At 42.9% G+C, this 126,365-nt stretch overlaps 5 protein-coding genes across 17 annotated transcripts in view; 2 read left to right on the top strand and 3 right to left on the bottom strand.

Annotated features, from left to right (window-relative positions):
- Positions 1-25,925: 25,925 nt before the first annotated feature.
- Positions 25,926-41,783, top strand: LOC124048402 (troponin T, slow skeletal muscle-like). Of its 6 annotated transcripts, none has more exons than XM_046369162.1 (13): positions 25,926-26,065; positions 34,035-34,067; positions 34,191-34,204; positions 34,302-34,319; positions 36,711-36,732; positions 37,175-37,247; positions 37,485-37,601; positions 37,890-37,967; positions 38,130-38,243; positions 38,500-38,609; positions 39,288-39,378; positions 39,523-39,563; positions 41,644-41,783. In XM_046369162.1, exons 2-13 carry the CDS (start codon positions 34,042-34,044, stop codon positions 41,687-41,689), a joined length of 750 nt encoding a protein of 249 aa, XP_046225118.1. In that variant the 5' UTR covers positions 25,926-26,065; positions 34,035-34,041; the 3' UTR covers positions 41,690-41,783. The 6 variants fall into 6 exon arrangements, with proteins under 6 accessions (XP_046225118.1, XP_046225117.1, XP_046225120.1 ...); XM_046369161.1 differs by having other exon boundaries at positions 36,708-36,732; XM_046369164.1 differs by having other exon boundaries at positions 25,930-26,065; positions 37,175-37,235.
- On the bottom strand, positions 41,707-48,485 carry LOC124048401 (dynein axonemal assembly factor 3-like). Of its 2 annotated transcripts, none has more exons than XM_046369160.1 (12): positions 48,434-48,485; positions 47,932-48,014; positions 47,257-47,363; positions 46,678-46,771; positions 46,320-46,474; positions 45,906-46,094; positions 45,586-45,708; positions 45,172-45,294; positions 43,363-43,525; positions 43,016-43,130; positions 42,692-42,766; positions 41,707-42,378 (listed from the first exon to the last, which is right to left on the bottom strand). In XM_046369160.1, the coding sequence occupies exons 2-12, from the start codon at positions 48,011-48,013 to the stop codon at positions 42,240-42,242; spliced, it is 1,365 nt and encodes a 454-aa protein (XP_046225116.1). In that variant the 5' UTR covers position 48,014; positions 48,434-48,485; the 3' UTR covers positions 41,707-42,239. The 2 variants fall into 2 exon arrangements, with proteins under 2 accessions (XP_046225116.1, XP_046225114.1); XM_046369158.1 differs by lacking the exon at positions 48,434-48,485 and adding an exon at positions 48,335-48,371.
- A 114-nt stretch (positions 48,486-48,599) lies between these two features.
- On the bottom strand, positions 48,600-63,604 carry syt5b (synaptotagmin Vb). The gene is made up of 9 exons (XM_046369157.1): positions 63,481-63,604; positions 59,341-59,535; positions 58,092-58,270; positions 57,862-57,960; positions 51,746-51,913; positions 50,989-51,156; positions 50,709-50,826; positions 50,336-50,469; positions 48,600-50,229 (listed from the first exon to the last, which is right to left on the bottom strand). Exons 2-9 carry the CDS (start codon positions 59,528-59,530, stop codon positions 50,020-50,022), a joined length of 1,266 nt encoding a protein of 421 aa, XP_046225113.1. The 5' UTR covers positions 59,531-59,535; positions 63,481-63,604; the 3' UTR covers positions 48,600-50,019.
- A 5,620-nt stretch (positions 63,605-69,224) lies between these two features.
- zgc:56095 (Ferritin, lower subunit-like) lies at positions 69,225-103,543 on the bottom strand. 6 transcript variants are annotated; one of them, XM_046369154.1, is made up of 6 exons: positions 89,866-92,032; positions 89,325-89,575; positions 80,594-80,697; positions 74,843-74,989; positions 70,877-71,002; positions 69,225-70,588 (listed from the first exon to the last, which is right to left on the bottom strand). In XM_046369154.1, exons 3-6 carry the CDS (start codon positions 80,693-80,695, stop codon positions 70,439-70,441), a joined length of 525 nt encoding a protein of 174 aa, XP_046225110.1. In that variant the 5' UTR covers positions 80,696-80,697; positions 89,325-89,575; positions 89,866-92,032; the 3' UTR covers positions 69,225-70,438. The 6 variants fall into 6 exon arrangements, with proteins under 6 accessions (XP_046225110.1, XP_046225111.1, XP_046225109.1 ...); XM_046369155.1 differs by having other exon boundaries at positions 89,924-92,032; XM_046369153.1 differs by having other exon boundaries at positions 89,325-90,325; positions 90,438-92,032.
- A 15,921-nt stretch (positions 103,544-119,464) lies between these two features.
- LOC124048396 (receptor-type tyrosine-protein phosphatase H-like) overlaps positions 119,465-126,365 on the top strand; it is a 17,372-nt gene continuing 10,471 nt past the window's right edge. The window contains exons 1-9 of one of the 2 annotated variants that reach the window (XM_046369148.1): positions 119,465-119,771; positions 121,979-122,024; positions 122,453-122,710; positions 123,200-123,463; positions 123,986-124,252; positions 124,651-124,914; positions 125,212-125,448; positions 125,609-125,875; positions 126,213-126,306. In XM_046369148.1, the coding sequence (XP_046225104.1) occupies positions 119,700-119,771; positions 121,979-122,024; positions 122,453-122,710; positions 123,200-123,463; positions 123,986-124,252; positions 124,651-124,914; positions 125,212-125,448; positions 125,609-125,875; positions 126,213-126,306 (1,769 nt within the window). In that variant the 5' untranslated portion in view covers positions 119,465-119,699. The remainder of the gene's footprint in view (positions 119,772-121,978; positions 122,025-122,452; positions 122,711-123,199; positions 123,464-123,985; positions 124,253-124,650; positions 124,915-125,211; positions 125,449-125,608; positions 125,876-126,212; positions 126,307-126,365) is intronic. The other variant, XM_046369149.1, reaches the window with a different exon arrangement.

The raw sequence follows: 126,365 nt of genomic DNA, 5'->3' as shown, positions 1-126,365 counted from the left end.
TAGGACAGGAAAATACATCGAAATAGTAGCGGCAACTTACTCTGGGGGCGTCCTTTAATTGATGAAGAATAACACAATTGATTTTATAGCGTCCGCCTGTTTGCAAAAGTAGTGGGTCCCATGATTTAAGAATAACTTCCCCTGTTTAGAATTACTTCCCCTGTTTAGAATAACTTCCCCTGTAAGTTCCCTTAGTTGGACAGTGAGTTTCAAACAATGACTCAACCATAGAGCCACCAATGAGCTTTAAAAACATGCCAGGGATACATTTTTAGGCAGGCACATATCAGGGGAGGTTATAAAACAATTCTAAGACACGGAATATCCCTTTGAGTATGGTCAAGTATGTTAATTAATCCGTGGATGGTGCATCATATCAAACTGGCACTGTGAGTATCTGGCCTCCTTCCTATCTGAGCTGTAGGAAAGAACGGAAACTAATCAGGGATATCACTATGAGGCCAAATATGAGTTTAAAACAGCCACAGCGTTAATTGGTTGAGCTGAGAGAGAGCAGTTCATGGATCCACAACATTGCATTCACTCCACATTACTAACCTATAGGGGATAGTGGGGTAAGTTGAGCCGAAGGGGTAAGTTGAGCCAACCCTTGTTACTAGGAAACCGAACACACAATTAATCATTTGACCAAATATTTAGGATGAGGTCATCATTTCATGGACCCTGTGAAGGAAGAACCCACATGGAAGAAGTGTTAAGCAAGTTAGGTCCAAAACACAGATTTTTCACCCAATCAAATAGATGTTTGTGTTAGAGGTTTCATGATGCTTGTGTCTAAACCAAAGTAGATAATTTAAAAGTGTTCTATACATCAGTTGAGTTTTCTAAAAGCTTCAATATGAGGTCCTAAACCTATCATGAAAGTGCATTCTCCTAGCTGTGTGGAATAATATAGTCAAAACGTGAAGAGAAGGGGCCATAGGGCGGGCTGCCTTCTGAGAATTCGTAGGCAATCGAATAAACCCCCACTTCCTTCCATTCTGCTAGCAAACCTATGATCTTTGGGAAATAAAATCAATGACCTATGTGGAAGATTAAACTCCAAAACTGTAATATCTTATGCTTCACGGAGTCGTGGCTGAATGACGTCATTATCAACATACATCTTGCTGGTTATACGCTGTATCGGCAGGATAGAACAGTCACGTCTGGTAAGACAAGGGGTGGCGGACTATGTATTTTTGTAAATAACAGCTGGTGCATGATATCTAAGGAAGTCTAGAAGGTTTTGCTCGCCTGAGGTAGGGTATCTCATGTTAAGCTGTAGACCACACTATCTACCAAGAGAGTTTTCATCTGTATTTTTTGTAGCTGTCTACATACCACCACAGACTGATGCTGGCACTAAGACCACACTGAATTAGCTGTATTCTGCCAGAAGCAAACAGGAAAACGTTCACCCAGAGGCGGTACTCCTAGTAGCCGAGGGACTTTAATGCAGGGACACTTAAATCCGTCTTACCAAATTTCTATCAGCATGTTAACGTGCAACCAGAGGGAAAAACTCTGGACCACCTTTACTCCACACACAGAAATACATACAAAGCTCTCCCTCGCCCTCCATTTGGCAAATCTGACCATAATTCTATCCTCTTGATTCCTGCTTACAAGCTAAAATTTAAGCAGGAAGCACCAGTGATTCGATCAATAAAAAAGTTGTCAGATGAAGCAGGTGCTAAGCAACAGGACTGTTTAGCAAGCACAGACTGGAATATGTTCCGGGATTCCTCCGATAGCGGTGAGGAGTACAACATCAGTCAGTCATTGGCTTCATCAATAAGTGCATCGATGATGTCATCCCCACAGTGACCGTACGTACATACCACAACCAGAAGCCATGGATTACAGGCCACATCCGCACTGAGCTAAAGGCTAGCGCTGCCATATTCAAGGAGTGGGACTCTAACCCTGAAGCTTATAAGAAATCCCGCTATGCCCTGCGACGAACCATCAAACAGGCAAAGCATCAATACAGGACTAAGATCAAATCACACTACACCGGCTCTGACACTCGTCAGATGTGGCAGGGCTTGAAACTACTACAGACTACAAAGGGAAGCACAGCAGAGAGCTGCCCAGTGACGCGAGCCTACCAGACAAGCTAAACTACTTCTATGCTCGCTTCGAGGCAAATAACACTGAAACATGCATGAGAGCACCAGCTGTTCCAGAAGACTGTGTGATCATGCTCTCCGCTGCCGATGTGAGTAAGACCTTAAAACATGTCAACATTCATAAGGCTGTAGGGCCAGACGGATTACCAGGACATGTACTGCGAACATGCGCTGACCAACTGACAAGTGTCTTCACTGATATTTTCAGCCTCTCAGCCTCTCCCTGTCCTAGTCTGTAATACCAACATGTTTTAAGCAGACCACCATAGTCCCTGTGCCCCAGAACACTAAAGTAATCTGCCTAAATGACTATCAACCCTTGGCAATCATGTCTGTAGCCATGAAGTGCTTTGAAAGGCTGGTCATGGCTCACATCAACACCATTATCCCAGAAACCCTAGACCCACTCCAATTTGCATACCGCCCCAAAAAGGTCCACAGATGATGCAATCTCTATTGCACTCCACACTGCCCTTTCCCATCTGCACAAAAGGAACACCTATGTGAGAATGCTATTCATTGACTACAGCTCAGCGTTCAGCACAATAGTGCCCTCAAAGCTCATCAATAAGCTAAGGACCCTGGGACTAAACACCTACCTCTGCACCCAGATCCTGAACTTCCTGACGGGCTGCCCTCAGGGGGTAAGGGTAGGTAACAACACATCCTCCACGCTGATCCGCTCAAGGGTGCGTGCTCAGTCCCGTCCTGTATTCCCTGTTCACTCATGACTGCATGGCCAGGCACGACTCCAACACCATTATTAAGTTTGCCGATGACACATGGTCCAAGCACACCAAGACAGTCGTGAAGAGGGCACGACCAAACCTATTCCCCCTCAGGAGACTCTCAAAAGGTTCTACAGCTGCACCATTGAGAGCATCCTGACTGGTTGCATCACTGCCTGGTATGGTAGCTGCTCAGCAAGGCACTACAGAGGGTAGTGTAAGGCCCAGTACATCACTGGGGCCAAGCTTCCTGCCATCCAGGACCTCTATACCAGGCGGTGTCAAAGATTCCAGCTACCCTAGTCATAGACTGTTCTCTCTGCTACCGCACGGCAGCGGTACTGGAGCACCAAGTCTAGGTCCAAGAGACTTCTTAACAGCTACTACCCCCAAGCTGTTAGACTCCTGAACATCTGATCAAATGGCCACCCAGACTATTTGCATTGACTATTTGCATTTACACCCCTGCTACTCTCTGTTGTTGTCATTTACCTACATGTACATATTACCTCAAATAACCGGTGCCCTCGCACATTGACTCTGTGCTGGTATCCCCCCGTATATTAGTCTCGCTATTGTTATTTTACTGCTGCTCTTTAATTACTTGTTACTTTTATTTCTTATTCGTATTTCTTTTAAACTGAATTGTTGGTTTGGGGCTCTTTTGTAAAGCATTTCACTGTAAGGTTGTATTCGGCTCATGTGACTAACACAATTTGATTTGATACCAACGGTCAAGAATGGTGGCGGTAGTGTGATGGTTTGGGGATGCTTTGCTGCCTCAGGACCTGGACAACTTGCCATCATTGAAGGAACCATGAATTCTGCTCTGTATCGGAGAATTCTAACGGAGAATGTCAGGCCAACTGTCCATGAGCTGAAGCTGAAGTGCAGCTGGGCCATGCAGCGAAACACACAATCAAGTCTACATGTAAATGGTTAAAAAGCAACACATTTGAAGTGGCCTAGTCAAAGTCCAGTTGAGTGTGAGGTGGCAATTACTTTTTTCACACAGGGGCATTGGGTGTTGCATACGTTTGTTAATTGAATACATGAAATAGTGTAAGTATTAACATTGTGTGTCATTTGTTCACTTAGGTTCCCTTCATATAATAGTAGGTTTTGGTTGAAGATCTGAAACCATTCAGTGTCAGAAAAGAGCAGAAATAGAGAAAATCAGAAAGGGGGCAAATACTTTTTCACAGCACTGCATGTTAGAAGTCTAGTGGCACAAATACTTTGTACTTTTTGTAAGTGTTAAGCCTGTGTTAAAATGATTCAAAAAGTCATTGTGATTATGTTGAACTGTTTTTGGGAAATAAAGATAGACGTGGTTTTAAAGGTTAGAGGGAATAGTTCACTCAGTACAGAAATGTGGAGGTGGCATGTTGCGTTTATTATTTTTTGTTCAGTATATGTTAGAAAGAAAACTATTTTTCCCTTGACAGAGTGATGCTGAATGTTAAACATTTCTTAATTTACCCCAATATCCCCTATGACAGAGTAAGAAGAAGGAAGTCTGTTCAAAAAGAAGAAGAATCAAAATCATCCTTCCTCTTTGACTCAAGGACATTAAGTAATACTACAAGGCAGTGGGGCGGCAGGTTAAGAGCATTGGGCTAGTAACCGAAAGGTCGCTGGTTCAAATCCCTGAGCCGACTAGGTGAAAAATCTGTCGCTGTGTCCTTGAGCAAGGCACTTAACCCTAATTGCTCCTGTGAGTCGCTCTGGAAAACGGTGTCTGCTAATAAATAGCACAAATGTTACTTTTTGGCCTAAATGAAAAACGTAAGGTTTGGGAATCCATCTCGCAGCTCGCAATTGTAAATGAGAACTTGTTCTCAACTTGCCTACCTGGTTAACCGTGTGTGTGTGTGTGTGTGTGTGTGTGTGTGTGTGTGTGTGTGTGTGTGTGTGTGTGTGTGTGTGTGTGTGTGTGTGTGTGTGTGTGTGTGTGTGTGTGTGTGTGTGTGTGTGTGTGTGTGTGTGTGTGTGTGTGTGTGTGTGCATGCCTGCTGTTAGAGTGCCTAGTGAAGGTCTTCACATGCCTTTGCTACATTCAATTACATTTTTTTTTTACTGTTCTACAGAACCTACTCCACAAGAAAAAGATTCTGAAGTAAATAAAAAACAAAGATGTCTTGATTCCGATGGTTTTCACACCCCAGGGTGAATACTGAAGCACCTTTGGTGGCAATTACAGCTGTGAAGAATTTAGAATAATATTCCAACGTCTTTGCTCAACTTTTGGGGGCGACATAAATCCATTGTTTTTGGCAAGATTGCTCAAGATCAGACAATTTGGTTGGGGATCATTGATGGACAGCGATATTCAAGTGTTGTCTCTCAAGTGGACTTAAAACCGGACTGAGACTGAACCACGCAGGAACATGCAACACCTCTTCGAAAGCCATTTTGATGTGTCTTTGACCTTCAGATTAATTTAATAGCCTGCTGAAAAATACAACAATCCCAGTGTTAGGTTTTCCTCTAAGTTTTTAGCTTGTCAATTCCCCTTTCATATTTATTTTGGTGCTGAGAAAACTCCTCAGTCCTTAGCAGTGACAACAAGCATAACCATAACATGATGCTGCCACTACAATACATGTGGCGGGTTTCACTCCGAGATTTTTTATTTTTTATTTTATTTTAATTATTTTGATTTCACCTTAATTTAAATAAAATAAGACATGATATGATGCAATACCTAATCATCAACCTTAACCTGGGACTTAGTCTGGGTCAATACTGGACAATTTACATTTTACAGGTCTAGTTTAATTTAAATCTGAAATAGTGAGTAATTTAGAAAATAACTGATATACTCTATATTATGGACTGAGCAAATATAAACCGGAGCAAAGATAAGTCAAAGTTGTTGGATCCATATAGAATAGAATCTTTAAGATTAGAAACCTGTTTGAAAAGAACATCCTTAACAAAACGGTTACTGTACTCTTGGGTGATGTTGGTGTCATCCGCATTGATATCAAAATGATACTGTCATAGAAATACCAAAATCATTAATTTAACGAATTCATGGAATTGACTCTCCCCATTGGTTCCATATATTCAATTGGAAATTAATGTAGGTAAACAATTGTAGGAAAGAATAACATGGTAGTAATGTCTGATGAAATTACATCAATTGTTCAGCAATACATAAGAATTAAATGCACTTTACCTGTCAGTGCAGATCAATAGTGATGCTCTCGTGATGGACACACTTGACAGTGTCGAACTCTAACTCTGACTCAGTTTTCTTGTTTTCTCTATTTATTTTCCTCTCCCAATATGTCCTGGAGAGTTATACAGTGTGTTGTGCAAAGATATGGCCGCAACTGGGAAAATTCTACATCTTTTATGCAAAGTGTTGTGCAAAGCTATGGCCACAACTGGTCAAATTCGACATCTGTTTCCTTTTCACAAATGAAGGTATCGTGAGAAGAGTGTAGAGTGCAATGAAATACTTAAACCTCAATTCCCACTTTGCATGTGGAAATATATGTTTTCTCCTCTTCTGGTGGATAATCTATTCGTTCAGCTGTACTTTCCAACTCCACTGACCTCTCAGTTTGGCTTTTATCTGAAAAGCAGAGACAGACATTTACTGAATATATTATATCTTAGGGTTCCATAATATACTCTTAGTACTACTCTTAATTGATCTCTAGGACTGCATTATATAACTGAAATATGTTTGTAAAGAAAAATAATGGAAGTGGACTTTAGGGTCCGTTGCTGCTGGGTCTGAGCCAAGTCTCATTTGCATCCGGACCGGAGAGCGCCATTCGAGAATGTCCAATAAACAGACGGTGACATTCACCTGCTTCAAGATGGCCTCCCTCACAGCAGGATCACTGAAGTTCATAGGTGAATCAGGGGTCAGCTCCAATCTCATCCATCTGTTTCTTCTCAACGGGAATCTTAGTGGTGGGGGGGGGGAGCTGTAACACTTTTTTGGATCTGTGTCTACAGACAGCACAGACGGGTACACCATCCTGCTATGGGCTTGGAGAAAACAACAAACGTTTCAGGGGTTCCAAAGCTAATCTGCGTAATCTGTATCTTACCGTTGTTGCAATCAAAAAGGGATTTTATTATCAAATGACCAATCAGCCCACTGTCCTGTCCATTTTTCATAACCAGGACAGTTCTCATTCCCATTTTCCAACAACAAATGGATGTACCAAACACAGACCCCTCAAAGACCCCCCCCTCCCCTGCCCCAATCCCAATGAATCACATAATTGATAAGGGGTGATTCTGCAGATTCTGGTTGATAAGGGGTGATTCTTTCATCCGGTGGAAGATAACTCATCATTATAACAATAGAACAGGTATTTATGATTACACCCCCTATCTAATAATTTTAAATATTCTGGCCGTGACAGTTGACAGTCCCCATCGTTGTTTGGTTCCTGGGCTTCTGAGTGGCTCAGCGGTCTAAGGCACTGCATCTCAGTGCTTGAGGCGTCACTACAGACACCCTAGTTTGAATCCAGGCTGTATCACAACCGACTGTGATTGGGAGTCCCGTATGGGCAATGCACAATTGGCCCAGCGTCGTCCGGGTTTGGCCGGTGTAAATAAGAATACGTTCTTAACAGACTTTGCCTAGTTAAAGTTAAAGGTTAAAATAAAATAAAAAAATGATGCTTCCCAATATCTGAAGGAGGAGTAACTCTGGTCTGACCACATCTAGATATTACTGTCTTTATACAGTCCTATCAAACTCTCCACTGGGCTTGACCACAGTGTTCATTAGCCTTGTCATCTCCTCCATGCTGTCTGTGGCCAGGTCAATTAAATTATTTTTACAGTAACTATGTGCTTTGGTCCAGTTCTTCTCCAGGTTCACCATATAATACTGGCATTGAGCACAACCAGGGAGCATTGAGAAAGAACCCTGTAAAACACAGACATTTTGGAAAAGTATTTGGAACCATGTGGAAGTCAATGGACAAGGATTTTGGTGGAAATTAGCTTTGTGTTTGTGGTAAATTATCTTTATGGGAAAGCAATTGATGAATGTACTTAAGTTGTAATTGACAAGAACTTGACATGAATCATTGATTGCCCTTCTCCTTGAACAATTATCCAACCTTTTTATCATATCCAAAATATATGACTAATCCTGTGAAAAAGCACCCGGATTCCATTAAACATTTAGTTGTAACAAGTGAAATAAACAACACAGTAATACAAATCATTACATGGTCATGTTTGATGGAAGTGAACATTACATGTAGCCAACTTGTTTTAAGAGGTAAAGTCCTCTGATAAATAACTTGGTATAAAAAGTCTAATTGGGACACGGCCCTGTCACATACAGAGATGTCAAACTCGAACATAACCTGACACCTGACTTCTCCTGCGTACCTGCTCTCTGTGGGCAGACTGTCATGCAGGTGAAAGAGGACCCAAAAGCGACTTAACAGAAACAGAGTTTATTTAAGTCCAAACAGGGAATAACAGAAATCCTCTAGTCTGTAGAGGGGAATAACTGGAGAAGCGGCCACAGACTGCAGGTCGCCTCGGGTAGGCGCAGGCCGTAGTTGACAGAGACACCTGCTCACACGCAGCATCTGATGAAGGCAAAAAACACGACAGGACAGGGCGATACACAATCACAGCAAAAACACGACAGGACAGGGCGAAACGCAATCACAGCATGGTGAATACTAAACAAGGAACCGACGGGACAGGAACGGAACACAAAGGAATAAATAGGGACTCTAATCAGGGGAAAGGATCGGGAACAGGTGTGGGAAGACTAAATGATGATTAGGGGAATAGGAACAGCTGGGAGCAGGAACGGAACGATAGAGAGAAGAGAGAGCGAGAGAGTGAGAGAGGGAGGGGAGAGAGAGGGATAGAAGGAGGGAAAGAACCAAATAAGACCAGCAGAGGGAAACGAATAGAATGGGGAGCACAGGGACAAGACATGATAATAAATGACAAACATGACAGTACCCCCACTCACCGAGCGCCTCCTGGCGCACTCGAGGAGGAATCCTGGCGGCAACGGAGGAAATCATCGATGAGTGAACGGTCCAGCACGTCCCGAGACGGAACCCAACTCCTCTCCTCAGGACCGTAACCCTCCCAATCCACTAAGTATTGGTGACCCCGTCCCCGAGAACGCATGTCCATGATCTTATGTACCTTGTAAATAGGTGCGCTCTCGACAAGGACGGGAGGGGGGGGGGAAAGACGAACGGGGGTGCGAAGAAAGGGCTTAACACAGGAGACATGGAAGACAGGATGGACGCGACGAAGATGTCGCGGAAGAAGCAGTCGCACAGCGACAGGATTGACGACCTGGGAGACACGGAACGGACCAATGAACCGCGGAGTCAACTTACGAGAAGCTGTCGTAAGAGGAAGGTTGCGAGTGGAAAGCCACACTCTCTGGCCGCAACAATACCTTGGACTCTTAATCCTGCGTTTATTGGCGGCTCTCACCGTCTGTGCCCTGTAACGGCAAAGTGCAGACCTCACCCTCCTCCAGGTGCGCTCACAACGTTGGACAAACGCTTGAGCGGAGGGAACGCTGGACTCGGCAAGCTGGGATGAGAACAGAGGAGGCTGGTAACCCAGACTACTCTGAAACGGAGATAACCCGGTAGCAGACGAAGGAAGCGAATTGTGAGCGTATTCTGCCCAGGGGAGCTGTTCTGCCCAAGACGCAGGGTTTCTGAAAGAAAGGCTGCGTAGTATGCGACCAATCGTCTGATTGGCCCTCTCTGCTTGACCGTTAGACTGGGGATGAAACCCGGAAGAGAGACTGACGGACGCACCAATCAAACGACAGAACTCCCTCCAAAACTGTGACGTGAATTGCGGGCCTCTGTCTGAAACGGCGTCTAACGGGAGGCCATGAATTCTGAATACATTCTCAATAATGATTTGTGCCGTCTCCTTAGCGGAAGGAAGTTTAGCGAGGGGAATGAAATGTGCCGCCTTAGAGAACCTATCGACAACCGTCAGAATCACAGTCTTCCCCGCAGACAAAGGCAGACCGGTAATGAAGTCTAAGGCAATGTGAGACCATGGTCGAGAAGGAATGGGGAGCGGTCTGAGACGACCGGCAGGAGGAGAGTTACCCGACTTAGTCTGCGCGCAGTCCGAACAAGCAGCCACGAAACGGCGCGTGTCACGCTCCTGAGTCGGCCACCAAAAGCGCTGGCGAATAGACGCAAGAGTGCCTCGAACACCGGGATGACCAGCTAACTTGGCAGAGTGAGCCCACTGAAGAACAGCCAGACGAGTGGAAACAGGAACGAAAAGGAGGTTACTAGGACAAGCGCGCGGCGACGCAGTGTGCGTGAGTGCTTGCTTAACCTGTCTTTCAATTCCCCAGACTGTTAACCCGACAACACGCCCATAAGGAAGAATCCCCTCGGGATCAGTAGAAGCCACAGAAGAACTAAACAGACGGGATAAGGCATCAGGCTTGGTGTTCTTGCTACCCGGACGGTAAGAAATCACAAACTCGAAACGAGCGAAAAACAACGCCCAACGAGCTTGACGGGCATTAAGTCGTTTGGCAGAACGGATGTACTCAAGGTTCTTATGGTCTGTCCAAACGACAAAAGGAACGGTCGCCCCCTCCAACCACTGTCGCCATTCGCCTAGGGCTAAGCGGATGGCGAGCAGTTCACGGTTACCCACATCATAGTTGCGCTCAGATGGCGACAGGCGATGAGAAAAATAAGCGCAAGGATGAACCTTATCGTCAGACTGGAAGCGCTGGGATAGAATGGCTCCCACGCCTACCTCTGAAGCGTCAACCTCGACAATGAATTGTCTAGTGACGTCAGGAGTAACGAGGATAGGAGCGGACGTAAAACGTTCTTTTAGAAGATCAAAAGCTCCCTGGGCGGAACCGGACCACTTAAAACACGTCTTGACAGAAGTAAGAGCTGTGAGAGGGGCAGCAACTTGACCGAAATTACGAATGAAACGCCGATAGAAATTAGCGAAACCTAAAAGCGCTGCAACTCGACACGTGACCTTGAACGGGCCAATCACTGACAGCTTGGACCTTAGCGGAATCCATCTGAATGCCTTCGGCGGAAATAACGGAACCGAGAAAAGTAACGGAGGAGACATGAAAAGAGCACTTCTCAGCCTTTACGTAGAGACAATTCTCTAAAAGGCGCTGTAGAACACGTCGAACGTGCTGAACATGAATCTCGAGTGACGGAGAAAAAATCAGGATATCGTCAAGATAGACAAAAACAAAAATGTTCAGCATGTCTCTCAGAACATCATTAACTAATGCCTGAAAAACAGCTGGCGCATTGGCGAGACCGAACGGCAGAACCCGGTACTCAAAATGCCCTAACGGAGTGTTAAACGCCGTTTTCCACTCGTCCCCCTCTCTGATGCGCACGAGATGGTAAGCGTTACGAAGGTCCAACTTAGTAAAGCACCTGGCTCCCTGCAGAATCTCGAAGGCTGATGACATAAGGGGAAGCGGATAACGATTCTTAACCGTTATGTCATTCAGCCCTCGATAATCCACGCAGGGCGCAGAGTACCGTCCTTCTTCTTAACAAAAAGAACCCCGCCCGGCCGGAGAAGAAGAAGGCACTATGGTACCGGCGTCAAGAGACACAGACAAATAATCCTCGAGAGCCTTACGTTCGGGAGCCGACAGAGAGTATAGTCTACCTCGAGGAGGAGTGGTCCCCGGAAGGAGATCAATACTACAATCATACGACCGGTGAGGAGGAAGGGAGTTGGCTCGGGACCGACTGAAGACCGTGCGCAGATCATGATATTCCTCCGGCACTCCTGTCAAATCGCCAGGTTCCTCCTGAGAAGTAGGGACAGAAGAAACGGGAGGGATGGCAGACATTAAACACTTCACATGACAAGAAACGTTCCAGGATAGGATAGAATTACTAGACCAATTAATAGAAGGATTATGACATACTAGCCAGGGATGACCCAAAACAACAGGTGTAAACGGTGAACGAAAAATCAAAAAGAAATAGTCTCACTGTGGTTACCAGATACTGTGAGGGTTAAAGGTAGTGTCTCAAATCTGATACTGGGAAGATGACTACCATCTAAGGCGAACATGGGCGTAGGCTTATCTAACTCTCTGAAAGGAATGTCATGTTTCCGAACCCATGCTTCGTCCATGAAACAACCCTCAGCCCCAGAGTCTATCAAGGCACTACATGTAGCACCCGAACCGGTCCAGCGTAGATGGACCGACAAAGTAGTACAGGATTTTGATGGAGAGACTTGAGTAGTTGCGCTCACCTGTAGCCCTCCGCTTACAGATGAGCTCTGGCTTTTACTGGACATGAATTAACAAAATGTCCAGCAACTCCGCAATAGAGGCACAGGCGGTTGGTGATCCTCCGTTCCCTCTCCTTAGTCGAGATGCGAATCCCTCCCAGCTGCATGGGCTCAGACTCTGAGCCAGAGGAGGGAGATGGTTGCGATGCAGAGCAGGGAAACACCGTTGATGCGAGCTCTCTTCCACGAGCCCGGTGACGAAGATCTACCCGTCGTTCTATGCGGATGGCGAGAGCAATCAAAGAGTCCACATCTGAAGGAACCTCCCGGGAGAGAATCTCATCCTTAACCACTGCGTGGAGTCCCTCCAGAAAACGAGCGAGCAGCGCCGGCTCGTTCCACTCACTAGAGGCAGCAAGAGTGCGAAACTCAATAGAATAATCCGTTATGGACCGTTCACCTTGGCATAAGGAAGCCAGGGCCCTAGAAGCCTCCCTACCAAAAACTGAACGGTCAAAAACCCGAATCATCTCCTCTTTAAAGTTCTGGAACTTGTTAGAGCAATCAGCCCTTGCCTCCCAGATAGCTGTGCCCCATTCTCGAGCCCGGCCAGTAAGGAGTGAAATGACGTAAGCAACCCGAGCTCTCTCTCTAGAGTATGTGTTGGGTTGGAGAGAGAACACAATCTCACACTGCGTGAGAAAGGAGCGGCACTCAGTGGGCTGCCCGGAGTAGCAAGGTGGGTTATTAACCCTAGGTTCTGGAGGCTCGGCAGGCCAGGAAGTAACAGGTGGCACGAGACGTAGACTCTGGAACTGTCCAGAGAGGTCGGAAACCTGAGCGGCCAGGTTCTCCACGGCATGGCGAGCAGCAGACAATTCCTGCTCGTGTCTGCCGAGCATGGCTCCTTGGATCTCGACGGCAGTGTAACGAGCGTCTGAAGTCGCTGGGTCCATTCCTTGGTCGGTTCCTTCTGTCATGCAGGTGAAAGAGGACCCAAAGCGACTTAACAGAAACAGAGTTTATTTAAGTCCAAACAGGGAATAACAGAAATCCTCTAGTCTGTAGAGGGAATAACTGGAGAAGCGGCCACAGACTGCAGGTCGCCGGGTAGGCGCAGGCCGTAGTTGACAGAGACACCTGCTCACACGCAGCATCTGATGAAGGCAAAAAACACGACAGGACAGGGCGATACACAATCACAGCAAAAACACGACAGGACAGGGCGAAACGCAATCACAGCATGGTGAATACTAAACAAGGAACCGACGGGACAGGAACGGAACACAAAGGAATAAATAGGGACTCTAATCAGGGGAAAGGATCGGGAACAGGTGTGGGAAGACTAAATGATGATTAGGGGAATAGGAACAGCTGGGAGCAGGAACGGAACGATAGAGAGAAGAGAGAGCGAGAGAGTGAGAGAGGGAGGGGGAGAGAGAGGGATAGAAGGAGGGAAAGAACCAAATAAGACCAGCAGAGGGAAACGAATAGAATGGGGAGCACAGGGACAAGACATGATAATAAATGACAAACATGACACAGACACCTGACTTCTCCTGCATACCTGCTCTCTGTGGGCAGACACCTGACTTGCCACTGAGCAGACTTTGAATGTCTGCTTTGGAGGACCATAAAAAAGCAGGCCTCAGCACTACTTCTGTGCAGGTTGCTCTTCTCGTGCTCCTCTACCCTTTGGGGAACATGTTTCCAATTGCGTCATTCCACTCCTAAAAATACGGCTGTCAGTGGGCTTCGCTAAAATGCCAGACAAATTGAACAGTGTAACGCATGGCTTTCTTCATTGTATGACAGCCATTTCCGATTGGTGCCGCCTTTAAAACCGAAAACCTTTCTGTACCATTTCTACAAAGGGTGGAAACAAAATAAATGTTTTTAGGTCATCTGACTTGAGTCTCTTGAAATAGTCAAAAGTTGGTCTGGCATCCTGGTCTTCCCTGACTCTCTTCCACTGACACTGGACTGGACCTATCATCAACCTAGATATGAATAAAATATATGAATTAACTACTGTAATAAAGGCTCAATTTTGAAAGAATGACAAAAACCACGGCAACAGCCCCACTATTTCACAAGTGAATGAATGACAACGTTTGCCAACGTTTTTTTGTATGGCTGTACTCGCCATTCTCACCGGATTGTTGGCTTAATGATGAGTTTCAATGCATTGTCTAGTAAGAGGCGAAATGGTAGGAACCGTGGCAATGAGGATCATAGCTAGCAAATTCCTGTAGCCATATTCTCCCGCACAAAATATGAATTTGAGAGGGAAAGGACTTGATTGGTTTTACAATATGTATACTATTTGCAACCAATGGCTGTATAGACATAAAATAAAATTAGCTAATTAACGTTTGTATATGTCTAATGCAATTTAGCGTTTAGAACGACAAGGAAAAGGCAATTAGAATCAAATGAAAATGCTTATTTTAAGCTAAGTAAAATTATACGACAGGAAATCACTGATACTCAAGTGATTGCCATTTCCCACAAAATCCCCACAGGACGGCGAAATCTAGGCATTCAGAGCTTTGCTAGGTGTCAAATTTGAGTTTTCCCGCGAGCCGGTTTGAACACCCAGTTACTGTACGTCTTTACCTCAATTCTTTATTTCTGGTACATTTACACAGCAGTAGCTGACCAATAGTATTTGCATTTCACTCCTAAATTCTGATATAACATGTTGTATATGTAGCACATTTAGGCACATACAGTGAGGAGAACAAGTATTTGATACACTGCCGATTTTGCAGGTTTTCCTACTTAGAAAGCATGTAGAGGTCTGTAATTTTTATCATAGGTACACTTCAACTGTGAGAGACGGAATCTAAAATCACATTGTATGATTTTTAAGTAATTAATTTGCATTTTATTGCATGACAAGTACACCTTCCGGGTTGGAGCGAGCGGTCGCATCTGCATTTCGCTCCGCAGGTAGTATAACCTTTTCATTACATTTCATTATAGTACAACGGTTTGATTTGTCTAATCTTAGCAATTTCTTCTTAGCTAGCTACATAGCCGTCTTTGTATCAAAGATAATTGCGTAATTATCGTATTTCGTCGTCCTAACGCAGTCTTCACTGCTCTGCCCAGCAGCTAGCCAGCTAGCAAACGTCCACCGATTAGCAGCACTGTAGAAACTATTACACTCAACTGAATGACTTGATTAGTGTAGTGTTAGCTAGCTACATAGCTGTCTTTGCTGTCTTCGTATCCAAGATAATTGTGTAGTTTAGAGTGTGTAGTCCTAGAGTGATTATCTTAATTTACCGAGGTTAGCTAGCCAGCTATTTGTCGTCCTTAACGTAGGAGACACTGCTAGCTAGCCAACAGCTAGCCAACAGCTAGCCAACATCTTCCGAATAGAACTCAACAACCCGGTCGCATTCCGCTACGCTTCACAGGTAGTATCACATTTTCACTTCATTTCATTACAGTACAACGGTTTGATTTGTTTGATCGTAGCTAGCTACATAGCTAGCTACATAGCCGTCTTTGTATCAAAGATAATTGTGTAGTCTAGAGCGATTTTCTAGGTTAGCTAGCCAGCTATTGTCGTTCTTTTAACGCAACGTAACGTAATCAACACTGCTAGCTAGCCAGCTAGCCCCCGAATAGCAGCACTGTAGAAACTATTACACTCAACGGAACGACTTGATTAGTGTAGTGTCAACAACGCAGCCACTGCCAGCTAGCCTACAAAGTCAACAACGCAGCCACTGCCAGCTAGCCTACTTCAGCAGTACTGTATCATTTTAATCATTTTAGTCAATAAGATTCTTGCTACGTAAGCTTAACTTTCTGAACATTTGAGACGTGTAGTCCACTTGTCATTCCAATCTCCTTTGCATTAGCGTAGCCTCTTTTGTAGCCTGTCAACTATGTGTCTGTCTATCCCTGTTCTCTCCTCTCTGCACAGACCATACAAACGCTCCACACCGCGTGGCCGCGGCCACCCTAATCTGGTGGTCCCAGAGCGCACGACCCACGTGGAGTTCCAGGTCTCCGGTAGCCTCTGGAACTGCCGATCTGCGGCCAACAAGGCAGAGTTCATCTCAGCCTATGCCTCCCTCCAGTACCTCGACTTCTTGGCACTGACGGAAACATGGATCACCACAGATAACACTGCCACTCCTACTGCTCTCTCTTCGTCCGCCCACGTGTTCTCGCACACCCCGAGAGCTTCTGGTCAGCGGGGTGGTGGCACCGGGATCCTCATCTCTCCCAAGTGGTCATTCTCTCTTTCTCCCCTTACCCATCTGTCTATCGCCTCCTTTGAATTCCATGCTGTCACAGTTACCAGCCCTTTCAAGCTTAACATCCTTATCATTTATCGCCCTCCAGGTTCCCTCGGAGAGTTCATCAATGAGCTTGATGCCTTGATAAGCTCCTTTCCTGAGGACGGCTCACCTCTCACAGTTCTGGGCGACTTTAACCTCCCCACGTCTACCTTTGACTCATTCCTCTCTGCCTCCTTCTTTCCACTCCTCTCCTCTTTTGACCTCACCCTCTCACCTTCCCCCTACTCACAAGGCAGGCAATACGCTCGACCTCATCTTTACTAGATGCTGTTCTTCCACTAACCTCATTGCAACTCCCCTCCAAGTCTCCGACCACTACCTTGTATCCTTTTCCCTCTCGCTCTCATCCAACACTTCCCACACTGCCCCTACTCGGATGGTATCGCGCCGTCCCAACCTTCGCTCTCTCTCCCCCGCTACTCTCTCCTCTTCCATCCTATCATCTCTTCCCTCTGCTCAAACCTTCTCCAACCTATCTCCTGATTCTGTCTCCTCAACCCTCCTCTCCTCCCTTTCTGCATCCTTTGACTCTCTATGCCCCCTATCCTCCAGGCCGGCTCGGTCCTCCCCTCCCGCTCCGTGGCTCGACGACTCATTGCGAGCTCACAGAACAGCGCTCCGGGCAGCCGAGCGGAAATGGAGGAAAACTCGCCTCCCTGCGGACCTGGCATCCTTTCACTCCCTCCTCTCTACATTTTCCTCCTCTGTCTCTGCTGCTAAAGCCACTTTCTACCACTCTAAATTCCAAGCTTCTGCCTCTAACCCTAGGAAGCTCTTTGCCACCTTCTCCTCCCTCCTGAATCCCCCCCTCCTCCCTCTCTGCAGATGACTTCGTCAACCATTTTGAAAAGAAGGTCGACGACATCCGATCCTCGTTTGCTAAGTCAAACGACACCGCTGGTTCTGCTCACACTGCCCTACCCTGTGCTTTGACCTCTTTCTCCCCTCTCCCTCCAGATGAAATCTCGCGTCTTGTGACGGCCGGCCGCCCAACAACCTGCCCGCTTGACCCTATCCCCTCCTCTCTTCTCCAGACCATTTCCGGAGACCTTCTCCCTTACCTCACCTCGCTCATCAACTCATCCATGACCGCTGGCTACGTCCCTTCCGTCTTCAAGAGAGCGAGAGTTGCACCCCTTCTGAAAAAACCTACACTCGATCCCTCCGATGTCAACAACTACAGACCAGTATCCCTTCTTTCTTTTCTCTCCAAAACTCTTGAACGTGCCGTCCTTGGCCAGCTCTCCCGCTATCTCTCTCAGAATGACCTTCTTGATCCAAATCAGTCAGGTTTCAAGACTAGTCGTTCAACTGAGACTGCTCTTCTCTGTATCACGGAGGCGCTCCGCACCGCTAAAGCTAACTCTCTCTCCTCTGCTCTCATCCTTCTAGACCTATCGGCTGCCTTCGATACTGTGAACCATCAGATCCTCCTCTCCACCCTCTCCGAGTTGGGCATCTCCGGCGCGTTCTACGCTTGGATTGCGTCCTACCTGACAGGTCGCTCCTACCAGGTGGCGTGGTGAGAATCTATCTCCTCACCACGCGCTCTCACCACTGGTGTCCCCCAGGGCTCTGTTCTAGGCCCTCTCCTATTCTCGCTATACACCAAGTCACTTGGCTCTGTCATAACCTCACATGGTCTCTCCTATCATTGCTATGCAGACGACACACAATTAATCTTCTCCTTTCCCCCTTCTGACGACCAGGTGGCGAATCGCATCTCTGCATGTCTGGCAGACTTATCAGTGTGGATGACGGATCACCACCTCAAGCTGAACCTCGGCAAGACGGAGCTGCACTTCCTCCCGGGGAAGGACTGCCCGTTCCATGATCTCGCCATCACGGTTGACAAATCCATTGTGTCCTCCTCCCAGAGCGCTAAGAACCTTGGCGTGATCCTGGACAACACCCTGTCGTTCTCAACTAACATCAAGGCGGTGGCCCATTCCTGTAGGTTCATGCTCTACAACATCCGCAGAGTACGACCCTGCCTCACACAGGAAGCGGCGCAGGTCCTAATCCAGGCACTTGACATCTCCCGTCTGGATTACTGCAACTCGCTGTTGGCTGGGCTCCCTGCCTGTGCCATCAAACCCCAACAACTCATCCAGAACGCCGCAGCCCGTCTGGTGTTCAACCTTCCCAAGTTCTCTCACGTCACCCCGCTCTCTCCACTGGCTTCCAGTTGCAGCTTGCATCCGCTACAAGACCATGGTGCTTGCCTACGGAGCTGTGAGGGGAACGGCACCTCAGTACCTCCAGGCTCTGATCAGGCCCTACACCCAAACAAGGGCACTGCGTTCATCCACCTCTGGCCTGCTCGCCTCCCTACCACTGAGGAAGTACAGTTCCCGCTCAGCCCAGTCAAAACTGCTCGCTGCTCTGGCCCCCCCAATGGTGGAACAAACTCCCTCACGACGCCAGGACAGCGGAGTCAATCACCACCTTCCGGAGACACCTGAAACCCCACCTCTTTAAGGAATACCTAGGATAGGATAAGTAATCCTTCTCACCCCCCCCCCCCCTTTTAAGATTTAGATGCACTATTGTAAAGTGACTGTTCCACTGGATGTCATAAGGTGAATGCACCAATTTGTAAGTCGCCCTGGATAAGAGCGTCTGCTAAATGACTTAAATGTAAATGTAAGTATTTGATACATCAGAAAAGCAGAACTTAATATTTGGTACAGAAACCTTTGTTTGCAATTACAGAGATCATACGTTTCCTGTAGTTCTTGACCAGGTTTGCACACACTGCAGCAGGGATTTTGGCCCACTCCTCCATACAGACCTTCTCCAAATCCTTCAGGTTTCGGGGCTGTCGTTAGGCAATACGTACTTCCAGCTCCCTCCAAAGATTTTCTTTTGGGTTCAGGTCTGGAGACTGGCTAGGCCACTCCAGGACCTTGAGATGTTTCTTACGGAGCCACTCCTTAGTTGCCCTGGCTGTGTGTTTCAGCCACGACCCATCTTCAATGCTCTTATTGAGGGAAAGAGGTTGTTGGCCAAGATCGCGATACATGGCCCCATCCATCCTCCCCTCAATACAGTGCAGTCATCCTGTCCCCTTTGCAGAAAAGCATCCCCAAAGAATGATGTTTCCACCTCCATGCTTCACGTTTGGGATGGTGTTCTTGGGGTTGTACTCATCCTTCTTCTTCCTCCAAACACGGTGAGTGGAGTTTAGACCAAAAAGCTCTATTTTTGTCTCATCAGACAACATGACCTTCTCCCATTCCTCCAGATGGTCATTGGCAAACTTCAGACAGGCCTGGACATGTGCTGGCTTGAGCAGGGGGACCTTGCGTGTGCTGCAGGATTTTAATCCATGACGGAGTAGTGTGTTACTAATGGTTTTCTTTGAGACTGTGGTCCCAGCTCTCTTCAGGTCATTGACCAGGTCCTGCCGTGTAGTTCTGGGCTGATCCCTCACCTTCCTCATGATCATTGATGCCCCACGAGGTGAGATCTTGCATGGAGCCCCAGACAGAGGGTGATTGACCATCATCTTGAACTTCTTCCATTTTCTAATAATTGCGCCAACAGTTGTTGCCTTCTCACCAAGATGCTTGCCTATTGTCCTGTAGCCAATCCCAGCCTTGTGCAGGTCTACAATTTTATCCCTGATGTCCTTACACAGCTCTCTGGTCTTGGCCATTGTGGAGAGGTTGGAGTCTGTTTCATTGAGTGTGTGGATAGGTGTCTTTTATACAGGTAACGAGTTCAAACAGGTGCAGTTAGTACAGGTAATGAGTGGAGAACAGGAGGACTTCTTAAAGAAAAACGAACAGGTCTGTGAGAGCCGTCATTCTTACTGGTTGATAGGTGATCAAATACTTATGTCATGCAATAAAATGCAAATTAATTACTTAAAAATCATCAAATGTGCTTTTCTGGATTTTTGTTTTAGATTCCGTCTCTCACAGTTGGAGTGTACCTATGATAAAAAATACAGACCTCTACATGCTTTGTAAGTAGGAAAACCTGCAAAATCGGCAGTGTATCAAATACTTGTTCTTCCCACTGTATCTACCGCTTCGGCTGCACTATCTTTGGCTTCGCTGTCCTCTCCGTCTACTCTTTTTCCCGTGAACCGGGTTGTGGTATCTTCCTCTTGCCGGTCTAGCACAGGTACTAGTACTACTACCGAATAAGTTGTTTCGTTTTTTACTTTTACTTGCATTTGAGTGAAGACTTTTGACTCTTTTGTCTATTAAGTTTTCAGCCCCCCCCCTTATGCTTTTCCATTTTCTATTGTAGCTAGTTTTCGAGCTGTTACTGTCAGTGTCAATGTGTGTGTGAGTGTGAGCGAGACAAAGGGGGCTTTAGTTTAGTTTATTCATTCGGGCGGTTCGTAAGGCTAGCATAGCTAACAAATTGTCAGCCAGTCAGTGTGACGTAATTTATTTGAAAAGTAATTACTTTATTACATTGCTTAACATTTTCTGAACATTAGTCATATTTAGTTAAAGTAATGAATTTGCATCCTTTCTCATCGGACTTCGGCTGCACATTTTCCGCCATTTTCCGCCATTTTCTTCAAATCTGAAAATGTTGTGAAGCCAAGCCCATTTACTGAAGAATTGCATTATGGGCCCTAAAAGCTTGTATATTATCCTCTTAAGGCTACCCCTGATTACTGCCCCTTCTGGAGGAATTGGGTACCCATATAAAACATGATACATTTTTGTCAAAAGTTGCTAATATATGCATATTAAAAAAATTATCGAATAGAAAACACTCTAAAGCTTCTAAAACCGTTTAAATTTTGTCTCTATGTAAAGCAGAAGTGTCAGGGCATGCATTCTCCCAAAGTCTCTCTTGTAATGGAAAAAGTTGGCACCACTTTGACGTCATCGTATACGCACTTACCAAGCAGTTACAACCCTGGGAAGAGTCTGTATGTGTTCAGCGCGATGCCTGCTTCCAATGAGGCGTGTAACTGTGAGAATCGCGCACTCACAAGACTTTGAGCGTGCCAAAAAGTCTCGGTCACGCCAAAAAAAAGTGCACCTCTATGCGCGCTCTTCACTTTTTCTCTCTTTCCCTCAGGATCGATTAAAAGACGTGTGTGTGTCTGTTCGCCCTCACGATTGCTGTAGACCTTTATAACATGTTAAAGCTTAATTATGAACATAGTTTGACAAGTTTACTCGACATATAATATATAATTTTGACGTTTTGGTGCGCATCCACTTGAATTTTGCCTACATTTTGACCGAAATGAGGCTATTTTGAGAACCGAAAGACGCAGACTTGAAAACTGAACGCTAATTTGGTGAGTATAATCCCTTCCAGGTCTTCTGATGGAAGAACAGCAAAGGTAAGGGAATATTTCTGTGTTAATTTTGGGTTCCTGTCGACTCCAAGATAGAGGAGTCATTATGCTAATGTAGGAGCGCCGACTCCCTATTATAACCTAGTGAACGCAAAATGTAACGTTAAAAATAAATGTAACAGCGTTTGCATTTAGAAGAAGTGTATCTTGCTATACATATGTAAAACATGCATATTTAGTCAAAGTTTATGATGTGTATTCCTTGTTAGCTGACGTTATCTGCCAGAGCTATTTAATTTCTCCTGACATTGCAGTAGCATTTTTTGAATGATGCGTAATTGTAAACAGAGATTTATGGATATATATAGCATATTATTGGGAAAAAAATGAATGTACTGTGTAACATGTTATATTCCTGTCATCTGATGATTTCAAAAGGTTAGTGAAATTATTTTTCTTTTAATCCTGCGTTTGTTGATTGCATATTTTTTCCTACTTGGCTATGCTAAATGAGGTATGTCTGCAGTGGTGGTTGGACATAAATATGTGCTATGTTTTCGCCGTAAAACATTTTAGAAATCTGACTTGCTGGGTAGATAAACAACTTGTTTATCTTTCATTTGAGCTATTTTTCTTGTTAATGTGTGGAGGTTAAATATTTTTAGGAATATTTTTTCGCATTGTGCGTTATGCTAATGAGCTTGAGCCCTAGTCACAAACCCGCATACGGTTTTAGTGGACTAAAAGGATATACTTCATATTTTGGCAAATGTACTACGACATCCGGGAACTTTTGGCATACTAACTATATATCCATTCTATGACCAATAAGCAGTGGTGTAAAGTACTTAAGTAAAAATACTTTCAAGTACTACTTAAGTCATTTTATGGGTTATCTGTACTTTACTTTACTATTTATATTATTGACAACTTTTGCTTTTACTTCACTACATTCCGAAATAAAATATGTTACTTTTTACTCCATACATTTTCCCTGACAACCCAAAGTACTCGTTACATTTTGAATTCTTAGCAGAACAGGAAAATTGTGAAATTCACGCACTTATTAAGAGAACATGTGGTCATCCCTACTGCCTATGGTCTGGCGGACTCACTAAGCACAAATGCATCTTTTATAAATAATATCTGAGTGTTGGAGTGTGCCCCTGGCTATCCGTACATTTTAAAAACAGGAACTTGGTGCCATCGGCTTTGCTTAATATAAGGAATTTGAAATGATTTATTCTTTTATTTTTACTTTTGATACATTTTAGCAATTGAATGTACTTTTGATACCTAAGTATATTTAAAACCAAATACTTTTAGACTTTTACTCAAGTAGTATTTTACTGGATGACTTTCACTTTTACTTGAGTAACTTTTTATTAAGGTATCTTTACTTTTACTCAAGTATGACAATTGGGTACTTTTCCCACCACTGCCAATAAGCATACTACATACTTAATTAATGTCACAAATAGTATGGTTAGTGCGGTAAGTATGAGTATTCGAACACAGCTATGGTTTTAAACGTTTTGAAATCTCGCAGTTTCAACTTTGCTGTAGCTTTCTTTTATGCCTGCTACTTTACTGCAGACATGATAATCTGAGACATCCGATTGGCCAGCCGTAGGCCTATAGCGCACTTGATTTGCTCTCCCGGCCTGCTGGGAAGGCAGAGTTTGTACCTTCAGATAAATAAAATGGTTGAAAATGGCAACATTTTGCCTACCCGGGGAGCAGAGCAGCTGAATCGGGTGCACCTACCGGCAACAGCCCGAGACAAATAGAAAAATATAGGAACACAAGGGTTTATCGTTGAATGTTTAACAGAAATGTTTGCCGATTGACTAGGAATGTCTTGTAGATCGACCAGTCGATCATGATTGACCGGTTGGTGACCACTGCTCAAGAAAGTTGAGTGAAGTTCAGTCTCTGCTTCTTTCAGTGGGCCCTTCTGTATGGCAGTCCCAGTGGAGCTGGAGGCAGTCTCTGAGCTACTGCATGCCCACGGAGGCGCGCAGCTTAGAGGGAATATTGGTCTCCGGTAGATGTTGACTGATTAATCGGAATGACCGATTACTTAGGGCCAATTTAAAGTTTTCATAAAAAATATAAAAAAATCTGCATTTTTGTGCGGCCACCGATTGTGGCCGATTACATTGCACTCCATGAGGAGACTGCGTGGCAGGCTGACTACCTGTTACGCGAGTGCAGCAAGACGCCAAGGTAGGTTGGCTAGCTAGCCTTAAACTTATCTTATAAAAACAATCAATCTTAACATAATCACTAGTTAACTACACATGGTTGATGATATTACTAGTTTATCTAGCTTCTCCTGCGTTGCACATAATCAATGCGGTGCCTGTTAATTACTCATCGAATCACAGCCTACTTCACCAAACGGGTGATGATTTAATGTGTGTACCTAACCATAAACATCAATGCTTTTCTTTAGAATCAATAAACAAGTATATATTTTTATACCTGCATATTTAGTTAATGTTGCCTGCTAACATGAATTTATTTTAACTAGGGAAATTGATTCACTTTTCTTGCGTTCCGTGCAAGCAGTCAGGGTATATGCAGCAGGTTGGGCCGCCTGGCTTGTTGCGAACTGTGTGAAGACCATTTATTCCTAACAAAGATCTTAATTCATTTGCCAGAATTGTATATAATGTAACAGCAATATTTAGACTTAGGGAAGCCACCCATTAGATAAAATATGGAACCATTACATATTTCACTGAAAGAATAAACGTTTTGTTTTCGAAATTATCGTTTCCGGATTTAACCATATTAATGACCTAAGGCTCGTATTTCTGTGTGTTATTATGTTATAATTAAGTCTATGATTTGATATTTGAGCAGTCTGACTGAGCGATGGTAGGCAGCAGCAGGCTCGTAAGCATTCATTCAAACAGCACTTTCGTGCATTTGCCAGCAGCTCTTCGCTGTGCTTCAAGCATTGAGCTGTTCATGACTTCAAGCCTATCATCTCCCGAGATTAGGCTGGTGTAACCGATGTGAAATGGCTAGCTAGATAGCGGGGTGCGCGCTAATAGCGTTTCAATCGGTGATGTCACTCGCTCTGGGACCTTGAAGTAGTTGTTCCCCTTGCTCTGCAAGGGCCGTGGCTTTTGTGGACAGATGGGTAACAATGCTTCGAGGGTGGCTGTTGTCGATGTGTTCCTGGTTCGAGCCCAGGTAGGGGCGAGGAGAGGGATGGAAGCTACACTGTTACACTGTTTTTGTTTCACTGTCTACTCTCCTCTACCTTCTGTTTTCAGTTCCTCTTCTGTTTGTACCACCATCCTCCATTTTCTCATCCTCCCTGCGGTCGTCTTGCCTGACTGCTCACCCTGAATTTATTTCCGCTGCTCTGATTCAGAGGGGTTGGGTTAAATGTAGGTTGAATGCATTCAGTTGTGCAACTGACTAGATATCCCCTTTCCCTTTCTCTCTATCAATCGCCACATACATCCAGTGTGAAACTGCCATCCTAGATGTCGATTGTGTGACTTCAAAATGAGGGGCATTGTAGAAAACATTGGAATTAGCGATTGAATGGTCTCTAATAAATCGAACCAATCAGAGTATCAAAGCTCTGGCCCAACCCATTGGTTTCTTGAACCAATCAGAACCGTATTAATGTGTTTGCGTTCTCCAAATCGTCGGGGAGGAAGGCGAATCCAGAATCATTGTGGAGAAGAACTTCAGTTGGCCGGAGCAATGTGGATGGGTAGCCAGGCAAGTGGTCATACCCTCTGTCTGTCTGTCTATCCCTCCACCTGTCCCGTTGTCTCTTGTTTCAGATGGGAGCGTTGATCCCTGTGACTCATTATCCTGCCTATCAGACCTCAGTTTGCACCCAAAATCCTCCAATAATCAAGCCAGTCCCCTCTGTCACACACACAAGCAGGCACACACTCTCACTCACTCACTCACTCACTCACTCACTCACTCACTCACTCACTCACTCACTCACTCACTCACTCACTCACTCACTCACTCACTCACCACCACCACCACTCACTCACTCACTCACACTCACTCACTCACTCACTCACTCACTCACACACACACACACACACACACACACACACACACACACACACACACACACACACACACACACACACACACACACACACACACACACACACACACACACACACACACACACACACACACACACACACACACACACACACACACACACTCTCCCCTGGACCCCATATTCACTATATAAGCCCCAGTCAGTTCTGTGCTCTCCCGCTCTTCTCTCATCGCCAGTAAGCACCATTGTCTTTTCCATCTTTATTCTTGGGGCTGGTAAGACTTCTCACCATTTTCATTGTTCTCACCATGCTGTGTTTGAATGTTGCTTGTTGTCAGGCCATAGCAACTGTAGCTACAGCGACTCTGTCGCTAGAAGTACCTGAGAGTAAGTTATTCCCAAAAGAACAGTATACGTCTGAGAAATGTGTCTGGTGTCGTGATTTAATATGTGGTGTTGATGCCGGCAATTGTTTTTTTGTGGTTGAGCGCAATGTCTTTCCTGAAGTTACTTGGCATGGAAGTAGTTGGATGAGCTAAACAAAATATTGTAGGCCTATTTATGGAATGTTCCTTCAACCTCTAGCATCTGCCGGACTGGAAGCACTGTATGTGTTTTCTATGTTTACCAGTTTGTTACATGTATGTGCACCTAAAACAAAGGCCGGGATTTATTCATGGGCGTGTTGCAACGATGTTTGAGCCCGACATCGGGAGCGTTTGCCTTTAATGTAATCTCATCGAACGTTGGGGAAATTGCCTTTCAAAGGCACATTGCCAGTAATGCAACAAGCCTTTGCATGAAACCTGGCACAGGTGTTTTACTGTAATGACATTCAAACCACTTTTGCTCTAAATTAGGGATGGGCAATTCCAGTCCTCGGGGGCCAGATTAGTCTCACACTTTTGCCCCAGCCCCAGCTAACACACCTGACTCCAATAATCAACTAATCATGATCTTCAGATTAGAATGCAATTAGTTTAATCAGCTGTGCTTGTTAGGGATGGGGAAAAAGTGTGACACCAGTCCGACCTCCGAGGACTGCAGTTGGCCATCCCTGCTCTAAGTGATTATTCACCTGGCTCTGTCTGTCTGAATGTCTTTCCATCTATCTGTCAGTTTGTCTGTCTGTCAGTCTGTGTGTCTTTAACCGACTTAACACACTGAAATAACGAAGCAATGTGATGTGATCCTTCCCCAATCCTCTGTCTGTCGTTCGTTCCAGCACCATGTTTGTTCAGTCACACATACTGATCCATTGAGGTCAGGGCTAAATGCCAACTATAGAGGGATAGAAATGACTCAACTGGCTTGATTCCTTGATCTTCCAAGTTAATGCTTTCAAAGGAAGTTGGTCTAGGCAGCTCTCCAGTTGTTGACTGTGGGTAATCTGGGGATGGTGTCAAAAAATGCTCTCATTGTTCTGCTGTCTGGTCTGCATTGGTCTGGATGTTTATGAATCATTAAATCTGTATAGGCTAGGCCTATATGAATATTAATCTCATTTTGAATCTGACTACATACAGGATCTCCTACAGTATATAAAGTAGACTTTACATTCAAACCTATTGAAATAACAAATAACTGGGATATGAATTGGCTTCCAAATTGTGTTTAAAAGGGAGGAAATGCATGTGATATACTGTCAGGTCCTAAATTATTGGCACCCTTGATAAAAATTTGCGAAAAAGACTGTATACAACTTAATAATACAAATGAGCTATATTGTATGCTTCAAAAAAATACAAAATTATATCATTTTATACTAATACAATTTCTCAGAAAAATAGATTTTGTTTAACAAGTATTCATGTTTTGTTTCTCAAAAAATATATTGGCACCCCTGTTTTCAATAACTTTCAATACCTTAACTTGCGAGGATAACAGCACTGAGCATTTTCTCAATTGTTTTATGAGATGGCCAAAGAGCTCTATTTTCATGTCATACGTCCAGAGCACTGGTTCCAATCTAAGTGCCAATGTCGTTTAGAAAACTTCAGGCGTTTACATTTATTGGATGACGTGAAAATGCAGCTCTTTGGCCACGCACACCAGCGGTGGGTTTGGTGTCAACATGAGAATGCAGCTCTTTGGCCACGCACACCAGCGGTGGGTTTGGTGTCAACATGAGAATGCAGCTCTTTGGCCACGCACACCAGCGGTGGGTTTGGTGTCAACATGAGAATGCAGCTCTTTTTGGTGTCAACATGAGAATGCAGCTCTTTGGCCACACCAGCGGTGGGTTTGGTGTCAACATGAGAATGCAGCTCTTTGGCCACGCACACCAGCGGTGGGTTTGGTGTCAACATGAGAATGCAGCTCTTTGGCCACGCACACCAGCGGTGGGTTTGGTGTCAACATGAGAATGCAGCTCTTTGGCCACGCACACCAGCGGTGGGTTTGGTGTCAACATGAGAATGCAGCTCTTTGGCCACGCACACCAGCGGTGGGTTTGGTGTCAACATGAGAATGCAGCTCTTTGGCCACGCACACCAGCGGTGGGTTTGGTGTCAACATGAGAATGCAGCTCTTTGGCCACGCACACCAGCGGTGGGTTTGGTGTCAACATGAGAATGCAGCTCTTTGGCCACGCACACCAGCGGTGGGTTTGGTGTCAACATGAGAATGCAGCTCTTTGGCCACGCACACCAGCGGTGGGTTTGGTGTCAACATGAGAATGCAGCTCTTTGGCTTTGGTGTCAACATGAGAATGCAGCTCTTTGGCCACACCCAGCGGTGGGTTTGGTGTCAACATGAGAATGCAGCTCTTTGGCCACGCACACCAGCGGTGGGTTTGGTGTCAACATGAGAATGCAGCTCTTTGGCCACGCACACCAGCGGTGGGTTTGGTGTCAACATGAGAATGCAGCTCTTTGGCCACGCACACCAGCGGTGGGTTTGGTGTCAACATGAGAATGCAGCTCTTTGGCCACGCACACCAGCGGTGGGTTTGGTGTCAACATGAGAATGCAGCTCTTTGGCCACGCACACCAGCGGTGGGTTTGGTGTCAACATGAGAATGCAGCTCTTTGGCCACGCACACCAGCGGTGGGTTTGGTGTCAACATGAGAATGCAGCTCTTTGGCCACGCACACCAGCGGTGGGTTTGGTGTCAACATGAGAATGCAGCTCTTTGGCCACGCACACCAGCGGTGGGTTTGGTGTCAACATGAGAATGCAGCTCTTTGGCCACGCACACCAGCGGTGGGTTTGGTGTCAACATGAGAATGCAGCTCTTTGGCCACGCACACCAGCGGTGGGTTTGGTGTCAACATGAGAATGCAGCTCTTTGGCCACGCACACCAGCGGTGGGTTTGGTGTCAACATGAGAATGCAGCTCTTTGGCCACGCACACCAGCGGTGGGTTTGGTGTCAACATGAGAATGCAGCTCTTTGGCCACGCACACCAGCGGTGGGTTTGGTGTCAACATGAGAATGCAGCTCTTTGGCCACGCACACCAGCGGTGGGTTTGGTGTCAACATGAGAATGCAGCTCTTTGGCCACGCACACCAGCGGTGGGTTTGGTGTCAACATGAGAATGCAGCTCTTTGGCCACGCACACCAGCGGTGGGTTTGGTGTCAACATGAGAATGCAGCTCTTTGGCCACGCACACCAGCGGTGGGTTTGGTGTCAACATGAGAATGCAGCTCTTTGGCCACGCACACCAGCGGTGGGTTTGGTGTCAACATGAGAATGCAGCTCTTTGGCCACGCACACCAGCGGTGGGTTTGGTGTCAACATGAGAATGCAGCTCTTTGGCCACGCACACCAGCGGTGGGTTTGGTGTCAACATGAGAATGCAGCTCTTTGGCCACGCACACCAGCGGTGGGTTTGGTGTCAACATGAGAATGCAGCTCTTTGGCCACGCACACCAGCGGTGGGTTTGGTGTCAACATGAGAATGCAGCTCTTTGGCCACGCACACCAGCGGTGGGTTTGGTGTCAACATGAGAATGCAGCTCTTTGGCCACGCACACCAGCGGTGGGTTTGGTGTCAACATGAGAATGCAGCTCTTTGGCCACGCACACCAGCGGTGGGTTTGGTGTCAACATGAGAATGCAGCTCTTTGGCCACGCACACCAGCGGTGGGTTTGGTGTCAACATGAGAATGCAGCTCTTTGGCCACGCACACCAGCGGTGGGTTTGGTGTCAACATGAGAATGCAGCTCTTTGGCCACGCACACCAGCGGTGGGTTTGGTGTCAACATGAGAATGCAGCTCTTTGGCCACGCACACCAGCGGTGGGTTTGGTGTCAACATGAGAATGCAGAAAAGAAACCCATACATACTCTAAAATATGGTTGGTGGGTCATTGATGGTCCTGGGGCCCTCTTTATGTTTAACCGCATCATGAGCTTTACACACTACAAGGACACCATTTTAGCCCCAAAAAATTGGCTGAAACTTGTGGATCTTCCAGCAAGACAATAACCTCAAGCACACATAAAAATCCACAAATACAGTGCCTTGCAAAAGTATTCATCTCTCATGGCGTTTTTCCTATTTTGTTGCATTACAACCTGTAATTTAAACCTGTAATTTAAATTGATTTTTATTTGGATTTCATGTAATGGACATACACAAAATAGTCCAAATTGGTGAAGTGAAATGAAAAAACGAACTTGTTTCAAAGAATTATAAAAACTAAAAACCGAAAAGTGGTGTGTGTGTGTGTGTGTGTGTGTGTGTGTGTGTGTGTGTGTGTGTGTGTGTGTGTGTGTGTGTGTGTGTGTGTGTGTGTGTGTGTGTGTGTGTGTGTGTGTGTGTGTGTGTGTGTGTGTGTGTGTGTGTGTGTGTGTGTATTCACCCCCTTTTCTCGGACTCCCCTAAATATGATCTGGTGCAACCAATTACCTTCAGAAGTCACATAATTAGTTAAATAAAGTCCACCTGTGTGCAATCTAAGTGTCACATGATCTGTCACATGATCTCAGTATATATATACAGCTGTTCTGAAAGGCCCCAGAGTCTGCAACACCACTAAGCAAGGGGCACCACCAAGCATGCGGCAGCATGAAGACCAAGGAGCTCTCCAAACAGGTCAGGGATAAAGTTGTGGTGAAGTACAGATCAGGGTTGGGTTATAAAAAAATATCCGAAACTTTGAACATCCCATAGAGCACAATTAATGCATTATTAAAAAATGTAAAGAATATGGCACCACAACAAACCTGACAACAGAGGGCTGCCCACCAAAACTCACGGACCAAGCAAGGAGGACATTAATCAGAGAGTAGACAAAAAGACCAAAGATAACCCTGAAGGAGCTGCAAACCTCCACAGCGGAGATTGGAGTATCTGTCCAATGGACCACTTTAAGCCATACACTCCACAGAGCTGGGCTTTATGGAAGTGGCCAGAAGGTGCCATTGCTTAAAGAATAAAACGAGGAAACACATTTGGTGTTCACCAAAAGGCATGCAGGAGACTTCCCAAACACTTGGAATAAGGTACTCTGGTCAGATGAGACTAAAATTGAGCTGTTTGACCATCAAGGAAAACGCTATATCTGGTGCAAACACAACACCTCTCATCACCCCGAGAATACCATCCCCACAGTGAAGCATGGTGGTGGCAGCATCATGATGTGGGGAAGTTTTTCATCAGCAGAGACTGGGAAACTGGTCAGAATTGAAGGAATGATGGATGACACTAAATACAGGGAAATTCTTTAGGGAAACCTGTTTTAGTCTTCCAGAGAATAGTTAGGCACGCTCAAGTTTTCAGTTTTTTTGTCTTACATAAAACATATTTTGCATCTTCAAAGTGGTAGGCATGTTGTGTAAAATGTTTTTTTAAATGCCAAGGGGGAGGAATACTTTCGAAAGCCACAGTAAATGGTTAATTGACCACAAAATTAACATTTTGCAATAGCCATCTCAGTCTCCGGACTTGAAATCCTGTGTTTTGAATTGAAGAGGGCAGTCTATAGGTGCAGATGAATGATCTCAAGGATCTGGAAAGATTCTGAATGGAGGATAAGATCCCTCCCAATGTGTCAAGTGTTGTTGTGGTTGCAGGTTCACTTGGCACGTCTAAAGGCTTTTCTTTTGGGGTGTTGCTATAGTCCACCAAAGGCTAACAGTCAGTATCTAAATAATGTGTGAAATGCTTGATAGTGTACAGTATGTGATGTAAACAGAGAGGTCTACTTTCTTGGGGAGCTGAATATTGACTGGTTTTCATCAAGCTGTCTGCTCAAGAGGAAGCTTCTCACTGTAACCAGTACCTGTAATCTTGTTCAGAGTATTAATCAACCTACCAGGGTGTTTACAAACACTATAGGAAAAATGTCATCAACATGTATCGGTCACATTTTTACTAATACTGAAGAACTTTGTTCTAAAGCTGTATCCGTACCCATTGGAGGCAGTGATCACAATGTGGTGGCTATATACAGGAATGCCAAAGTTCCAAACGCTGGGCCTAAAATAGTATATAAGAGATCATACAAAATATTTTGATGTGACTCTTATGTGAATGGTGTTAAAAATATTTGTTGGTCCGATGTGATTAATAAGGAGCAGCCAGACACTGCACTAAATAATCTGACTGTTAGAATTGTTAAGGCTCCATGGATTGATGAGGAATTGAAAAACTGTATGATTGAAAGAGATGGCTAATAAGTCTGGTTGCATATCTGACTGGCTGACCTACTGCAAATTGAGAAAACGAAGAAGAAACTGTATTATGATGCCAAGATCAATGATATAACGAATGATGTAAAAAAAACTTGAGTACTTTAAATTAAATTATGCGTAGAAAGACAAATTCAACTCCATCTTTCAACGAATCAGATGGCTTATTCATCACAAAACCATTTGATGTTGCCAATTATTTGAATGATTACTTCATTGGCAAAGTGGGCAAACTTAGGCAGGAAATGCCAACAACGAACAGTGAGCCATCATATTCATGCATAAAAAAAACAAATAATGAAAGAAAAGCATTGCAAGTTTGAACTGTGGGAGGGAGAGGTGTCAAAAGTATTGTTATCGATCAAATTATTGTTAATGACAAACCTCGCATTGACAACTTAGATGGAAAGCTACTGAGGATGGTAGCTGACTATAGCCACTGCTCTCTGTCATATCTTTAATCTGAGCCTAGAGGAAAGTCTTTGTCCTCAGGCCTGGAGGGAAGCCAAAGTAATTCCACTACCCAAGAGTGGTAAAGCGGCCTTTACTGGTTCTAACAGCAGACCTATAAGCTTGCTGCCAGCTCTTAGCAAACTGTTGGAAAAAATTGTGTTCGACCAAATGCAATGCTATTTCTCTGTAAACAAATGAACAACAGACTTTCAGCACAATTATAGAGAAGGGCACTCAACATGTACTGCACTCACACAAATGACTGATGATTGGTTCAAAGAAATGAACAATAAGAAGATTGTGGGAGATGTACTGTTAGATTTCAGTGCAGCCTTTGATATTATTGATCATAACCTGTTGTTGAAAGAATGTATGTGTTATGGCTTTTCAACCTCAGCTCTGAGGTTGTCCATCTATCTATCTATCTATCTATCTATCTATCTATCTATCTATCTATCTATCTATCTATCTATCTATCTATCTATCTATCTATCTATCTATAGCTCAGTATTTGTAGAATTCATTTTATACAGTCTTTTTTGCTCATCTTTATCGAGGGTGTAAATCATTTTGGACCTGACTGTATCATAGCAATACAGGTCTTGTTTACATTGTGACTTTATGTGTTTAAGCTCCACAATCCAGCCCGGTGCAAGGCGATAAATTTATCATAATTGACTTGGCTAGTGTAAATCGTGGCATGGGGCCCATCCAAATCTCTCCATCTTGCCGTCACTCTTGTAAATTAAATCAACTGAGTGGAAATTCAGCGGCTGATGCCCCTCTTATCCCGGGCAACTTGATACCGCCACAACCTCACCCTCTCTGTCCCCTTCTATTCCATTATTTACAGTGGTCTTTCCCTCATCTCGACCTTCGCAAATAAAAAACATCTTCCCACGTTTACCTGGCTACTCATTTCACCCACTGCAAAAACAGTTAATTCAGTCACTTTACAGTGAGGTCGTGATCCTTTGCTTAGTTAAATGTTTTAGTCTCTCCTAATGGTCATCTGAGGCTTGTACGTTTTGTTTAATGTGTTTGTGGCCTCTCTCTCTCTCTCTCTCTCTCTCTCTCTCTCTCTCTCTCTCTCTCTCTCTCTCTCTCTCTCTCTCTCTCTCTCTCTCTCTCTCTCTCTCTCTCTCCCTAGAGTAACTATGTCTGATGTAGAGGAAGAGAATGAGTGAGTAATCGTCAACTATTCTAATTCAAAGAACTGTTAGTGATATTCTATAACTACATTTTAATACTCTGTTGTGCATATGTATTTAAAACTGATAACGCATCTTTTCTCTTCTTTTTTAAGGGATCAGCGGGAGGGTAAGGGCATTTTCTGTCACTTGTCTTGTTTTCGTTGTCTCAATGTCACCCATTCCTCTCTTATCTGTTATTTTCTTCTCACCTACTTGCTCCACAGAGGACGAGGAGGAAGGAGGTGAGTCACGACTTTATGTCAACATGATCCTTGATATTACACATCCTCCCAATATTATTACTCCATTTAGACCCCCCTGAAACATGACTGTGAATGCCCTCAACCAATATCTCTAGAAGGGACATATGATTGTGACTCTGCTTCTTGATGCTGGCCCTGCCCATGGGAGGGGTGAACATAATAATCCTCCTTGAATATGTTAAAACAAAGGGCCTGCTCATACACTTTACCACCATGTTGAATCCACTATCTGGAAACTCAGAGACATAGTATTTTGCTCTGTCTGTCAACCTCATTTTCAGGGACAGCGAATAATAGCACCCATCGATCGTGGAGGGTTAGTGAGTAATGAACTCAATGGTAGAGTTTCATGAACATTCCCCCACATAAGTTATTTTTGTGTCCCCTGGATCCGTTCATGGCTGCCCCCTGTTTCTCCCTCTCCCCCGCCTCTCTCTGGGCCTGGTGTTGATCCTGGTGAACAGAGCCAGAGCATTTAGAGTACAGAGAGTGTCAGGTATTGTACACCAGTAGTGGTGCAGTGGGTAAAATCCTCGGGGAAGCCAGGGGGGGGGGGGGGGGGGTCAATATTACAACCTGCTGTATGTGTTGTGATCATTGTGTTGTTTGCTCTTTAACCTGTTAGTTCATATGCCTTTCCACCATGATATATTGGCTTAAGTCTGAGAAAATAAGAAGACACACCTTTTGTTTCATCACACAACCTGAGAGCAAAATCTGTCCGGTGAAGTCCACAAAGCATATTGCATGTAACAAACAGTTACATGACCTACAACATTGTCAAGAAAGTTCATGTTTATGACATTTTCGGACTATTAAAAGAATATGGATTTAGAAACATGGAGAGTTACCGCAAGTACAGTCTGTGTCACAACCGGCCGTGATTGGGCGTCCCATAGGGCAGCGTCGCCTGGGTTTGCCCGGTGTAGGCCGTCAGTGTAAATAAGAATTTGTTCTTAACTGACTTGCCTAGTTAAAGGTTAAATTAAAAACTATATTTTAAAAATGGCAAAGAAAACAGGCGCTGCCTCCACTATTCCAGCGCCCTTTCAACTTCAACATTTCCACATCATCTAATCACGTATGCTGCTTAGTCTAATACAATGACAACTAAAAGATACCAAAAACGATTTACTACAATCAATGTAAGCTAAATATGATGTGGCTGTCCATGTTATTGATTTATGTGTGTGTGTGTGTGTGTGTCTGTGGTGTGTGTGTGTGATTGGAAGTAGAAAATCATGCTGACTCACCCTACTTGGAGAGAAACGCCAATGCCCATCCACCTCTTTCATGTTCTCTAAACAGGCTATGACTCTTTCATACAGTACATGCTTTTAGTTTTTGTTGTGCTAGGCTATCTGGCTAAAATGCTTGCTCGCTAGCCTAACTTCATTTCATGAGCAACGATGCGCCAGGCCAGCTAGTTATCATTAGTCTACCATCTAGATACATGTTGAACTGCCATCCTCTAAGGCCAGGGGCACAATGTATGAATTTATGGTTGGATCAGAATCGCCATTATAATCATTGGCCAGTATGGAGAATAAAGTAAAACCACAAGCTCAAATCCTTATCTCCATCCATGGCTAATTTTAAGAAAGGGACGATTTGAGCTCGCTAGCCACCGGAGGACATAGACACAACAAGACAACAATTCTAGTTTTTTTCTGTCAATGATGTTTGGCTTCAAACTGGTTTCCCTTGACTCCTTTTTTTTGGTGCGCCAGGACCATTCACACTCAGTTTAACTCATTGGCTGATTGGCTATTATTTTATACTTTTTTGCTCGCTGGCTTCCCTTGCATTCAATGCTACGGGCAGCAACAATGTCATACTATTTTTGACCAGAGAGCATCAGATAGATGGGCTACACATACTGAAACAGAGGGCCGCTCTTATGTTCACTCGTATGCTTTCACCGGTGCGAAACAGCCTCTTGTAAATTGAAGAACATTTATGAAACACATTGAGACGAAAGATAAGTTATTGTGTATGTTTTTTTTATCTTGGTCAATTTTGGGGGGAAGCTATGCTTCCCTTGGCACCCATGACTACACGCCACAGTTGTGCACAAACATACCTGCCTGACTTCAAGTATCTTCTAACGCTGTCGGACTTTCCCTTTCTCCCCTCCTACCTATTTTGTAATAGTTTGTTCACCATTGTAAACATGTTCATTGTTGGTGTGTAATATCTGTTTCTCATTTATTTCTCATTTGAAAAAAATAATTTGAAGGATGATATCCCCAGTCCCACTCAACCCAATTACCTACAAGGAAGTTGAAATCGACCATCGCAAACTATTAGTTGTGTTTTGGTTCGATATTGATTTTCTCTGTCATTTCTTCCACTCCATGTACTAAGAAGAAGAGGAGCATCCTAAATACAAGTATGCTTGTCTTCACAAATCAACAGTTGCTGCGAAATTTGTGAATTAAGTCGTGTTTCTTTTTCTTTTGAGGATTTGCTCTGTCATGACACAGAACACTTGGGGCCGGTTTCCCAGACAGATTAGGCCTAATGCTGGACAACAAAAATATTCTCAATGGAGAATCTTCATTGATAGCAACTTTTAGTACAGGACTAGGCCTCATTTGTATCTGGTAAAACCGTTTATTGAAGTTTGATTTCATATTGTACCTGAATACAAAAGCATATAATTAAATAGAACAATTTGAATTGAATGTATCTTTACAGTACAAAGTACAACATGCACAGTTTATCAAAGGCAAATACGTTAGTAGCAATTTAAGTATATTTAGTAGTTTGGCATTTAGGTGGCCAGTGTGTTTAATCCTGATATAACTCATTTACTTCATCTTGTTTTACAGGCCCATGGTCTCCCAGCTCACTGCCCCCAAAAATCCTGAGGGGGATAGGGTGGACTTTGACGTGAGCCTACATGTGGGGTTTATCTCTGTGTTTTTGTTTTACTTTTCGGATCACACTTACGGACAGTTTCCCAGACCCAGATTAATCATAGTCCTGATCTAAAAAGCATTCTCCATAGTCTCCAATGAAAATGCTTATTAGTCCGGGAGTTAACTTAACCCGGGTTGTGGAAAATGGTGCCTTATATGTGTATATATAGACCATTTAATTGATTTACTACTTGTATTCATTAACTCTGGTTTGTGACAGGACATCCACAGGAAAAGAATGGAGAAGGATCTTCTGGAGCTGCAGACCCTGATCGACGTCCATTTTGACCAGAGGAAGAAAGAAGAGGAAGAGCTCATTGGACTCAAGGACAGGATTGTAGGTCAATCATCCCATCGCTCTCTCTCACTCGCTCTCTCTCCTCTATCCTGTATGTTTTGTTTAATGTTTCATTTAATGTGCTTGTTGCAAGCATCTCTCTCTCTCTCTCTCTCTCTCTAGTGTATACAGTATATACATTGATTCTCCATGGACAAGTCTATGTCCGAGAATAATGTATGTGTATGTGTTTAGGGAAAGGCTGATATGTGATTAGTGTAGTGGTATGTATAAATTAAGGAATTAATGGCTATTACGAGGCGAGTCTGCACTCGGTTTCTGTTCCAGGACAACCGCAGATCAGAGAGAGCGGAGCAGCAGCGTGTGCGAGCAGAAAAGGAACGGGACAGGCAGACGAGAATTGCGGTAGGCCTAAGCCGCAATACAGAGCAACAGCTTAAGCTAGCACTATCGAGGCACCTGTTGTAAATGTGCATTGGCAGTCAAAAACAATTAGTCACAGAAATCAATTGAATACGTGTCGATATGATAAAACTATTGTAAAAAGATTCGACATTTGTTACTCAGGAAGAGCGGCAGAGGAAAGAGGACGAGGAAGCCAAGAAAAGGGCGGATGACGAAGCCAAGAAGAAGAAAGTGCTCTCTAACATGGGGGCTCACTTTGGGGGTTTCTTGGCAAAGGTCAGAATGCTAATGATATTGCAGAGACAAAATGGAATAGCTGTTAAGCATAATCTTTACCAATGCTTACACTTTGTTGGTTGTAAGCGTTTACAGTATACTGAAGGTGCTTTAGTTTGTGTGTGTGTGTGTGTATGTGTAAGAGGTAAAATGTGTGTGAAATATGTGTTAACTGAATTAACCCTCGTAGTACTGGTTTATTCACTGATCAAGTTGTGGGTGATGATGTCTCCTGCCCCCCCCCCCCCCCCCTCAGGTAGAGCAGAGGAGAGGGAAGAGACAAACAGGGAGGGAGATCAAGAAGAAAACACTGGCGGAGAGGCGCAAACCCCTCGCCATTGACAACCTGAGAGAGGACGGCCTGAGGTCAGTGATGTCCTTTTCAGACTACTGAGCCGAGCTGGACTGCGCTGGCCTGGTTACGCATCTGCCATAGGTCCTGGACCGTGCTGTTTAAGATTAAAATACAATTTGAAAAGAAAAGAACTGAGTTAGCCCAGTACAGTTTGGGTTAGGATGATAGTATGAAAAGGGAATTCATGCCCTCTTCGAGATTAGAATGTATTACTTGTTGTTGAAGCAGTGAAAGGGGATACTTACAACCGGAGCCAGAGCCTTCTGTCATGCCTGCTCCTGCTCCCCCTCCCTGGCACTCAAAGGTGCCAGGCACCCCAGCATTACGCACTCCTGCCACCATCATTACGCACACCTGCCTTCCCCCGTCACGCGCATCAGCAATTATTGGACTCACCTGGACTCAATCACCGTGTCATTACCTCCCCTATATCTGTCTGTTCCTAAACTCTGTTCCCTGCTTCCGGATTAATGTTCGTATGTCGTTACGGTACCCGGTGCTGACGCTGGTCAATGTCTGTGCTATATTAAATGTTGACTCCCTGTAGCTGCATCTCATCTCCAAGCGTTGGAATATAGTAGGCTTCAATGAACTTCACTTGCATTATCAAAGTCCTTGTTCTCCTGAGTGAGCAGCGATTGAGAGTACAAGTCCCCTTCTCTGACTCCCAATGCTCTGTGTCTTCTCAGGGAGAGAGCTAAAGAGATGTGGGAGTGGATTTACCAGCTTGAGTCAGACAAATTTGACCTGACTGAAAAGACGAGACGACAGAAATACGAGGTGAGGAGACTGCGATTGTACACCACAGTTATTTACGTTAACGTTTCAGTGTAGTTTTCCCCCCTGGAATGTCTTCTTTAGTCTGGTTAGCCCTTAAAATATTTGGTATGTGTGTTGAAATGCCTTTTATATATTTTTTTGCAGATAAACGTTCTTCTGAATAGAATTTCTCATGCCCAGAAATTGTAAGTGTATTTCTCCAATTCTGTCTGCCTTAGCACTGAATGATTATAGCACTGAATGATTATATACATACATTAAAATCAGCTGCCAATAAGAAAACAAAATATTTTAGTGTTCTTCGCAGGTTATATGACAATTTGCATGCTGTGCCAACTCCTCAAACTTTGAATGTGTCCTCTAATACCTGAAAGCAGAATAGGGTTAGGACAGGAAATGTAGGTTATGTAAGGATATATAATGCAGTACCAGTAAAGTTTGGGCACATCTACTCATTCAAGGGTTTCTTTATTTTGACCATTTTCTACATTGTCGAATAATAGTGAAGACATCAAAACAATGAAATAACACATATCGTGTTAAACAAGTCTATGTTTTTTGAGATTATTCAAAGTAGCCACCCTTTGCCTTGATGACAGCTTTGCACACTCTTGGCATTCTCTCAACCAGCTCCATGAGGTAGTCATCTGGAATGCAATTCAATTAACAGGTGTGCCTTGTGAAGTTTCTTTCCTTAATGCTTTTGAGTCAATCAGTTGTGTTTTGACAAGGTAGGGGTGGTGTATAGAAGTTGGCCCTATTTGGTAAAAGACCAAGTCCATATTATGGCAAGAACAGCTCAAATAAGCAAAGCGAAACGACAGTCCATCATTACTTTAAGACATGAAGGTCAGTCAATGCGGAACATTTCAAGAACTTGGAAGGTTTCTTCAAGTGCAGTCGCAAAAACCATCAAGAGCTATGATGAAACTAGCTCTCATGTGGATCGCCACAGGAAAGGAAGACCCAGAGTTACCTCTGCTGCAAAGGATAAGTTCATTAGTCACCAGCCTCAGAAATTGCATCTCAAGTAAATGCTACAGAATTCATGTAACAGACACATCTCAACATCAACTGTTCAGAAGAAACTGCGTGCATTAGGCCTTCATGGTGGAATTGCTGCAAAGAAACCACTACTAAAGGACACCGATAAGAGACATGCCTGGGCCAACAAACACGAGCAATGGACATTATACCGGTGGAAATCTGTCCTTTTGGTCTGAGTCCAAATGTGAGATTTTTGGTTCCAACCGCCGTGTCTTTGTAAGATGCAGAGTAGGTGAACGGATGATCTCTTCGGGTGTGGTTCCCACCTTGAAGCATCGAGGTGTGATGGTGCTTTGCTGGTGACACTGTCAGTGATTTTATTAAGAATTCAAGGCACACTTGACCAGCGTGGTGACCACAGCATTCTGCAGCAATACACCATCCCATCTGGTTGGCGGTTGGCGCATAGTAGAACTATCATTTGTTTTTTAACAGGACAATGACCCAACACACCTCCAGGCTGTGTAAGGGCTATTTGAAGAAGGAGTGATAGTGCTGCATCCGATGACCTGGCCTCCACAATCACCCGACCTCAACCCAATTGAGATGGTTTGGGGATAAGTTGGACCGCAGAGTGAAGGAAAAGCAGCCAGCAAGTGCTCAGCATAGGTGGGAACTCCTTCAAGGCTGTTGGAAAAACATTCCAGGTGAAACTGCTTAAGATAATGTCAAGAGGGTGCAAAGCTGTCATCAAGGAAAAGGGTGGCTGCTTTTGAAGAATCTAAAATATATTTTGAATTGTTTATTAACACTTGTTTTTGGTTACTACATGATTCCATATGTTATTATATAGTTTTGATGTCTTCACTATTCTATAATGTAGAAAATAGTGCAAATAAAGAAACGCTTGAATGAGTAGGTGTGTCCAAACTTTTGACTGGTAGTGTATGTGTACTACCGTTCAAAAGTTTGGGGTCACAAAGAAATGTCCTTATTTTGAAAGAAAAGTATTCTTTTGTCCATTTAAAATAACATCAAATTGATCCGAAATAGTGTAGACATTGCTAATTTTGTAAATGACTATTGTAGCTGGAAACGGCAGATTTCTTTAATGGAAAATCTACATAGGTGTACAGAGGCCCCATTATCAGCCCCCATCAATCCTGTGTTCCAATGGCACATTGTGTTAGCTAATCCAAGTTGATCATTTTAAAAGGCTAATTGATCATTAGAAAACCCTCTGCTTTTTTCACAACCAAGCTCCCTCTATCTCTGCAGTAAAAAGGTCCATGGTAAGGGAAAGGTTGGAGGTCGCTGGAAGTGAGCACACAGTGGAAGCAGTGAAGAAAGAAGACCATATATTCTGTTTCAGGAACGCTTTACAAAAACAATGTCTCAACACTTTTCCATTGAACCCATTGAGGTGACACGACTTACTGTGTGACATTAACTGAAACAGATTCTATGTATTACTGTACTCATTAAAACAAGTCTATATTTAACAAAACAAGTTACCTTTACTTCTTTAAGTCTAGAGGGAATTGGGTAGGCTACAAATGGGTACAACTCACCTACAGGTCCATGGAATCATTCGTGAAGCAGACAAGCTCTCATTTAATAGGCAATTAACAGAATTAAGATCAAAACAGACGGAACAACAGGCATAAAATGTGTATGAACTCTCACAAAATGCTACCTTTTGTTTTATAATAATAATATATGCCATTTAGCAGACGCTTTTCAATCAGCTATGAACAGAATTGTCTCGTCTGTACATATTTTCCGTATAAAGCTCTGCCCTTCTTGCAGTACTGAAGACCGACCTAAAGTGTCAGAGGAGTAAAGCGTAGAGTGTCTGATGGAATAGAACACATTCACTCCTCCTGTAGCGCGAACATGGCATAAACATCCCTCTTCTCCTCCTGTGAGGGCTCAAACCCCGCCTCTTTGGCGACGTCCCCGACTTTCTCAGCAAACCCCACCTCCTGCTCCTTGGTAAGATCCAAGAGGTACCTGAGACATATGGAGAGGACACAGTCACTGAACAGCCTCAAACACAGGAATAATTGATAGGAAAAATCGTGACCTGTCAATAGCAGCAAATTCACCCGTTGACAGTTTAAGTGTATATTCTTATGTTAATTGCAATTAAAAGTATGATATGCAATTAAACAATTATTGTGTGGGTGAATGAATACAAACTGATTTGCAAACAGTCAAATATAATGAGCATTGCACAATGAGTGAAATACAATAAGTCAATCTGTGTTGTCTAGATGTCCAGTCTGTTGCCATGGCAACAGTCAAAAGTATGACAGAAACTCACTTGGCCAGCTCCACCACGAGGGCGGCTTTGGGTGCAGCAATCTGTCTCAGTGTCGGGCTCAAATGGTGCACCATACTTCACAGTGAAGAAGAGGAATGAGGAAGAGAGAGAGAGGGATACAGGCTATAAAACTCACTGGCAGCAGAACCGTGGAACCACAGTAACCCTCACTGCTCGAGTGGGGATCCCAAGAAGGGATTGAGTTTCACATAACACACTGTTCCTCATTCCAGGTCATGGAGTTCACAACAGTAATAGGTTTTTATAAATACGCTTGTGTGATAATCAATGTTTTGAAATGAATAGGGAACGTTGCTGGAGTACCTGGCAGCACAGTAGATGCTGTTGAAAAAGTGGGAGTATTTCTGTTTCTCTGGCAGTTTGGAGAGAGAGTCCAGGGGCAGAAAAGTCACTGTCACCCCATTCAGGTGCATGAGTTCTGAAATTGTTTTATTGTAGAAGATAAAAATAAATATACATAATACAATTCATTTTATCGGATAAAATACATAGTGTAATAGTGGGTTGTACAGTATTTAACTGTGTCAGGTATTTGGTATAATACTTCGCAGTCAACACCAACTTTATAGGCTACATACTATAGCTTAGTGCAGCAGGACATAGTATACAACAGTGTTATTCAAGGCAATGTTCAGCATTGGGAGTTTTACCGTTGATTTGTGATTTGTGATGAGCCTCTGGTTGTGACACTGGCTCCAGTGCTACAAGCGCTTTCCCCTCCTCACTGCATGCCTGAGTAGGGGGAGTGCCCCCTCTACAGGACAAAGACTTGAACAGCGCCTGCACGTTCACATACGAGATATCCTGGGCTGTCTGTCAGCGATGGAGAGAAGGTTGCATGAGAGGGAGGGGGAAATAAATGGATACATTTTAAATCAGATCTCTAGCTAGGTTTCCATTCATTTGTCGAAAGATTCTCAAGCCAAATATTCGAATATTCGATAGATATGCACATTTGAAAGTTTTCCATCAAACTGTCTTTTTGCGAATACAAAACGGTGTGTAATGTTGTCGTGCACATTTAACAAAAATTTGCCACACAACTTTTAATTTACCCATCCCATCCCATGTTTAACTCTATCAATGGTTTAACCACAGAAAGTATTGCGATAAAACAGCAAATTAGCCCACTCTGGTCTGGAGTCATTGGTCACTATCTTCCTCCTCCTGTGCACTGAAACCACTGAAGTCATCTCCTTCGGTGTCAGAGTTGAATAGCCTCAGAATTGCTTCATCCGATGTTGGATCGTTTTCATTGGCGCTCTCGTCACTTTCATCCGGAGGCAAATACCCCGAAGAGCTCATACTGCCCCTTCAACACGCAGCAGTCCAACCTTTCGAAACCCGTTGATGATAGTGGATTTTTTGACAATGCTCCACGCTGTCAGGACCCAATAGCAGACTTGACCATAAGTTGCTCATCGCATGCGGCCCGGCCCGTTTTAGTGAAGGATTTCTCCCCACTTGTCATCCAAGCCTCCCACTGAACACGGAGCGCCACCTTAAATGCACGATTTACACTGATGTCGAGTGGCTGCAAATACTTTGGGCCATCTGCTTTTCTTCCCTCTGAAAGGTTTGTTGTCTTTTTGCACTGAGTCAGTTCCTCACGCTGCTGTTTACAAAGTCTTATAATCGACTCATTAAGGCCAAGCTCCCATGCAGCAGCTCTATTTAATTTTCCAACAGCCAGATCGATTGCCTTCAACTTGAAAGCTGCATCATATGCATTTCTCCGTGTCTTTGCCATGATGAGGGTGACAAAATGACTACCGTAATCAGAATGATGGGAAGTTTGAGCGCGCCCGATTTACATCACATTATGTGACGGTGCTCAGTTTTTTGGCGGCATGAATCTTGTGAAAGCGGGAAAAATCCATAAATTAGCCGCGTCATTGTATAAACCGCGAGGTTCAAAGTGTGGGAATAAAGTAGCGGCTTATAGTCCGGAAATTACGGTACATACAGCACCTGTCAAAAGTTTGGACACACCTACTCATTCAAGGCTTTTTCTTTATTTTTACCATTTTCTACATACATTCCTCATGAAGCTGGTCGAGAGAATGCCAACAGTGTGCAAAGCTGTCATCAAGGAAAAGGGTGGCTACTTTGGAGAACCTCAAATATAAAATATATTTTGATTTGTTTAACACTTTTTTATTACATAATTCCACATGTGTTATTTCATAGTTTTGATGTCTTCACTATTATTCTACAATGTAGACAATAGTAAAAAATAAAGAAAAAGCCTGGAATGAGTAGATGTGTCCACACTTTCGACTGGTACTGTACATACATACAGGATAAAGACATAAAGCTTAATAATTTATGAGATATAATATTTGGATATACCTCAGGCATGATCTCCTCAATATATTCCCTTTAACAACAAACACAATATTATTACAAGTTAATATAAAGAATTGCAATGTTTAGACAATGTTATTGCATGTTATTACCTTGACGTGTTGCCCATTCTGTTTCTGCAGCAGTTTCTCGTCATCTGTCTCGATGCCAAAGGAGAGGTAAGGACTGGACACAATGTCTCCCCAGTATCCCCTCAGTGCCATTTTGTCACCCCTCTACACACAGGCACACACACACACACACACACACACACACACACACACACACACACACACACACACACACACACACACACACACACACACACACACACACACACACACACACACACACACACACACACACACACACACACACACACACACACACACACACACACACACACAAGGAAGGAAGGAAGGAAGGAAGGAAGGAAGGAAGAAGAGGGTAATGATACACCACCATTCTTTACCCCAACATTGACAAATTGTCAAAATGATAGTTTTACCAAAGAAACAGTAACTTACATGACTGAATACTCTCGTAGAGAGTAAGCTCTCGTTGGCCATTTGATAGATGCCCTCCCTCATTTCAAAGGCCACGCCCCGCTCCCGCCACAGTTTGTAGTGCTGTTTGTTGATGACGCCACACTGATGTGAGGAGAGAGCGGGAAAGGGAAAGAACATGAGGACTTCAATAGTCTGATTCACCGACAATCAGTGTGGTGTCAAAAGCATCCCCTTCATTGTGCTGCACTATGCCACATACCTAGCCTTGTCCCAAAATGTGCCAACTTCACTATCTTTGTCAGGCCATGTATGGGACCTGCAGGCTAACACATACATACCCCTTTCTGGTGTAGCTTCATGGTGAGGTCCCAGTCGAAGCAGCCCGCCCTGGAGTCATAGCGGGTGCCCAGGTGCTGCCGGACCCGGCCGTCCCAGGCCTTGGCTATTGATACATGGGCAGAACGTGAAGATGGGGGAGGGTGGATCCATTGTTTGAATATCCTGTCCAAATCGTCGCGCTCCTTGAACTGTTAAAGTTTAAAGGTAAAAGTGAAATGGGATTTATGGATGATGGATAATTGAAGCATTGGAAACGGTGGAAGAACACTGGTTTACAAGCTCAGCGGTCATTTATCAACATAAGATTCCTCATATTCACTCTGTCCCCAAATGTATTGTGATGGTAGATTTTTCCAAGAATTGAAATATAAACTCTGACAGACAGGTAGGCAGAAAGAAGGACAGTTTCTCACTCTGAGATGAGTGGTGTCCAGGCAGGGATTTGTGGGTGTTTCTAGTGTCTCAGTGACTGAGAGAGACAGTTCTGTCGCCACGTGTCTCAGTGTCTCCTCTGTCTGACTGCGGACCTCACTGTTACCAAACAACTCCAGGAAAACCTCAGTCTTTTCTGGGAATACAGACACAGTATAATAAGCACACAAAGTACAATAGGATTTAAAGCCTACTTAACATACTACAAGGTCCGAATGTATTGCACATGCATCAGAAAATAATGTCGTTTTTGCATCCCATTAGTGGATATAAGGCTACTTAGATTTTTCCATTGCAGTTTCTATCGATAGTCTATGGATTATCGCTATAAGGACTAACCGTGAAGTCCCATGCTCTCCTGGGGTGTCAGAGCCAGAAAGAGGAGCAGCAGTTGTCGAGCCACTACGTCCATGCTATTCTCTATCACCCATATCTGCCAGGAAACCAAGACAGGTGATAGTTTATTTGGCATTTTTTGCCGGAGTACGAAAAAGATAACCATAGACTTAATATTGGCGCTGCAAATTCAGTCCAACCACTGAAGACATGAAAGACTGAAATCCCTTGGTTTGGGCACTCAAGAGGCACATGCCATTATGTCACGTTCGTTATAAGGATAGGACCAAGGCGCAGCGTGGTATGTGTACATTCTTATTTATTTAAAAAATTAACACTGAACAAACTAACAAATTAACAAAACGAAACGTGTAGCTATACAAACGAGTGCTGACAGGCAACTACACATAGACATACAAATACCCTAGATGACCCACCATAGTCACTATCATGCTCCAACCAACACAGAGAAAAAACTGCTTACTAAAACAGCTTACATTAACATAGCGCAGCGACGTTATGATGTTATTGTGTTACTAACAGGGACAGTCAGACATTAAGGTTACACATGGTGTAACTCACATGAAGGGTATCTGTGTCCCTCAGGCCAGCAATGGTCTTGAGTATGTGTCTTGGGTCGCCACTGCCCACCAGTAAAACATTTACCTCACCCTCCTGCCTCTCTGAGCCTGAGCAAGAGAGAGATGAGAGAGATGAGATAGATAGATAGATAGATAGATAGATAGATAGATAGATAGATAGATAGATAGATAGATAGATAGAGACTTCACCATTAATATGACAAGGGGATTGATTTACATTGGGATTAAAATGCAGCAATCTGCAATATTGTGGCTTATTATTGTTGCAAACAGCTGGCAAGACACCATGACATCCCTTACCCAAGCTCACTCACAGTCACTACCAATTCGACATCTGTCCACATTGGTTCAACGTAATTTCATTGAAATGACCCAGAAACAATATTGATTCAACCAGCGTGTGCCCAATTGTTTTGGGTAAGGGATTCATTTTGCACTGATTAAAACAAAAATACAACATGACATCTCACTTTGCCAAATAAGAAGATACGCTTTTGAAGATGTAGCACTAACGATAATACTTCATGTTGTCTGATAATGCCGTTGACATGACATCTCCTGCAAGTATTTTTCTATATGTATTAGCTACATTGTGGTATTTATTTTTATTTTTAAGAACGTAGGTAAGAACAAGGTCAAGGCAAGTCATCCTCACCTCTGCGCAGGAGGTCAAGCGCAGGACTGAATCCCCACCAGGTCACACAGCCCGCGCCCTCCATAGTGCGTCCTGTGCTCATTCTGAAGACGACATGTTGTAACGTTAAATGTTTTATTTCCACTGGGTAAATTGTAATGTATAATTTCCTTGTCGCGCATCAATATATAAACATGAAAACGCTTCCTCTGGTAGCTTGCAGTAATTTAGTTGATCAAGTTCAACGAAGCTTCTTCCAAATAAGTATTAGCATGCTGTTAACAAGACAATTATAGCAATTAGTTAGTTAGATAGCTAACTTAGCTAGCTAACGTTACAGTAACTTTCTCAAGATGTCAGAATGACTTGACTGGCAATGTTGTTACCATGCATACAAACTATTGAGCGAAGATAAATAATTTACATCATGATGAATGGTCGAAAGGAAACACAAGTCAAATACAATTATTTTGAATTCGGTGCTTCTTAAATTAGCTAGTGTCGGACATTTCGATAAACTCACCTCTCTTGTCAGGCCACTTTCAAGCCAATCCTTTCTGTCTAGTTGATGTGTTGCTAAGCAACCCTTTTCAAATAAGGAAGAGTAGCGCCCTCTATGTCCCTCCTGTGTAACTGCAGCATTTTCCATAGCAGATGCATGAGACGAAACCCAACACTTTTTTGAAATGATTATTTATTTTGTGTAGGTGAAGTCACTGAACAAAATCATTTCTTGGCAAAATAGGGAGCATTATTTAGCACATTGACTTAGCACCTCACACTGCATTTTACTTGTTTACTAACATAAATATACTGCATCGATTTGACTAATTTTACTGAGTTACAGTTACAGTTCATATAATTAGTGAATTCAAATAAATTCATTAGGCCCTAATCTATGGATTTCACATGACTGGGCAGAGGCTCACCTACTTGGGAGCCAGGCCCAGCCAATCAGAATGAGGCTTTCCCCACAAAAGGACTTAATTACAGACATAAATACTCCTCAGTTTCATCAGCTGTCCGGGTGGCTGGTCTCAGACTATCATGCAGGTGAAGAAACCGGATGTGGAGGTGCTGGGCTGGCGTGGTTACACGTGGTCTGTTACAGTTGGACGTACTGCCAAATTCTCTAAAACTATGTTGGAGGCGGTTTATGGTAGAGAAATGAACATTAAATAATCTGATAACAGCTCTGGTGGACATGTGTAACAAAACTGCACATTTTAGTGTGGTCGTTTATTGTCCACAGCACAAGGTGCACCTGTGTAATGATCATGCTGTTTAATCAGTTTATTGATATGCCACACCTGTCAGGTTGATGGATTATCTTGGCAAAGGAGAAGTGCTCACTAACAGGGATGTAAACACATTTGTGCAAAATATTTGAAACATAGCATATGGAACATTTCTGGGATCTTTTATTTCAGCATATGAAACATGGGACCAACACTTTCCATGTTGCGTTTATGTTTGGGTTCAGTATAGTTGAAGTATCTTACGACCAACAAGCAAAACATAATGCAATCTTTAATTCTAACTATAACCACTGCCACTAATTATGTTTTTAATGTAGGCCTACATGACAGTTCACAAAATCAAAAGTAGTATATTTGTGCGGAATGGAAGGTTGTCAATGAGTCAAAAAACAATTGAATTCCTTCATCTGATTGTCTGTAGCCTATAAGGCCATATAACAAGGGTGCATATTTTACCTATTTGTAATACTTTCTTTTTTTTTACATCTAGACCTACATTTAGAAACCAACAGAGGGATGTTTTATAAAACAACAAAATAACATAGTATGGGCTATAATCAGTCCTGAACATTCAGACGAATCAAATGCAGGTCATTTTAAAAACATCCCAATGGCGTCAGAGACACAAACACATGAACGCTCATGCTGCAATGCGTGCACATGCACACACGTACAAACATACGTGTACAAACACACACCCACTTAACGAAAAAAAGTACGCCAAAAAGAGATGACAGAAAAACAGACAGGGGCAAACATACAAAGAGGTCTTAATAACACTGAAAGACATATCAAAATGTTTTGCTTTCCTCGTGGATAACATTAACGATCCAAGGATGTTGAGGGATCATTAACGAGGTGGGACCTTCAGAGCTGCATCCACCTCCTCCTCTGGGCAGAGGACATGCCATTGGGCAACTGGACGTCTGGGATTGGCCAACATTTCGGACCAATGTTTCAGACCAACTCCTGTGGCACCATAACCCATGAAGGTCTTCCCGATTGCATCGTTGCTCCCAAGCTTGTCGTAGTCATACACTGTTATGACGACCTGCACTTTCTGAGTAAGAAACACAGAAGATACATTGAAACACTTACTTTACTTCCAGACTACTGACCGGGTTCTCTGCAACTACATATGGATTGATAAGGCAAAGATGCAATACCTGAATCTGCTCGAAGGGAATCTCAAAGCTGAAGCTCTCATTGAAGTAAGGGTTGAGTGTGTTCTTCTTGACAGTTGTCTTCTTCTTCTTGATTCGTTTCCCATTGTGCTGCAGAACAATCTTCACAAATGGATCTGTGAAGGGTGGATGAGAAGGGAGCAAGCCAATTTGTCAATGTTTTTTGGTAGACTTTGATCAGACAAAGCTGCGTGCTGGACAACTGGTAGACTCACGAGGGCCGATTTTTTACACATATGTCATTGGATGAATCTGCAATCGTGTGAACTGAAAACGTTGCTGATACATTTGCGAGGCCGCACAACCTTAGAGGGAATGAGAGAAGACCACTATTTGTTGAGAGATTTAAAATCACCTGATAAGCCACCAACATCCATCTTCTTTAGGTTCTTGGCCTCCATGATGTTGATAGTGAGTTTGCCAGCAGTAGGTACATAGCGCAAGGAGATGCAGACATCACCCAGTTTCTCTGCCTTACAGGTGCACACCGGAACAACATGGTGTTAAACCACCAGCCAGAATCGGATCAAATAAGGAGGAATCTATTACATTAGGTTGTGAGCTTATCCATCATGCAAATGTGAGGGTGACTGGATGGATGACCAAAGGGTTAGTAATACCACATTACATAATACCTCTTCTTTTTCACTGTTCTCCAGGTCCCTCCAACATTGCATTGGTTGTCCCAGATCCACACTGTTCATGGGGATCTTTATCTCCCCAATCACATCATGCTTTGAGAAACGGTCAAAGTCGAAGACCTGCAACACCAGGATCTTCCCTCCCAACTCCGTGTACGGGATCTTGGAGGAAAGGCAGGGGCATTAGTCACAAGTGCATGTCTGGCCAACTGATGCTCCTCGATAGAGAGAGATTTATGTCATGCATTGCTGGCTCTTATTAAAAAACAACATTGGTTAGTGCAGTTCTTACTAGGTATATCAATGTTCGGCAGTTTTCCGGAATTGATCAAAAACAGTTCAATGTAAAATAATAATTATACAATAAAACTTAACATGCCAACATATAAATACATATAACTAATATATAACTAATATATGATATATAACATATAACTAACTAACAAATCCAGACAAACAAATGAAAACATGCATTGACAGGAGACAAGTAAAAATGCATTCTTAATTCTGCATTTTTAAAGTTGTTCGGGGATACCTTGACGGATGGCAATCAGAGTACGAGAGACAAACTACGAAGGGGAGCACGGACATGGGCTCGACTTCTGCCCACGTGAACTCAGAGACCAACAAGTGATACATCATCAACAACCTGGAACACCAACACAAGCTGCTACAGAGACAGAAAACAAAACAAACAGACCCAGACATGAGACAAACAAACAAAACCACAAGGCCAAGACACCACGTAAACCTTGAAGATGAAGGTCTCGTTGAAAACCGGGCACAGGTTCTTGCGCTGGACCTTAGTTTCATGCTTCTTCTTTTTGTCTGGGAGCAGGTAGACTTTTACATAGGGGTCTGAGGTACCCCCCATATCCATGGCAGCTAGATCCTGAGCCTGGAGGATACCCACTATAAGCTTTGGAGAGAGAAGACCAAGAGGATGAGTCAGGATGATCAGGTGAAGATTAAAATCGCCCAGAGGTTCAAGACATTTCTCCCAGAAAGTCTCAATTTCAGACTTGGTTGATATTAAAACCTTATTGAACATATACAAAGTAACAGTCAAAAGTTTGGACACACCTACTCATTCCAGGGTTTTTCTTTATTTTTACTATTTTCTACATTGTAGAATAATAGTGAAGACATCAAAACTTTGAAATAACCTATGGAATCATGTAGTAACCAAAAAAAAAGTGTTAAACAAATCAAAATATATTTTATATTTGAGATTCTTCACATGTGGAGATCATCCGTTCACCAACTCTGCGTCTCACAAAGACACGGCGGTTGAAACTAAAAATATAAAATTTAGACTCATCAGACCAAAGGACAGATTTCCACTGGTCTAATGTCCATTGCTCATGTTTCTTGGCCCAAGCAAATATCTTCTTCTTATTGATATCCTTTAGTAGTGGTTTCTTTGCAGCAATTCGACCATTAAGGCCTGATTCACACAGTGTCTTCTGAACAGTTGATGGTGAGATGTGTCTGTTACTTGAACTCGGTGAAACATTTATTTTGGGCTGCAATTTCTGAGGCCGGTAACTCTAATGAACTTATCCTCCTCTGCAGAAGAGGTAACTCTGTGCCACGACTTCCGCTGAAGTCGGTCCCTCTCCTAGTTCGGGCGGCGTTTGGCGATCGACGTCATTTTCCATTGGTTTTGTCTCGTATTCCCTCACACCTGGTTTCAAATCCATCAATTACATGTTGTGTATTTAACCCTCTGTTCAACCCCATGTCCTTGTCCGGAATTGTTTCTTGTAGTGCTTGTGTACCCTATGCTGTTGGATACCGGGTTTTGTTTGACCCACTCATTTATTGTTCTGTTTACGGTGGTTTTAATGTTTTTTAAATGAAACCGTTGTAAATCAGTTTTCGCTCCCCTGCACCTGACTTCTCTGCCGCCAGTACGCACACCGTTACACTCTGGGTCTTCCTTTCCTGTGGCGGTCCTCATGAGAGCCAGTTTCATCATAGTGCTTGATAGTTTTCGTGACTGCACTTAAAGAAACTTTCAAAGTTCTTGACATTTTCCGCATTGACTGACCTTCATGTCTTAAAGTAATGATGGACTGTCGTTTCTCTTTGCTTATTTGAGTTTTTCTAGCCATAATATGGATTTGGTCTTTTACCAAATAGGGCTAGCTTCTGTATACCACCCCTACCTTGTCACAGCACAACTGATTGGCTCAAACACATTAAGAAGGAATGAAATTCCACAAATGTACTTTAAAAAAGGCACACCTGTTAATTGAAATGCATTCCATGTGAATACCTCATGAAGCTGTCTTCAAGGTAAAGGGTGGCTACTTTGAAGAATCTCAAATGTAAAATATATTTTATAACACTTTATATTTTATAACACTTTTTTGGTTACTACATGATTCCATGCGTGTGAGAGACACAGAGTTGGTGAACGGATGATCTCCACATGTGTGATTCCCACCGTGAAGCATGGAGGAGGAGGAGGTGTGATGGTGCTTGGCTGGTGACGCTGTCTGTGATTTATATAGAATTCAAAGCACACTTAACCAGCATGGCTACCACAGAATTATGCAGCGATACGCCATCCCATCTGGTTTGCGCTTAGTGGGACTAGTATTTATTTTTCAATAGGAAAATGACCCAAAACACACCTCAAGGCTGTGTAAGGGCTATTTGACCAAGTAGGAGAGTGATGGAGTGCGGCAACAGATGACCAGGCCTCCCCAATCACCTGACCTCAACCCAATTGAGATGGTTTGGGAGGAGTTGGACCGCAGAGTGAAGGAAAAGCAGCCAACAAGTGCTCAGCATATGTGGGAACTCCTTCAAGACTGTTGGAAAAGCAATCCTCATGAAGCTGGTCGAGAGAATGCTAAGAGTGTGAACAGCTGTCATCAAGGCAAAGTGTGGCTATTTTGAAGAATCTCAAATATGAAATATATTTTGATTTGTTTCACACTTTTTAGGTTACTACATGATTCCGTATGTTATTTCATCGTTTTAATGTCTTCACTATTATTCTACAATGTAAAAATAAAGAAAAACCCTGGAATCAGTAGGTGTGACCAAACTTTTGAGTGGTACTGTATATATAATCAGGGTTGGGTGGGTTACTTTCTAAATGTAATCCTTTACAGTTACTAGTTACCTGTCAAATTGTAATCAGTAACGTAACTTTTGGATTACCCAAAATCAGTGACGTAATCTGAGTACCTTCCGTTCCTTTTAGATTACTTTCCCCTTAAGAGGCATTAGAAGAAGACAAAAATGTATGTTACCAATTGATCTATTGCAGGATAAATCAATGTTAAAGTTTACATAGCTGGCCATAAATGGATGTTAAATTCTTATTTATGGGTTGGTTATGTCGGCTTCTTCTAACCCATCGCTTTCTACTACATGTAATAATACGATAAAATGATATCTTTATATTAAAAACCAAAGTCTATCAGAATTCCAGTCATTCCAATATACATTATACCCGTTGATCTTCAAGAATAGGACTTATGGAAGTATAGGTTAGCCAAATGATGTTACCGGAGCATGACCCTAAAACTAAGGATTTATTAGCCAGCCCTACTCTGTTGTTTATGATTTTGTTGTCATGGAGGACAGATTGGGCTCATTGATTCAAGTTGAAAATGAAATGCTGTGCTCATGGAATGGCATGCTATTTACACGTGAAGAATGAATGCCACATGCTACATTTTCTATAGGCCTATTGTTTATCTTTTTGTTGGTGACATTTTGATATCTTGATAATATGCAGCTGTTGAAAGGGCAAATCCACAGATGAAACAATACTGTCGCCCCGCCTCTGTTTTGGTAAAAAGCTGAGGGATGGGCCTGGAGAAATGTAACCACTCTCAGATTAATAGAGAGGGCTCTGGATGGAAGGACTGACCATCCATGATATTAAAAGGATTGTTTTAACCATGTTATGAGGCTACACAGTGTTTGTTTACATTTACAATGTTTACAAACGTTGGAATAAAACAAGTTCATATTTTGGGTTCTCATGGAGTGTGACAGCTAAACTAAGCTCATGAGGCATTTATAAGTTATATTCTTCAAGAATCAATGGATATATATACATATATATTTCATTTATAAGTCCAAAAATGGCTGTAGCAAATACAGATTGCCCATTTAAGTCTATCAGAAGTGTGCAAGTTTGAGCATGTGTCCATTAGGCCTATGGATTATTATTTTTCATCAGTATAAATGACATTGAGCAATAAAAGCATCACTTTTATTCCATAGGCTGGGATCCACACTATGCAGCTGTTGGAAGAGCATATTTTTCACTGGCTGTCCACTGGTTTCAAAACCAATGATTGATAGGCAGCTTAAACTTCTTGAATTCAACCATTATTGGGTTCAAATACACATTTAGATTTGTAACAGCAAGGTGAAACAAAATGTAATTTGCACCTTTTTTCAATGCTGATTTGAATGTCATTGAGAAAACGAAGAAGTGTCAAAGATTTCTTTTCCGCAAGCATCCTTTCTGAATTTAAAAGTACTCCTCTAAGTAATCATCTAGTTTTTCAAAAGTATCTGTAATCGGATCACAATTTTTTGTCTGGTAATGTAACGGATTAGTTACCGTTTTTTAAATAATCCCTTAAATTGTAATCCCCACCCCCCACCCCTCCATTTGTTATGTACACTGCTGCTACTCGCTGTTTATCATCTATGCATAGACACTTCACCCCTACCTTCATGTACAAATTACCCCAACTAACCTGTACCCCCGCACACTGACTCGGTACCGGTACCATCTGTATATAGCCTCGTTATTGTTATTTTACTGTGTTACTTTGTATTATTTTTTACTTTAGTTTATTTGGTCAATATTTTCTTAACACTTCTTGAACGACACTGCTGGTTAAGGGCTTGTAAGTAAGCATTTCACAGTAAGGTCTACACTTCTATTTGACTCATGTGACAAATAAAGTTTGATTTGATGTAACAGATGACATGTAATCCGTTACTCCCCAACCCTGTATATATTATACATACACTACATGGCCAAAAGTATGTGGTCACCTGCTCATTGAACATCTCATTCCAAAATCATGGGCATTAATATGGAGTCCTTTGCTGCTATAACAGCCTCCATCCACCCTTCTGGGAAGGCTTTCCACTAGATGTTGGTGTCATTGCTGCAGGGACTTGCTTCCATTCAGCCACGAGAGCATTCGTGAGGTCGGGCACTGATGTTGGGCGATTAGGCCTGGCTCGCAGTCGCCGTTCCAATTCATCCAAAAGGTGTTTGATGGGGTTGAGGTCAGGGCTCTGCAGACCAGTCAAGTTCTTCCACACCGATCTTGACAAACCATTTCTGTATGGTCCTCGCTTTGTGCACGGGGGCATTGTCATGCTGAAACAGGAAAGGGCCTTCCCCAAACTGTTGCCACAAAGTTTTAAGCACAGAATTGTCTAGAATGTCTTTGTATGCTGTAGCGTTAAGATTTCCCTTCACTAGAACTAAGGGGCCTAGCCTGAACCGTGAAAAACATCCCCAACCCATTATTCCTCCTCCACCAAGCTTTACAATTGCCACTATGCAATCGGGCAGGTAGCATTCTCCTGGTATCTGCCAAACCCAGATTCGTCCGTCAGACTGCAGGCTGATGAAGCGTGATTGATCACTCCAGAGAACACGTTTCCACTGCTCCAGAGTCCAATAGCGGTGAACTCTACACCACTCCAGCCAACATTTGGCATTGTGCATGGTGATCTTTTGCAGCTGATCGGCCATGGAAACCCATTTCATGAAGCCCCTGACAACAGTTCTTGTGCTGACGTTGCTTCCAGAGTGTTGCAACCGGGAACAGACTATTTTTACGAGCTCGCGCATCAGCACTTGTCTGGTCCCATTCTGTGAGCTTGTGTGGCCTATCATTTACATTACATTTAACATTTACATTTAAGTCATTTAGCAGACGCTCTTATCCAGAGCGACTTACAAATTGGTGCATTCACCTTATGACATCCAGTGGGACAGTCACTTAACAATAGTGCATCTAAAACTTAGGGGGGTGGGGTGAGAGGGATTACTTAACCTATCCTAGGTATTCCTTAAAGAGGTGGGGTTTCAGGTGTCTCCGGAAGGTGGTGATTGACTCCGCTGTCCTGGCGTCGTGAGGGAGTTTGTTCCTTCGTGGCTGTACCGTTGTTGCTCCTAGACATTTCCACTTCACAATAACAGCACTTACAGTTGATCGGGGCAGCTCTAGCAGGGCAGAACTCTGACGAACTGACTTGTTGGAAAGGTGGCATCATATGACAGTACCACGTTAAATGTCACTGAGCTCTTCAGTAAGGCCCTTCTACAGCCAATGTTTGTCTATAGAGATTGCATGGCTGTGTGCTCGATTTTATACACGTGTCAGCAAGTGTATAGGCTGAAATAGTCGATTACACTAATTTGAAGGGATGTCCACATACTTAACTAATGTCACACACCAGTTAGGTTAGTATTTTGCTGTTTTACATCTTTGCTAAGTGTATGTACTGATTGTAAGTTGCTCTGGAGAATAGCATCTGCTTTAGTAAATAACAGAATTGGAACAAAAGTGCTGTGCTGTCATTTATAAGGCACTGTGTTTTGCGCATTCATGAGACATAGCAAGACAATCCCGAAATGGGAATTGCACAAAAAATTTAAGTAATTGTCTGAGGATGGTGCTGGACCATCTGAGGTAAAAAGAAAAGGGGACTGTTTGATGGAAAAAGCTTTAAATAAAGGTTCAAATCCAGGCCATGTGACGTGATTGCGCAAAACGCAGGGCGCTAGTCATACAGTATTAGTACAGGGGCCTCTTTTGACAAAGTATCGTACCATACAACAAGAGGACTTGGCACTACCTGGGCATCTGTGAAGTTGTAGTCCAAGGAGAACTCCAGTTTCCCCAGCTTCTCCTGCTCCTTCTCCTCTCCTTCCCCTTCTTTCTTATCCCCTTCTTCCTGAATAATAGAGCGCAGACACATATTTTCTGTGTTTGTTTGATACTGCATGGCACTGTCTATGTTCCTCACGTTCATGGGAAATGTGTGTGTTTCATCCCTTCCCCATCTTTCCCCTGTATCCATCTCACCTTATCGCCACCCTCTCCTCCTCCTTCGTTGTCTGCCTTCCTCCGGCGGCCAGCCTTCCTCTCCCTCACTTTCTTTGTTTTTTTCTTTTTCCCAAAGCATTTTTTGAAGAGGCAGAAGGTGCAGCATCCTACCAACACCAGCACCACTACGACGATGGCCACAACTGCCCACATAGGGACTACAGAAGAAAGTGGCAACACAATTTTACATCTAATGACGTACTGTCTATCTTAGCATATGACAAACTATACCAAGATACTTGAAACAGGGAGGGAAGCATAAAATATACCAGGACAAGTTGGAAGTCTATTCTTTCACCCTAACGTGCTCGATGTCGACTAGTGGATCACATCGGAATAAGGGACAAGGTTTGTTAATGACAGCGAAAAACAAATCTTAAAGGAAAACATAATTGCTATAGACTTTGATGGGGTTGTAATGTCACAATGTACACAGAAGGGAGGCTGTACCAATATACAGTTGCGGTCAAATATTTGTGGCACCGTTGCACGATTCACTATTTCTTCTCAAATAAGTTGAAATGTAAAAATAAAAATATTAAACATTGGTGTATTTGTTTGATTTACTTCTGCACAGGAACAACATCAAAAATGACACATTGACTTTTCTCAACGAGGTAAAAAAATAAAAAATGTCCTGGGCTAAATTGTGAAAAATTCAAATTCATTTGATTGGAGGCAAGTCATTCTTGTTTACGGTGTAATTTATGTCACCTGTGGTAAGTTGTAGGTGACTACAGGGCAACAATAGTCATTCAAGCAGTTTTGAAAGACTAAACAGAAATTTCTTCTCCATCGCACTCCATGATAAAGTGCAGAGGTGCCAATATATTTGTCCGCAACTGTAGGTATATTCAAAGTAAATGCACATGGAGAATGAAAACGTTATTACTTTGAATCATTCCTGTGAGAAAAGAGGAATGATATTATAAAAGGAAGATGATGAAGTGACATTGTGGATTCCGTGTTCCATTCCATAGTTCTAACATCTGTCATGGCTTATATGTACGGTCCTATAGCTCTTATTCTATTTTTGTCACCAACTCTCACTCAGTCCCTCCACCCTAAACAATCCACGAGAGATTTAAATTGCCACATCCAAGGATCAGGACCCAAGCAGATTTCAACCTTCCACGATAGCTACAGAGATGACATAAAAGTTAGGAAAACAGCATCTGTGTAGTCCTCAGTCTTGTCCAATTCCATCTGCATGCCAGGAACTACTTACGTGGCAGATGGCCAATCTCATTCATGAACTTGCTCTTCATGTGGTCATAGTTGTGGTGGCCGGGGTGGTGTGCTGGAGGGACGTGGGCAGCTGGCTCCTCTACTTGCTCTGGCTCTTTTTCATGTTCAGGTTCTGGTTCTGCCGGCTCCGCAGCCCGACGGGCCCGGAACTGCACACTGGCCATCCTCATTCCAGCTGATAAATAGCAGGTACAGGGCAAGGAAGCATAGGGTTAATTGGCCCCAAACAAATTCTTGTTGACCAGGCCATGTTGACACAGATAATGATGATTGATAGAATAAGATCATTCGTTGTCTCATGTGTTTACATGATCGTGTGGATAGTTCAGAACATTCAGGTTTCTAGTTGCAGTGTGTGAATTCCAGTAGGCTAAACGTGTATGTATTACCCAAAAGTGTGTGAGCGTCACCTCCTTCAGAGAACACCGGACAATAAACCAGAAGCTCAACCAGGCTGACCTTAATCCCTCTTCCTCTCATCTCATCCCACCCCTCCCCATAACCCACCATGTCACCCCCCCCCACACTCCCTCTCTCGCCATATCTATCTATCCCTCTATCTATCTATCTATCCCTCTATCGCTCTCTCTCTCTGCTGACACATAACTGGATTATTACAGTATTAATCCAAAATCCCAGACCCCCCGATGCTTAACTAAAAGGTGGTTTACCCCCTCCCATTCCCCGCCCTCCCAAGCCACAGTCCCAGCATCTCCTACCCGCTCTCTCATAACTGCCACTGGTTTCAGGAGTATTGGGTCTATATCTAGTCATTTCAGAGGATAATGTTCAATGGAATGTACTGTGAAAGCTTAATCACCAGCTTTACATAACATTTCCTTGGCTTGTCCCTCCTCCTTCCTTACAATTCTGCCTATTTCTAGACCATCTTTAAAATGCAATAGATGCATCTAGCGCTTCACCATGAATACATATGAAAATGGAAATTTGAGGAAGATAAAAACATATTAAGATTATACAGCTGTACAGCTAATGGTGATTGCTTCATGAAAGCATAGTATGAAGAGTAGGGAAATAGGGGATGAACTGAATGTGTGTGTAAGACATTTTCAGGTTCAATTACGTATTTTCATATCTCTGCTCTGCACCTCACCCCTTTTTTTTAGATGTGACTAATTCACTACATGATCAAAAGTATGATGTTCGTCAAACATCTCATTCCAAAATCATGGGTATTAATATGGAGTTGGTCCCCCGCCTTCCTCCACCAAACTTTACAGTTGGCACTATGCATTTAGACAGATAGCATTCTTCTGCCATCTGCCAACCCCAGACTCGTCCGTCGGATTGCACTTTGTCCTTCGGACTGCACTCGTTTCCACTGCTCCAAGGTCCAATGGCGGCGGGCTGTACACCTCTCTAGCAGACGCTTGTCATTGCGCATTGTGATCTAAGGCTTGTGTGCGATTGCTTGGCCATGGAAACCCATTTCGTGAAGCTCCCGACGAACACTTCTGCTGACATTGCTTCCAGAAGCAGTTTGGAACTCAGTAGTGAGTGTTAGAAAATAAAATAAAATGTTATTTGTCACAATCGCCGAATACATTTACATTTAAGTCATTTAGCAGACGCTCTTATCCAGAGCGACGAATACAACAGGTCTTACAGTGAAATGCTTACTTACAAGCCCTTAGCCAACAATGCAGTTTAAGAAAAATAAGTGTTAAGCAAAACATTTAAAATAAAAGTAACAAATAATTAGAGAGCAGCAGTAAAATAACAATAGCGAGGCTATATACAGGGGGTACCGGTACAGTGTCAAATGTGTACCGGTTAGTCAAGGTAATTGAGGTAATATGTATATGCAGGTTGAGTTAAAGTGACTATTCATAGATAATAAACAGAGAGTAGCAGCAGTGTAAAAGGGGGGGGAATGCAAAAAGTCTGAGTAGCCATTTGATTAGCTGTCCAGGAGTCTTATGGCTGAGCAGTTGCCATACCAGTGATGCAACCAGTCAGGATGTTCTCGATGGTGCAGATGTAGAACTTTCTGAGGAACTGAGGAGCCATGCCAAATCTATTCAGTCTCCTGAGGGGGAATAGGCTGTGTCATGCCCTCTTCACGACTGTCTTGGTGTGTTTGGACCATGATAGTTTGTTGGTGACACCTAGCAACTTGAAGCTCTCAACCTGCTCCACTACAGCCTGTCGATGAGAATGGGGGCGTGCTAGTCCACAATCATCTCCTTTGTCTTGATCACGCTGAGAGAGAGGTTGTTGTCCTGGCACCACACGGCCATGTCTCTAACCTCCACCCTATAGGCTATAGGTCTCATTGTTGTCGGTGATCAGTGTCATCGGCAAACTTAATAACGGTGTTGGGGTCTTGCCTGACCGTGCAGTCATGAGTGTACAGGGAGTACAGGAGGGGACTGAGCACGCATCCCTGAGGGGCCCCCCATGTTGAGGATCAGCGTGGCGGATGTGTTGTTACCTGAAAAACTCCCCGGTCCTTTAACGATTACAAGCATACCCATAACATGAGGCAGGCACCACTATGATTGAAAATATGGAGTGTTCAGTAATGTGCTGTAATGGATTTGCCACAAACATAACACTTTGTATTCAGGACAAAAATGTAATTGCTTTGCCACATTTCTTGCAGTATTACTTCAGCATTTTGTTGCAAACAGGATGCATGTTTTGGAATATTTTATACTGTACAGGCCTTCTTTTCACTCTTTCAATTAGGTTAGTATTGTGGAGTAACTTGAATGTTGTTGATCCATCCTTAGTTTTTTCATATCACAGCCATTAAACTCTGTAACTGTTTTAAGGTCGCCAATGGACTCAAGTTGAAATCTCTAAGTGGTTGCCTTCCTTTCCTGCAACTTAGTTAGGAAGGAGGCCTGTATATTTGCAGTGACTTGGTATATTGATACACCATCCAAAGAATAACTTCACCATGCTTAAAACAATATTCAATGTCTGCTTTTAAATTATTATTTTTTACCCACCTACTAATAGTTGCCTTTCTTTGAGAGGCATTTGAAACCTCCCTGGTCTTTGTGGTTGAATCGGTGTTTAAAATTCACTGAGGGACCTTACAGATAATTGTATGTATGGGGTACAGACATTAGGTAGTCATTCAAAAAATAATTTAGATACTATTATTTCACTCAGAGTGAGTCCATGCAACTTATTATATGAATTGTGAATCAAATATTTACTTCAGAAAGTTTTTAGGCTTGCTCTAACAAAGGGGTTGAATACTTATTGACTCAAGACCTTTCAGATTTTCATTTGTAGTAGATTTGTGAACATTTCTTAAAACCTAATTCCATTTACAAATGATGGAGTATTGTGTGTCGGCCAATGACAAAATATCTCAATTGAATTATTTTTCAATTCAGGCTGTAACACAACAAAATGTGGAAAAAAGTCAAGGGGGTGTGAGTACTTTCTGAAGGCAATGTACCTCTTTATTTAGGTTGATGGTATGACGTTGAAACAATGGCATTCATTCAAACAAAACATTTTACTATCTACATTGAAACAAGGTAAAAAATAACATGTCTAATCAAATATGGAATTAATCTTCTTTTCAACCACCCCAATATATTATACACTGAGTGTATGAAACATTAGGAACACCTGCTATGTCCATGACAGACTGACCAGATGAAGCCAGGTGAAAGCTATGATCCCTTATTGATGTCACTTGTTAAAATCACTTCAATCACTGTAGCTGAAGGGGCGGAGACAGGTTAAAGAAGGATTTTTAAGCCTTAAAATAAATATACATGTTTCTGCGTGGAATTTCCTACATCATTTTAAACGCATACATAGTTATGATTTTTATGTAGAAATTAGATTGATGAAACAAACTGTTAGTCATGTTAAGTCATTGTATTTAAGTTAAAGTTTTACCCAAATGTCAATGTTTACAACGCTGGTTGAAAAGAGATGAGAACAGTACTGATGACTTTTTACAAATCCATGTTGGTTCCACGTCACAAATGGCTATGAAACAACATTGATCCAATAAGTGTGTTCCCAGTGGGAAAAGCAATTCTCGTCTATGCAACTGTTAACAATTCTTAGTGAGCTTCAAGAGATTTCAGATGATGATTATGAAATGAAATCGCATTGGGCTTACCTGTTAATATTTTCCCCTCTGTCTTTTAGATCATCAATTTGGAATAAACCACTTTTGTGTCAAAATGGCCCATGGGAACCCTCACACACCCATCGTTCCTTCCTTCGTGAATATTCCAGTGACTATTATGCCTGTCAGCTTGCCCCCCGCCCCCATCCCCCCCCCCTTCTAAGCTAAAGCGCTGTCAAATCACTAAAGCAGCCCTTGACGTTAATCTCGCTCTCCCCCTCCCCCTCCCTATAGGGGTATGTCAACAACACATCTGTTGCTCTATCTCTTGGTTTAAATTGAAATTCCATAAGAGCAACAGTCGTAGCCTTTTATTTAACTTCCCTCACTTTGTAGGGAGATCAAACTCATTGATCAGTCTGTGGTTCTCGCAGTGAGAGTGGAAGAGTGCCTGTTCGATCATTAGATTGAAGTGGTGGTTTTGTTTATCCATCAAAGCTGAGATTGAAGTGCATCCCCTCATCTCCCTCCACTAATCCTCAGGACATAGCTATCCTCTCAGTCAATCATCTATCTGGGGAGTACTTTCATTGAGAGTGGATAGTTCATCCTGTTCATCCATTTTAGAGTACAGAAAACATTCATTCAAAGGAATCTGACAATGAGTGAAAATCGTAGAATAAGAAACCACACAAATGTTTATTTTCAGCCCCTCTGAATCTGGCATGTTGGAGCACCAATGGGGAAAAAATGAAATGAGGAACATTCTAATTCAAGAGTTTGACTCAAAATGATTAGTTCGATTTTTACGATCCATTCGATTAATATGATCATTAAAACAAATATTGTAAATATTTCATCTGCTTCACTCATTCACCACCTAAGTCCCTCTCAACTATTAATCTTAATAAACCCATGTCTTTGGTCATTATTTAAGCACATTCGTTTTTGGGGTCTTTGTTATGGGTGGGGTCCTACACCTGCAGAAGACCATTGCCTCCTTTTAGTAGTGACTGCAATGAAGATAACACATACAAATACTCCAATGGGTTTCTAGTGTAGAGGGAGTCAGAGTCAGTTATCCTCATTTAGAAGAATTCAAATCAACATGATAATGCATTGAAAAATTAAATGGATTATTCCAAACCCACACCTTCAAATAAACACTGTCAAGTTGGCCATTTGCCAACAAATGTCGCTGAGTTGCAAGTTACTTGATTAGCTAAGACACTTACAGTAGAGAGGCTTTCATACCAAATTGGTTTGGTGGGGTTTTTCCGAACTCTGGTGCGTTTACCCCCTTAGTCCGGTTCGTTTGGACTGGTGTGAACACTATCTGCACTCGGCAGCGCACTAAACAGCGCTATGAGGTTCGCTCAAAAATGGTGGTTTGCTGAAAATAAACGCAGTTGACAGTGAGAGGACGTTTCTTTGTTTGCTGAGTTTGTTAGAATACTGTTCATTGACTACAGCTCAGCATTCAACACCATGGTGCCCACGAAGATCATCACTAAGCTAAGGACACCCATCATAACTACTTTTAATGTAAACAATCGCCGGTTTTATAACCGAAAATGTACAAATATTTGTGTAAAATACTGTGCCGAAAATACGACAGATGAGTTGCTCCCTCACAACAATGGACATACAGGGGGAACATAAACAGAGGTGCACAAGACATGTACGGGGAGGGTCATTGCCACTTTCAAGACAACTCGGAAACTGACATTTCCGACTTAAACTTGTAGAAAAATGAAGTCAGTTCCCCACTTGGAAAATATCAGAATGGACCAACAGTAAGCTCTACGCAAAAAACATATGTAAATTTTAACTCAAGCGTTCTCTTGAAAGCACCATATGGCTTTCATGACAATACGCAATGCAAGTGACACATTCTTATGTCATATGTCCGTGTTTACATCCCTGGTCTCTTGAATGGGTTTCAAGATTATTTCAAATTTGTGAAAATGCGGTCATATAAGATATACACAATTATATTTCTGCCAGATGCATTTTATTTTGTTTTTGCCATTCAAAGCCTACAAAAGTTAAACTACAAGGCTACTTGCACTGTATTACACTGGCATACACCATTTATTTTATTTTATTGAACCTTTATTTAACTAGGCAAGTCAGTTAAGAACAAATTCTTATAGTAAGGCCTAAGAGGGTTTTATAAATAAGCATCAACCAGTGGGTCTTGCGACTGGTATACAGAGATGACCAGTTTACAGAAGAGTATAGAGTGCAGTGATGTGTCCTATAAGTAGCATTGGTGGCAAATCTGATGGCCGAATGGTAAAGAACATCTAGCCGCTCGAGATCAGCCTTACCTGCAGATCTATAAAGTATGTATCCGTCATCTAGCATGGGTAGGATGGTCATCAGAAACAGGGTTAGTTTGACAGCTGGGGTGAAAGAGGAGCAATTACGATAGAGGAAACCAAGTCTAGATTTAACTTTAGCCTGCAGCTTTTATATATGCTGAGAGAAGGACAGTGTACCATCTAGCCATACACCCATACAAGTACTTGTATGAGGTGACTACCTCAAGATCTAAACCCTCATGGGGTAGTAATAACACCTGTGGGAAGAGCGGCATTCTTCTTACCAAACCACATTACCTTTGTTTTGGAGGTGTTCAGAACAAGGTTAAGGGCAGGGAAAGCTTGTTGGACACGAAGAAAGCTTTGTTGTAGAGCATTTAACACAAAATCCGGGGAGGGGCCAGCTGAGTACAAGACTGTATCATCTGCATATAAATGGATGAGAGCGCTTCCTACTGCCTGAGCTATGTTATTGATGTAAATTGAGAAGAGCGCAGGGCCTGGAATCATACCTTGGGGTACACCCATGGTGACAGGCAGTGGCTGAGACAGCAGATGTTCTGACATTATACACAGCACTCTTTGAAAGAGGTAGTTAGCAAACCAGGCCAAAGACCCCTCAGAGACACCAATACTCCTTATGCCGGCCCACAAGAATGGAATGGTCTACCGTATCAAAAGCTTTGGCCAAGTCAATAAAAATAGCAGAACAACATTGCTAAGAATCAAGGGCAATGGTGACATCATTGAGGACCTTTAAGGTTATAGTGGTAAAGGTAGAGATACTCTGAATTGATCGGCTATGAAAAGCCAACTGACATTTACTCGTGAGGTGCTGACCTGTTGCACCCTCGACAACCACTATGATTATTATTATTTGACCTTGCTGGTCATCTATGAACATTTGAACATCTTGGCCATGTTCTGTTATAATCTCCACCCGGCACAGCCAGAAGAGGACTGGCCACCACTCATAGCCTGATTCCTCTCTAGGTTTCTTCCTAGTCACCGTGCTTTTACACCTGCATTGCTTGCTGTTTGGGGTTTTAGGCTGGGTTTCTGTACAGCACTTTGTGACATCAGCTGATGTAAAAAGGGCTTTATAAATACATTTGATTGATAGTGACACATCCATAACCTGAGCGGAAACCAGATTGCATACCAGAGAGAATACTATAGACATCAAGAAAGCCAGTCAGTTGATTGACAATTTTTTCCAACAATTTTGATAAACAGGACAAAATAGATATAGGCCTATGACAGTTAGGATCAGCTTGATCTCCCCCTTTAAATAAAGGATGAACTATGGCTGCCTTCCAAGCAATGGAAACCTCCCCAGAGAGAAGAGACAGGCTTGGCGATTATAGGGGCAGCAACCTTAAGCCTTGTGTTGTCTAAAGGGTCTGTTTAACAGCAGACAAAACCCCCAAAATTATATTTTTTTCAACTTGAAATTTGATGACTTTTCCTTTTTACCACCAGGGTACAAAGAATGTCTTAGGGCGATCCTTGACCCAGGAGTTATAAAATAATTTAATACAATCACACACACAATGAGAAATTGAGATTTTGTGCTACTGATTGAACTCAGACAAAACTAAAACTTTATTGTGGTCCTTCTGTAGCTCAGTTGGTAGAGCATGGCGCTTGTAACGCCAGGGTAGTGGGTCCCCGGGACCACCCATATGTAGAATGTATGCACACATGACTGTAAGTCGCTTTGGATAAAAGCGTCTGCTAAATGGCATATATTATTATTATATTATTGTGTATGTGCAGCTACGCTTGGAAGATGCAAGTCTATACAGGGAAGCCGACCAATGGAGTCCCGGAGAAGAACCAAGGGATGCGGATTGTGATTGATATGACAGATGGACTGAGGGGGCACAATTTCTTCACCTCTTATGAACTCAGCCAGCAGCTCCTGAAGAGGCAGATCATCATGGTTGGCACAGTTAGAAAGAACAAGCCTGAGCTCCCCCCTGCACTCCTCGCAACAAGGGGGAGAGGCCTCTCATCAAAGTTTGCCTTCACCCTCACTCTAGCTCCTTACCTCCCGAAGAGGAACAATAATCTGGTGCTCCTGAGAGCACTGCACATAACGGCTGATGCTGAGTGATCATGATCATGAGGACAGGAAGCCAGCCATCATCCTGGACAACAACCACAACAAAGGAGGTGTGGATAACCTGGACAAGGTGATTGGAACTTACAGCTGCAGGAGGATGACTGCCTGCTGGCCCCTGGTCATCTTCCTTAACATCATTGAAGTGTTCTCATACAATGCCTTCATGATATGGAACAAGATCAACCCTACCTGGATGCCTGATAAGCAGAACAAGAGGAGGGTGTTCCCGAAGCAGCTGGGAATGCAGCATGGTGCATTGTTCAGAAACATACAGTACTAGTTGTCATTGGGAAGGCAGAAAGCAATCACTTTTGCATGAGAAAACACCTATTCCTACGTCACTTTTGTTTTGGGACGACTTCGCTGTCAACCAGAATGGGTACCTGGCTCACGCCCGGGAAGCAGCCCGGTTCCAAATAGGATACAATCAACGCTAACTCGGTTCGCCCGGGGCATTAATAGAATCCCCTCACTGCCTATGCATTTGACAATTATAGGGGCAGCAACGTTTGACACGTTTGTCCACCAGACCTTTCGCGCATTTGGGCAGAATTGTCTGGGAACGAGATTAATGCATGGGTGGAATTGAAGGTAATCTTTTTATCAAAAATTGTGCTGAATAGGTCTTGACTGCCAATTTTCCAGACCTATATTTTCTGTGCGGCTATACAAACAAACAAAAAATCTGGCAGTCGCAAGTAAAACAAACCTTCGCTCTACAGTGACTCAGTAATACCAGGAACCCCAACCCCACCAGAAAAAAATTAGACAAAGCCATCAATAGTGTTACTTTTATTTAAATACAACTGTTGATTAAATCCTTGAGAACATCCTTGATCATATGCTGCTTTTTGGAGTAATGAAACTAGGTGTAACACAGCACTGATTAAGAATTAGTGGGGCAAAAAGTATTTAGTCAGCCACCAATTGTGCAAGTTCTCCCACTTAAAAAGATGAGAGGCCTGTAAAAACTCAACTCGTCATGTTTGGAGGACAAAGAATGCTGAGTTGCATCCAAAGAACACCATACCTACTGTGAAGCATGGGGGTGGAAACATCATGTTTTGGGGCTGTTTTTCTGCAAAGGGACCAGGAGGACTGATCCGCATAAAGGAAAGAATGAATGGGGCCATGTATCGTGAGATTTTGTGTGAAAACCTCCTTCCATCAGCAAGGCCATTGAAGATGAAACGTGGCTGGGTCTTTCAGCATGACAATGATCCCAAACACACCGCCCGGGCAATGAAGGAGTGGCTTCGTAAAAAGCATTTCAAGGTCCTGGAGTGGCCTAGCCAGTCTCCAGATCTCAACCCAATAGAAAATCTTTGGAGGGAGTTGAAAGTCCGTGTTGCCCAGCAACAGCCCCAAAACATCACTGCTCTAGAGGAGATCTGCATGGAGGAATGGGCCAAAATACCAGCAACAGTGTGTGAAAACCTTGTGAAGACTTACAGAAAACGTTTGACATTGCCAACAAAGCGTATATAACATTGTATTGTGATAAACTTTTGTTATTGACCAAATACTTATTTTCCACCATAATTTGCAAATAAATTCATTAAAAATCCTACAATGTGATTTTCTGGATTTGTTTTACTCATTTTGTCTGTCATAGTTGAAGTGTACCTATGATGAAAATTACAGGCCTCTCTCATCTTTTTAAGTGGGGGAACTTGCACAATTGGTGGCTGACTAAATACTTTTTCCCCCCACTGTATGTAGGAATGCACAACACAATGAAGCATATTTACTGCTGGAATGCTTGATCAACTCTATGGCAGAAACAAAGTTGACTTATAGCACCAGAGTTGTTTAGGTGAACGGACACCTGGGGCGGTTGCCCTTCGTGCCCACTCCCATATCCTATAATTCTGTATTACTCTGTGACTAATTTGCATACAGGTTGGCCAGCAAAGACACATACCTGATTGGCAGATGAGTGGCAACCCTGATCAGAGGTACCTGCTGCTCATCGGTTGTTCTCTAAAAATGCGGTTTCGAATTCAAATAAAATTGTACCTACACACTGAAGGATGTAAAGGGCGGCAGAGTAGCCTAGTGGTAAGAGTGTTGGACTAGTAACCGAAAGGTTGCAAGTTCAAATCCCCGAGCTGACAAGGTACAAATCTGTCGTTCTGCCCCTGAACAGGCAGTTAACCCACTGTTCCTAGGCCGTCATTGAAAATAAGAATTTGTTCTTAACTGACTTGCCTAGTAAAATAAAGAAAAAATTAAAAAAGCCGAAATGTCTTTGTACTGATGCAGTGAAAATAATTTCAATAAAATTGAATAGTAAGATTTATGCGACATATCTTTGAGTGCGAACCCATTACACCTTTCTGTTTGTCAGTGGTAACTACTGTTCACATCAGAAGTGGTAAACGGGTGTTGAGGTATTCAACTGTTCCATGGTCTTAAAATTGTTTTCTGTACGTACTGTAAGAGGTATGTGGTTCTATTGCTAAATCCCACTTTAGTGCTACTTGTAATGGAAATGCAACTCTCAAGACTCCAGTCCCTGTGTGAAAGCTGTGCTCTCTTCTTGCTGTGAGTCTTACAGGGTGTGCTTGTCAAACAGGTATTCTCCCATGGAGCCATGGGTCTCGGAGGAAGTGAGGCGGGTCAGGCTGCCCAGATGGTCACCCAGCTTCTTGATGGTGTCATGGCTGTCGGACAGGAAGTGCTGCTCTAGGAAGTCACACAGCTAAAGAGGAAGTAAAGTTGTATTGTTATGCCCGGGTGCAACTGACAGCCCAGCATTGACGTCATAGAGATAGATGCATACCGCAGTGGAGGCTTTCTGCAGGTATTCTTTCAACATTCTCTGTTCCTCCTTTTCATTTTCTATCTGCTCAAATCACTAACAGACCAACATGGATGTTATGAGCTTCAGTTATACATAGCTATCAAATACATCTGATCTAATAACACCGAACATCCATTAAAATATGCATAACAGTTCATCACAATGGGATAATTATCATGGATTTACATGGGGGTCAGTGTGTGTGTTGGCACCACGGTGCACTTCGAGGAGGGACGTGTTGAGGGTTTTCTGAAACTCCAGGGAGAAGGTGATGGCATCCAGGCCACCTCGCCAGTCCTGCCTGCTGGGTTTCTGAAACAGAGACAGACCGCGCATTTGAAGGAATCCGTTTGAGTAAGGCGAGGCCCAAAACCGCTAATCTAGATCACATAGAGTAGTTATTTGGGATACATCACGCAAGGTTATTTGTAGACTACAATGTAGTCAAACAGGCACAGTGACTTGGCTATCACAACTGCATGTAGGGGCCTGACAAATAGGTGGAATACAGTCAATGCATTCTAGCACCTCCCACATTCCGTATTGGAGGTTTAATTTCCGCTTGACTTCTGGCCGGTCACTATGCTTCGCTAACTCAGGGAGGGAGATGTTGCTAAATATGGATCAAATTAGTTAAAATTACATTCACATAATTTGTAAGTTGGAGAAGGATGTTGATGAGACAATTGGATGAAGAATTTTAAACAAAGTGTTTGCACATAGTATTACCGCTACAAAGCTAGCAAATGTTTCATTGAAATAACATGGCTGGTTAGCTATCATTTCCACACGCCCTCGGGCCTTCTTTCTTAAAGTGGAACTGACAGCGTTTTAACTACATATGAAAAACAGAATCATAAATCTTCCCAGTTTATGCTACCAACTTTTAAAAATAAGTCGTTTTTTTATTACCCCCTTTTTCTCCCCAATTTCGTAGAATCCAATTATTATTAGTAGTAGTTGTCTCATCGCTACAACTCCCGTACGGGCTCGGGGGAGACGAGTCATGCATCCTCCGAAACACAACCCAACCAAGCCGCACTGCTTCTTAACACAGCGCGCATGCAACCCGGAAGCCAGCCGCACCAATGTGTCGGAGGAAACACCGTGCACCTGGCGACCTTGGTGCAGGGCACTGCGCCCAGCCTGCCACAGGACTCGCTCGTGCGAGACAAGGATATCCCTACCGGCCAAACCCTCCCTAACCCGGACGACGCTAGGCCCACGTCGCCCCACAGACCTCCCAGTCGCAGCCAGCTGTGACAGCGCCTGGGCGCGAACCCAGAGTCTCTGGTGGCACAGCTAGCGCTGCGGTGCAGTGCCCTAGCCCACTGCGCCACCTGGGAGGCCAAAAATAAGCTGTATTTGATTCTATGACATACATTAAGGCATTGTGGCAGCTCAATGCATGGTTAATATAATTCACCAAAACATTTCTTGGTAGTCCAAAAGATATTGCTATAAGGTTGTAAATCCCAGCTGGCCTAGTACATTATTTGCTGCCTTCATTCGGGATGCAGTTTAATTTTCGATGACTCAATATTTTGGACAAAAACAGACAGATGTAACTAAGGCTGGGAATGTTAATACAATCAAACTAGCAAGGGCAATAATCACAAATCAGCCATAACACGGCTAATAGGCTAACGTATCTATTTATGTAGCAAGCTAAAAACACAGCCTAATGTTCGCTAGTTAGCTGCTAGGAAGATGTCATGAGAGGAGTGACTGACTTTTTCCCCTCATTGTTTTTCGGTGGCTATACACAGCTAGAGATGCAGGTGCCATTTGGTTCGCAAACTCACACTGGCTATCTACTCCGATTTCAAAGCACTCGTCTGAATGTGCTAGTGCAGAATAACTGAGGAATTTACGAATCGGCTGAATATGACCGGTGTCAGTAAACGTAGGCAAAAAAACTAAAAGTTAGTCACGAACCTTCTAGATAACATGCTAACCAGCCCTGCTAGGATGAGTCAAATGGTCCGTGTGAGGTGTTCTCTCATTTGTGTCTGGAAGTAGCTAGCTAGCCAACTTTATCTTGCAAGCTGCAGAAGGATGAGTAATCTACAATTCCCCATTGTTTATCAGTGCAATTTTGACACCCAACTAGCTGAAACAGTTTGAGAGGGTTTATCTAATGTTACTTTGTTAGATTTTAGCTCATCTTGCTCTGCTAGCATTAGTTGTTGATCTTGTTGTTGTGCATAAAAAAAACTTTGATTAACCACATGAATGATTTTGAGATGCACCAATACATAAATGCCATAGCTGGCACGCAGATCGGTAGAAATGGTAAGATAAATTGGCATTCCAGTTGAAAAAGGTTGCCAACACCTGGTGTAGCCTATCACCGGCAACTTCAGGAGCATAACGGCAAAATCTGTGAAGGCCAGCGGATGGTTGGGTACAGGTTTTTCTGGATCTCTAGCTCACTCTTAAGTCACGTCTTTTTGGTCAAACAGTGCGCTATGTACTGGACGGGGATTTTTCAAAACATTGGATTATCAATTTATGCAATGAGATCTTGGCTTGCTAGATAGCAAAACCAACCAAATACACCGTAGCAAGCAATAATGTGGTACACTAATGCTAGCTTCAACTAACATGAGAAGTACATAGACCTACTTCTTTGTAAAACAATGTTAGTCTATATTAGCCAGAAAGCTCTGCTTCTAGCTAGCTAACCAGTCAAGTCTATTGAAGAAGCTGGCATCATCTTTGTACTGGTTATACTTCAATTCTGCGAATGTCATTTAGTAATTTTAACTAATTTGATCCATATTTAACAAGATCTCCTCCCTTTGGCAACGCACCGGAAATGGCTCCCCTGATAAGAGGGCTTGCAACGTTCAAGAGTGAAATGTGCATTGAGGGAATTTGACAATATTCAACTTAGAAAATCAACTAAATGTATGTAATAAATATATATAATTAATTTGCTCAAGACCGAGCGAAAATCAGCTTTTGATTTATCCGACTCATTTATTTGCATGTCCAGCACTTATATTTAGCCTCACAATGAAGTGTTTTAACATTTATTTTCAGGACAACCAAGGCTACAAGTAGAACACAAAACAATTTGACAAACAGTTGCATTCATTAGTTTTTATTGACATATGTCAAATAAGTCTGCCAAAGCAAATATCCAATAAAAATAAATGTATAGTAGTGCTGTATGTATAGAAATGGTTTGCTCCGTGGGAAATTAATATCCAACTAGTCAGTGACAACTGTGTGGCGTTTGACAGCAACTAAGTGAGCTTATTACAGTATTAGACACTATGTCCTTGGATTTCATATGATCTTCTAACGACTCACGTAACTTGTGAGCGCACCAGAAACGAGCAAATCATGTTACATGTGCGTGTTTGAGAGTCTCAGCTTTCCATAGACCGATACAAACTACTAAAAGCTCAAACCATTTGGACTTGAGTCCTTGTCTCATTAATACCACTCTAGCTCAGGCCCCGTTATTTACACACACTAATGGTTGGTACCAATGGATGCATAAGATGTTTAAAAGGGGTTATTAGTAAGAATCACACCAACATTAAGGTGGGACTCATAGGGAATGAAATGCATGTGATTCATTTTTTTCTGCAACTTTCTGAAATGGCACAGGAAATCCGTATGTGTGTGTTGTGTGCGCATATGCCTAGTCTATGCTTTGCCTAGCCATTAGCGATAATGATAACTGTCCACTGGAGGATGGAAAGGCTTTCCTAAAAATCGTACCAATTAAATGTTAACTAATGATATCATGATTGTTTGCATCAATCCAGTGGGCATTTGTTCTGCAAACCCTGCAATCACATGAGTGCTACAGATACACAGGTAACCGAACAATGGTTTCTGGCTGGTGGGCGTTGCATTTAAAGGGTAACCACACCTACCTTTCTTCGATTTTCATTTATTTATTCCTAATGTGATTTAATCTTTCCTGTAGACTTTAAAAAAGTGATTTTGAGAGCAAACCCCCCCCCCCCTCAACCCCCATCAATAAGGGATGACCACCCAAACCTGGGAAAACAAAAATGGACAATTTGGATAATGAGGGAGAGGGCAATTCTAGGACAGGAAAATCAGCTGCCAATCTCACGTACAAAGGCCTTATAAGCAAAATAAGAGTGAGCAGAAATAGTAACTTACAGCGATGGGCTGAAGGAGAACGCGACCGCCTCTCATATTCTGGTATTCCAGCAATTTTTCTGCCTGCTCTCTCTCCTTCACAGAGCGCTCCAGGAAAAAACTAGAGAAGCTGCGCAAAGCCACATCGTCCCTGTCGAAATACATCCCCTGGGCGAGAACAGAGAAATACATATTAGATAAAAAAACAGGTCAGTATCAACAGATCACGTTTTTATAACATGGTGGACCACAGAGTAGAAAATAGCCAGTGCCAGTCAAAGAACTAAACACATGAAAATAACATGGAGAGGGAAGAATAAGAAAGAACATTTAGGAGAGAGGGCCCTATCGGAGTAAGCTAGCGCAGATAAGGGGCTAGATATACACTGAGTACAGCCTCCCGAGTGGCGCAGAGGTCTATGGCACTACAGTGCTAGCTGTGCCACTAGAGATTCTGGGTTCGAGTCCAGGCTCTGTCGCTGCCAGCCGCGACAGAGCGGGTTGTGTTTCGGAGGACAAACGGCTCTCGACCTTCGCCTCTCCCGAGTCCGTACGGGAGTTGCAGCGATGAGACAATTGGATACCACGAATATGGGGAGAAAAAGGGGTAATAAATGAAAATAAAGATATACACTGATTATACCAAACATTAGGAACACCTTCCTAATATTGAATTGTGCACCCCCCTTGCCGTCAGAACAGCCTCAATTAGTCGTTCCACAGGGATGCTGGCTCATGTTGACACCAATGCTTCCCACAGTTGTGTCAAGTTGGCTGGATGTCCTTTGGGTGGTGGACCATTCTTGATACACACAGGAAACTGTTGTGTGAAAAACCCAGCAGCAATGCAGTTCTTGACACAAACCGGTGTGCCTGGCACCTACCGTCATACCCACTGAATGGCACACACAATCCATGTCTCAAGGCTTAGAAATCCTTCTTTAACCTGTCTCCTCCCCTTCATCTAAACTGATTGAAGTGTATTTAACAAGTCACATCAATAAGGGATCATCACTTTGACCTGGTCAGTCTGTCATGGAAAGAGCAGATATCCTTAATGTTTTGTATACTCTGTGCATTCAGAAAGTATTCAGACGCCTTCACTTTTTCCACATTTTGTTGTTAGCCTTATTCTAAAATGGATTAAATTGGAGTTGTCCCCCTCAGTCTACACACAATAGTAATAATGTTACTTCCGGCGGCGACAGAGATGCCCGCCTCGCTTCGCGTTCCTAGGAAACTGTGCAGTATTTTTTATCTTAGGTTTTATGACATACAGTCGGGAGGAACTATTGGATATAAGAGCAACATCAACTCATCAACATTACGACCAGGAATACAACTGTCCCGAAGCGGATCCTCTGTTTGGCCCACCACCCAGGACAATGGATCGGATCCCAGCCGGCAACCCAAAACAACGGCGCCGTAGAAGGGGCAGATGGCGCGGTCTTCTGGTCTGGCTCCGTAGACGGGTACATCACACACCACTTCCGAGCATACTACTCGCCAATGTCCAGTCTCTTGACAACAAGGTAGACGAAATCCGAGCAAGGGTTACCTTCCAGAGAGACATCAGAGACTGTAACGTTCTTTGTTTCACGGAAACATGGGTCACTCGAGACACGCTATAGGAGTCGGTACAGCCACCTGGTTTCTTCACGCATCGCGCCGACAGAAACAAGCATCTCTCTGGTAAGAAGAAGGGCGGAGGTGTATGCCTTGTGATTAACGAGACATGGTGTGATCATAACAACATACAGGAACCCAAGTCCTTTTGTTCACCTGACTTAGAATTCCTCACAATCAAATGCAGACCGCATTATCTACCAAGAGAATTCTCTTCGATCATAATCCCAGTTGTGTATATTCCCCCCAAAGCAGACACAGACGGCTCTGAAAGAACTTCATTTGACTCTATGTAAACTGGAAACCACATATCCTGAGGCTGAATTTATTGTAGCTGGGGATTTTAAAAAGGCTAATCTAAAAACAAGGCTCCCTAAATACTATCAGCATATCGATTGCGCAACCCAGGCTGGCAAAACCCTGGATCATTGTTATTCTAACTTCCCCCGCCCTCCTTTCGGAAAAGCTGACCACGACTCCATTTTGTTGCTCCCAGCCTATAGACAGAAACTAAAACAGGAAGCACCCGCGCTCAGGTCTGTTCAACACTGGTCTGACCAGTTGGATTCCACACTTCACGATTGCTTCGATCACGTGGACTGGGATATGTTCCGCATAGCATCGAACAACATTGATGAATACGCTGATTCCGTGAGCAAGTTTATTAGCAAGTGCATCAGTGATGTTGTACCCACAGTGTCTATTAAAACATTCCCCAACCAGAAACCGTGGATTGATGGCAGCATTCGCGCAAAACTGAAAGCGCAATCCACTGCTTTTAAATCAGGGCAAGACGACCGGAAACATGACCGAATACAGACAGTGTAGCTATTCCCTCCGCAAGGCAATCAAACAAGCTAAGCGGCAGTATAGAGACAAAGTAGAGTCGCAATGCAGCCAACGTGAGTAAAACATTTAAACGTGTTAACCCTCGCAAGGCTGCAGGCCAGGACGGCATCCTCAGCCGCGTCCTCAGAGCATGTGCAGACCAGTGGCTGGTGTGTTTACGGACATATTCAATCAATCCTTATCCCAGTCTGCTGTTCCCACATGCTTCAAGAGGGACACATTTTTCCTGTTCCCAATAAAGCTAAGGTAACTGAGCTAAATGACTACCGGCCCGTAACACTCACTTCCGTCATCATGAAGTGATTTGAGAGAGTAGTCAAGAACCATATCACCTCCACCCTACCTGACACCCTAGACCCACTTCAATTTGCTTACAGCCCCAATAGGTCCACAGGCAACGTAATCACAATCACACTGCCCTAACCCATCTGGACAAGAGGAATACCTATGTAAGACTGCTGTTCATCGACTACAGCTCAGCATTTAACACCATAGTACCGACCCTGGTTCTCGACCCCGCCCTGTGCAACTGGGTCCTGGACTTCCTGACGGGCCGCCCCCAGGTGGTGAGGGTAGGTAGCAACATCTCCACCCCGCTGATCCTCAACACTGGGGCTCTGCAAGGGTGCGTTCTGAGCCCTCTCCTGTACTCCCTGTTCACCACGACTACGTGGCCACACTACAGTGGTAGGCTTGATTACCAACAATGACAAGACGGCCTACAGGGAGGAGGTGAGGGCCCCCGGACTGTGGTTTCAGGAAAATAACCTCACACTCAATGTCAATAAAACAAAGGAGATGATCGTGGACTTCAGGAAATAGCAGAGGGAGCAGCCCCCTATCCACATCGACGTGACAGTAGTGGAGAGGGTGGAAGTTCCTCGGCGTACACATCATGGACAAACTGAAATGGTCCACCCACACAGACAGTGCGGTGAAGGCGGCGCAGCTGCCCCTCTTCAACCTCAGGAGGCTGAAGAAATTCGGCTTGTCACCAAGAACACTCAAACTTTTACAGATGCACAATCGAGAGCATCCTGTCAGGCTGTATAACCGCCTGGTACGGCAACTGCTAGGCCCATAACTGTAAGGCTCTCCAGAGGGTAGTGAGGTCTGCACAATGCATCACCGGGGGCAACTACCTGCCCTCAGGACACCTACACCACCCAATGTCACAGGAAGGCCAAAAATATAATCAAGGACAACAACCACCCGAGCCACTGCCTGTTCACCCCGCTATCATCCAGAAGGCGAGGTCAGTACAGGTGCATCAAAGTGGGGACCGAGAGACTGAAAAACAGCTTCTATCTCTAGGCCATCGGACTGTTCAACAGCCATACTGACTCAACTCTAGCCACTTTAATAATGGAAAAATTGATGTAATAAATGTATCACTAGCCACTTTATATAATGTTTACATACCCTACATTACTCATCTCATATGCATATACTGTACTCTATACCATCTACTGCATCTTGCCTATGCCGTTCGGCCATCACTCATTCATATATTTTTATGTACATATTCTTATTCATTCCTTTACACTTGTGTGTATAAGGTAGTTGTGAAATTGTTAGGTTAGATTACGTGTTAGATATGACTGCATGGTCGGAACTAGAAGCACAAGCATTTCGCTACACTCGCATTAACAGCTGCAAACCATGTGTATGAGACAAATAACATTTTATTTGAATACCCATAATGACAAAGCAAAAACAAGTTTAGAAATTGAGCAAATGTATAAAAATACAAAAACATCACATTTATTTAAGTATTCAGACCCTTTACTCAGTACTTTGTTGAAGCACCTTTTGGCAGCGATTACAGCCTTGAGTCTTCTTGGGTATGACGCTACAAGCTTGGCACACCGGTATTTGGGGAGTTGCTCCCATTCTTCTTTGCACATCCTCTCAAGCTCTGTCAGGTTGGATGGGGAGTGTCGCTGCACAGCTATTTTCATGTCTCTCCAGAGATGTTTGTTTGGGTTCAAGTCCCGACTCTTGCTGGGCCACTCAAGGACATTCAGAGACTTGTCCCGAAGCCACTCCTGCGTAGTCTTGGCTGTGTGCTTAGGGTAGTCGTCCTGTTGGAAGGTGAACCTTCGCCCCAGTATGAGGTCCTGAGCACTCTGTAGCAGGTTTTCATCAAGGATCTGTACCTTGCTCCGTTCATCTTTCCCTTTATCCTGACTAGTCTCCCAGTCCCTAAAAAACATCCCCACGGCATGATGCTGCCACCACGCTTCACAAGGAGGGTTGGTATTGGCCAGGTGATGAACGGTGCCTGGTTTCCTCCAGATGTGACGCATGGCATTCAGGCCAAAGAGTTCAATGTTGGTTTCATCAGACCAGATAATCTTGTTTCTCATGGTCTGAGTCGTTTAGGTGCCTTTTGGCAAACTTCAAGCGGGCTTTCATGTGTCTTTACTGAAGAGTATCTTCCGTCTAGTCACTCTGCCGTAAACGCTTCATTGGTGGAGGGCTGCAGAGATGGCTGTCCTTCTGGAAGGTTCTCCCATCTCCACAGAGTAACTCTGGAGCTCTGTCAGTGTGACCATTGGGTTCTTGGTCATGACCCTAACCAAGGCCCTTCTTCGCAGATTGCTCAGTTTTGTTTTTGGTACCCTTTCCCCAGATCTGTGCCTCTAAAACAATCCTGTCTCATAGCTCTACGGACAATTCCTTTGACCTCACGGCTTGGTCTTTGCTCTGAGAACTGTGGGATCTTATAGACAGGTGTGCGCCTTTCCAAATCATGTCCAATTAATTAAATACAGGTGGACCCCAATCAATTTGTAGAAACATCTCAAGGATGATCAATGGAAACAGAAATGCACCTGAGCTCAATTTCAAGACACATAGCAAAGGTCTGAATTATTAAGAATAAAAAAAACAACCTTTTACATAAGATATTTGCAAACATTTCTAAAAAAAAATGTTTTCGTTTTGTTATTTTTTAAAATTTTAATTTTACCTTTATTTAACCAGGCAAGTCAGTTAAGAACATATTCTTATTTTCAATGACGGCCTGGGAACAGTGGGTTAACTGCCTGTTCAGGGGCAGAACGACAGATTTGTACCTTGTCAGCTCGGGGGTTTGAACTCGCAACCTTCCGGTTACTAGTCCAACGCTCTAACCACTAGGCTACGCTGAGGTATTTATTGTGTGTGTGTAGACTGACAAGGAAAATGTTCATTTAATCAGTTTTAGAATAAGGCTGTAACGTAACAAATGTGGAAAAAGCGAAGGGGTCTGAATACTTTCAGAATGCACTGTACATATTATATAGACCATACCAGGGAGAGGTAGGTGTAGGATGCAGTCAGCTTGATGTTCACCAGCTTGTTGATGTTCACCTCACTCTCTGGGTGGAAGTTGTGTTTTACCTGCGACTGCATCTCTGAAATGGCAAAAAAAGATATGAAATTAACTAAAAGAAAACAATAGGCCACTGGTATGGAATATATATGGAATAATTTACAAAACCACACCATTACTAGTAACTTTATTTATTTATTTTCTGCAATGAAACAAAGGCAGGAATTCTAAGTAAATAATTTGTAAAAAAGCTTAGTCTTTGAAGTTATAAAATCATAGCTATTATAACTACATAAAGCTGTGTCCGTGCTTGGCAGCCCTAGCATTTATATACCACAATCAGGGTTTCTTTCCTTTGGGAAAATGTGGCGCCATTTCACCGGCAGCATTTGAATTTAATGGACATTTGAGAAGTTTACTGGACCCATATCCATTTGGTGCATAACCTGATTAGGGTTGCACCAAGGGTACTCAAAATGACTAATCACATTAGAGTATGGTTATTCATCTTAACGGAACATGCAATTCAAGGATGCAACGGGATGCATCCTTCTTACCGAATTCCAATGCTCACTTTGACAATGTTAGAAGAACTGACACATTTACTTTTCCTCAGCCAACAAGACTATAAATTAACAGCAAAATTAACTAGCCTATGTAAATCTAATATCCCCTATAGTAGAAAAGTTGACATTCTATTCGTCAACTTGTCGTTCTGTGCGAGAAATAAATAGCCTATTCCAAGCAGACTCTGGGACAGTTATGGGACGATAAAAGCACTGAGGATTATGCAATAGATCAGCACATTTAGCTTAAATGTTGATAAACTAGTATTTCTTCACATTATAATGCGCAGTAGGCTACGTGCAAATATTTGTTTCATAGTGCAACTGGCGAGAAAACATTGTCAAAAGCGCACCGCTTTGCGAGCGCTTTTATTTATTTAACCTTTCATGTGAAATAGATGAAAAGATCCGTTAGAAATGTAGAAAGAGGGGCGATCTAAAGATGCAACAACTAGCTTGGATTGCTAATATGACTAATATATGCACTTGAGTGGCAAACTTAGTAGGCCTAGCACTTTTTAATCGAGGCCATCATAACTATTTAACACGCGATAGCATTTCAAATTGTTACGCAATGATTGGATTTATAAAGCACGTTTCACTCCAGCAGCAGCTCACCCGCTGTCTGACAGATTGTCCACTCATAGTCAATATGTTTATCACGCATACAGAGACTAACACAATACACACCTACCAATTGAATTCCACGAAATTATGCAAATTGACCTATAGACCAATAAGCATGCCCAGCCAAATGTATTTCCATCAACAGTTATGTAAAATCAACGAATAGGCTAAAAAGCATTATTTTGCAATGCGATTTGTCTTTCATCTCCTGGACAATTGGCCTGCGCCCATTTTATTTATCGGCTATTACCGTCTAACGGAAATCCTGCATATCATGTGTCGTGGAGTAAAGGGAGATCAAATTCAAGCTTTTATTCAGCTAAGGTGGCAGACACAGCTGACACTGTCTAACGGAATCCATACTAAATGGGTGGCAGAGTATGTGAGCAGTTGCACGGTTGGGAATCGACTTCAAGTTTTCATAAGAATCGGTAATCAGCCTTTTTGGTCGACGATTATATTGCAATCCACGAGGAAACTGCGTGGCAGGCTGACCACCTGTTACGCGAGTGCAGCGTCAAAAGGACATTGTGGCTGCAAGGAGCCACGGTAAGTTGCTAGCTAACATTAAACTTCTTTAAAAATAATAATAATCAACCTTCACATAATCACTAGTTAACCTAGTAATATCAGCAACCATGTGTAGTTAACTAGCTTGTCCTGCGTTGCATATAATCAATGCGGTGCCTGTTAATTTATCATCGAATCACAGCCTACTTCAACTTCGTCAAATGGGTGATGATTTAACAAAAGCAAATTTGCGAAAAAAAAAGCACAATCATTGCAGAAATGTACCTAACCATAAACATCAATGCCTTTCTTAAAATCAATACACAGTATATTTTTTAAAACCTGCATATTTAGTTAAGAAATTCATGTTAGCAAGCAATATTAACTAGGGAAATTGTCACTTCTCTTGCGTTCAGTGCAAACAGAATCCGGGTATATGCAACCGTTTGGGCTACCTGGCTAGTTGCGAACTGATTTGCCAGAATTTTACATAATTATGACCACCAGCTTTCATATGTTCTCATGTACTGAGCAAGGAACTTAAAAGTTAGTTTTTTTACATGGCACATTTACTTCTTCAACACTGTGTTTTTGCAATATTTAAACCAAATTGAACATGTTTCATTATTTATTGAGACTAAATAGATTTTATTTATATAAACTCAGCAAAAAAAAGAAATGTCCTCTCACTCTCAGCTGCGTTTATTTTCAGCAAACTTAACATGTGTAAATATTCATATGAACATAAGTTTCAAATACCTGAGACAAACTGAACAAGTTCCACAGACATGTGACTAACAAATGGAATAATGTGTCCCTGAACAAAGGGGGGTCCAAAATAAAAAGTAACTCAGTATCTGGTGTGGCCACCAGCTGCATTAAGTAAGTTGTTACACGTGGTCTGCCACTGCAAGGACGATCAGCTGTCTGTCCTGTCTCCGTGTAGTGCTGTCTAAGGCGTCTCACAGTACGGACATTACAATTTATTGCCCTGGCTATATCTGCAGTCCTCATGCCTCATTGCAGCATGCCTAAGGCATGTTCACGCAGATGAGCAGGGACCGTGGGCATCTTTCTTTTGGTGTTTTTTAGAGTCTAGAAAGTTTTCATAACTGTGACCTTAATTGCCTACCGTCTGTAAGCTGTTAACGACCGTTCCACAGGTGCATGTTCATTAATTGTTTATGGTTCATTGAACAAGCATGGGAAACAGTGTTATAACTCTTTACAATGAAGATCTGTAAAGTTATTTGGATTTTTACAAATTATCTTTGAAAGACAGGGTCCTGAAAAAGGGACGTTTCTTTTTTTGTGAGTTTATTAAGTTAAAATAAGTGTTCATTGTTCATTCAGTATTGTTGTAATTATTATTACAAATATATACATAAAAATGGGGGTTCCATGTCCTTTCCAACCGATCAGCTTAAAACTGCTCTGCGCTCAAAAAAAACTGCCACTCCACATTTGCTCCATTCATTAAAATCACAATTTAACCAACACCCAACTATTTTTGTGACTAGCTGGACCTACCAATTATTTTTGAAGTATTGAAACCAAACCATATGATTTGAATTAAAAGTATGTTAATAAACATGAAAAGGTGGATGTAAGAAGCGCTCATTTTCAAATAGGCTACATGTCATATTAAACAGCATACAAACACTAAATAGGTCAGGAGCCAGAGAGGGAGCCTAGGAAGGAACAAAAATGAATTTAGGCTATATTATTCCAAGGCTATACCCTACAAAGAAATACATTGTGAAGCATTTGCGAGTGCAACACAACAGGTCGGTAGGGACAAAGCTCGCAGCATTTAAACATTTCATTGTATTTAATCATTATAGTCTATAAATTGTGCAAATAGGCTGTGACTGATACAAATTAAACAAATTACTTAGTGCCTTTTTACTAATACATTTTTTAAAACATGAGTTTGGCCGTCTATGGCTTCAGGTTCATGCGATAGTGCCCGGAGAGCAGGCCAGCAGCGAAGAATATCCTCTAGTTGTGAACACATCACTGCACTCCCTCCCTTGGTCATAATCTTTGTAAGTCACCTTGATTTGCACCTGTGTTATAACAGTTTCTTTTATGAAAATATTTAGCAAACCAATGTAGCTAAAGCAAGGGGCTATTGCAGCACACAAGTAGACTACAAATGCATGCTGGGCCGGGCATGCCTTGAGCTCATGAAGTGGGTGCTGGAGCGGGCGAGAAGGCCGACGCTCCAGCCTTTGGGAATCTCACTCTGCTCACATACTCTGATAGGTGGACTGCAGTTCGTATTCAGACCCAGAACAGGGACAATACGGACCATGGGTCCAGACAACAAAAAGGAAACCCTTTGGTGGGCATTTTTTTTTTTTTTTTGTCATTCACTAACATAGCTGATTTTGCTTTAAAATGGCTAAATGTTCTCTCTGCCCCATGGCAAGGTGTAGAACTGCAGGAAATGAGCTTTGAAACCGCGACAACAAAAATCAGCCAACAAGATGTGTGAACAGTTTGGGGTCGCATTGTTGAGAGGTGGGGGTTTGTTACTACACTGACAAATTACAATATCCATTTGGACCTTTGTCACCTAGTTAGGCCAAAGGCTGTCAGATGGCCACATTGAGGCCTTCCATCTTACCATCCGAAGGGAATGCATGCAGCCGGCTAGTACATGTATCCCCGTGGACCGGTTCGTACCTAAAGCATTCTCCATTCAGACTGCAAATCTGATGATTTCCTCCTAGAACTCAGTTTGACAGCGGGAAGTCATTACACATTATTCACCACACTGGATAATGGGTAATGCCTAGGAATGCTAGTCCTGGATGTTGCTATTGCGTTCAACCAATCAGGTTGTAGAACCTGTTTACCCCAGGCTCGACATGGGGCGCAATATCAGGAAGTAGCATTAGCCACTTTAACATGGAAAATGGTGTTTCACAAAGAAAATATGAATTTAATTTAACCTGGCAAGTCAGTTAGGAACAAATTCTTACTTACAATGACGGCCTAAGAACCTTGTTCAGGGGTAGAATGACAGATTTTGACCTTGTTGCTAGACCAAATCTCAGAGCTGACCTTTCGGTTACTGGCCCAACGCTCTAACCACTAGGCTACCTGCTGCCCATATTTCCCACGTTTTTTTCTGCCTTATTACCATTAAATCGAGTTGGAAAATCAACGCATTTGCAGCCTCTATAGAGAACGAAACGGTACACAGGGATTTAAGTGTATAGCCGACGGCATACATTCCCCACAGAACGCTGTGGATGGGAGTCTGTTAGAGGAATGTGATTTGTTTGTTGAGTGGCTTCACTGCAAGTGTATTGTGTTTTTTCCCCCAGATTTTTTGAAGAGACATTTCACTGGATGTATAAATATGAAGCATCCGCTTGGCGTTTCCACGAGGAAGCCCACTGACGGGCAGTGGGGAGAAGATGGAAAGAGATGGATTTTGTCCTACATTTTGCAAATGAAACACTTTATATCAATAGTTCAGTTCCCAAAACTATAATCTGTTGTAAACAGAGTGGACTAAGTTTTATAGACTTTAGCCTTTACCGAAGTTTTAAAATGTCTTGTTTAGGAGTGCAAAGTTGAATTAAGTTATTGCACATGCATTTCACAGAGCAGGGCTTCCCTAACGGAAAACGCAGTTGTATGCTAGAACGGGCCAATAGGATATCGCCAGCTCGTGCTTGGCTCTGCCCACCTTCTTGCTTGTTCTGCCCACTATGACTCATCTGTTCCCATTGGAAAAGACAGGCTGTGGTCCATCTTGGTTTGGTTATTAAAATCTTTGCATTCCCTTTGGATGGTAAGATTAAAGGACTATAGTATCAACACCATCTGCAAGCCTTTGAGCTACCAGTAGCTAGGATGTGTGTGACCGTACCTTCTAAAATAGTATTTAAGTACCCCTGGTCTAACATATCTAGAATCCAGGACATAGAAGGCATGCCCAAATGGCTGAAAGGAACTGGCATAAACATTTACCAGTTTCATTTTATTAACAAATCAATACAGGAAGTACATGTGAGAACACAATATATAAATAATATACAAAGAACAATTGGGCTAGGGGGTACAATATCACATTACACAAGGACATACTTATTATTCTAACAGCTTTTTTTGTTAGATTATTTAATTGTCTTAAAATACAGTTCCATTTCTTTTTGTAAGGTAAGAAAATGTGTTTTGCTTGTAAATTTACATTTGTGAATATGAAATTTGGCCAAAAATGTTTCAGCTTATTTCTATCATAGGTAAAGAATCCAAGCACTACATCGCTCTACAATAGTGTAAGATCCTCATGAATGTGTTCAATTATAAATCCACTGATGTCTTGCCACAGTTTTCTTACATTAATAAAATGCCCCCAAAAAAATGCAACACTGTTTCTGGGTGGTCATTACAAAATGAGCAATTTGAGTTGATGTTTTCCTTAAACTTCTTCATGTAGTGGTTAGCAGGATATTTATTAATATTTTTAAACAAAACTTCCTTAAATTTTGTTAAGTAGGTATGTGTATGGCAACATCCAAAACTTTTTTGCAACAGATATTATCAATAAATCCATTCCAATAAGGCATGACATCCTGCTGAAACAAGGTTCATATTCCTATTGTTGAATGTTCCTACTGATGAGTCAACAGGCTCAACAGAAGGTAGGCTGAGGGTCAGGTCTTGACACGTTCCTGAATAATAAAGCAACACCTGAGGGAATGGCATCTAAGACAATTGCAAAATGTTTAGGTGTTACAAGGGACCTTGTAAAGTGATAAGAATTCCTTATAGCTGAGTAAAATACCCTCTGCGTTTACCAGTTGGCTCACCAATAGGATATTATTTCAGAACTTATATTCTAAAAACAAAGAATAATTTATATACAGATTGTTCCATATATAATGTGTGGAGAAAAATCTGCTTATAAATAAACCCTTTCACACGTACCATCACACGGGTGTGATCGTTCTACAGTGGTTCCTGAAGCGTATGATCACACCCCGTGTGATTAGAACACTCATTTAGAACGGCCAGTTTCGAATGACGCAACAATAAGCATTTGAGCTGGCCACACTTTTTTCAGAAACTATTTACACAAACACAGTCCTTACAAAGTTGTGCTTTATCATCTTGGCCAAGTCGCAATTGTTCTAAACTTGCCTACCTGGTTAAATAAAGGTGAAATAAATAAAATTTCCAGAATGTAAGCAGCTTATTTTTGGATGCAATGTTGATATACTTCTGTGAAGATCTATAGCATAACACAATCATCCTAACCAGAAAAATGTAGGCTACATTTGTCCTAGCGCTGAGGACAGATTGACCCAACACAAGCAGTCATATTTTCTAACTCTCGGCTGACATAAACTACAATATGAATTAGCTAATAGCAATTACTATATATAATTAATCACATCACGGGTGAGCTCACCATTGATCTAAATAATTAGGTAAAACACTTTCTAGAAATCGAAAATAATCCGACGATTAGTTTCAGCACGAAGCCATGCATTTTTTCCTCGCAGAAACCGAAGATGACAAGATGAGTTTGGTCTGTTTATAGTATGAATGTTGAAGGGGTGTGTCATCTACCATCGTTCACATCCCACCATTCATTTCCGGAAGTATTCAAAAAAAGTGAGAACACTTACTCACTTCATTTTGTTATAACATCTTTGGTCAAACAGACAATTACGTGAAACCCAGAATGCATTGCATGTCAACAAACATGGCTACACAGCTGGAATTTGCTTAGCTCATAATCAGTACAACCTTCAAAAAAGTATTTTACACATAATATGTGCCCATTCCAATCTGCAAGAATCGGAATGCATGATTTGTCACCTAGAATTGAAAACGTGTGAACACGACAGTAAATACACAAATAATCGACACGAAACATTTTTTGATATTGATTTATTGATACAAGTGGCGCATGCCGGCAGTCAACCACGTACCATCTCACTCTGGGCCATTCAGTGTTGTTGTTTATGTATGTAGCTAGTGAGCTAAGCTGTAGCATTAGCAATGTCTTTGAAAAGGAGACAACTCACAAATGTGGAAATTCTTAAAAATAATGACAATGAGTCTGAAAGTCAGGAATCTGACAGTAAGGAGCTGCCCCCCAACCTTGTAGCCATTGAGAACCCTGAATCTGAATTTCCCTTGTCCACTGACGAAGTACCAGGTCCCTTTGAAGATGCTGGTGGTGATGGAGGCAGACCGACAGTGGATGAAGTACAGGAGTTCTGTGGTAGCTGGAAGGCCGCCAGTCATTTCACCCCTCCTGGCCCTGCTGTTTGCAGTCTGGAGTGCAACGCCCCTTGCCATTTCCAACTGAGGCAGAGTGCTTCAAGTGGTTTCTGACAGAGGAGTTGGTGGGAAACAGATGGGACCAATCGCTATGCCTTGGAGCTACAGAAGAGAGAGCCAGTAGTGAGGGGGGAAACTCACTAAATGGGTGACAACCACAATTAGTGAAATGTATACCTTCCTGGTGCCCAGTCCTTCTCATGGGAATAGTTAAGAACTCCCTAAGAGAATACTGGAGCACAGATCCTATATTCGCAACTCCCTTCTTTGCAAACCTCTTTTCCCAAGACTGCTTCCTAGTTCTGCTGCGATGCCTGCATTTCGTCAACAATGCTACTGCCAACCTAAGTGACCCGTTATACAAAATAAGAAATGTTCTTATTAGCCTGACATCAGCATTTGGTCATGTCTTTGTGCCATACAAGGAACTATGAATTGATGAGCCCCTGACGTTATGGAAAGGTAGGCTGACGTTATGGAAAGGTAGGCTGGCGTTCTGTCAATATATTCCCGCCAAAAGGCACAGGTTTGGAGTGAAGTTCTTTGTCATGTGCGACGTGAAGACAATATTTGTCTAGGATATTATAGTATACACAGGGTCCACCACTGACATCTAACATTATGAGGGGCTTGGGGTGTCTGGGTCCGTGGTGATGACCATGCTGGCTCCTCATCTCGACAAGGGACTTACGTGGACAATTGGTACAGCAGTCCCACACTCTTCCACAGCATCTGCTCTCCAACAGCACAGGGGCCTGTGGCACAGTCAGGTCGAACAGGAAGGGGATGCCGGCATACGGATGCAGGAAGATGCAGAGAGGGGAGGTGGAGTTCCAGGAGAACGGTCAACAGATGGCAGTAAAGTGGCATGACAAACAAGACGTCCTTTTCCTCTCCACTGTCCATACAGCAACCATGTCGGCCACAGGGAAGGTGGACCACCTGACGGGAGAGAGAAAGATCAAACCAGATTGTGCGCTTGACTATCTCCTCAAAATGGGGGCCGTGTATAAGGCGGACATGATAAACAGCTTTGTGGAATGCACTCTGAATATGACCAAGTGGTATAAGAAGATATTTTTTTTCCATCTGGTCGACACTGCTGTCCTCAACGGCAGCATAGTTCACCGCCAACTAACAGGTGAGATGATTACTGAACAAGGTATTTTTGTAACTGGTTGTACTGTTCACATAAATCCATTATGCAATTATAGTGACAAAATCTCACCCACCTACCCACTGCCTCATCATCCTCATCCTCACTCCCTCATAGGTAAAGTAATTACCTACCAAAAGTACAGAGAGAAGCTCATGAGAGAACTGCTGGAGGAGCACCACACCCCTCGGCGCCCATCCACTGGGGGTCGCCCTGCTGTAGACAATCCCCTACGCCTCACTACACAGCATTTTCCCTGCAAAGTCCCTCAAACTGCTGCTCAAGGTAGTCGCACACGGAGGCACTGCAAAGTCTGCCTGTCTGGCGCCAGGAGAAGATGACAAAATACATGTGTTTAGCTTGTGATACACCTCTATGTATTTCACCATGCTTTGAGGAGTATCACATGCTCAAGCATTATTGAGCACATCTGCAGCGATAAGTGACTGACTGACCTGACAGGTGACTTGACAGGTGACCTGCCATGATACTATGCCTTTAGAGGTGGGGGTGGAAATGCAGTTGTTGTTCAGTCACTGCATGAATATTAAATATGGGTTATGCATATTCAGTTTTTTGTCCTCTAGTACAACAAGTTGTTGTTGTTGAACCAACTACCAATACTGCAATAAAATAGACGACTATTACATATTGGCCTGTGTGTTTTCTTGCTGTGTTTTCATCCAGTACAACTGTTAAGGAGTGTAGGTTAGCATACAATAGCTGTCCTTATTCTTCAGCTCCAAAGATGTCCAATTCCAGTTATGATATTGGCAAATACTGTTTGTGGTTTCTGAAAGTACAGAATAAAGGGGGAAATATTAATTAGTATACAATATTAGGATATAGCAATATTACAAATAAGTAACATAATGATCACTGCTAAAAAAAAGAAGAGTTTATTGCATTGACAAAATCACAGAGTTATAACAGTAAGAAACTAACTTTTGAGCTCCACAAGGGGGCAAGGCAGGGCAGAACAGAGCTATACAATGATGGCCTACACCGGCCAGACTCGGACGCTGGGCCAATTGTGCGCTGCCCTATGGGACTCCCAATCACAGCCAGTTGTGATACAGCCTGGATTTGAACCAGGGTATCTGTAGTGATGCCTCTAGCACTGAGATGCAGTGGCATAGACCGCTGCACCACTTGGGAGTCATAAGGCCAGGGTAGCTTCAAAATACAACACAAGCTAATACTTCTGACACAACTAGCATTGTTTTACAGAGCTAATGGAAGAATGTAGCTAGCTACCTAAGCACGATTGAATATAACACCATGAAGGTTATAAAATGAGTAACATTACCTCACGTGTCAGCTGTTATAAAGAATATACACAAATATCTTATGCTCCATACATAGTGAGCTACAGCAGAAACGGCATACGGAAACTAACATAATTAGGCACTTACTTTGATAGAAACGCAGCATGGATTTGAACCCGGGAGTCTGTAGTGTCATCTCTAGCATTGATGTGCTGTGCCTTTGACCGCTGTGCCACTTGGAAGTCATAAGGTCATGTAGCTTCAAAATACATCACAAGATAATACTTCTCTGACGCAATTAGCATTGTTTTACAGAGCTGATAGAAGTAGCTAGCTACCTAAGCACGATTGAATATAACACCATGAAGGTTATAAAATGAGTAACGTTACCTCACGTGTCTGCGGTTATAAAGAATATACACAAATATATTATGCTCTATACATACAGTATGCTACAATAGAAACGACATAGAAACTATTACAACGTAATAATTCACTTTGATAGAAACGCACACATTTCCAAAGTTATTAGTAACGAAAACAATGACTGCAATGAGGGCAACAGATGGAAAATGTGAACACGTGTGCAGATCCTGTTCTGACGGGAGATGAGCAAATGTCTGCAGACTTGAACTGCACAAACAATTGGGAAGTGCTTGGGAATTTTGTCCGGGTCAGAAATGTCCCAAATATTAAATTGTCCACAAAAGTAAAAATGACCATTTTTATGAGAATGAATGAGGTGGAACACACCTAAATTCAAACTGTTCTTAGAAAATAAAAACTGGCAATTCATTTGAAATTGAAACAGCCTATAAATAAAAAACGGGCTGCGTGCTTTTAGTTTGAGGGCAGCGCGGATTAAATGCACTGTTACGTATCAATCACATTCTGGAATGGAGAGAACATGCTAACATCACGTGCATTTAAAAAAAATAAAAACTCACGCTGGGGCGACCGTTAGAGATATTTGAAACTCAATAGCCAGCTATTTGTCGTCCTTAACGTAGGTGACTCTGCTAGCTAGCCAACACTAGCCAACGTCTTCTGTATAGAACTCAACTACCCGGTCGCATTCACAGGTAGTATCACATTTTCACTTCATTTCATTACAGTACAACGGTTTGATTTGTTTGATCGTAGCTAGCTACTTAGCTAGCTACATAGCCGTCTTTGTATCAAAGATAATTGTGTAGTCTAGAGCGATTTTCTAGGTTCGCTAGCCAGCTATTGTCGTTCTTTTAACGCAACGTAACGTAAACAACACTGCTAGCTAGCCAGCTAGCCCCCGAATAGCAACACTGCAGAAACTATTACACTCAACGGAACGATTTGATTAGTGTAGTGTCAACAACGCACCCACTGCCAGCTGGCCTACTTCAGCAGTACTGTATCATTTTAATCATTTTAGTCAATAAGATTCTTGCTACGTAGCTTAACTTTCTGAACATTCGAGACGTGTAGTCCACTTGTCATTCCAATCTCCTTTGCATTAGCGTAGCCTCTTCTGTAGCCTGTCAACTATGTGTCTGTTTATCCCTGTTCTCTCCTCTCTGCACAGACCATACAAACGCTCCTCACCGCGTGGCCGCGGCCACCCTACTCTGGTGGTCCCAGCGCGCACGACCCACGTGGAGTTCCAGGTCTCCGGTAGCCTCTGGAACTGCCAATCTGCGGTCAACAAGGCAGAGTTCATCTCAGCCTATGCCTCCCTCCAGTCCCTCGACTTCTTGGCACTGACGGAAACATGGATCACCACAGACAACACTGCTACTCCTACTGCTCTCTCTTCGTCCGCCCACGTGTTCTCGCACACCCCGAGAGCGTCTGGTCAGCGGGGTGGTGGCACCGGGATCCTCATCTCTCCCAAGTGGTCATTCTCTCTTTCTCCCCTTACCCATCTGTCTATCGCCTCCTTTGAATTCCATGCTGTCACAGTTACTAGCCCTTTCAAGCTTAACATCCTTATCATTTATCGCCCTCCAGGTTCCCTCGGAGAGTTCATCAATGAGCTTGATGCCTTGATAAGCTCCTTTCCTGAGGACGGCTCACCTCTCACAGTTCTGGGCGACTTTAACCTCCCCACGTCTACCTTTGACTCTTTCCTCTCTGCCTCCTTCTTTCCACTCCTCTCCTCTTTTGACCTCACCCTCTCACCTTCCCCCTACTCACAAGGCAGGCAATACGCTCGACCTCATCTTTACTAGATGCTGTTCTTCCACTAACCTCATTGCAACTCCCCTCCAAGTCTCCGACCACTGCCTTGTATCCTTTTCCCTCTCGCTCTCATCCAACACCTCCCACACTGCCCCTACTCGGATGGTATCGCGCCGTCCCAACCTTCGCTCTCTCTCCCCCGCTACTCTCTCCTCTTCCATCCTATCATCTCTTCCCTCCGCTCAAACCTTCTCCCACCTATCTCCTGATTCTGCCTCCTCAACCCTCCTCTCCTCCCTCTCTGCATCCCTTGACTCTCTATGTCCCCTATCCTCCAGGCCGGCTCGGTCCTCCCCTCCCGCTCCGTGGCTCGATGACTCATTGCGAGCTCACAGAACAGGGCTCCGGGCAGCCGAGCGGAAATGGAGGAAAACTCGCCTCCCTGCGGACCTGGCATCCTTTCACTCCCTCCTCTCTACATTTTCCTCCTCTGTCTCTGCTGCTAAAGCCACTTTCTACCACGCTAAATTCCAAGCATCTGCCTCTAACCCTAGGAAGCTCTTTGCCACCTTCTCCTCCCTCCTGAATCCTCCGCCCCCTCCCCCCCCTCCTCCCTCTCTGCAGATGACTTCGTCAACCATTTTGAAAAGAAGGTCGACGACATCCGATCCTCGTTTGCTAAGTCAAACGACACCGCTGGTTCTGCTCACACTGCCCTACCCTGTGCTCTGACCTCTTTCTCCCCTCTCTCTCCAGATGAAATCTCGCGTCTTGTGACGGCCGGCCGCCCAACAACCTGCCCGCTTGACCCTATCCCCTCCTCTCTTCTCCAGACCATTTCCGGAGACCTTCTCCCTTACCTCACCTCGCTCATCAACTCATCCCTGACCGCTGGCTACGTCCCTTCCGTCTTCAAGAGAGCGAGAGTTGCACCCTTTCTGAAAAAACCTACACTCGATCCCTCCGATGTCAACAATTACAGACCAGTATCCCTTCTTTCTTTTCTCTCCAAAACTCTTGAACGTGCCGTCCTTGGCCAGCTCTCCCGCTATCTCTCTCTGAATGACCTTCTTGATCCAAATCAGTCAGGTTTCAAGACTAGTCATTCAACTGAGACTGCTCTCCTCTGTATCACGGAGGCGCTCCGCACTGCTAAAGCTAACTCTCTCTCCTCTGCTCTCATCCTTCTAGATCTATCGGCTGCCTTCGATACTGTGAACCATCAGATCCTCCTCTCCACCCTCTCCGAGTTGGGCATCTCCGGCGCGGCCCACGCTTGGATTGCGTCCTACCTGACAGGTCGCTCCTACCAGGTGGCGTGGCGAGAATCTGTCTCCTCACCACGCGCTCTCACCACTGGTGTCCCCCAGGGCTCTGTTCTTGGCCCTCTCCTATTCTCGCTATACACCAAGTCACTTGGCTCTGTCATAACCTCACATGGTCTCTCTTATCATTGCTATGCAGACGACACACAATTAATCTTCTCCTTTCCCCCTTCTGATGACCAGGTGGCGAATCGCATCTCTGCATGTCTGGCAGACATATCAGTGTGGATGACGGATCACCACCTCAAGCTGAACCTCGGCAAGACGGAGCTGCTCTTCCTCCCGGGGAAGGACTGCCCGTTCCATGATCTCGCCATCACGGTTGACAACTCCATTGTGTCCTCCTCCCAGAGCGCCAAGAACCTTGGCGTGATCCTGGACAACACCCTGTCGTTCTCAACCAACATCAAGGCGGTGGCCCGTTCCTGTAGGTTCATGCTCTACAACATCCGCAGAGTACGACCCTGCCTCACACAGGAAGCGGCGCAGGTCCTAATCCAGGCACTTGTCATCTCCCGTCTGGATTACTGCAACTCGCTGTTGGCTGGGCTCCCTGCCTGTGCCATTAAACCCCTTCAACTCATCCAGAACGCCGCAGCCCGTCTGGTGTTCAACCTTCCCAAGTTCTCTCACGTCACCCCGCTCCTCCGTTCTCTCCACTGGCTTCCAGTTGAAGCTCGCATCCGCTACAAGACCATGGTGCTTGCCTACGGAGCTGTGAGGGGAACGGCACCTCAGTACCCCCAGGCTCTGATCAGGCCCTACACCCAAACAAGGGCACTGCGTTCATCCACCTCTGGCCTGCTCACCTCCCTACCACTGAGGAAGTACAGCTCCCGCTCAGCCCAGTCAAAACTGTTCGCTGCCCTGGCCCCCCAATGGTGGAACAAACTCCCTCACGACGCCAGGACAGCGGAGTCAATCACCACCTTCCGGAGACACCTGAAACCCCACCTCTTTAAGGAATACCTAGGATAGGATAAGTAATCCCTCTCACCCCCCCCCTAAGTTTTAGATGCACTATTGTTAAGTGACTGTCCCACTGGATGTCATAAGGTGAATGCACCAATTTGTAAGTCGCTCTGGATAAGAGCGTCTGCTAAATGACTTAAATGTAAATGTTTTAAGGATCATAACAAGAAAACCTTCCGATGAAAAGCAGAACGTTTCATTGAAACTTTGTCAATATTATAATTGCAAACCAACATGAAGTTAAGGCCACCAAATGTAGATAGAGTGCCATATGTTAGTCTAGAGATAACCATGTTAGTCTAGAGATAACCAAGGCTGAAGTTATTAGGACTTCCTTTTAAAAGATAAGTCCCTCTGTAGCCATTGATTTAGCTTCTTCTGTTTTTTTTTGTTTTTTTTAAATAAGAGGGTTCAAATTTAGTAAGACTCTAGACTTCTGATTTTTGTAATGTTTGTAATGTTATGCCTAAATAGTTAAGTTCTTCTTTTACTGGAATACCATAATATGAAGGTGTCACACAATCTTTGACAGGCTTGAGTTCACATTTATTAATGTTAAGATACAGACCAGACTTTATCGATATGGGTATTTGGTTAGCATCTTTCAGAAAAAAAAAGTGTAGTATCATCAGCCAGCTGGCTTATAACAATTTCTTTACCAGCTATGGATATACCTTGTACAGGACTATTATTTAAATAATTTGTGTGATTAATAAAAACAGGTACGGAGAGATAGGACAACCTTGCTTAATTCTGCTCTTTAACTCAAATCTAGGCGTCATATTTTAATTTGATAGAGCTGTTACCATTTGTATAGAGTCTCTTAATAGCCATATAGAAAAAAAATCCCCAAAGCAAAGTCTCTCAAGGGAGTGGAAGAGGAACTGATGCTCTACTGTGTCAAATGCTTTATGAAAATCTAAAAATATGAAGCTATCCTCAGTTATTAGGTCAGAGTAGTCAAGTATGTCTAATACTAGTCTGATATTGTTAGAAATATATGTCTGTTCCTCATGAAGCCAGACTGTGTTTCATCAATGATTGCATCCAGGACTTCTTTAATTATTTCTGCAAGTAGTAGTCATTATTAAGACTACAAATTGGACGCCAGTTATCGATGAGCAGTACTTTTTTAGGCTTAGGTATCAGTGTTATTAACCACCGACTCATTGTAGGAGGGAGAACATTGTTTTTAATACTCTAAAAAGACATCAAATAGGAAGGGAGCTACTTGTTCAGAAAATAATTTGTACAATTCTGATGAATTCCATCAACACCTGGTGATTTATTGTTCTTCTGATGTTTGATAGACTATAATCTCCTCAACTTTGATGGGTTCACACTGTTTAGATTCCATATCACTGATTGAGTGAACATTATTCAGTGGAGTCAAAAATCATATCTGTGGATTCCTGACAGTACGTAGAGCTATACAATTCTGTAAAAATTGCTACAGTATTTATCGATTAATTTTGGTAATCTGTAATAACACCAATGTTTAACTTCTGGATAGTGTTATTTGTAGTGACATTTCTGAAGTCTACAGAAATAGAACAGAATTCATCCTATTTCTGTAGACTTCAGAAATGTCACTACAAAAAATAAATACACACACACACACACACAGTGGGGCAAAAAAAGTATTTAGTAAGCCAACAATTGTGCATGTTCTCCCACTTAAAAAGATGAGGCCTGTAATTTTCATCATAGGTACACTTCAACTATGACAGACAAAATAAGAAAAAAAAATCCAGAAAATCACATTGTAGGATTTTTAATGAATTTATTTGCAAATTATGGTGGAAAATAAGTATTTCGTCAATAACAAAGTTTCTCAATACTTTGTTATATACCCGTTGTTGGCAATGACAGAGGTCAAACGTTTTCTGTAAGTCTTCACACACTGTTGCTGGTATTTTGGCCCATTCCTCCATGCAGATCTCCTCTAGAGCAGTGATGTTTTGGGGCTGTTGCTGGGCAACACGGACTTTCAACTCCCTCCAAAGATTTTCTATGGGGTTGAGATCTGGAGACTGGCTAGGCCACTCCAGGACCTTGAAATGCTTTTTATGAAGCCACGCCTTCATTGCCCGGGCGGTGTGTTTAGGATCATTGTCATGCTGAAAGACCCAGCCACGTTTCATCTTCAATGCCCTTGCTGATGGATTTCACTCAAAATCTCACGATACATGGCCCCATTCATTCTTTCCTTTACATGGATCAGTTGTCCTGGTCCCTTTGCAGAAAAACAGCCCCAAAGCATGATGCTTCCACCCCCATGCTTCACAGTAGGTATGGTGTTCTTTGGATGCAACTCAGCATTCTTTGTCCTCCAAACACGACGAGTTGAGTTAACCAAAATATAACTTTTTGGTTTCATCTGACATTCTCCCGATCTTCTTCTGGATCATCCAAATGCTCTCCAGCAAACTTCAGACGGGCCTGGACATGTACTGGCTTAAGCAGGGAGACACGTCTGGCACTGCAGGATTTGAGTCCCTGGCGGCGTAGTGTGTTACTGATGGTAGGCTTTGTTACTTTGGTCCCAGCTCTCTGCAGGTCATTCACTAGGTCCCCCCGTGTGGTTCTGGGATTTTCACTCACCGTTCTTGTGATCATTTTGACCCCACGGGGTGAGATCTTGCGTGGAGCCACATATCGAGGGAGATTATCAGTGGTCTTATATGGCTTCCATTTCCTAATAATTGCTCCCACAGTTGATTTCTTCAAACCAAGCTGCTTACCGATTGCAGATTCAGTCTTCCCAGCCTAGTGCAGGTCTACAATTTTGTTTCTGGTGTCCTTTGACAGCTCTTTGGTCTTAGCCATAGTGGAGTTTGGAGTGTGACTGTTTGAGGTTGTGGACAGGTGTCTTTTATACTGATAACATGTTCATACAGGTAACGAGTGGAGGACAGAGGAGCCTCTTAAAGAAGAAGTTACAGGTCTGTTAGAGACAGAAATCTTGCTTGTTTGTAGGTGGACAAATACACTGCTCAAAAAAATAAAGGGAACACTGAAACAGGACAATGTAACTCCAAGTCAATCACACTTCTGTGAAATCAAACTGCCCACTTAGGAAGCAACACTGATTGACAATACATAACACACGCTGTTGTGCAAATGGAATAGACAACAGGTGGAAATTATAGGCAATTAGCAAGACACCTCCAATAAAGGAGGGGCTCTGCAGGTGGTGACCACAGACCACTTCTTAGGTCCTATGCTTCCTGGCTTGATGTTTTGGTCACTTTTGAATGCTGGCGGTGCTTTCACTCTAGTGGTAGCATGAGACGGAGTCTACAACCCACACAAGTAGCTCAGGTAGTGCAGCTCATCCAGGATGACACATCAATGCGAGCTGTGGCAAGAAGGTTTGCTGTGTCTGTCAGCATAGTGTCCAGAGCATGGAGGCGCTACCAGGAGACAGGCCAGTACACCAGGAGACGTGGAGGAGGCCGTAGGGGGGCAACAACCCAGCAGCAGGACCGCTACCTCCGCCTATGTGCAAGGAGGAGCAGGAGGAGCACTGCCAGAGCCCTGCAAAATGACCACAAATGTGCATGCGTCTGCTCAAATGGTCAGAAACAGACTCCATGAGGGTGGTATGAGGGCCCGACGTCCACAGGTGGGGGTTGTGCTTACAGCCCAACACTGTGCAGGACGTTTGGCATTTGCCAGAGAACACCAAGATTGGCAAATTTGCCACTGGCGCCCTGTGCTCTTCACAGATGAAAGCAGGATCACACTGAGCACATGTGACAGACGTGACAGAGTCTGGAGACGCCGTGGAGAACGTTCTGCTGCCTGCAACATCCTCCAGCATGACCGGTTTGGCGGTGGGTCAGTCATGGTGTGGGGTGGCATTTCTTTGGGGTGCCAGACAGCCCTCCATGTGCTCGCCAGAGGTAGCCCGACTGCCATTAGGTACCGAGATGAGATCCTCAGACCCCTTGTGAGACCATATGCTGGTGCGGTTGGACCTGGGTTCTGCCTAATGCAAGACAATGCTAGACCTCATGTGGCTGGAGTGTGTCAGCAGTTCCTGCAAGAGGAGGGGATTGATGCTATGGACTGGCCCGCCCGTTCCCCAGACCTGAATCCAATTGAGCACATCTGGGACATATGTCTCGCTCCATCCACCAACGCCACGTTGCACCACAGACTGTCTAGGAGTTGGCGGATGCTTTAGTCCAGGTCTGGGAGGAGATCCCTCAGGAGACCATCCGCCACCTCATCAGGAGCATGCCAAGGCATTGTAGGGAGGTCATACAGGCACGTGGAGGCCAAACACACTACTGAGCCTCATTTTGACTTGTTTTAAGGACATTACATCAAAGTTGGATCAGCCTGTAGTGTGGTTTTCCACTCATTTTGAGTGTGACTCCAAATCCAGACCTCCATGGGTTGATAAATTTGATTTCCATTGATAATTTGCGTGATTTTGTTGTCAGCACATTCAACTATGTAAAGAAAAAAAGTATTTAATAAGAATATTTCATTCATTCAGATATAGGATGTGTTATTTTAGTGTTCCATTCATTTTTTTCAGCAGTGTACTTATTTTCCACCATAATTTGCAAATAAATTCATTAAAAATCCTACAATGTGATTTGGGATTTTTTTTCTCATTTTGTCTGTCATAGTTGAAGTGTACCTATGATGAAAATTACAGGCCTCATCTTTTTAAGTGGGAGAACTTGCACAATTGGTGGCTGACTAAATACTTTTTTGCCCCACTGTATTATCCAGTTTATTTTGTAACTCAATCAGTTCCATCTTCTCCTCCCGAGAGGCCGGCTGGGGACCTCTGAGAAAGGGAAGTTCTCTTTAATGATCACCTTTTCCTCCTCAGCTTTTCTGGTCTTAGAAAATATGGTAGTAATCTTGCTAAGGTATTTGGACACTTCAAATTTAAAGAGCTCCCAGTTCTTGCAATAAGATTTTTCTTCACAAGCCCTTTCCCAAAAGTGTGAAAGCAGATCTTTATCCTCAATCTTAACTATATCATTATTTAATAATGAGCTATTTAGCTTCCAGTAGGATGGCCTACCAAGGTTAGTATCAGGGGGATATATTTTGATATCAATGTAAATGGCCCTATGGTCTGTGAGGGGAGTAGTACAAATACTTGTAGTAACACACTCACTATCAATACATTTGGATATAAGCCAAAAATCTATTCTGGATTGTCTGGAACCTGTTTTGTTACTCCAAGTGAATGGTCTGTCAGCAGGAAACCTCTCTCTCCATATATCAGTAAGATCAAACTTTTCCATAAATAGTATTAAACCCAAATTCTGATTGGTTGGCCTACCTGGGGGCCATCTATCAGTTGAATTATCTATAGTAATGTTAAAGTCCCCTCCTATCAATAATAATAAACTCGGAAATTTAGATAACCAATGAAGTATATGTTTCTCTATAGATTCAAGCAACTTATCATTCTCATGTTTGATGTTGTACCCGTAGAAGTTCACAATGAGCATAATGTCATTGTAATTGATCACAAGACAAATAAAGTGACCAAAGCGGTCACATTCTGAGTGTAGAATATTACCAAAGGGATTTTTCATTGTAATGACACCAGCAGTGTGTTCAGATCCATGGGAAAGCCAAATAGCGTTGCCCCACTGTGACCTCCAGAAGTTGGCATCAGCCAAAATGGAGTGAGACTCTTGAAAAAAAGCAAAAATCTGTTTGAAATTGTTGAGCAAATAAAAATAAGGCCTTGTGCATTGTTTCGTAAGACCCTAGCATTAAGAGAAACTATAGACGAAGACAAAACAAAGATTATATAAAGAATAAACTGTAGGAGTCGTCAAAAACGTAGGAGCAGTGAATGTAAGCGATAAGGAACCGAGATCTTCACCATTTAAGTCAACTAAGTGAAAATAGCTTATTCCATAAACTCTGAGCTAGATGTTGTCCAGCTTTTGAAATTCAACTCAACTGAAAATTATGTTCAAGACCAAACCAAGGGTTCTTTGAAGTAAGAGACTAAAAACCCTCTTTAGTGGAATCAGGAACTATTCTGAGAAAATACAAAATAATAATTTAAATTAAAAGGGTACCTACTACTTTAAGTGCATATGAAAACTGATCATAAAAAATGGAATAGAAAATGATTTACATACATGCTTCTAAGACCCTTTTCACTTGGAAATAAGTAGTAATAACTAAATAGAACAACCGTGTAAAGTCAGAGTAGACCTGTTTGCTCTTTAAAAACAGTATCTTAGTTACTGTATACATAAAAAATAAATACAACTTTCAGTCTTCTTCGTAAGTTTGTAAACAAAATAGGCCTTCTCGTCATACAAGACCAAACTAATAACTTGAAGTACCTCAGTATTCCGAAAAATTGTCACCTGATGCTTGTTAGGTAAAGTAAACAATACAAGGAAAATGAGAATACCATGGCCAAAACCATCAATCTGTTCCTTCTGGTGAGATTTTAGGGAGGAATATGGATTTCTGAACCGTTGACGTCGTCCTCCGAAGTAAGCCTCATTTCGTACTTTTTTGATCTTTGGCCACAACTTGTTCCTTCTTTCTATGTCCTCTGGGCTGAGATGCTAGGCGAAACACATACCATAGCTCTGAAGGAAGGCGTTCTTCCTAACAGCTTTCCAGACAGCATCCTTGTATAATCTGGCAATGAAGAGGATGATGATACCCCTTGGTCTTGAATGGTTTTGCTGTTGCTTCTTGCCGAGGCGATGCACGACGTCCATGGTACCACGAACTTTGTTCTTCTCTGCAGGCATAACTTCTTGGCAGATGTGGATAGCCTCTCCTCGCACATTCTCCACCTCTGGCAATCCGTGGAGTCTCATGTTCCATCTTCTTGTGTATTGTTCCAGATCAGTGAGACGTCTATGGTAGACATTGTTATTATTTTTTCCACATCCTAGATTTCACCACATACAAACTCCAGTCTTTTTCAAGCCTTCGATAACCATGGTGGTCGTGCCTACCATTTTCTCAATGGCGTCAGACCTGGAGTTGATGAGTAAGGAGAGGGTAGCCACGATGTCAGAGTTCATGTTGGGGGTTTTGGAGGGTGGACGTTTGCACGGAGTAACCGGTAAAGGGTTGGAATTCGTCATCTTCAACAGCATTCGAAAGTATGATATTATCCGTAGGGCAAGCGTAGTTATGGCAGTTGTCTATAAGCACGTTTCTCTCTTGTTGATTAGCAATAGAACGGCTAGCTTCTTCCTTTCTATTTGTCACGACTTCGCATGGTCATGCCGAAATAAATGATCAAATTCTTATTCCAGTCACAGGAAAGTAATTATATCTTGAACAAATAAAAACAGTAATAGTGATGACTGTAAACTTGTTTTTCCACAATCTTTCTGAATTTTTTTGCGGAGCTCGGTAAAAAAAAAAGAGTGTATGTTCAAGCCGCCATCTTGGCCTCCTCAATATATATATATATATATATATATATATAAAATAAATGGGAAGAGATTTGAGATGTACCAATTCCATTGCACATGGTTTATGAACGGGTACAAAAAAACTATACCTGGTTCAACACTTAAGAGTTTTTAAATGTAAAATTATATAAAAAATTCTTACCACCAACAGAATGCTATATATATGCACGACAGTGAGAGTGACCTAACGCTACAGCACGTAATTAGCGTTAGTTAGCTAACAGACAAGGCACGAGGAATGCAGAGCAAATGGCTAGGCCACCAACATGGGTGTAGTTCTCTGATAAGGCACATTTGAGATAGTCATTAGCTACATAACTAGGTTGTTGGTGTTACCCAAATAATTAGCTAACGTTCGCTAGCCACTGCAAACGATTTAAAAAAATGTCTCACAAATACTTGTAAACCTCCAGCTAATTGCATTGACATATCGAATACTGAGGCACCAGAATGTTCTACTTACGTTCTCCCTTTGTTTTTAATCACTAGAAACGTTAGTTTATTTGAGAAACTGCACTATCTTGCAGAGATTTTCCAACGTTGACCCGTCAACAACATTAAATAAGTACTTCCGGGTCACGGAACGTCAGAAATGGTCAAAATAAAAGTAGAAAAGTGTCATTAACCTGTATTTATTAATGATGTATAAAAAATGCATGTCTAAACATTAACAATGATTCATATGTGTTATTATATTATATTTAGGTGACATACAATCTGGGTTTTAAAACATGTTTGGAGGTGAAATCACTGTATATCAGTGGAGGCTGCTGAAGGCAGGACTGCTCATAATATAAACTGGAACGTTCTAGACATTATTATGAGCCGTCCTCCCCTCAGCAGCCTCCACTACTGTGTATGTATTACATATTGTCTTATAGAGAAAAAACTATTATTTGTGCCAACGTAAAAGTGGGGTAAGGAGTACTCAATAGGGTCTGTAGAATCTATATATTTTGTACATTTCATAGGGCTCTGAGTGTTGCTGGACTTTTACTCTGCCCATTACATTGTCCTTAATGCAAATCACTGTATATGCATTACATATTGGCTTATAGAGAAAAAACTAGTACTTGTGCCAATGTAAAAGTTGGCTGGAGAGTGCTCAATAGGGTCTGTATAGTCTTTGTATGGTGTCATTTCATGGGGCTCTGAAAAATACAGTGTTGCTGGCCTTTTACAGTGGTCAAACAGCTTAATTAAAATGGGGTGCCTGGACACTACAATGCCTTCTGAAAGTATTCATACCCCTTGACTTATTTCACGTTTTGTTGTGTTACAGCCTGAATTCGAAATGGATTAAATATTTTTTTCTCACCCATCGACACAAAATAACCCATCATGAAAAAGTGGAAACATGTTTTTATACATTTTTGTACATTCTTTGAAAATAAAATACAAAAATATCTAATTTACATAAGTATTCACACTCCTCAGTCAATACATTGTGGATGCACATTTGGCGGCGATTACAGATGAGTCTTTTTGGGTAAGTCTCTAAGAGCTTTTGCACACCTGAATTGTACAATATTTCCCCATTTAAAAGAAAATCTTCAAACTCTGTCAAGTTGCTTGTTGATCATTGCTAGACAGCCGTTTTCAAGTCTTGCCATATATTTTCAAACCGATTTAGGTCAAAACTTTAACTGGACCATCCAGGAACATTCAATGTAAGCAACTCCAGTGTATATTTGGCCTTGTGTTTTAGGTTGTTGCCCTGCTGAAAGGTGGATTTATCTCTTAGTGTCTCTTGGAAAGCAGACTGAACCAGGTTTTCCTCTAGGACTTTGCCTGTGCTTATAGGTGTATTCTGTTTCTTTTTATCCCCCAAAAACTCCCTAGCCAATGACAAGCATACCCAAAACATGATGCAGCCACCACCATGCTTGAAAATATGAAGTGTGGTACTCAGTGATGTGTTGTGTTGGATTTGCCCCAAACATAACGCTTTATATTCAGGACAAAAAGTTCATTTCCTTTCCACATTTCTTGCAGTATTACTGATCCATCCTCAGTTTTCTCACATCACAACCTTTTAAACTCTAGCGGTTTTAAAACCACCATTGGCCTCATGGTAAAATCCCTGAGCAGTTTCCTTCCTCTACTGCAACTGAGTTAGGAAGGACGCCTGTATCTTTGTAGTGACTGAGTGTATTGATACACCATTCAAAGTGTAATTAATAACTTCACCATGCTCAAAGGTACAGTATATTCAGCGTCTGCTTTTCTTTTTTTTCACATCTACCAATCAGTGCCCTTCTTTGTGAGGCATTGAAAAACCTCCCTGTTCTATGTGGTTTAACCTGTGCTTGAAATGCACTATTGATTGAGTACTTTAGCAGAGACAGGTACATTTTCTCTCTACAGTCCAATGTGTGTAGGGTACAGAGATGGGGTAGTCATTCAAAAATCATGTTAACTACTACTATTGAACACAGAATGAGTCCATGCAACTTTTTATGCAATTTGTTAAGCACATTATTTAGGCTTGCCATAACAAAGGGGTTGAAAATGTATTGACTCAAGACATTTCAGCTTTAATTTTGTATTAATTTCTTTTAAAAATGTAGAAACAAAACTACACTTTGACATTATGGGGTATTGTGTGTAGATTAGTGGGACATAATCTGAATTTAATCTATTTTTAAATGTAGGCTGTAACTGTCACAACCTGATCTGTTTCACCTGTCTTTGTGATTGTCTCCACCACCCTCCAGGTGTCGCCCATCTTCCCCATTATCCCCTGTGCATTTTTACCTGTGTTCTCTGTTTGTCTGTTGCCAGTTCGTTTTGTTTCGTCAAGTCTACCAGTGGTTTTCCTTCTGCGCTTGTCTCTCAATGTTTCCTAGTTTTCCCGGTGTTGACCATTCTGCTGTCCTGTACCTTTTCCCCACCTATCTGGATTACTGACCTCTGCCTGCACTTGACCTGCCTTTTGCCTGCCACTGTTCGATTTAATAAACTGTTGTTACTTCGTTGCCTGCAGTGGTGGATTGGCCCCAGCCTACTTCCAGGGTGCAGCTGTCATGTTACCTGGGATACGCCAACTTCTATCGCCGCTTTACCCAGGCGGAAGTGGAGGGGTTGTGGTCAGACAGCTATTGGACAGCTATTGAGTAGGTGGTTACTCTCTCCACAATAGAAGCATATATTTTCATGTAACTTCTGATGTCTCTCGGCAGGTGTGAGAGGTGGGCTGCCGAGTTGCATGGGTTCGGGGCTATTGGACCGTGGTGGACGAGAGAAGGCAGTGGAAAACTTGCAGGCTATGGGCGACTGTGTAGGTCTGCTGTCCACCAGTAGGTTGCCAATGGATATGGACATCCGGATGTATTGGTTTAGGTCTCTTAAATCGGGAGTTACAGACAGAACCATTTTAAGACCCCTCTGGTAGACTGTAAGGAGAGCTGGTTCACTCCATCCACTGCCCGGCAGCCATGGTGCGGAACTCAAGGGCATACTCAGTGGTGGAGCGAGGGCCCTGTCGCAGCTCAAATAACAGGTCCCCGTTGTGATGACCTGAAACTGAATGGTCGAACACCTCCTTGAAGAGGGCGTGGAAACGCGATTCAGAGGACAGATCAGAACTTTGAGCGGCCCACAGGGCTGTGACCCAATCCAGAGCTTTGCCTTTGAGTAGGGAGATGACGAAGTCCACCCTGTGTTTGTCAGAGTTGAAGTCATCGGGGTGATGGTCTATGTACAGGTTACACTGCATGAGAAATCCTTGACATTTGCCTGGGGAGCCGTCATATTTATTAGGCATGGATATGGGTGGGAGATGCTATGGCACCTGATGTCGGTGAAGCAGCAATGGAATGGCGAAGGAGGTCGCAGAGTTCATCGATTCGTTCCTCCTGTCGGGCTAGACGTAGGTGCCCTTCCGCTGAATCCATCTGTCGTTTTTGGTGAGGTGTTCTGTAATGAACACAATGGGAGACAGAGAACTGGTTTCAAGTGCAGGGCGCAGCAGGTGTTTATTGTAAGGCCCACAGGAGGAGGCAGGTTGCTGGGTCCAGAGTTAGGCAGAAGTACAACAGTACAGGCAGGGAAAAGGCTAGTAAAGTAGTCCCGGAGATCAGGCAATAGGTTGATAACAGGAAATCCGATAGGCTGAAGTACAGACAGGGAATAGGCAAAAGGCGTCGTTAGTGAGGCAGGCAACAACTATCAAACATGGGAGTAGATTACGGGGAAAACAGGGCTCCGAAGAGAAGTGTGTCACAAAACAAACAATACCTCACAGAGAAGGGGTGCATTGAACCTAACTAAATAGTGTGGGATGATGACATACAGGTGATTGGGATCTGGGGAGTGAGCTGGAAAGTGAGCTGCGTTCAGGGGATCTAAGGTGTTTGGGTGTGTGAGTTGGAAGCAGGCGTTACGTTGTGCATTTCATAACAATAACAATCCAATGTTTATATTCCAGGACAAATTAGCTAGCTAGCTAAATTGCGATAATTGTTTAATGCTTTTCGACCTGTCCCCAAATTAATATAGTTGGTCCAGAGTTTGTTTTGATATTTCAACCTGCGTGTCCTGATCGTGTCTGGTGTGGGAGGACAAAATCAACATACGCACCCTTGTGGGGCCCCAGCGTTGAGGGTCAGCGAAGTGGAGATGTTGTTTCCTACCTTCACCACTTGGGGGCGGCCCGTCAGGAAGTCCAGGACCCAGTTGCACAGGGCGGCTTTGAGACCCAGGGTCTCCAGTTTGATGATGAGCTTGAAAGTTACTATGGTGTTGAATGCTGAGCTGTAGTCAATGAACAGCATTCTTACATAGGTATTCTTTTTGTCCAGATGGGATATGGCAGTGTGCAGTGTGATGGCGATTGCGTCGTCTGTGGACCTGTTGGGGCGGTACTGTGTGTAGATTGATGAGGAATAACCACTTAATCCATTTTATAACAAGGCTGTAACGTAACAAAATGTGGAAAAAGGGAAGGGCTCTGAAAACTTTCCGAATGCACTGTATATTTGTACAGTCTATTACAGTGTAATGTATTGCAGTGGGGACAATGTCCCCACTGCAATGAGAGTGGAGTGAAAAGCCAGCAGCAGGCCATGCAACACAGTCTCCCTCTAAAACGAATCATATTTGGTTAGTAGAGACCCTACTGAGTATTTCCCACCTAACTTTAGCGGAGACAGGTAGAATAGCTTTCTCTCTACAAGCCAATATGTATCCCATGCAAATCAAATCAAACTTTATTTGTCACATGCGCCGAAAACAAGGTGTAGACCTTACTGTGAAATGCTTACTTACAAGCCCTTAACCAACAGTGCAGTTCAAGAAGAGTTAATAAAATATTTATTTATTATTTTACCCCTTTTTTCTCCCCAATTTTGTGGTATCCAATTGGTAGTAGTTACAGTCTTGTCTCATCGCTGCAACTCCCGTACGGGCTCGGGAGAGGTCGAAGGTCGAGAGCCATGCGTCCTCCAAAACATAACCCAACCAAGCCGCACTGCTTCTTGACACTGGGGACCCATGCCAAATATTTTCAGTCTCCTGAGGGGGAAAAGGTTTTGTCTTGCCCTCTTCACGACTGTCTTGGTGTGTTTGGACCATGATAGTTTGTTGGTAATGTGGACACCAAGGAACTCTCAACCTACTCCACTACAGCCCCGTTGATGTTAATGGGGGCTTGTTCGGCCCGCCTTTTCCTGTAGTCCCGAATCAGCTCCTTTGTCTTGCACACATTGAGGGAGTGGTTGTTGTCCTGGCACCACACTGCCAGTTATCTGAACTCCTCTCTATAGGCTGTCTCATCATTGTTGGTGATCAGGCCCTACCACTGTTGTGTCGTCATCAAACTTAATGAAGGTGTTGGAGTTGTGTTTGGCCACGCAGTCGTGAGTGAACTTGGAGTACAGGAGGGGACTAAGTACACACCCCTGAGGGGCCCCAGTGTTGAGGATCAGCTTGACAGCCATGTTGTTGTCTACGCTTATCACCTGGGGTTGGCCCTTCAAGAAGTCCAGGATCCAGTTGCAGAGGGAGGTGTTTAGTCCCAGGGTCCTTAGTTGTGGTAAAGGGCAGTGTGTATTGGGGGCTATGGAGGGGGTGGAGTGAAAAGCCAGCAGCATGCTGTGCAACACAGTCCCCCTCCAAAACTGCACACATTTGGTTTGTAGAAACCCTACTGAGTATTTCCCACCTCACTTTAGCAGAGTCAGCTAGTATGTTGTTCTCTCTACATTCCAACATGTATCTTATGTACAGTGTATAACTTATTGCATTGGGGTCTATATGGGGGGTGTAGAATGAAGTGTTGCTGGATATGTAAGAAACAGTCCCCCTCAAAAACGAATCAAATTTGGTTAGTAGTAACCCTACTGAGTATTTCCCACCCCACTTTAGCCGAGACAGGTAGTAAGGTTTTCACTCTACAGTGCTATATTTGTACCGTATAGTGTTCAGGTGCAACCTATTTGACTACAGTAAAAGTTCAGCGATACTTGCTATGACATAGCTTTTTGTTTGAACTCACCTGTTTTGTATTCTAGGGACTCTCGTGAGTAGACTGGACCCTAGTTTTATGGACACACAATCGATTGTTTTTCCTGTACAGTGCAATTTGTTTGTGCAATTCAACAAAAATACAGTCAGACTTTTCCTAAATTTAATGTTTCAAAATTGCATTTATTGAACAATAGCACCAGTAAATGAACAAGAATCATGCAAATAAAATAACTATGTATAGAATATATATATATATGTATAACAGTATGTAATTGACAATATTGATAATATCGAGAGTCTTATTCTGATGACATGATGATCGATGCTTGACTGCCGTTTTGATCGAATAAAAAAGTTACAGACGCAAAGATATCATACCCCCCCACCCTCTCAAAAAATGCTAATCTCCCATTTTTTGGGATTATGATGCTTGTGCGTCTAACTCTCTCACTCATCATTATACACGATTCATTCAGGATCATGATAGCATCCATGATAGCATCCACATTTATGTAGAAGTGTTTAGAAACATGTGACTCCAAAATGACACAATACATTATTCACCATTCATTTCTATTGGGCACAAAATAATCTGAAACACAACCAAAACAAACTGCAAATGCAAGTCACAAGCTTGACGTAGTCATTGTGTGCTACTGTATGAATATCGGACCAAATACTTAACTTTTTACTACTTTAATACACATATAAGTGAATTTGTCCCAATGCTTTTGGTCCCACCAATACGTTTTCATTCACATCACTTCAGAATGTGTTGCTGTAAACACAAAGGAAAAACAAATGGTCTGTTTCAGTTTTTGAGAGCGAAGCGAAAGGGATAACTGGGCCAAAGATCTGTCTTCTCCAACTCACCAAGCGAGTCACTTCGTTTCTGTATGGAGGTCAATGAGAGAGTGTCGAATTTTGTCAGCAAATTTTTTTTATGGCTTATTTGCTACGGGAGGTTTATTTGACCTAATATAAGTTTCGCAATGCTTAGAAGTGTACTGATATAAGTAGGACACGTGACATCCCGGTAACTGTGAGGAAAAAAAACCTTTATTGCGGAGTTGTCTCGAGATGGCCATGCATATTCATGACAAGACCCTTGTAGCATAGCGTCTCTCTCATTGAATACTAGGCGGTTGATGTCAACCCCTTTCATTGAATATTCAAAAAGTATCAAAACAGTAAGATTAAATTTAAGCTATTATATGAAATATTTGCTACGAAAAGATAGCTCAATGTATGGAGCGTTGAACAGTCGGCCTTCTGCAGACTCTGCCACAAGGAAACATAATCAATAGAACATGTTGTCTGCACAGGAGGTTGCTGACACTTTAATTGGGGAGGACAGGCTCGTGGTAATGGCTGGAGCGGAATATGTGGAACGGTATTAAAAACAACAAACATATTGTTTCCAATCCATTTGCTCCGTTCCAGGCATTATTATGAGCCGTCCTCCCCTCAGCAGGCTCCACTGATTTTTCTGGTACTGTCCATCGGTGGCTCTTTTGGAGTCAGGTCCAGGAACGGTTATGTCATAATATGAGGGTTCAGATGGACCTGCAAACTGTATTGTTAGGGGATCTGAAAAACCATGATCAGTCAATTGGAAATATCCTTATACTCTTGGGTAAAGAATTTATTTTAAGGGCAATTTCAGCAGAAATGTTACAAATAGGGAGGTTCAGGACCCAAAAATGACATTAAACTGGGAAAGATGGGTTAATCTGGACATTGGAAGGTTGGAGTAAAGATCAGAATTAATAGTGGATTGGTGCCGTAGGTGAAAATCCAGCACTTGTAGAAAGAAGAAATTGAGAATATACTGTATGTATAATTATTTAACTACAGGTACCATAGATGTGAGTGAAATAGTTGAGAGTAGCAGTAGAATTATTGTTGTTCGTTTGTTTACTCCAATCGGGGTAGGGGGAAACAGGTATATTATGAAAACAATTAAATGAATAGAACCTACAATCTATCTGCAATAATGAAGCTGATCTAAAATGATAACAATTAGACAAAAAAAATACAAATAATGACTAGCTGTATTCACCAACCAATTCACCGAAAAATAGGCAGGAGCTTGACAGCCTGCCGTTGTGCTCTGTGGACAACGAATCCCATTGTTAGGGTGACGACATAGGTATCTCGTAATTATATCCAAATCAAATGTATTTATAAAGCCCTTCTTACATCAGCTGATATCTCAAAGTGCTGTACAGATACCCAGCCTAAAACCCCAAACAGCAAGCAATGCAGGTGTAGAAGCACGATGGCTAGGAAAAACTCCCTAGAAAGACTAGAACCTAGGTAGAAACCTAGAGAGGAACCAGGCTATGAGGGGTGGCCAGTCCTCTTCTGGCTGTGCCGGGTGGAGAGTATAACAGAACATGGATAAGATGTTCAAACGTCCATAGATGAACAGCAGGGTCAAATAATAATAATCACAGTGGTTGTCGAGGGTGCAACAGGTCAGCACCTCAGGTGTAAATGTCAGTTGGCTTTTCATAGCCGATCATTCAGAGTATCTCTACCGCTCCTGCTGTCTCTAGAGAGTTGAAAACAGCAAGTCTGGGACAGGTTGCACGTCCGGTGAACAGGCCCGGGTTCCATAGCCGCAGGCAGAACAGTTGAAACTGGAGTAGCAGCATGGCCAGGTGGACTGGGGACAGCAAGGAATCATCATGCCTGGTTGTCCTGAGGCATGGTCCTAGGGCTCAGGTCCTCCGAGAGAGAGACAGAAAGAAAGAGAGAGAGAAAGAGAGAGAGAGAATTAGAGAGAGCATACTTAAATTCACACAGGACACCGGATAAGACAGGAGAAGTACTCCAGATATAACAGACCCCCCCCACGACACATGAACTACTGCAGCATAAATACTGGAGGCTGAGACAGGAGGGGTCGGGGAGAAATCTCTGTTATATCTCAGTGCATAAAACGTGATCCTCTATCAGTTGCATTTTCTTCGAATACTACACCACCTTCCTCTTTCGCAGCGTGTGTGTGTGTGTGTGTTTGGGGGGGGGGGGGGTCACTGAAGCCTAGTGCTGCTGACTTAAAAGTGAGAAGTGCAACAGTAGGCCTACTAGCCTTCCATTCTCATCCTCCTTTTTCATCATAACCTAGGTGTCCAACATTCCAACCTTATGAAGATGAGACTGTAGCTAGCAATGACGAGAATAAACTCAAAAGTGTGTTTTTTCTTTTAAACGGCAGCGTTTCGCCAAAGTTGAATGGATGCATGCCATGATGTCATGATGTCTTTGAGAACTGTGAGATCCATTCAAGATCCATATTGCCTGGACTCTTCTTAATACTTCCTTAGCCACCTAGTTGTCGCTCGTTACCAATATGTTCCAGTGGGGGGAGGACTGAATTTAAGAGTCATTATGGAGATGGATCTACATAACAGTTGCATTCCCTTCTGCGTACGGTATGTCGCACAATAGTGGTCTCTCTGTTGCCAAGTTGCCATTGTTCACTATTAGTTCGGCCAGAGAGTAAGAGGCTAAGCAAAAAGTTTCACTCTCGCCAAAATATGTCCAAAAAAAGCCCAATTTCTTTCTATGGGCTTATTTTGGACCTAAGCTTCTCGCCTGCCATCCTGCCTTTGGGACAACGACTCCCATTGTCAGGGCGGAGACATGAGCATCTCATCATTATGAGATTATTCCCAAAGATTGGAAAGCTGCCGCGGTCATCCCCCTCTTCGAAGGCGGTGACACTCTAGACTCAAACTGCTACAGACCTATAGGGCCGACAGGGTAGCCTAGTGGTTAGAGCGTTGGATTAGTAACTGGAAGGTAACAAGTTCAAACACCCGAGCTGACGAGGTACAAATCTGTCGTTCTGCCCAGTCAGTTAACCCACTGTTCCTAGGCCGTCATTGAAAATAAGAATGTGTTCTTTACTATAAAAAATAAAATAAAATCAAATGTATTTGTCACATACACATGGTTAGCAGATGTTAATGCGAGTGTAGTGAAATGCTTGTGCTTCTAGTTCCGACAATGCAGTAATAACCAACAAGTAATCTAACTAACAATTCCAAAACTACTAACTTATACACACAAGTGTAAGGGAATAAAGAATATGTACATAAAGATATATGAATGAGTGATGGTACAGAGCGGCATAGGCAAGATACAGTAGATGGTATCGAGTACAGTATATACATATGAGATGAGTATGTAAACAAAGTGGCATAGTTAAAGTGGCTAGTGATACATGTATTACATAAAGATGCAGTAGATGATATAGAGTACAGTATATACGTATACATATGAGATGAATAATGTATGTAAACATTATATTAGGTAGCATTGTTTAAAGTGGCTAGAGATATATTTTACATCAATTCCCATTATTAAAGTGGCCGGAGTTGAGTCAGTGTGTTGGCAGCAGCCACTCAATGTTAGTGGTGGCTGTTTAACAGTCTGATGGCCTTGAGATAGAAGCTGTTTTTCAGTCTCTCGGTCCCAGCTTTGATGCACCTGTACTGATCTCGCCTTCTGGATGATAGCGGGGTGAACAGGCAGTGGCTCGGGTGGTTGTTGTCCTTGATTATCTTTATGGCCTTCCTGTGACATCGGGTGGTGTAGGTGTCCTGGAGGGCAGGTAGTTTGCCCCCTGGAGATGCGTTGTGCAGACCTCACTACCCTCTGGAGAGCCTTACGGTTGTGGGCGGAGCAGTTGCCGTACCAGGCGGTGATACAGCCCGCCAGGATGCTCTCGATTGTTCATCTGTAGAAGTTTGTGAGTGCTTTTGGTGACAAGCCGAATTTCTTCCGCCTCCTGAGGTTGAAGAGGCGCTGCTGCGCCAAATTCACGATGCTGTCTGTGTGGGTGGACCAATTCAGTTTGTCTGTGATGTGTAAGCCGAGGATCTTAAAAATTACTACCCTCTCCACTACTGTTCCATCGATGTGGATAGGTGGGTGTTCCCTCTGCTGTTTCCTGAAGTCCACAATCATCTCCTTCGTTTTGTTGACGTTGAGTGTGAGGTTATTTTCCTGACACCACACTCCGAGGGCCCTCACCTCCTCCCTGTAGGCCGTCTCGTCGTTGTTGGTAATCAAGCCTACCACTGTTGTGTCATCCGCAAACTTGATGATTGACTTGGAGGCGTGCGTGGCCACGCATTCGTGGGTGAACAGGGAGTACAGGAGAGGGCTCAGAACGCACCATTGTGGGGCCCCAGTGTTGAGGATCAGCGGGGTGGAGATGTTGTTGCCTACCCTTGCCTAGTTAAATAAAGGTAAAATAAAAAATACCCTACCCTATCTTTCTAAGGTCTTCGAAAGCCTAGTTAACAAACAGATTACTGACCATTTCGAATCCCACCGTACCTTCTCTGCTATGCAATCTGGTTTCAGAGCTGGTCATGGGTGCACCTCAGCCATGCTCAAGGTCCTAAACGACATCATAATCCGCCATCGATAAGAGACATTACTGTGCAGCCTTATTCATCATCCTGGCCAAGGCTTTCGACTCTGTCAATTACAACATTCTTATTGGCAGACTCGACAGCCTTGGTTTCTCAAATGATTTCCTCGCCAGGTTTACCAACTACTTCTCTGATAGAGTTCAGTGTGTTAAATCGGAGGGCCTGTTGTCCGAACCTCTGGCTGTCTCTATGGGTGTGCCACAGGGTTCAATTCTCGGGCCGACTCTCTTTTCTGTATACATCAATGATGTTGCTCTTGCTGCTGGTGATTCTCTGATCCACCTCTACGCAGACAAAATCATTCTTTATACTTCTGGCCCATCTTTGGACACTGTGTTAACCTTTCTAGCGCAGGGGTTCCACTGAAAAGGCGGATTTTTTTGTTGTTGAAATATGCAACTTTCACACATTAACAAGTCCAATACAGCAAATGAAAGATAGACATCTTGTTAATCTACCCATCGTGTCCGATTTAAAAAATGCTTTAAAATGCTTTAGATCACAACATATGACTATGTTAGATCACCGCCAAGTCGAAAAAACACACCGCCATTTTTCCAGCCAAAGATAGGAGTCACAAAAAGCAGAAATTTACATAAAATGAATCACTAACCTTTGATGATATTCATCAGATGACACTCATAGGACATCATGTTACACAATACATATATGTTTTGTTCTATAATGTGCATATTTGTATCCAAAAATCTCAGTTTACATTGGCGCCTTACGTGCAGTAATGTTTTGATTCCAAAACATCCGGTGATTTTGCAGAAATACTAATAATAAACATTGATAAAAGATACTAGTGTTATTCACAGAATTAAAGATATACTTCTCCTTAATGCAACCGCTGTGTCAGATTTTTTTTAAACTTTACGGAAAAAGCATAATTTGAGAACGGCGCTCAGAACCCAAAACAGTCAGAGAAATATCCGCCATTTTGGAATCAACAAAGTTAGAAACAACACCATAAATATTCACTTACCTTTGATGATCTGCATCAGAAGGCACTCACAGGAATCCCAGTTGGACAATAAATGACTGATTTGTTCCATAAAGTTCCATCATTTATGTCCAAATAGCCACTTGTTGTTAGCGTGTTCAGCCCAGTAATCCATCTTCATGAGGGGCGAGCATTTCATCCAGACAAAAACTCGAAAAGTTCCGTTACAGTCCTTTAGAAACATGTCAAACGATGTATGGAATAAATCGTTAGGATGTTTTTAACATAAAACATCAATAATGTTCCAACCGGAGAATTCCTTTGTCTTCAGAGAAGCACTGGAACAAGAGAAGCACTGGAATGATAAAATGCATATATTAGCATCTGGGACAGAGTAGGAGGCAGTTCACTTTGGGTACGCTATTCATCCAAAAGTGAAAATGCTGCCCCCTATCCCATAAAGGTTAACTAACCTCCAGACGAGCTTCAATGCCATACAACTCTCCTTCCGTGGCCTCCAACTGCTCTTAAACTCAAGTAAAACTAAATGCATGCTATTCAATCGATCACTGTCCGCACCTGCTCCCCCGTCCAGCATCACTACTCTGGACGGCTCTGACTTAGAATACGTAGACAATTACAAATACCTGGGTGCCTGGTTAGACTGTAAACTCTCCTTCCAGACTCACATTAAGCATCTCCAATCCAAAATTACATCTAGAATCGGCTTCCTATATCGCAACAAAGCGTCCTTCACTCATGCTGCCAAACATACCCTCGTAAAACTGACCATCCTTCCGATCCTCGACTTCGGTGATGTCATCTATAAAATAGCCTCCAACACTATACTCAACAAACTGGATGCAGTCTATCACAGTGCCATCCGTTTTTTCACCAAAGCCCCATACACTACACACCATTGCGACCTGTACACTCTCGTTGGTTGGCCCTCGCTTCATACTCGTCGCCTAAACCCACTGGCTACAGGTTATCTACAAGTCTCTGCTAGGTAAAGCCCCGCGTTATCTCAGCTCACTGGTCACCATAGCAGCACCCACTCGTAGCACGCGCTGCAGCAGGTATATCTCACTGGTGAGCTTTGGTCGTCTTTCCTTCCAGTTCTCTGCTGCCCATGACTGGAACGAACTGCAAAAATCTCTGAAGCTGGAGACTCACATCTCCCTCACTAGCTTTAAGCTCCATCTGTCAGAGCATCTCACAGATCACTGCACCTGTACATAGCCCATCTGTAAACATCCCATCTATCTACCTACCTCATCCCCATACTGTATTTATTTATTTATCTTGCTCCTTTGCACCCAAGTATCTCTACTTGCACATTCATCTTCTGCCGATCTACCATTCCAGTGTTTAATTGCTATATTGTAATTACTTCGCCACCATGGCCTATTTATTTCCTTAACTTACCTCATTTGCACTCACTGTATATAGACTTTTTGTTTTCTTTTGTTCTACTGAATTATTGACTGTATGTTTTGTTTATTCCATGTGTAACTCTGTGTTGTCGTATGTGTCGAATTGCTATGCTTTATCTTGGCCAGGTCGCAGTTGCAAATGAGAACTTGTTCTCAACTAGCCTACCTGGTTAAATAAAGGGGAAATAAATTAAATTAAATAATACACTGAGTCTACAAAACATTAAGAACTCCTGCTCTTTCCATGACATAGACTGACCAGGTGTATCCGGGTGAAAGCTATGATCCCTTATTGATGTCACTTGTTAAGTCAACTTCAAACAGTGTAGATGAAGGGATGGAGACAGGCCCAGAGAAGGATTGTTAAGCCTTGAGACATTTGAGACATGGATTGTGTATGTGTGCCATTCAGAGGGTGAATGGGCAAGACAAAATATTTAACTGCCTCTGAACGGGGAATGGTAGAAGGTGCCAGGTGCACTGGTTTGTGTCAAGAACTGCAACTCTGTTGGATTTTTTGTGCTCAACAGTTTCCCGTGTGTATCAAGAATGGTCCACCCCCCAAAGGACATCCAGCCAGCATCCAGACACAACTGTGGGAAGCATTGGAGTCAACATGGACCAGCCTCCCTGCGGAACGCATTTGACACCTTGTAGAGTCCATGCCCCGACCAATTGAGGCTGTTCTGAGCGTTCCTAATGTGTTGTATACTCAGTGTTGACAGATCTCTGGTTAGGCATACTGTCACACAGTCCCATATGTTTTAATCACCTGATTTGGGACTCTACAGATGAGAGTGAGCCTTTTTCTATTTGCATATGTGGGCAAGCAGAGAGAATATGCTGCCTCGGAAAGTGTTGATGTGTGCACAGAAAACTGGAAAAACCTGATCTGGTACTTGAGAGCAGGATAATAGACTCGTGGTGTCAATAGGGGCTTCCAAATAAAGACTAGAAGATCCCCCGCCCTGCTCGCACCCACACCGATTCCTCATCTCAATAGTTGTAGTAAATATAGAGAAAATAGCAGTTATCGTGATGTTGCACGATGTCACCCAGCTCATTTACAATACCATTTTTCTAAAAACCCTCTCAAATACTGCATGCTGCCATGCTTTTCCATTGTTTTTCTAAAGGGTGCACAGTACATGTCATACAGACATATGACCTTTGGGAAATAGTCATTTATTTGCAGAGTTCAATGTAAAACACAGTCAAATTGTGCCACCTTTGAGGTGAATGAGACCTTTCAAATCTGAACTTGAAGGTTCCATTTCACTGCTGTGTTACCTCGTGCTCTCTCTCTAATTCCTCAATGTGTGTCAAAGTAATCTTTCATTTTTCTAATGTTTTATTGAAGTATTACAAAGTCATATTTTATTTGGCCTGTTAGCGTGTCGCTACTATGCAAATGTGTTATCAGTGGTTTCTGGGCCCATTTCCTTATTGTTCTGTTGCTTGAAAACCACAAGGTCAAAGTACTTAGATTTTCCTGTTCTCTGTAAAACCATAAATACCGATTCTGTTCCTGTCACTCAAGCAGAAAAGCCACACAACCACAGCTATGAAAACAGAAACAGCTACTGTACTTAGATCATATACATTGACTCTGTACCGGTACCCCCTGTAATATTGCCTCGCTACTGTTATTTTACTGCGGCTCTTTAATTATATGTTATCTATATTTTTTACTTATCTATTTTTTTTTTTAAACTTAACACGTATTTATCTTAAAATTGCATTGTTGGTTAAGGGCATTTAACCTTAAGGTCTACACAAATTTGGCGCATGTGACAAATAGAATTTGATTTAATTTGATATTCAACACCTAGCGCTACGTATTGCTGTTGCTTAATTTCCTTACACACCGCAGATGCACACCGAGACACACTCAACAACACGCCAACACCTTTTCCCAATTCGCCTTTTAATAGACAGCACTCAATCGCCAAATGATAAAGAGTAAACATATGTTCAATTTGCATAAACCTAATACATTTACATGATAGAGATGCTCTCCAAGACTTGACAGGAGGTGATGAGATAATAAGGAAGTAACAGGCGGGGCAAATCTCTCTCTCTCTCTCTCTCTCTCTCTCTCTCTCTCTCTCTCTCTCTCTCTCTCTCTCTCTCTCTCTCTCTCTCTCTCTCTCTCTCTCTCTCTGGATGTTTCAAGCAGAAAAAAAGAGAAGTAACAATAAAACAAGTTGCAGACAGCCATGATATGAGTTCAGAGGTGACCGAGAGGAGGACGTGTGAGAAAATGAAAAGTCAACACTGGTGGAATTAAGCAAATAAAGGATCGGTGTAGGATAATCAGGGTACGAAGATAACCTAAGAGGGCCAAAATACTGTTGCTTTTAGTTGATAATAATTTCAATAGAAAATAGTCATTGGTGTTAGTGCATTTTCAACATTTGTACCGTGCCTTGGCATGGTGTGGTCTTCGTCACTAGCAATGGGATTATCTGACGTTATAATGTGCCTCTGTGTGGCAGGAGTGTGGGTGAGTCATTTTCACTTTGCTTCTTGTGTCACTTGAATAGTCCAGGCCTCTGTGGTTTGACGTATGCTAGTGGTTTGATAGTTTTTAAAACTTTGTCTGCTTGAAAGAAGTTTGTTAAGAGCAGAAAATATGCCTATATCAATTAAAGCTTAAATGAAAAGGCAACAACACTTGAATCAGTACAGTGCACATGAATTGCTGCGTTACGAAGGTTTTGGGTCTATTTTCTTGGAATTCCAATTCAAGAAGTAAAAAATAAACAATTATTGAGTTGGAATTCAATTTTTTCCCCCGGAAGTGACTGAATTCAAATGGATTGACTCTAACAGGTGTACTGTTAAACATAGATATTGTACAGTAACATTTTATGACTGACTTTGTTAAAAGCAGCAAACAAAATATATTTGTTATACAAAGTAATTCAATACGAATTTGCTTCTACACAGGCAGCCAAATTCTGATCTTTTGCCACTAATTAGTCTTTTGACCAATCAGATCAGATCAATAATTGGGCTAAATGTCAGAATCGGGCTGCTTGTGAAACACAGCCTAAGGAGACATACCTTTTATGCATCTTGCTGTAGAGTTCGCTCTGAAATTATTTTCTTATCAAAAGGCAGATACTCCCCCAACCAGATGATTGGAAACTGATGTACTCTATAAGTCTAGCTGCTGTCGGACATCAGCTGGAATTTTGACATTTACTGTAGTCAAAATGAGATCGATTTATTGGGGGAGATATGCAACCCTTTATGAATGCAACCATCATACACTTTCTTCAATGTTCTTAACGCTTTAAAGGGGCAGTGCAGTCAAAAACGTGATTTTCCTTTTATTATGATATTTACACACAACGAGGTCGAAATAACACTCTGTGAAAGCTTTAAAAATATATTTTAAAAATGCCTGGAATTTCAACCTGTTCCGGTGGGAGGCAGTTTTTGGACCACCGCATGACATCACAATCTGATCAAATTATTCTGACCAATGACCAGTCATCCTATATTTGCATATGTATCCTCCTAATTTGAAGGGGTACGCGAGGTAGGCTCTAGTCCAGAGTCTAGATTATCCTATCCGCCAATCAGGGCTGTATATGTAAATATATTTACATTTGTATCCCACGATCAGGCTGAGCATTTCAATGGCAAAAGGAGGCACAGGGAAATAAATAATTTAAAAAATGTATATTTTGAGTTATTCTCATGAAATAAATACACATAGTGATTTATTGGACATGCAGTGGTGGCATTAAACATTGTTAGCTACTGATAGTTAGCCGTAACTGGTTTTGTAAGTTTACATTGGAATTAGGAATAGGCCAATTTGAATGGTCAATTGAATTATAACACAGTCGCATGTAATTAAGGCTGAATAAGATCCCTTTAGATAGCGTGAGTTATTTTTGGACCTCTGAGGTTTGTGTCACAATTTGGGGAAATACACAATCATTTCCAGAGAACTAATGTTGTAAGCGATAGACTCCTCTGTCCTGCATATATTGTACAAATACTGTACAGTTGTTCTTTGGTTCCCCATGATACTGTATACTAGTAAGACACTAATCAACATAGCCTACTACACTGCCTTATACAAGTACTATAAGTAGTAGGAGATACTAATAAGGTGAAAGCAAACACATTCAAGCTGACATTGCGTGAATGTGCTTGTTACAGAAAGCTGAAAACCACAAGCGAATCATTTGGGCAAATGTCTATTGGTCGCTATTGGTGAAGTAAAGAAACATGTATGCTAACAGTTTGGGGATTTCGAGAAGGGAGGGCCATTTCAGATAATTCACAGGGTTTGATTTACAACGTTTGGGTAATGGAGAAGAGAAAAAGCAGAAATGACAACAGCTGTATGAAATGTAAAAGCAGGAAGGGGGAGCAGAAGGAGTGTGAGAGCACACTTTGGAGAATCAGTCAGATGTGTAGTTCATTTGACAGCTGTTATAACCCACCTACTAAATATAGTTATACTGAAGCTATGTTAGTGTGTGTGTGTGTGTGTGTGTGTGTGTGTGTGTGTGTGTGTGTGTGTGTGTGTGTGTGTGTGTGTGTGTGTGTGTGTGTGTGTGTGTGTGTGTGTGTGTGTGTGTGTGTGTGTGTGTGTGTGTGTGTGTGTGTGTGTGTGTGTGTGTGTCTTGCCACCAGTGTCCCATCTTTTTGTATGTTCTTCTAACATAGCTGTAATTCTGCTTTCAGTGTCAATCTACTACACCTTCAATCCCATCTTCAACCCTTAAACCAAGTAAGTGTTCAATCTCATACCCTGCATCATTTGACGGGCGATTGTGTAATGCTTTAACGTCGTGTACATGATATTTGAGTTATATTACATGTCATAGCTGGGTTTTTGGTTAATCATGTAACATTAATTGGATTTGACCCTATATTTAACGCTTTTCCCATCAAATGGTCCCCTTTTTACTTTAAGTCAGATGCTTCCGCACCATCTTGAGACATTGCTTGAATTTTGGGGGGGGAGGCGGGGGTGCCTCATTTACGGAAAAAGCTGAAAAGAAAGATTCAAATCCAGGCCATGTGAGATGATCAAAACAAAGCACAGGGCCCAAGTCATAGCAGATGAGACTAAGTCCTTTTTGTTGTTGTTGTTGTTGGAGAACAATGACATTGCAAAACATTTGACTGACTGAATTGTTCTGTTTTGTGTCTCAGCTCCCACGGCGGTAACACATGTCACTGTGATGGGGCAAAATGAGACCAGTGTAACTCTGGAGTGGACGACGAAACCGGGGTACACATATGAACTGAAGTTCCAAAATGGGACATCATTGATAAACACCACGGAAAACATTCAGGCGCTAGAGACACAGACAGTCTCCTCTCTCACTGCCGGGACAGAATACAACTTCACTCTCTTCAGTGTACATGGGAGTGACAGGAGCGATGGATTTACCTTTACAGCTGATACTGGTAGGTGGACATTGGATACATTTTCAGCTACTAATATAGGTCTTTAAGCTGTTCATACATGAAGGTATACAGTACACTGTACCTGTACAGTGAAATCATTTGCATACTGGTTTAAGGAAATACAACTGACCTTTTTCAACAAAAAAAAACAAAAACATTTTGTGTCTCAGCTCCTGTCAATGTAGATCATGTTAACGTGACAGGGCATAATGATACCAGTATAACTCTGCGTTGGAACAAACCGGAGAATGGCGTCGGGCTGTTATTGGCTGCGGTGTCCTTCTGTAGCTCAGTTGGTAGAGCATGGCGCTTGTAACGCCAGGGTAGTGGGTTCGATCCCCGGGACCACCCATAGGTAGAATGTATGCACACATGACTGTAAGTCGCTTTGGATAAAAGCGTCTGCTAAATGGCATATATTATTATATATTATAAAGTACATGCATGCTTCTGTCATATTTGATTTGCCTCTCTTCTTTTCCCCCCCAGCTCCCATCAACGTAGCTCAGGTCAATGTGACAGGGCAAGAGGAGACTAATGTAACTCTGCAGTGGAACAAAGTGAATGGGAACGGGATCACTTATGAGCTGCAGTTCAGCGATCGGACTAATATTACCATCCCTGTATCTGATGTGGATGGATCGGTGACATACACAGTCTCACCTCTCAATGCTGGGACAAAATACGAGTTCCTTCTCTACACTGTGTTCAAAGGAGTACCAAGCAAGGGATACAATTTCTCCGCAATCACCCGTGAGTCTCTTGAGAATTGGATTCTGTGTCATCTCTTGCATCCTTAAATGCCTCTCAATGCCTGTCAATGTGTGCACTCATGACCGTAAGTCGCTTCGGATGAAAGTGTCTGCTAAATGGCATATAATATCTTGCTTATGATGTCTTAAGATAATGTTACATCTACACATTCTAAAATCTACAAAGTGAGTGACATGAGTTGTGAACGCATTGTAAATACATTGTGAATGCGTTGTAAATATACTTTGCGAGTGCATTGTAAATACATTGTGAATGCATTGTGAATGCATTGTAAATATACTTTGCAAGTGCATTGTAAATACATTGTGAATGCATTGTAAATATACTTTGCGAGTGCATTGTGAATACATTGTGAATGCATTGTAAATATACTTTGCGAGTGCATTGTAAATACATTGTGAATGCATTGTGAATGCATTGTAAATGCATTGTGAATGCATTGTAAATATACATTGTGAAATCATTAATTGTCATTGTCATCTTGCTGTCTTTCTATCTTAGGTCCCCTCGGTGTAGGTGATGTCAATGTGACAGGGCAAAATGAGACCAGTATAACTTTGCAGTGGAGCAAAGTGAATGGCACAGGGATCACTTATGAGCTGCTGGACACCTCTGGGACGAATACTATCAACCCTGCATCTAATGAAAGTGGAACAGTGACACACATAGTTTCACCTCTCACTGCTGGGGCAAAATATACGTTCACTCTCTTCTCTGTGTTTGAAGGTGTCAGGAGTACTGTTGGAAGTAAATTGTCTGCAGTCACTGGTAAGTTTATTTATTTTTAGAAATTGGAGGGGGGGGGGTACTAGATTATCTTTCAGTATTTTCATGGATCACTCTTGTGTGAGATACATTAAATACTGATATATCTATAGCCTTAATATATATATATATATATATATATATATATATATATATATATATATATATATATATATATATATATATATATATATATATATATATATATATATGGTTTGTCTTCTCAGAAATATTGTTATTACATTTTTACATTTTAGATTTGGATTCATGCTTTTTAACTCTGGAATCTTCTGATGCTGAATAGTTATTGGGGTTATTTAAAGATCAGACATGTACGGTAGTCATTTTTGAAGCGGTGCATTGACTGTGTTGATTGGTTATGTTTCTTCTCTCTGTATTAGCTCCCCTTAATGTCGAGGCTGTCGCTGTAAGAGAGACACACCGAAATGAGACCAGTGTAACTCTGGAGTGGAACAGGCCGGCGGAAGGTGTCTCTAGTTATGTGCTGCATTTCGACGATATGGAAAATAAAGACATTCCTAATGCAGGAGAAACAGTGACACATCAAGTTTCAACTCTCGAGTCTGGGAAAAGATATGCCTTCACCCTCTTCACTGTGTTTGAAGGCATCAAGAGCAGAGGAAAAAGCAACTTCACAGTAACAAGTAAATTAGCTTTTTTTTTTTTACCTTGATTCCCAATTAGAATCCTCTCACAGTTCTTACCCTAAAATTGTCCAATCAGTTATTTTATGTGGCTACAGTGAAAGTTCGCTCTTCAAGTCGGTCCCACTTTATTTGGATAGTCCAGATGGTCTAGAGTTTCATATATTATGGAGAAGGGTTGAGTTGAAAACTCAGCAGAAGTATTGCCCGAATAACACAGTCATTTGACACATAAAAACCGAATTCAATCGTTAAATGTGAACGCTATCAACAGAAGTCCCTTGCTTTTCCCTGCAGAGATATTTTGCTCTGCTTTATCCTGGGAGGTCACCAGCTCATCCATCCAGACTGTGCTCCTGTCCGAGATCGTCTCCAATGGAGAAGCCAATAATGGCAGTGAGACTCAAGTCGTCTCTAACATTAATGGCAATTTGTCATTCACTCTCCTTTACCCTGGGGCAAAGTACACACTGACTCTTTGGTTTGAAAAGGATTCTAAAAAACTTCCCTTGTGTGAACAGGTGGAGACTGTGGGTGAGTCAGTCTCTTACTTTGTCAAAGTGACCTATTGTGTTTAGTCCACTTTCCCACTAAATATATTAGTAGTCTAGCATTGATGCATTATGGTACACCTGTAGGATAGTGACTTTAGCAGGGAGTTAAGGTGACATCTTTCTTCTTTTGTTTTAATCAGTTCCCCCAGCACTGATAAGACCGAGATGTGACTATTTGTCCAGTGGCTACGCTTTCTCTCTGGCCTGGGATGTGCCGGAGGGAATATGGACCAGTGTGGAGGTGAATGTGACTGGGAAAAGCCCTCAGAGGGTGGAGGGAGAGCGGGTGAGGAAGGTGGACATCAATGGGGTTCAACCTGCTCAGGCCTATCGAGTGTCTTTGGCCTCAATCTCTGGGCGTCGGATAAGTCAGGCTGTCTCTTTCAGCTGTAATACAGACCCAAGAGGTGAGTGAGCCAAGCATTTATGTTTAAGCATTTCATGTTAAAAGGTTCAATGATTGGTCAATGATACTTGTATTACCACCGATAACAGCATCTACACACAGCATGATGCGATATAGCTGCCATGCCTTCTTCTGGCGGAAAACCATGGGATCTCACCCGTTTCCTGTATTCAAAATGGAGAGCTTTTACATCTTGTTTTATATGATCTTTTGATACTAAAAGTGTGTTGCTCATTTGCTCAGATTACTCTTACATGTTCAGAAGTAAACCTATAACCCATTTATTAACATGTCGTGCCCTATGCGCTCACACTAAAGCCCAGGTTTCTTCCCTATAGGGGTCATTGCAGGGTCAGTCATGGCTGTGCTGCTACTCTGCCTCCTGGTTTGTCTGGCTTTCTTCATATGGCGTCAGAAGCCAGAAATATTCAGGTCGGTGCGGCTGCCTTCACAATGACGTTAGATAAGGAAACCATGTGGACTCAATAATC

This window comes from Oncorhynchus gorbuscha, linkage group LG11 (assembly GCF_021184085.1).
Source record: "Oncorhynchus gorbuscha isolate QuinsamMale2020 ecotype Even-year linkage group LG11, OgorEven_v1.0, whole genome shotgun sequence".
Classification (NCBI taxonomy): Eukaryota; Metazoa; Chordata; class Actinopteri; order Salmoniformes; family Salmonidae; genus Oncorhynchus; species Oncorhynchus gorbuscha.
Note: the sequence above shows the minus strand (reverse complement) of the source record. Positions and strands in the feature narration are given on the sequence as shown.

What these genes read in the sequence shown, in the direction of transcription:
- LOC124048402 (XM_046369161.1), top strand. Translation starts at nt 34,042, where the DNA reads ATGTCTGATGTAGAGGAAGAGAATGA. An exon ending in ACTTTGACGTGAGCCTACAT is followed by an intron (nt 37,248 to 37,484) that starts GTGGGGTTTATC and finishes GGTTTGTGACAG; the next exon opens with GACATCCACAGGAAAAGAAT. An exon ending in ATTTCTCATGCCCAGAAATT is followed by an intron (nt 39,564 to 41,643) that starts GTAAGTGTATTT and finishes CTATCTCTGCAG; the next exon opens with TAAAAAGGTCCATGGTAAGG.
- LOC124048401 (XM_046369158.1), bottom strand. An exon ending in GGAGAGCATGGGACTTCACG is followed by an intron (nt 46,475 to 46,677) that starts GTTAGTCCTTAT and finishes CTGTATTCCCAG; the next exon opens with AAAAGACTGAGGTTTTCCTG. An exon ending in AGCATCTACTGTGCTGCCAG is followed by an intron (nt 42,767 to 43,015) that starts GTACTCCAGCAA and finishes TTCACTGTGAAG; the next exon opens with TATGGTGCACCATTTGAGCC.
- syt5b (XM_046369157.1), bottom strand. Translation starts at nt 59,530, where the DNA reads ATGAGGATGGCCAGTGTGCAGTTCCGGGCCCGTCGGGCTGCGGAGCCG. An exon ending in AGAACAGTGAAAAAGAAGAG is followed by an intron (nt 50,827 to 50,988) that starts GTATTATGTAAT and finishes TGCACCTGTAAG; the next exon opens with GCAGAGAAACTGGGTGATGT. An exon ending in TTCCCTTCGAGCAGATTCAG is followed by an intron (nt 50,230 to 50,335) that starts GTATTGCATCTT and finishes TTTCTTACTCAG; the next exon opens with AAAGTGCAGGTCGTCATAAC.
- zgc:56095 (XM_046369156.1), bottom strand. Translation starts at nt 80,695, where the DNA reads ATGCAGTCGCAGGTAAAACACAACTTCCACCCAGAGAGTGAGGTGAAC. An exon ending in CCTACACCTACCTCTCCCTG is followed by an intron (nt 74,990 to 80,593) that starts GTATGGTCTATA and finishes GTTCTCGCCCAG; the next exon opens with GGGATGTATTTCGACAGGGA. An exon ending in TTCTCCTTCAGCCCATCGCT is followed by an intron (nt 71,003 to 74,842) that starts GTAAGTTACTAT and finishes TCTCTGTTTCAG; the next exon opens with AAACCCAGCAGGCAGGACTG.